The sequence below is a fragment of the Gadus morhua genome, chromosome 21, assembly GCF_902167405.1.
Source record: "Gadus morhua chromosome 21, gadMor3.0, whole genome shotgun sequence".
NCBI classification, from domain to species: Eukaryota; Metazoa; Chordata; class Actinopteri; order Gadiformes; family Gadidae; genus Gadus; species Gadus morhua.
In genome coordinates, this window is record NC_044068.1 from 19,791,588 (window position 1) to 19,935,766 (window position 144,179).

The 144,179-nt window shown below is 43.8% G+C and overlaps 2 protein-coding genes and 1 long non-coding RNA gene across 3 annotated transcripts; 2 read left to right on the forward strand and 1 right to left on the reverse strand.

Annotated features, from left to right (window-relative positions):
* The first annotated feature begins 4,487 nt into the window (after nucleotides 1-4,487).
* Nucleotides 4,488-18,245, forward strand: clvs2 (clavesin 2). Its single transcript, XM_030345503.1, has 5 exons — nucleotides 4,488-5,621; nucleotides 6,240-6,414; nucleotides 15,436-15,546; nucleotides 15,892-16,124; nucleotides 17,481-18,245. The coding sequence occupies exons 1-5, from the start codon at nucleotides 5,233-5,235 to the stop codon at nucleotides 17,572-17,574; spliced, it is 1,002 nt and encodes a 333-aa protein (XP_030201363.1). The 5' UTR covers nucleotides 4,488-5,232; the 3' UTR covers nucleotides 17,575-18,245.
* Nucleotides 18,246-22,500: 4,255 nt separating this feature from the next.
* Nucleotides 22,501-66,899, reverse strand: LOC115534495 (dentin sialophosphoprotein). Its single transcript, XM_030345505.1, has 29 exons — nucleotides 66,475-66,899; nucleotides 57,320-57,523; nucleotides 52,608-52,655; nucleotides 50,969-51,094; nucleotides 46,523-46,549; nucleotides 46,212-46,238; nucleotides 44,907-45,280; nucleotides 42,770-44,750; nucleotides 42,481-42,606; nucleotides 42,167-42,346; nucleotides 42,012-42,074; nucleotides 41,678-41,719; nucleotides 41,425-41,466; nucleotides 41,044-41,112; nucleotides 40,155-40,190; nucleotides 39,971-40,015; nucleotides 39,640-39,693; nucleotides 39,489-39,536; nucleotides 39,072-39,101; nucleotides 37,353-37,799; nucleotides 36,321-36,425; nucleotides 34,629-34,661; nucleotides 34,492-34,539; nucleotides 33,482-33,574; nucleotides 28,192-28,227; nucleotides 28,068-28,118; nucleotides 27,888-27,923; nucleotides 27,079-27,135; nucleotides 22,501-26,367 (listed from the first exon to the last, which is right to left on the reverse strand). Exons 1-29 carry the CDS (start codon nucleotides 66,491-66,493, stop codon nucleotides 26,213-26,215), a joined length of 4,602 nt encoding a protein of 1,533 aa, XP_030201365.1. The 5' UTR covers nucleotides 66,494-66,899; the 3' UTR covers nucleotides 22,501-26,212.
* A 7,031-nt stretch (nucleotides 66,900-73,930) lies between these two features.
* LOC115534565 (uncharacterized) lies at nucleotides 73,931-75,642 on the forward strand. Its single transcript, XR_003974337.1, has 5 exons — nucleotides 73,931-74,110; nucleotides 74,281-74,402; nucleotides 74,497-74,725; nucleotides 74,813-74,959; nucleotides 75,034-75,642. It is a non-coding gene; the product is annotated as an uncharacterized LOC115534565 (long non-coding RNA).
* The last annotated feature ends 68,537 nt before the right edge of the window (nucleotides 75,643-144,179 follow it).

The following is a 144,179-nucleotide window of genomic DNA, read 5'->3' on the forward strand; positions in this document are numbered from 1 at the left end:
TACCGCTAGACCCTGACCTGTAGCCCCGGACACCTGGGGGGTTAGGCTGAGCAACACGGGCAGCAGGGAACTCTGTCCATGGCGCAGGTCGTCCCAGTGACCCTGTCCCATTGTTCCCATTGGCTGTGGCTCTGTGAGATCAGGCGGACTGGTGTTTGAACCAGGTTCAGATGTGGTGTAATGGAGGCCCCACATGGTCTCATTAAAGAACAACACTGAGAATCCTCCAGGACTCAACACCAGATTACTATGACAAATTATTGAATGTAATATACACACTATCCAACAAACTCCAATATGAAATACATAAAGCTCAGGATATTTTGTTATGCGTGTACATCAAGTCAGGATACTCACATTTTAGTTGATTAACTTCAGAGGAAACTTTCAAACATCAGCGTCAGGTTACAGTATTGGTTATCCTAGATCAATGCTGCCATCTTATGTTTGCTCCGTAGTACTGCACACAAGTGAATACACCAACATTTGGAACCCATTCATTTACTGATACCCTTTCAAGTTAATGACATTGTTGGCCACTTGTTCTCTGGAGAACCCTTTCACCCTTAAGGTGCTGGCAATACCTATGTAACCAAAATGCAATCTAGTGGTTTCTGTTGTGTCCCCACTGACATCAGGACAACTGAGTCACCTTCCGCTGCTTTTAGTAGGGTGAGTATAGATATACTGTATGTATATCTATATATGCTGCAGATTCCTGGTGTACAACACCCGTTCCTCCCCCAAAAGGTCCCCCAGGTTTGGTCCAGCCTAATCCTGCTTCTAGACTACTGTGACTCCCTACAGTCCGCCTGTATGTGCCACTCGTCCTCTGCAGTTCATCCAGAATACGGCAGCCAGACTGGTCTTCAACCAACACAGGTTCTCCCACTATACACCTCTCCTCCGCAGCCTTCCCTGGCTACCGGTGGCTGCTTGAATCTGATTCATGTCACTAGTTTTTTGCCTGGCGTGCTGTGAAGGGCTCCGGACCATACTTGATCTGCCATCTTACCACATCGTCAAACTATACGCCCCAGCCCACTTGCTACTTCTTCACTGCGTGCAGAACAGCCGCCACTCAACAATATCTGGATTGTTTGTTGGCCTGGCTCTAACATGGGGGAACGAGCTCCCCACTGACCTCAGGACAGCTGAAACTAATCTGTTTCGACTGCAACTTGGCCAATGAAAAATATGAAATATTAAAGAATGCAATAAAATATGTATATTAAAGAATACAATAAAATATTTTCTCTATCTCTTGTTTCTATAATGTAGCAATTGTAGAAGTTTGCTTATGTGATTCATTTTACATGATTGTTGCACTTATTGTGTTGTATCGTCATGGTTGAATGCACTTATTGTAAATCGATCGGGACAAAAGCGTCAGCTAAATAAAAGTAATGTAATGTTATTGTCTGGCCTACCTACTGGACCAGGTTGGAGTTCTGTTCAACACAGCAGTACAGGACTGCCTATACTTCCTGAGGAAACTTAAGAAGGTTTGCATGTCTGTAAAACTCTCACTCATTCAGAATTCTAAAACCATCAACAGAATCCTTTGCCTGTATCACCGCCTGGCTCTTCTGGTCCACCATGAGAGCATCCTCTCTGCCTGTCTTACCGCCTGGTTCTTCTTTGTTCCACCATGAGAGTATCCTCTCTGGCTGTCTTACTGCCTGGTTCTTCTTTGTCCCACCATGAGAGCATCCTCTCAGGCTGTCTTACCGCCTGGCTCTTCTGGTCCATCATGAGAGAATCCTCTCTGGCTGTCTTACCGCCTCGTTTTTATGTAGGTCCACCATGAGAGCATCCTGTCAGGCTGTCTTACTGCCTGGTTTCTTCTGTAGTCCACCATGAGAGCATCCTCTCTGGCTGTCTTACTACCTGCTTCTTCTGTAGTCCACCATGATAGCACCCTCTCTGTCTTTCTTACTGCCTTCTACGCAGCTGCTGCACTGCAGACAAAAATGCCCTTCAAAGGGTGGTGAAGTGTATATGTTAAGCATCATCGGCAGCCACCTCCCCGTCGTGTAATCATCTGGCACACGATGCCTGAGCACAGACACCCAAGCTATTGTCTGTACAGGCTGCTACCGTCTGGTAGACGTTAATTGAGCAGGCGGTCATGGACAACCAGACTGACAAACTGTTTTTTTCTCCTAGCCATCAGGTTTCTCAACCAGCCATATTACATTTTTTTTTAGATTGTATGCACACAAAAAATGGAACTCTTCTCACAATTCTGAAAACTTGAAGCTCATGTATCAACTACAAGACTCCAGACTGCTAAACTCTAAGCACAATTCCAATGTTTTCACATATATAGAAATTCTAAATCACATTTTTGCAAAACTCTAAGAACAAATCTTGCAATTTAGCACACTAGGTTCACCTGGGAAACACTGGCCTTCAAAACGCCACACCCAATTATCAATTGGTCACCTGTTCAAACTCAACTGGCAAAACACTTCAATCATGTGTGAGAGTATGAAAGAGGCCTCAGCTGAGCTCTACTGTGTCTACTGTGGAGGTGGGATGCAGACTGATTTACATGTATATCTGTTTCACTGCATATATATTCTTATTTCAATGTTTTTTACAGTCAGTTCAGCTGAACATTTTACTGTATTACAGTAACAAATAAATGTGTGCTTACCTTTTTGTACTTGTGCACTGATTTCATCATAACATCCCCCGAAAGACAGTAACCATTTTCTTAGTGTAGTGTTTTTTATTTTAGTTATCAGTGCAATTACTGTACTGTGAGTTTTGCAAAAATAGGTAGCATTGGTGCATTATCAGAACTCCAACAATGTTGCAGTATATGTACAGTATGACTCTGGGAAGCTGTGATTGTGAGTTTAGCCAATTGGAGCTCATTGGATAGAAAAATATAGAATAGATTAGAATATAATATAATATAATTCTTTATTGTCATTGCACAGGAAATATGTATTGTATCCTATTCTGATATGATTTTGTCAATGCAATATTTATATGATATATTCACAGTATTGTATTACAATATGGCAACATATTGTAATATGTTGTACATATGTATACAGTATGTACCACACAATTGCACACTAAAAAAGTAAGCTATTTTTAACAATTTTATGCATTTCAACATTGCCTCATGAAGCCAAAACATATGTAAACAGTATTTTGATGGAAGTGTTTTAAATGTATCACACCAGTGATTTGCTCTCAGATATTCATATGAAAGCTCCGTTTATGGTTTTCGTGAAAATAAATGGTTTTGGGTGAAAGTGTTTCATTTTGAAAGTGATTTGTGGAGTTTTGACAAAATGGTTAACTCTTTTCAGTTTTGTGTTGAGTTTTTAGAAAGTGAGCTATAGGCCTAGTTTCAGAAATCGTGTTTAAACGATTGAGAAAAACTAATCTGATGATCACCACATTTTCCAACCCATTGTTAAACTGATCTCTTCCTGTGGACATGACCGCAGTTCATCTCCATATTCATTGGCACGCCTATATTTTACTTGATAATAGTTCATTCTTAATCACATTCCTCATCCTTACATTCTCTAGAACGGCTGTGTCATGCCATTTTCTTTGCTATTTTCTTGTCCTTAATGACGACTTGTTGTGTGATGGAACTGTTCCGAATGATCCTGTGTGTGAATTTGATAAATAGACAATACACATCAAATAATCAGAGATATAAATCAATAAAATGTATATAAATTGACAGTTTCTCTCAAACTAAGTGAAACTTGTTCTATTTCAACCCAAGGGAGGATAGAGGAGAAGAGTGGATAAGAGAGGAGGTCGGAGGAGAGAGGGGAGGAGAGGAATAGAGCGAGAGGAGAAGAGGGGAGGAGAGGAGACGAGAGGGGAGGATAATAGACGAGAAAAGAGGAGAGACGCGGAGAGGAGATGGGAGGAGAGGAAAGGGGAGAAGAGGAAAGGAGAGGAGGAGAGGTGAGGGTGAGAGGAGAGGAGAGAAGAGGAAGTCGACTGAGTAGTTTGGTTGGAAGCGGAGTAGCCTCACATCCGCCGACTCCTGGCAGGTGATGAGGCTGGTGGATGGCGGTGTGAACTGCCTGCTTCCACATCCAATCATATCAATCGAGTGACAAACCAATCACTCGTTAGGCGTATGTCTGGACTTAAATATTGTCCATTATTCGACAAAGGATCACCGTATTTTAACGGTGCACGTTGAGTCGTTTTACATCATTGCGATTTGTCTTTTATGTTGTGTGTGTCCGTCAGAGCCCCTAAACCGCCGCCGCATCAGCAACACTTCAGAACCCACCAGCTCTCATCAAGACCCACTCCCCGGCGAGCACCAGCTCTGTTCTCACTCACTTCCACCAGGAACAACACCATGTTGCTCCGCGAAGCGATCGAGGCGCTGACTTGAAGCCATCCCCACCCAAAGCCCCCCACCGCCCGCCCCAACCCCCACCCCCACCCATAACACCACACCCCCACCACCCCCGCTCCCACCCCCCACTTCGCATCGAAGCCAGTTGCAACTACGTGGAATAAGCTAAGCTCATGAATGCGTTTTAAGGGAATCCTTCGGAATGGCTGCATGAATGCGGGGGGAATCAGGAGTATTGTCTGCAAGCTGCTGAGACGGAGATGTCGACGGAACGCGAGCGGGCGGCGCTGTGAGTCCGGTCCGAGCAATCGGTGTCCTCATCGCTCCGGGGAGGACAGCAACACTTGTATCGGGATTTGAGATGCGCCGTGAACGGGGACTTATGGTGGCAGATGCTGCAGGGTGGCGCAGTGCCTTGCAGCTGTGATGCAGGGGACGGAGTGATTGTCTCCGTGCAGAGGGCTGATTTCGTTTGGTCCCCGATGGAGAGATGGGTGGAAGCGGCTGTCTCTCAGCGTTGACTTTAGGCCGTCGACAGCAGACTGAATGTCGTTGGTGAGCAGAAGAAGTATTGGTGCAGTTCGCGTACATTTTGGTGAAGAGAGAAAAAACGTTCTTTCTTATTCTTGACTTGTATTGTTGTTGCCCATAAAGTGAACGTCATACATGGCCTACAGCTACTTTTGAATGTGTGGTTTCCTGTGTACAGGCCTAGTGGTATTGACAACTCAAGTTAAGCCTCTTGTTGGGATTGACTCATCCAGGTCCTGATCCGTTAACATAGCTTTCCTCTTTGGCCGACCAATGTTCAATAATACATCCCATCGGAGCTGACCGCATTAGGTTCCATTGTGGGGCCACCATTTTATACCATGACCCACCTCCAGGCCGGCCTGTCCCCAGAGACCCTGGAGAAGGCCAAGGTGGAGCTCAAGGAGAACCCCGACACGTTGCACCAGGACATCCAGGAGGTCCGGGACATGATCATCACCCGCCCGGACATCGGGTTCCTCAGGACAGAAGACGCTTTCATCCTGAGGTTCCTCCGAGCGAGGAAATTCAACCATTTCGAGGCGTTTCGCCTGTTGGCTCAATACTTTGAGTACAGGCAACAGAACTTGGACATGTTCAAGAACCTGAAGCCCACGGACCCGGGCATCAAACAGGCCCTGAAGGATGGCTTCCCCGGCGTGCTGTCCAACCTTGACAAGTACGGCAGGAGGATCCTGCTGCTGTTCGCCGCCAACTGGGACCAGAGCAGGTAACACCATTCACCATGGAGGTTGGACTGGGATCAGAGCAGGTAACACCATTCAGAGGAGGGACTGGGACCAGAGCAGTAACACCATCAATATGGAGGTGGGGACTGGAGCAGTTACACCATCAACATGGGGTTGGCTTAGCTCAGGAGTTAGAGCAGTTGTCTTGTAACCGAAAGGTTGGTAGTTTGATCCCCAGCTCCTCCTAGCTGAGTGTTGAGGTGTCCCTGAGCAAGACACTTAACCCTAACTGCTCCTGACGAGCTGGCTGTCGCCTTGCATGGTTGACTCTGCCGTCGGTGTGTCAATGTGTGTATTAACCGATGTAAGTCGCTTTGGATAAAAGCGTTTGCTAAATGCCCTAATTGTAATTGTAGCATGGAGGGGGTCATCAGAGCAGGTCACACCACTCAGCGTGCACTGGGATCAGAGCATGTAACACCATTCAACATGCAGGTGACATCACAGAGCAGGTAACACCATTCACCATGGAGGTGGGGATGCCGGCCTTCTGCTCTGTGTTGCGGAGCAGGAGGTCCGGAGCTGTCCTTTCAGCACCACACTCTCCTCTCGGTAGCAGTACCCGTACTAATAGTCCACTCTCTTGTCCCTCTCTTTAGGTACACGTTTGTGGACATACTGAGAGCTATCCTGCTGTCGTTAGAAACTATGATCGAAGACCCAGAGCTACAGGTCAACGGCTTCATCCTCATCATCGACTGGAGCAACTTCACCTTCAAGCAGGCCTCCAGGCTCACGCCCAGCATGCTGCGGCTGGCCATTGAGGGCCTGCAGGTAGGCAGCACGTATGCTGTTCTATACGTATCTGTGAAAATAACCAAACGGCTCCACAGACTGTGGACAAAGACAAGTCTGAGTCAACACATTTAATATGCCAGCATTTCCATATTTATAAAAGCCGGTATACTAATCCTAATCTAAATACAGGAACAAAAACACATTCTAAACACATTATGTACCCAAATAAACTAAAAAACTAAATTTGAATGTGGACTCCCATGATGAAACTGACTTTTATAGCTGAAGGATCAGGTTAGAGAAATGAATGGTATGGTATATTTACTTTTATTATTGGTCAAAATAATTTCCTCCATTAATGGAGAATTGCAGAGATCAAGTCTAATCAGTCCTAATACTGCTAATCACATGGAATGAAGTTTGATAAGTTAACAATAAACATCCTTTCAAAGGATCTGACATTTGATTCAATCGGATGCGTGACAACAGCCACGTAAGGATCACTCAGCCCGTAAAGGACCGGTCAGTAAAGCACTGTGCAGAATCAGTGAGTGGGTCAAAGGGCAGCAGAGCAGTGACGTCTCCATTAAGATTAGACACTGCTGGCTGTTAAATACTTTGTTTTTCCAAGTACATGATGCAGAAAATAAGATATACAATAATATAATATAATATAATATATATATATAATAAATAAAGTAATACAATTACTCTTAGCAGTTGACAATGTGTTTTATACAATGAATTTGAAGTCAAACCAATTCATATAGATAATAGAGGACAACGTTTCACTGACCAAGACGAGCATGTACATACAATTAATGGATCGATGGATGATGGATGGATGGATGGATGGATGGATGGATGGATGGATGGATGGATGGATGGATGGATGGATGGATGGAGCAGAGGGACCACTTGGAGTCTGAGGCCGAAACGGGTCCCCTGATCGAACTAAGTGGTGCAGTTAGTGGGCCCCATGTCTGGAGGTCTTCCTGAGCCTCCAGAGCAGCGGGACCACTTGGAGTCTGAGGCCGAAACGGGTTCCCTAATCGGACTAAGGGGTGCTGGTAGTGGGCCCCATGTCTGGAGGTCGCGCCGGCCGAGGTGGGATCCCGGCCCCCCGGGGCTCGGCCGCCTCCGCCCGTTCCTACGGGGAGGTGGAGCTTGAGCGTGTGCGATAGTACCCGAAAGATGGTGAACTATGCCTGGGCAGGATGGATGATACATTGATGGATAGGTGGTAATGATCATGGATGATCATGGATTGATTTAATTGTATGGATAAAGAAGACAAACATTCCAGTTGTTTCAGGTCCCAGAGGCAGTAGAGCAACAATTATATCCCCCAAAGCACTAAGCAACAGAAAAACTCAGAACCCTTCACATGAAAATAGCAGAACACTCCGGCCCCTGTCTATCCTATCTATCCGTACTACATACCAAGAGAGTTCTCCCACGCCATCGCTGTTGTTGTTTACATCCCTCCGCGGGCGCACGCAGAGACCGCGTGTGACGTCATGCATTCAACAATCGCGAGACTGCAAACACAACACCCAGACGCATTCATTGCTGTCTCCGGGGATTTCAACCATGTGATACTGGACTCCACATTGCCAGACTTTCACCAGTTTGTAAGCTGCCCCACCAGGAAGAACAGGACATTAGACCTCCTGTATGCCAACGTGAGGGAAGCTTACACTGCCACTCCTCTGCCCCCACTGGGAAAGTCTGACCATAACCTGGTCCTGCTCTTGCCACAGTACAAAGCACAGATCCAGAGACAGTCTACGATCAAACGCTCCTTCAGGAAATGGTCTCCTGAAGCAGCAGAGGCTCTGAGGGACTGCTTTGAATGTACTGACTGGAGCGTGCTGCAGGGAGCTCATGGTGAGGACATAGAGGGGGTCACACACTGCACTACTGACTACCTGAACTTCTGTATGGACGTTGTGGTCCCTATCAAAACAGTACGCTGCTTCCCCAACAACAAGCCCTGGATCACCAGTAATGTCAAGGACATCCTGAACATGAAGAAGAGGGCATTCAAGGAAGGTGACAGAGACGAGCTGAAGCGCATACAGGTGGAACTCAAGGTCCAACTGAGAGAGGCGAAGGAGGAATACAGAAGGAAGGTAGAACAGAAGCTGCAGCATAACAACATGAGGGAGGTCTGGGATGGCATGAAAACCATCACAGGCTGCAAGAAGAAGGGCAGCATCACAGGAGAGGGGGATGCTGGAAGAGCAAACCAGCTAAACCTGTTTTTTAACAGGTTTGACACTCCAGCTCCCACAACCAGCGATGGTCCACTTCACACCCACACCATGTCCATCACCTCCCCCAATTCCACCACCTCAGACTGCAGACCACCCCCACCCCCACCCTCCACACCCATGGACAGTTCAACCCCCCTCCACACCACCATCACCAAGGATCAGGTGAGCAGAGAGCTGAGGAGGCTTCATCCAAGGAAAGCAGCAGGCCCGGACAGAGTGTGTCCAAGGATGCTTAAAGCCTGTTCTGCTGAACTGGGGGAGCCACTCCAACATGTCTTCAACCTGAGCCTGCAGCTGGGGAGGGTCCCAATGCTCTGGAAGACTTCATGTCTCATCCCGGTTCCTAAGAAAAAACACCCCAGGGAGCCGGGTGACTTCAGACCAGTAGCACTAACATCACATATTATGAAGACATTTGAACGGCTGTTGCTCCATGTCCTCAGACCCCAGGTCCACCACGCACTAGATCCACTGCAGTTTGGATACCAGGAGAAGGTGGGCGTGGAGGATGCCATCCTCTATCTGCTCCATACGGCCCACTCTCATCTGGACAGGGAGAGCGGCGCTGTGAGGATCGCGTTTTTTGATTTCTCCAGCGCCTTCAACACCATCCGGCCCCTCCTGCTGAGAGACAAGCTGACAGAGATGAGAGTGGACCCACTCCTGGTTACATGGATTACGGACTACCTCACAGAGAGACAACAATACGTTAGACTGAAGGGCTGCACGTCAGACACTGTGGTCAGCAGCACCGGAGCACCACAAGGCACCGTGCTCTCTCCCGTCCTCTTCACCTTGTATACATCCGACTTCCAGCATAACTCTGGGCTCTGCCATGTGCAGAAATACTCAGACGACACTGCGATAGTTGGCTGTATCAAGGATGGAAGGGAGGGGGAGTACAGGAGCCTGGTTGAGGACTTTGTGAGGTGGTGCAGGTCCAACCATCTGCAGCTGAACTCCTCCAAGACCAAGGAGATGGTGGTGGACTTCAGAAGGAAGAAACCACATCTCCTACCCGTGTCCATCGAGGGGGTCGATGTGGAGGTGGTCAGGACCTATAAATATCTGGGACTGCAGCTGGACGAAAAGCTGGACTGGACAGCAAATATGGAAGCTTTATACAGGAAAGGGCAGAGCCGTCTGTACTTCCTGAGAAGGCTGGGGTCTTTCAACATCTGTATTTTTGCACATCCATCTGCACTGTTTTTTATGTGTGTTTTCGGCTGCTACTGGATACTTGAATTTCCCCCGGGATTAATAAAGTATATATCTATCTATCTATCTATCTATCTATCTATCTTCTTTTACCCAACCCTGCCCTCTTAAACCCCCTGGGCTCTGGATTTGAAGCTAGTGTTAAAAACAGCTCTGAGCTGTGCCGCATTTGTGGCCCCTGGCTTGATTAGCCCTGTGTGGTGATGAGCATGCTGAGGGCCAGGCTGTGCCTGGCTACATGGGAGCCCAGGGAGTCAGGGACCGCCCACGAGGCTGTTTCACATGTTGTTGAGTTTAGGTATTCCGGCAGTTTCAGCTTCTTTGGGCCCTGTTTAGACGACGACACTTCCAAGTGAAGACAACAAAAATATTTGATCAGATGTGCCTTTCGTTTCGACGGCAACAGCGTTTTCCGGGCTTAAAAACGCGAAGAAGTGAAACCACCCTCCAGAGTGGAAATCCTAAAAACGCTCCACCGTACCGTTTCCGTCTAAAGGGTTAACAACGCAAAAGTGTGCTCTGATCTGCTCACGTTAATTCACATCGCGCACAGGCAAACAACGACAAACATTTCGGATTATTTCCATCAGTCAGACATTCAAGAGTGGAGCTTCCACGGGGACGGGGCCCCAGTAGTGTCTGGTAGAGGCTCCACTCTGTGGGGACGGGGCCCCAATAGTGTCTGGTAGAGGCTCCACTCTGTTGGGACGGGGCCCCAGTAGTGTCTGGTAGAGGCTCCACTCTGTTGGGACGGGGCCCCAGTAGTGTCTGGTAGAGGCTCCACTCTACGTTTTCAGTACACTTATTTTCGCCCGATCTGAATCGGAACGCCCTACGTACTCAAACTTAGACTAGTAAGTACGGATAGTATGGATATTGGAACACGGCGATGTAATCATGAAGCGGACGAGGCCACGGCGAAGTCTGGTGTTGGACCATTATGATTTAAAAAATGACTTCTTGGGGAGCACTATAGGCCTACCACTCAAGGTGAGGTTAGCATCGAAGCAGAAATAAAGAACTTTCTGGTCCCCTGGATTGTGGAAAGTTGTTTCCCCGCCTCGCCAAGTTAGCACAGAGGTATTTGTGCATCACGGCAACGTCGGACCCCTCAGAGCGGGTGTTTTCGGCGGCTGGACTGACGGTCACCAGGCTGCGGTCGCGTCCGACCCCAGAGCATGTCAACTCAACATGCTCATCTTTCTGAACAAAAATCCGTAGACTGGTTGGTTAATTTATAACATGATTGTTTTTTTGATATTATTATTGTTATTATTTTGGGAGGAAACTAGGGTTGTGTTTATTTTTAGTTTTTATGTTTATGAGCACCGGCTTCAGCTGCATGCTCCGTTGCTTAGAGCAGAGTAGCGCATAACTATTGAACGGATCTGGTTTAACTGAGTTGTTCATCTATTAATAAAGATCCCAATGAGGCAAACACGCTGCATTCGTATTTTCATTTCATTTTTAATATAATATTTTTTTTCATTTTAATGTAAAATATTAACGATTAATCGACTAATTGATCGTTAATTCTCCCGACGATCGACTAAGACAACTTAATCGAATGCTCATCCCTAATCCATACCTTCATAAACAGGAAGACCAACGAAGACCGGCATTTTTAAAAACACCGAAGTAAACAATGGACGTGAATAATCAGTGTATGGTTCGTTCTTTGAATATTCCGATTTAAAACAAAATCAGAAAAAACAATTAACAGAGTCGTTTTTTGGTTTTTCTGATTTGGTTTTGAAACTGAAAAAGGGCAAAAGGAATAAAGAAATAAACTGCATTTTATTTGTGTTTGTGTGTTTTCTGTGTTGGTTTTTTAAACCCGAAACAGAAAAACAAAAATAGATACATTTATGGTTATAGGCTACACCAGAAGGCAGAACGCATCGAAGAAAAGAGAGCCAACCACCTAATACAGCAATAGACTGTCTAATTATATTTAGCCTTAGTTATGGCCGCATTTGAACCTTATGGTGACACTGGAAAGATAAGACACACGCCGCGATCAGTACCGCTCTAAAGCAATCTGGTTCCCCGAAGTGCTCCGTTATGACGGTGAGGAGGTTCTGTGTGGAGCACAACCTTCGCGAAGAAATCTAGTTTCAGATTTAGTTTCAGATCGTCCACTCGCAGACTAAGTCGCCGGCTCCCACGGAAAACAATAAAGCTGGCCATTGTGGAATGCGAGAGACTCGATGGAACGTTTGAAGCGTCTTTATATGTTTTTATTTTTTTTAAAACGGCGTGCCCTTTTCCCGGCATTCATTGCGGTTTTATCTAAATATCACACAAACAAAACAAGCAACTGGATTATTCATTTTTCCCGTTTTAATTAAAAAAACAGAAAAATGCAGTTTATTTGTTTCTTCCTTTTGCCCTTTTTCCATTTCAAAACCAAATCCAAAAAACCAAAAGACGACTCTGTTAATTGTTTTTTCTGATTTAGTTTTAAATCTGAATATTCAAAGAACGAACCATACACGGATTGAATCGAAGACGAAATTGTTGTTGTTGCGTTTGAAACTGGTGCGAGGGTTCTTCTTCTTTTTGTACAGTTCTGGCAAGGCGCAAGGGTTGCTGGGAAACTGGAGACGTATGGCGTTTGCAGTGACGTCATGACGTTGCTCTCGCCGGCTCCATGGCTGGCTCTTGCCGGTGTGAAACCAACTGGTTCATAACTGGGATAAGGCTGTAACCTGTCTTGAACTGGCCCTAGCACCAGCCCGGAACTGGCTCTTGGTTCTTTTTGGTGTGAAAGGCCCAAGAGTGGAGCCTCCACTAGACACTAGTGGGGCCCCGTCCCCACAGAGTGGAGCCTCTACCAGACACTGGTGGGGCCCCGTCCCCACAGAGTGGAGCCTCTACCAGACACTAGTGGGGCCCCGTCCCCACAGAGTGGAGCCTCTACCAGACACTAGTGGTGTCTGGGCGACACCAGAGACCTAAAGAGCAGATGTTATTTCAGGATGCGGTGAAGGGGAAAGGTTCAGCATTTGCAGACATTATGTACCAGAGCTCCACTTGGAACAGATGCAGGCGGAGTACTTAGAGAACACTGAGCTCCCCTCCCCACGGGAGGGTCCCTGTCCAGAAAAGACACACGTCTCCAGGCTACACTTTGTATTATATTAAAGAAGACACTTTGCTTCTGTAACTTTTCCACTCCGCCAACTCTGTTTTAGTTTTTCCTCCTCCATCAGAGAGAGAGCGAGAGGGGCTGTTTAATATGTTATATACAAGTCACACTGCATCTGGCCAGACAGATGTGATAGGCTGGAGGACTCTGTCAGTGACTGCTTGACTGATCTGCCTATCATGTTAGATTTGGCCTATGCTTAAACACAAAATGTCTTTATCACCAAGTGCTGTCAAAGCCTCTACCAGTTCACCCCATCATATCAGTGGAAAGGTCGTCTGAAAGGTTATTAGTGCAGATGATTTTATGTAGGTGTTGGGCTGGAAAGTTTTGCTGATTTTTGCTGAACTTTATTTATGTGGCTCCTCATCATTGTTAAATGAATATTCAACCGTACTGTTTGTATTAATGTGGGCTGGTCAGTGTGAAGTGGTTATTGAGACTCTGTGAGACTAGTGACAGGGAAAGAGAATACGACTTTTACCATTTTTTCCTTTTTTACATACAATATAGTTTTTGCCGGGTTAACAATACTCAATTAATTTGCTTCCTCACCAATGCAATTATCAGGCTGAGACTTTAATCATATTCATTCTAAATGTCTCAAATGTTACCACAAATCATCACAGATTAATAATCCTTTCCAAAAGTTAGTTTTTAGTTTTTACCCCCAAATCTTATGACGTTCAGTTCCTTCTTCGATACTTGTTCTTCACTGAGCCCAATATAATGACCCACTGCAATGGACAAATCAATGAAAAGCCATGGTTTTAATCCCATCTCCCCTCCACCAATACTGTCCTCCCCACACATTGACAGAAGAGTTTTTTAGCATCTTGCATCAACCCCCAGTGTCCAGAGTACGGATCTCTGAGGTCCCATCCTGTCTCCCCTGCACTCTGACCTTCAGCCCATTGAAACGTTCAAAGGATAGTTTATAACAAGTGCTGGGGGGAGGATGTTTAGGTTATAAAGGACAAGGAGCACTGTCTCAGAACTATGGCGATGCCTGAGAAGAATTTTGCTATCAAACCGTTTTATTTGAAATAGACTGAATAACAATGATAAAAGAGGAACTGATATCTGAACAGAATGCTTTTCCCAGAGGAGGATATGTTTTTGCTTTACTTCCAACTGGTTTCTGCAAGAGCGAAGAGAGCAAAAGTGTCTTTGTTCTTGAATCTGTTCGGCTAGAGCACTTGAATACCGTAAGGCCATTCCTCTATCTGGACCTCACCTGCCGCTCAGCCAAGGCCAGATATATTAATTGCTAAACACAAACTTGAATATCTGACTCACAAGGCAATTGCAGCAAGTACATTTAGAATACAATTCAAGCAATATACAGCCTCGAATTGCATCTATTTGCTGTAACTTTATTTACCCACAGGAAGATGTGCCTATGGACACCAATTGGTTCAGGATCTTGTCCCTCTCACACCATCCTGTCACCAGGCGAACTGCCACACTTGGCTGTGACTGGAGATACTGTAGCTTGCTGTAACTAAGTAGATAAATTCCACCAATCACGTAACAGCAAAGCTTGAATATTAAAAGTATATTTTAGGTGAGTTCATTGATTGTTCTTTGAGGGGGTGTTTTCAGTCACTTAGCCAGGAGAAATATTTTAAACTGCCCCATGTGACCCTTAAGTGTGAGCAGCACAAATCAAATTAAATCTGATTTTTGCAATTCTGATTCGGGACACTTTCATATGTGGTCCTGAATCTGATACAGGTCTGCAATGTGACCTCAATGTGAACATATATACAGTGTGTCTAGTCAGATTAGAAGCCATTCTGTATATACAAACATGAAAAACAGGTGCAATTCGAGGTAGTCAGAGAATTCCCATCTGCAGTCTTTCTTTTGCATTGATATAGTTCTGCCTCTTTGGAATAGCGTGGTAGCGTCAGGGATATAATAAGAGAGTGTTCCAAATTAAATTCTTGAGATATATTTTTGTTAAAGTGTAAGAATATATGCATCATCAATAATTAAGGCAATTACCAGGCAAATTAACAAATTAACTGTAGAAATGTCAAAACTGTCAAATAAATGTCAATATTTTATGTATACAGATATGGGGCTTTCCCTGAGGTTTAATAGTATATTATGTGATAGTTTATTGTTAGTTTATTATTTGTTTAATTTATCATTAGTCAAGGGAGACATTACATAACCCTTTTATCTGCAACAATGATTTCAATACTCCTTTATGATTTTAACTCCATTGTTGCAACTTGCAAGTGGGTCCCCCTCATGCTATACATGCTCCCTGCAAGGAAGCAATGCGAAGATAAATTCAGATACCTGCTACAGCCACACAACTGAGGACATGTCAAATATGTCTTAATGTGTGCAACATGAATCACACTGTTGATGTATCAACTTTGTTGTTTAAAACAGGACAGTTTTCCCGCCCGGTTCGGAGGGATCCACTTTGTGAACCAGCCGTGGTACATCCACGCCTTGTACACCGTCATACGGCCCTTCCTCAAGGACAAGACCAGGAAGCGGGTGAGGGACACAGGGGGATTATTAATGTACAAACAGGGATAGGACATTCTAGTGGTGACGGTGTTTGACTCCCAGCTGAAAGGGTCTGGGTTGAATCCCCGATGTCCACAGTCAGTAGGCATCTCAGAGTAAGATGACCCCTAACTTCTACCTGCACATTATACACATGTTCTCTAACTCATTGTCAGGCACTTTGGATGAAAGTGTCCCCAAATTAGGATTACTTTTTACTTTCTACATTTTTTGCAATACCACAAATGAAATGCTCGGATTAGTCATTGTTACCTCACGTTAAAATTTACATTGCAACTGTCCCCCCTTTTCCCCCTGCATCCTCGGGGACAGATCTTCATGCATGGCAACAACCTCAACAGCCTCCACCAGCTCATCCACCCTGAGATCCTCCCTTCTGAGCTGGGGGGGATGATGCCGCCCTACGACATGGGCACCTGGGCCCGCGCCCTCCTGGACCACGCCTACGACGAGGAGGCAGACTACTGCCCCGAGTCCTACACACTCTCTGTCCAGGACCTGGAGAAGGACCTGGAGAAAGACCTGTCCCCAAAGACTATGAAGAGGTGGGTGAACCCTCACAACAACGGTGGACACTGTGGATAATGAAAGAGAAATTAGCCTAGGAAGTTTGCAGACTTATTTGCTATATTTATACATTTTATGATAATATGAAGGGTAAAGATTCCTTAAAAACCAATATAATTCATAGCTATAAGCAAACTACTTCACTGGGATGTTGATATTCTTAGCAGATAAGGTTCACACGGCATTTGGGTGAAGCAGATGAACAAAACTGTAAGAAGTCTGGGTTGTATGATTGGTTCTGACCTAAATCCTGATTAAGTCTGGGATTTAGATTAGGTTGCAGGTTCCTCAGCAAATCCAAAATTAAATGTCAAAAGGAATAGGCCCGTTGTGGCGGGGCCTTAAGGCCTATAGGTGGTGCTTTTGTCAGGGCTTAAGGCCTATAGGTGGTTATTGTGTCAGGGCTTAAGGCCTATAGGTGGTGCTTGTGGCGGGGCCTTAAGGCCTATAGGTGGTGCTTTTGTCAGGGCTTAAGGCCTATAGGTGGTTATTGTGTCAGGGCTTAAGGCCTATAGGTGGTGCTTGTGTCAGGGCTTGAGGCCTATAGGTGGTGCTTCTGGCGGGGCCTTAAGGCCTATAGGTGGTGCTTGTGGCGGGGCCTTAAGGCCTATAGGTGGTGCTTGTGTCAGGGCTTAAGGCCTATAGGTGGTGCTTGTGGCGGGGCCTTAAGGCTAATAGGTGGTGCTTATGGCGGGGCCTTAAGGCCTATAGGTGGTGCTTGTGGCGGGGCCTTAAGGCCTGTAGGTGGTGCTTGTGGCGGGGCCTTAAGGCCTATAGGTGGTACTTTGTAATGCTTAACCCACAGAAGACGATTCACGATTTGTGTGCCGCGATCAACAATTATTTTTCACTTGATCTTTGCAATCAAGATCCAAATGCAATTTTTTTAATTGTGTCTTATAAAATTACATGTGAAATCGTCAGTACGCATTTGTGAAAACTAAAGTGAGTGAATAGTGGAGAATAGCCCCCGAGACCGAAGGTCGAGGGGGCTATTCCCCACTAGCCTGAATAATTGTTTGAATGATCATTTTTGTATATACTACACTTGAACACTCCAAAATTAACAAGATAACACTTCTTGCCGATATTTATTTGTTTTTATTAGCGGTTTATTTTTTTTTATTAGCGTGACAAGACCGATTTTTTTAAGATGAAAACAATATCCCGAGTTTGAGATCTCAATCATTGGATATTGCCCAATATCCTGAGATAGCTAAACAATCAAATTTCGCCATCCTAGGAGGTTCATGTGTAGCATATACTAAAACGCTATACATCATAGATTATTAGGATATAGACACCAATGGTGTGTATGTTTGTACTTGAATCAGGTCTCAGTCGGTGGTGGAAGCGGGGCTCCTGAAGCGTCCAGACAAAGTCACCAGTCAAGAGGACAACATGAAGCCTCTTCTCGCGCTGGACTGAGCCCTATCAAACACACACTTGGAGCCATACACCAGGACACATTCACCATACACTCAAATGCACAACACACCTTCTCATACACACAAAACACAGACACAAGTTCTAAATGTTTTAGCTGAAGCAGAGCTGTTGAGCAAAATGGATGCATGCTCCCACATGCTCTGGAACATAGACACTTACCCATACTGGGCCATACTGGGACCTTTTCAAAGGACATGGAAAGTAAACGGAGAGCTACTGGGAGCATTTCAACATGGAGTCTGAACGGAGAGCTACTGGGATCCTTTCAACATGGAGTCTGAATGGAGAGCTCCTGGGAGCCTTTAAGAGAGCATGGAGTCTGAACGGAGGCCCGGACGTGTCGTGGTCACACTGAAAGCACCATGCAAGTTTTTCTTACTGGCGCTCTTTTTGCTATTGTCAAGTGCCGATTCCAAGTCAATATGAAATCGGGAACTAATCCTCAGTATTTATAATTTAAGGTATTGCACACACATCAAATTCATGTTCAGTAAATATAACCAGAATGTTGGCTACAATAAATGGGTTAATCGTTAAAGGAGACATATTATGGTGTTATCCGAACATAGTATTTGAGTTCCAGAAAACATGTTTTTGAAGCTGTTTGTTGGAAATAGCTTTTAAGAAAAAAATCTTGCCTACCGCTATTCCTCTCTGTTTCTCCCTTCAGAATGTGCTGTTTCTGGTGTCTGTAGCTTTAATGCAAATGAGCTGCTGCCAATTGACCAATGAGCTGTAAGACTGAACCACAGCATGGAGAAGGGATTGTTGCCGTTTGCGGACTCCTGGAGCTTTATATCTATGTAATATTATATAATATAATTATAATAATGATATTATGTATGGGTATTCATATAATATTTTATCTAATATCACAGCCAAAAGCTATGTGTGCCTCGGATGATATTATGAATCATAAAGACTGTGTCTGAAGTCTGTGGTACTTCCACAACAAGTAAAGGCTCGTAGTAGGGGATAACTCGGCCATGGTTGAGAAGAATTGGGGGAAATGAACTTTGGCCTTGACTCTCTGAAGTCCATGAACCGCGAAATGGAGGAGAAAGGGATGTGCTCCCTTTCTGTGCAGCTTCGGCAGCAGTTCAGCTCCCTGAGTACACCCGCCGGAGCAGCCGGAACGCTTCGGCGGCACTTCAGCTCCCGGAGTACACCGCCGGAGCTGCCGGACTGCCGGACTGCCGGAATGCCGCCGAAGCATCGGCGGCTGCCGGAAGGCTTCGGCGGCAGTCCGGCGGCAGTCCGGCGGGGGTAGCTCGGCGGCAGTCCGGCAGCTCAGCTCCAGGAATACAATTCCTTTCTCCTCCATGTCTCCATGTCTCCTCCTTGTACCTTGTATTCCCGGAACTGGGCTGCCGCCGAGTTCCCCCCCGCCGGAGCTGCTCGTCCGCTGGTCCCCCCTTCCTACGTAGGAGGGGGCACCGAAAGGGGGCGCTGACCTGCTCGTATGGTAACTGTAGCTGGGTACTTTCTGAAATGAATATCTCACTCAAAAAATCATGCACAGACTTTTTCCAAAGTTTGTATGCGTGTGGGAGCACCAGAGACCCAAAACAACACCCCAAATCCCAAGAAAAGTGTTGTTTTCATAATATGTGAATAATTCTTATGTAGGTATTAAGCAGCGCTGATGAAGCCCAAGCCAGGTTTGTGCTCCGCAGCAAAGCTCTGGATGGCTTTTGGTTTGGATCTGGAGACAAAATAATCTGAAAACTAGCAAGGCAGACTTTGGGTTTACTATTTTGTGTGGGGGGGTGGTTCCTGAAACAGAGGATATCACTTCATCCTCTCAAGTTTATCAACAGAGTTGCTCTCCCTTTTGCCCTTTTGTTTTTGAGGTGCAAACTTCACAGGATTCAAAATCTAGAAACATTTCCTTTCTAAAGTCCCAGAAAATGTAGTTCATAATTTGTGGGACGCTTAGCTTAACTATTTCTACACTCAATCGATTTGGTATTGGAGTGTTATATGTGTTATATTTTGATGCGAATATGAACACACTTTCAAATGCTTATAATGTTAGTGTTTACTTTATTATTATTTTGTATTGAGTTGTAGGCTACATTGAGTTTGAGTTGTCATCAGAATATTATGATTCTCTGTTTCAAGTAGGATGCTGAAAACGTGTATATAATAAGTGTTTCACAGGTGTCCATGAGGGTTTCTAGTTTCATTGTGACTAAGTATCGCTAGCTAGCAAAGTCAACGTAGTCGGGCAAGACACAGCGTATAGTATTTTCAAAGATAGATTATTTTTCTTTTAATGCTTGGTATTTCACATAATACCAATAGAGAGTTGGAGTTGGATTTATATTTACGAACTGTATTTACTAACATTGGACACACATATGGCCTCCCACAGAAAGCTGGAGAAAGATGGATGCTATAGGGTCCAAGGCCCTGTGCACTGGGAGGAAGAATGGACACAAAGTTAATGTCTAGTTTCAGAGGTTGAAAGATTGACAAGAACAGACTGACAAGGTTCACAGTCTGCATAAGGCAGAAGGGACATTTTGTGAGATTGTGTTGCTCAAAGTTCAGCCCTACCCAGGGCTAGTGAAAACATTTGGGTTCCCACTGTCAGACCCTGTTGAGCTGGGAAACGGTGGACTGGGAAACGGGATCCATAGAAGCCACAATCTACTCTGCATCAACATATGCTTGCCAGCTCCTTACTGGAAGGAGTGGAATGGCATAGAAGGACTGGGTCCTTCATTTCCACTGTCCAAGTCTGATTCTTGAATTCTGCGCCACAAGAACAGATCAGCAACACAATGTTTTCCTCCAGAAGAAAGGTATTTGGGTATGACAGAATTGTTAGCATGAGAGCAATGAATGACATCATGTTCTTCATATCTGCAAGTGTTTTTGTCATTGCAATTTGCAATTGTTTGACATTTTCCTGGTTCTAATAAATCCCTCACACTAACACTTTGTGAAGTTAAAACCCATACAACTATTACTTTACTCTGAAATTGGGTTTGTTTAGGCTGGATCTCCTAACTTGTTTTGCCTTTTTATCACTTAATTCGACTGAAATATCAGTAATTAGTAATCATCCTCTTGCCTAGTAAATACCATAATTCTCTAAAGTGCAGGTACTAAAGTAACTTCCAGAGTTTTGGATAAGATGTTTACATTAACTAGAAAAAGGAATGGGAAATGAGATTTGCCATGCAGATGTTTAATACATCCCATTGAAAAGTCTCCGTTAGTGAAGTTGACTGAAAAGTTAATCAGTTGCCTTGTTAAGCTCAGTATTAAACAAAATATGAACACATGTATCATTGTTGAAAGTTGCAATTTTATTACAACTGTGCTTTTGTGGGTAATACAACCGTGAACTTCTTGACATGTTTGGGGGCATGATGGAGGAGACATTTGAAATGTCCTTATGTGTATTCTCATCATCTCTCTCTCATAGTCTTCAGCACTAGGAAGGATATAGAATCAGTAAGAGGTTTGTGGATTTTCTTTGGGTCTGCAGACCTGGACCAGACTATCGCATAAAGGGTCACCAGGTATTTTATTTCTGTTCTCTAGCCCAGGAGATGTGCCAGTGTTCAAGAAGCTGGAACTCAGCTGCTCTGTTTGGTCCCTGGTTTCTGTCATCACACATTACAACACACACACACACACACACACACACACACACACACACACACACACACACACACACACACACACACACACACACACACACACACACACACACACATACTCACAAACACCACGCACACATACCAAAATAAAAAATATTACAAGTTTTAAGTTCTGATAGTAGACATTTTGAATGAATGAATGAATGAATATATAAAACAAGTAAAAACATTATATTGTGCCTATGTGTATCAAACCAAATGAAATGTGTGTATGTGTGAGTTTAGTTGTGTGTGCACGCGTGTACACCCGTGCATGTGTGTGTTTGTGAGTCTCTAGTGAGTGGAGACAACACACGTGATCTTGATATGCTTGTATCCGTGTATTGCAGTGTTCACTAGGACTCGCTGTGTATTGTTCTGACTCAGGTCTCAGGTCTTTTATAGAAACATATTAACTGTAGCAAATATTAATATTGGTCATTCCATAGAAATATGTGATCGGAGCATTGTTGTTCATATCATAGCATCAGAAATGCATTTAGTCCTTTTTCATATCACTTTTTTTATTGTACAAGTATAGCAAAAAAGAAAACAGGGTTCCCCAAAAGTGGCTTTTATTGAACAAGCTCAATAAATATGGCCACTGATTGTTTGAAGGTAATCTGCATCATGCGTCTATGCTATTCTCCAACACATATTGATTGGTAGCTGGAAGATCTTAATCTCAGCTACAGTGGTAGGCATAAGTTTAGGCACCCATGCTAAAATTGACAATGGTTATTTTCAGTTAGCCTAAGAGCTATTAGTAAGTCTAATGATTTCTCAATGCATATCAAATCAGCTAATAGGCTAACTGAAATAAAAACATGCCAATCTCTAGGTTTGGTCAAGGGTATGTGATGATGTTGGGCTATTTTAATTTCAAGGCTAAGGGAACTTAATCAGGATGCATATTATCCTAGATCCATGAAATAACTGGCTTTTAAAACTAGAAATCTGCCTGCCTCTATGGGAATTAACATAGGGGTGTCTAAATGTATGCACCCTGTATTTTAATGGAGAACATTTTTTTATTTACCATACATTATTCATCCACAAAGCAAATCGGTGTCCTTAAAGGTTGGATTTTTCCTCATTTGTTTAATTAAGGCATTAAGATCAATTTCCAAAAGATGATTTTTTATTCCTCTTTTTAGTAAACTTTAGCATGGGTGCCTAAACTTATGCCTACCACTGTATGCTTCACGTTACTTGATTATGATTATCCAATGGGCACCCAAAGAATAAAGAGTTTGTATTGCTTTATTTGACTTGCTACACACCGGCTACAATCTGAGTGTCTTCATGTAGATTTTTCACATAACATTTGTTATCACATTTGCTTATCAAAGAAATTGCATTTCTTTCCCAAAGATCTCCAGTAACATCAGCAACTCTACCTCTGATAATCCATGATAACCCTAACATACACATTTGTTTTTAAAAACCAATTTTAAATACTAAGAATAAACCAATTTCTTCAGAATATACAAATTATAACATATTTTACATTTGAAATTTGTAATCGGCGTAAATAAAGTCATGTACCACTCTTAAAAAGTTGTGGTGATAAAGGACATTTTGACATGCATACACTTATTAGCTGTTTGATCTGAAAGTAACAATAGAGAAGGATGGTTTGTGTTCTTAAATTATAAGCTCATGCATTACATGTCATGCAAATACATAATCTACGGAAAAGAAATGATCAATGAACCATGAGACATAATTTGTGCATTCCACGCTTCCACAAAAAGTTCAGTTCCAACTCCTTAATCCATAACCCATCATGAAACCCCCTTGGTTCCTGCTTTATGCTGGACTCAGCTCGGTGACGTGTTTTCAGCACTAGAAACATGTCATGGCATCTGATATTTAAGATAGTACTGAGCACACACAACAACAAATGATACAACACTGTTACATTAAATAATACATATGTTATTGAAGTGTCGCTAAATAATATGATACTTTCCTAAATGTGTATTTCTTATGATAGTGCTTTGTCATAGGCACCACTGTGAGTATATGATGTAATTATACTTCAGTGTTGTTGAACACTTGCTCCTGATTGGCCAATATCATTCCAAGGGTGCATTATTTTCCATAACGGGAAACCTCTGTCCAAATCAATGCGCTTCAATCCAACATTTACATCAACGGTCAATTTCAGCGATCCCGCAGATGTTCCCTGGACAACGCAAAAAATATAGGCTGTTCAAAGCACCATTTAATATTTATTTTCATTTTATTCCGCTGATCAGGTTAATAAACACCAATAACATTACAGATGACAGTAACTCATGTGATCATTGTTATTAGGTGTGGTAACCTGTGGACTTGACCTCAGCTGTATCACCACCCCGGTCCCCCAGGGGTGATATCATGCTTTTTCGCCTTTTCCCTTTGCTTTAGGCTGTTATATTAAAGGTTGGGTATGGAATTCTATTTTTTGGCAATTTTTGCAAAATTACTTGAAATCCTTATCATAACCCACTTACAGCCACTGAGTTAGAAGTACTGACATGAAAATTAAACAAGTCAATCATCTGTGGAACGGGCAGGGCTCGAAAAACTCCAGCCAATGATTTCCAAACCCACTTAGTGGCATTGGACAGTAAGTACGTCAATCAAACGGTCGTACTGCACTCCCCTCCCCCTCCCCCGCGCGACCCCTTCGTGCACGTACTCAAAGCTCGTACGCAGAGCAAGCTTCTGTTTGTTGTTATCCTGCGGTAGCTACTGGAGCTAGCTAACTAGCTAATGGCTCGCTCTCGCGCATCTGTGTTCGCTCGTGCATGATTGCGCGTCCATGTACTTGGAATGGGTTGAGTCGGAGTCAGCGTTGACGTAGAGGGGGTAGGACCATTTGAGTTGTGTATTTTCAAAATCTGCTGGCATTTCGCAAATCCCATACCCTACCTTTAAGCTAGAGAAATCTAAGTCCGAACCAGGGAGAGTATTTTTTCCCCATCGACAACGGCATTCAATAAGTGCGTGAAACTGCTTGTTTGCGCTTAAACATTACTTCCGTAATAGTGTGACGTGACGGTCAATCAATGGCATTTCTTAAAATGCCCATCCCTAATAGTAGTACCCCCAAATGCAGTTATTAACCCTAAAAAAGCATGATCTTTAAACAATGGGACCCTGGACAGCTGTGGTCCTCAAGCAGCAGCAGTGCTTCTTCAAGGTGTGTCTTGTGGTTTCTTTCTTTAAGACCTTCATGTTTCATTTAAGGTTCCCAGATCGATTTGAGTTGACACACTGGGTGCAAAACATCTAGCCACAACCCTGCAGACAGCTTCAGGGTTTAAACATTAAGAAAATAATAATGTACAAATCAATAAGTAAATTAAGGGAAATTATGTATAGAGAAAAATTTACAATTTATGACATTCAGAACATTAATCTGTCAGGTCTTAGTGATCTAAGCTTCCTCTCAGTGCACAGCACGCGTGTGTTTAATGACCAAGACATTAAGCAGTCCAACTTGCATACTGTCAGCCTAACACTCAGAGAACACTAACATTGTTCTCTGTGCTACTGGGCGGCCTCATACTAGTGCGATGCCGTTGATAAGAAAGGGGGCAGACAACCACAGATCAGAGAACACTTCAGATCACAACCTTCCACATCATAATGTACAGACGCCTTCACCCAACAGGACCAGGTTCAGTCACATCCTAATGTACAGATGGCCCCAACAGGACCAGGTTCAGTCACATCCTAATGTACAGACACCCTCACACAGCACAGGACCAGGTTCAGTCCAGTACATTCTGGTCCCAATGTGTCTGTTCAGCAGCCCCCTCTCTGTCAAACACAAACATGCTAACTTGACCCCCCCCCCCCCAAAGCATTTTCAGTTATTGATATCTCCGTAAACAATAAGAAAAAAAATGCAGGTTTTACGTAATAATTAAGTGTAATGTTAATTTTTATGTAAAAAATAATTGAATAGTGCATTTGCTCTTTTTTTACTGACTTGGATATTTTTAATTTGGAATAGTAGAGATAGTGAATAGATAACTTTTGGTAGACTGCATTCTTTGTCGAAATTCATTGAACAATGTATGAGATGTTAAATGTGAGTGAGCACATTGGTGTTACCCCCCCACACACACATTCACACAACTTCAGAGAGTGGGAGAGAGGGGTTCAACAGTGGATTCTTCTGGAATACAATACATCCGTGTTTGCATTTTCATCTTACTATAATGCTTTTCTAATGTTTGCCACCAAAGCAGCCAAGACGAAGACAGAACAGCATACTGCAATGATATGCCCCGAAAAGACATGAACATTGTAACAAAGAACTGAGTAGTAGATAGCACTTTATTTGCAATGTGTCGCAAGAAATATGCGTTCCCCTTTTAAAGTAATCAATAGTATTTATAGTGGAGTCTTGTAAACCCTTCTAATATTAATTAATCATTGCTTTTTAGAATTATAAGACATTATACGATAAAAAAATGCATTGGCAGAAACACACTTGTTTAAGCTCCAATTGCTGTTGTTGTTTAAGTATTGCCAAAGCAATCCCATCTATAATTAAACTCTCATAACATAGTGTATGAATAGTGCATAGTGATTAATGAACAAGGTAAACTGTATTTACAGCATGGACTGTGTGTAAACATTGATATCAACCTATATCACCCTGATTTCATACATGATGGCCTTCGAAGGTAAAGATGGTTCCCAACACGTCCTTTGAACTACTGACATACTTTGAACTATTGACAAAATTCAATAAACAAACACTAAAAACATACACATGCTAAGTAGGAGCAGGAGAGCAATGAATCTTCCAAGGGCTCGACCAGTGGGTTGTGCTGAACTCTACAGCTCACTTCCACTCAGTCCCTTGCTCGTCTCCGCAGGACTCCTCAAGTACCTCAAAGTAGGGTTATCCATCGGATGAAAGGACTCAAGAAATGAGAAGGTCCCCCGTGTACCTATTGACCTGCGGCCCTTGGGGCCCTCTGCTGCTCCAGCATGGACCTGATGGCCGGGGACATCATGGCCGGGTTCATGGCCGGGCTCATTCCGGGGCGCAGAGGGTACTGCGCTCCTTTACCTGGCACGTAGATGCACTGGAAGTATCTTTGACCTTCAACGACAGTATGGGATCATTAGAAAAGGAAACAGGTACAAACAATACATTCGTATGAATCATAGTGTAGAGTGAAGGATTATGTTGCTTGATTAGCAGAGCAACCACTATATTATCATATTATTATTATCATAACTTTGGTGCCTTAGAAACCAGGAAACCATCTGTCAGTTGTGGCAACCCCGCACCGGCGGACCTGGAGGAAACTCGCCAACGCTCTGAACAGCGCCCTCTCTATGGACAAGTAGTCCAAGGGAGATACATCCCCTTCAACACGGCTGTAACCGCCCACCAATCAAGCAGGCACAGACAATCATGGGGATTGAGATCACCTGGGGGAAGGCGGCGGCAGTGGGGTATTAAAGGCCGAGCACACGGCAGTCAAGGGAGAGAGAAGCAGAGGCGAGACCGACATACTATCACCCTAACGTGTGGAATGCTTTCTTCTAGGAATAACTGAAGGGCGCCGGGAGCAACGTATGCGCCGGACACCAAGACCGACCTGGCCGGGGAACCCTCACCCTTTTTCCCCATAGTGGAAGTAGCCAAAGTTAATTTATGATTTTCCTTATTCTTCTGAGCGGTCCTGAAATAAAACCCTCGTTCTGACACCGGGCTTGAGCGTCCTTTATTGGGAATCCCAGCCACCGACCCCTGGGGTTGCCACACAGTGGTAAGACAGCCATTCTCCCAGTTAAACCAGTTCACCTGTTTTCTTCTTGTCCGTTGTGTTGTCTTCCGTTTTGGGTTCAGGCTTCAGTTTGCCTTGAATAGAGGAGGAGAAAGGTAATGTGTGAGTATTTTCAAGCGTTTCTTGACGGTAAATACATGAAAGGAAAGCAAAGTTTACACAAGGATTATGATAAATGGACTGCATTTATATAGCACTTTTTCTGTAACCAGTGGACACCAAAAGCACTTTACAATACTGCCTCACAATCGCCCATTCATACACACATTCACACACCGATGGCGGAGTCAGCCATGCAAAGGCGACTGCCAGCTCGTCGGGAGCAGTTCGAGTTAGGTGCCTTGCTCAGGGACACCTCAACACTCAGCTAGGAGGGGCCGGGGATTGAACTCGCAACCTTTCAGTTGCCAGCCAACCCGCTCAACCTCCTGAGCTATGCCGCCCCATTTGCTGCCTATGGCACTTCCTGATTTATAATTTGTATTTTCTATTTAAGGAATATATAAATGTGTATTGTGTAATTTGTATAACCTTGTATGTTGAATATTTAACATTTTATTTGTGAGGAGCCCATAGAGGCCCGTGATGCTCAATGGTGCACACTAGAGAGCATCGGTGAGCCCTGATCGCATGAACTACCGGGAACACTTGAAAAAGGACTGAGTGGTGAATGTGGATAAGTCTGGTACTAATAAAGCATATTTGTGGAATGGTTGCCATAAGAGAAAATTGACATTTAAGAGATAAACAGAGCGAACAGTACCTAAAATTATATATATTATGCAAAAATATTATATATTATACTAAGTTGCTTATTATTCCTTACCGTTAGCGTCAACTTTTTCAGAGTTCTTTCCTTTTTCTACAAGATGAAATAAAAACAAGTACAATCTCAGATAATAAATACAAATACAAAATCTAAGCGTATGGGTCCCGATTGAGAAATTGTTGTTGTCGGAAAACCTACAAATAGCTGCCAATAAGGTCAAATCATTTATTTACTCACTGGCTTTGCAGGTCTGAGCTGACTTGGCCAGCAGTATATCTTTGGAATTTTCTGGGAAAGTTTTTGTATAAATGTGTATTAACATTCACAGATGTAGTGAACACATGTTCTAAAAGATACTTACTTGGCCTTTCTATGGCGGCTTTCGATCTTGTGTTGGCTGTAAAGGGGGGAAAGAAAATGTGTTAACAAATGTTAATTAATTCATTTCTAACTTTATATACAGTGTGTATGTATGTATGTATGTATGTATGTATGTATGTATGTATGTATGTATGTATGTATATATATATGTATATGCATATGTATATGTGTATGTATGTATATGTGTATGTATGTATATGTGTATATATATATATATATATATATATATATATATATATATATATATATATATATATATATTAGTGCTGTCAGTTAAACGCGTTATTAACGGCGTTAACGCAAACCAATTATAACAGCGTTAATTATTTTTATCTATATTTTTTATTATTCAATTTTTATTTTATTTTTTTTCTTTGGCTCAAAACAGAGAAGCAGTAGCCTGACTGCTATGTTCAGGGCAGTATGTTTGTATGTTCATCGTTTAATTGCACTATAGGCTTTTTTTTTTGTATCTTCCTGTTTTGATCAGTATATGCCAATGTTGTTATCAATAAAAAAACATTTGCACAAGGCAAGCCGATGCACTTCTCCATGTTGATAAGAGCATAAAAATGAGAAAAATTAATGGGACAAAGAAATGACGGGATATTTAGCATAGAAAAAAATTAATCGTGAGTTAACTATGACATTAATGCGATTAATCGCGATGAATTATTTAAATCGCTTGACAGCACTAATAAATAAATATATATCTATCAGGGTCCATACAGAAATTCTTAAATTTAATTTACTACCTTTTAATCCCTTTACCATATTTTTTAATACCAACACGACTTCAAGAGAGAGAGAGAGAGAGAGAGGGACCATAGGAGTTGGATTAATCAAGATGTCCCAAGGGGACTTTTAATCAATATGTCACAAAGCAGACGTAGACAGAGAGTGCCAGAGCGAGAGAATTTTTGGGCCCTATTTTAACGGTCTGAAACGCAAATGAGAAGCGCCAAGCGCAAGTAGCTTTGTGGGCGGTTATATGGTGATGTTGCTATTTTACCGGCGCATAGACTCTTGCGCCCGGCGAAAATCTAAAAATGGGTGGTCTGAAGTAGCCTAATTTCCCGTAGGTGTGATTTGGTCGTAACGTGCAATAAACCAATGAGAGTGCCATCTCCTATCCCCTTTAAGAGCCATGAGCGCATTTGAATCTGACGAGTTGATATTTTGACAGCACGTTTACAGTCTCCGAAGAGACAGAATTTCAAACTTCAAATGGCTCAGTTTATGGCCAAATAATATGGCCTAATTCCCACATGGGAATAGCGTTTTCTTCCACAACTTCAGAATTACTGAGTCCTCAAATAGATTTCGGCAAAGAAAACGTAACACACATACGATATGCGGTAACTGTGATACTATTTAATGATATACGCAATACATTAATAAACATAGTTTCTTATCAGTATTGTATGCATTATCGTTATCAACTTGTGTTCCTAATATGCATGTGTCCCCCCGTTAATATACATTTCCATGGACTGTATTATGCGGTACGTGTTTAGCTTGTGTGTGTTTAAACAGATGGACGCACACACGCGCCCGCTTTCATTAATTCTTTTACACATACACCCACGCGAGCCTGCATTCATTCATTCTTTTTAACACTCACTCGCGGTAAAACAATGTTTTCTCACGATCAAATACTCATCAGTCCTAAAAGTTATGAGCTTGTACACGATGTCTGTGTCAAGAAAATATGTGTTTGCTGTACGGTGTTTGCAGATGCATTGATTAAAAAGTACAACTTATTTCCGCTGTATCAGCTGCTCTTTCCCAAATAATTTACCAAGAATAGATGAGAGAAGCAAAGTGTATGCGCAAGGTGCACAAGCAACATTATGCATGCGCCCTTAAAATAGCATCTGAACAAATCTAAACAAATACCTGACTTTAAACCAGGTATTTCCTGGTTTGTGGCGCAATTGTTTCCTTAAACTGCAAAATAGCACCAGGGAATGTTTGCGCCAGAACACGCCTCCTCCTTTTGCCGAACAGCCCCTTGGGGCGCAAGATCATTCCCTAATTTACAGGCGTGTGGCAGTGGAGGTAAAAGACGCTCTGCGCCAGTTGACAAACTAGCAACGACACATGCGTCAGTGTTGAAAGTCAATTGCGCCGGATGCAAGATAGGGCCCTTTGTGTCCAGTGTTGAAGTTAAGTTATAACAAGGTAAGTTATAATTACCTTGTTCACATTGTTATTACAGTGTAAAGGTTTTGCATGAAAAAGTACAGCGTAGTAACGCATTACACACAACACTAGCCGCGTTTACAAGGACACTTCTGATCCGATTCGATTTCTAATCGGAATAGATCTATTCCTATCATGGAATCTGAATGTACTGTATATAGGCCTTTGGCATTTACAAAAGTGGTATGCTTACGTTTGTATGTCTCTCGCGCACAACCGTTATGTTGGTCTGGACTTATATGATGCAAGGGATAATGTTGTAGTACAGAACACTGGTCATTATTGCATCCGCTTCCACGATGCGAAGCGGAGGTGTCTTGCTACGCCCTCAAGGGTATTATTTTCGATTATGACCGGCGACATTCTATACATTATTACACGGCTCCTTGCCAAAACAGAAGAGAAATAGTCCGCCAAAGACGTTGACTTCGCTTAGAAACCGGACGCGCTGGGGTTGATAAGTTACCGGACTACTTACGGAGTAAAAAAAGAAAGACGTGAATCAGGCAGAAATTCCACTTTCCTTGACAGCGGTCAAGTTCGGTATGCATTAAAGTACCGACTGACCAATTGCGAAATACTGCAGCTGCTGATGCCATTTCTCTAAGTTATAAAAGTAGCTGCACCCACCCAAAACCAATCGGAATAAGTGTATGTATGTTGATTATAGCGGACTACACCACCTCTTCTATTCCGCATGGAATAACATTCCGATCAGAGAATTGTATTCCGATTGAGCCGTATATATGATCCTTTTTTATTCCGATTGATCTGGTTTTCCACTTCTAATCGGATCAGAAGTGTCCATGTAAACGCGGCTGTCTACCGGTCACACAGTCTCACGGTAACGTCAAAATACATACTGTTGCGCAAATTCACACCAGTGTACTTTCTATAGAGGGATTATCAGTCTACGTCGCTCCCCGCTCTACGAGCATGTCATATGCAGAAAGAGACGAGAGCGACAAGAGCCGCAATCATGTCTTGTTGTTCGGTTGGTTGCACAAACCGTTTTATTAAGACTGATTATCCCATTTATTCTACTTCTTGCTTGCCAACATATTCAAACAATTCAAATACTTTAATAATCATCCTTTTTCTTATTCGTATTGCATGCTTATTAAATGTATACTCTGTTTGAGTCAACTCCCTCTTAAAGTAGTCCCCTTTAATTACGATCGATTAAACATGTTTTTTGACACCTCGAAGGGCATTATCCCGCTTATACCATGGTCACTTGCCAAAGAAAAGAAATTAAGATCATTTATTTATATTTTCATGCGTTTTACAATCCACATATAAAGTTTTTCACATAAATAGGACAGACCTTAGCTACGACTTGGCAATGGGAGGTATTTTAGTCAGCTGAGCTAGGAGCCAGAGAGCTAACGTTATGGATTGTACATATTTATAATTCAAAATTCGTCCCAGGTTTTTTACAACAGATACTCATACACGTTGTTGGTCAACAAGTGATTCTCTCGCTCTGAAAAGCATTTGGCACGCATAAAAACAAGAAAAGTTGATATTTCTGTTCCTTTCAATGCAAACGTGTTACTAAGCTTACCAAAGGGTTATTATGCCATACACCACCATTTGGAAGGGTCTATAGCGTATAACCGCATTGTCTGGTTACAGTTTAATTAATTTTTCACAATTTACCAGCTTTCGTTTTGAAGAATAATCACCGCGCCATTCGTTTCAATGGGAATCGTGACAGTCTATAATTTCAACACAAAGTGAAAGTGTACATATTTATAATTCCAGAATTCGTCCCAGCCTTTATGCCACCGATATTCTAGCGTCCATAACATATAGACCCTGCGTTGTCTGATTACAGTTTAATTCATTTTTCACAATTTACCAGGTCTCGTTTTGAAGAATAATCACCGAGCCATTAGTTTCAATCACGACGGTCTATACTCTAACATAAAGTGTGCATATTTATAATTCGAAATTCGTCCCAGCCTTTATACAACAGATACTATAGGGTCTATAGCATATAACAGCGTTTTCCCAGGACCTCCACTGGCTCCCTGTAGTAGCTTGCATCAGAATCAAGATGCTGGTACTGGCATACAAGGCAGTCGATGGAACTGCCCCTGCCTACCTCCAAGCATTGGTAAAGCCACACACCCCAGCTCGATCCCTCCGCTCAACTACCTCAGCTGGACGTCTGGTACTGCTATCGCTAAGAGCAAGCAAAGGTCGATCAACAAAGTCACAACTTTTCTCTGTTTAGGGACCTCAGTGGTGGAACAAGCTCTCTGCCGATGTCAGGATCGCAGAGTCGCTCACCAGCTTCCGCAAAAGACTCAAAGCCTACCTGTTCAGAGTTCACCTCGACTCTGCATAGCTACCCAGCCCCTTCCGGCCACCATTGTATGTTGTACGTCCTGGCATTTATTGTACGCACTTAAGTATACATTGCACTCATTCATAGTACTTGATAGTGTAGCATCTGCAGTAGCTGCTATCATTGCTGTACACGGGAAATGGGTTAGCCTAGGGATTGTGAGTACTTGCACTTGGTTCTATGAACATCTTTACTGTACTGACAGCGATATATTGTTTCACTTCTTATGGCAAATGTACTTAGTGTAAGTCGCTTTTGATAAAAGCGTCTGCTAAATGCCCTAAATGTAAATGTAAATAATGGTATGTTCAGTTAATACAAATGTATACATTTGCAGTTTACATTGTTTACATCTTTGTTGTGCCAAGCATTGTCCAATCTGTTTTTAGATTAGTCAAACTTGGCACAGACAAAACTTATTAAGGTAGTGAGTTCCATATTGAGCGTCTGAATATTTTCCTCTGATGATCTCGACTACTTCATTGAAAATACCATTTTAACACCTTGCTCTAGCTAGCAAGCCAGCTCTAAAGTCTTTGGAACCGTTGCTAAATATATCACATTAGGGTTGTTACTTGATCATTGACAGGGCTAAACTAAGGTACTAACATTCTCTCATGATTCTAAACTACCCACTAAGGGTGTTGGCGGTCAGCAGAAGTAAGGGTTTCAACACATGTCTCTATTGGTGGGTAGTCCAGGTGTTTACTTTGAGTGGCAGGCCTGGGGGTCACAGTGACATTCCCCCCCGCCCCTGGAGTGCTGACTCTGGGCCGGATAGGGTGGACCTCCGATCCACCATCTGAGAAGAAAGCAGATGTGAAGACAGTACGACATGTGAGGACAGTACGACATGTGAGGACAGTACGACATGTGAAGACAGTACGACATGTGAAGACAGTACGACATGTGAAGAAAGTACGACATGTGAAGACAGTACAACATGAGAAGACAGTACGACAAGTTAAGCTTATTTTCCCCATATATATAAATATATATATATTTTATTATGTTTTATTTTTAGTTCACAAATCTTACAGTAAGATTTGTTGGATACATATAGGTATGTTGTCATTTATTCTTATACCTGCTGCTATAAATCCATGTATAAATATAGTCCTCATCATGATGCACCTTTTACAAAATGTTCAAGCTAAGCTACTTAAAGCTGCTGTAGGTACGACTGAGAGTGAGAGAAAGCAGTTGAGGACGAGTTTTAAACCAAACCAAAGAGACGTCCCTCCCTCCTTATGTGGGGTTGCATTTCACACACCTGTGATTGACAGGCATGATGGATTCCCCAAACCAAAAAGGGTGGTAAGAAAATGTACCCTTTGATTTGAAACAGTGAAACTGTTTCAAATCAAAACGGTTTCACACAGAGACCATTTATATACAAAACAGATATTCTCACTGAGCATTTCACTCACTAATATCTGACAGATGGCGTATCTAACATATGACCAAATAACTGCTCTTAATCTTACCTACAGCACCTTCAATAATAAAAACGATTATTTTGATATGAAAGACTTCTTTATGTGCACACCAACTCAACTTCAAAGATCATTACTATATTTCTCACGGAGCTTGTTTCTTGTGATATGTAATAAGATATGAATAAGAAAATATGTTTGCCCGCAATGATCTCCGAGCTTAATCCAGCTCCTAAATAACAGTTAGTGTTATTAATAAGTGTTTTCATCCAAAGCCTTTTACCTTTCCCAGACACAGTGACCTTGGCTTTCCTTTTGACAAAAGATGGTTCTGAAAAGGAGAGAGAGGATTGTATGTCTCATCGGTACCAATACTCAACCAGAATAAGACAATATGTGTTCAAATTAAAGTCACGTTACCTTTCTTTGAAGCAGCTGTTTTCTTAACAGCATCTGCGATAAACAAAGTTCATACAATATTAGCAACCAAAATAGCCTATTTTGCAATTTGAGGAAAGATATTTTCTACCTATTTCCCGAGCAGTTCTGGGTCTAACCCGGAGCTACACTGACGGGTTGCCCCACCTGTGGTCCTGCAATCGGCAACACCTCCCATTCACTTTGTATTAGATGAAATTTCGTGTGGGGCAAGGGATTGTGGGAAGTCTTGAGTGCAAGTCGGAGAAACGCGAGTCTTGCCATCTGATCGGCCCGGGCCGTGCGCATGAAAGCACTGATCCACTGGACCCCGCTGCACCACTCGCCTGGAGCTGCAGTGACAGCACCAATGATGTCTTTCTTTAAACTTTCTTTTTTCTTGTATATAGAATGTCTGGGGTCGTACTTTATGACTGTATTTCTCTACCCTGACCATCAACTGCACCTCATCCATGATCGCAAATAGAAAGATACAAAGTGAACAAGAGGGTCTTATTCTGCAGAGGGACCAGGGTTGGTGTTGGTGGTGGAGGACCACATTTCCTTCGGGGGAGTGTGAGGCAGTGGGGGGGGCAGTGTGAGGCCGTATGGGGCAGTGGGGGGCAGTGGGGGGCAGTAGGGGGCCGTGTGGGGCAGTGGGAGGTTGAATGGGGCAGTGGGGGGCCGTGTGGGGCAGTGGGAGGCCGAATGGGGCAGTGGGGGGCCGTGTGGGGCAGGGGGGGCAGTGCGGGGCAATTGGGGGCAGTCGGAGTCATTGCGTCCGGCCGGGCTGTCCGGCAGGGGCAATAGCGCCCTGCAAAGAACGTCCTCTCCATTGGCTTGATGTTGCCCCCAAAAGGCTCAGATTATATTCTAACGTTAAGGAAAGGATCCCAACAGAGATACATCATTTTATAATTTTATAATAACTTATTTCTTTACCCTTTGCTTGATTGGGGTAAGTGAGTTATTGTGTCCAACCAAGCTTTGCTCAAGGAGAAGTATCGCGAGAGTGGAGTCATTGCAGGAAGAGAACGGTGGAAACGTGAGCAAGACCTGGCGAGAGAGCAGTTTGTTGTGATGGCCTACAGAAAGCATAACTTAGAGTTATCTTCAAGATTTGGGCAAAGGCGAGTTGAGATTGTAATGACACTAGGGAAACGCAATGACAAGATTGCAGAGCGCAACTTCTGCTTGAGCGAGACTTGGTTGGAACCATAAAAAACAGACTGGATCAAGAACGGAAAATAAACAAGTTTTGTTCCAACTAGTCCAATTTCAAATAATTGAAAAAAGTTGTCTGCATTAGTGTGGAAGACCTGATATGATAGGCCCTTCAACATCTGACAGCTTTAACATCACTTGACTGTCCAAGATTTAATACATTTCTCCCTCACTCATACACAGACACAAACACATCATACCTTCCTTCCTTAGTTTCTATTTGATTATTGCTGGTTCTGTGACAAGACATGTGACTGCACATAAGCGAATACAAATCCAGTGTTTCAATCATTCATTCATAATCATTTGTTATGTGTTATTATTAGACAGATGCTGCAGTGCCTAAATCCATATTGTATTTTACGTTAATATAAAGTAAACATAGTTTAATAAGAACGAAAAGAATGCTATTTAGTGAATGATGAATGAATGTATCTCTTAGGACTTCACAACAGCATGTGTAATGCTTACCTTTTTTAGCTTTCATTTTGGCTGCTTTGGTTGCAACAGAAGACTCCTTTCTTTCACCTTTCTTCACAGCGCCTGCTATGGTCATGTTTTTGGAAGCATCATAATCTGAAAAAATAAAACTTTGATTCAGCCCATTTGTTTTTAAACAAAGAAAAGTGTTTTCATAAATGGATTAAAGTGGCAACGTAAAAGATTTCTGTTTAGTTCTCTTTGGTGCTAAAAAGGGAATTGCGTATGTATCCACAGTTTGTAAAAGGCATTATACTGCAAGGTCATTATTATCACCATAAGAGTTTCTTTTGAAATAAAATTAGGTCCAACTAAATCCGTAAATCCAATTTAAACCAATGCAAATTTGACAATATAAACTTGATGAAACACTACGTTTTTTACACTTGACCCCTCTATTACAGGAGGAAGATAGTGGCTGGACAGACATTTTCTTAATATATGTACATCTTCGAGATAAGCACTTTAAAATAATTAAAATAAGTACATATCTGTATTTATTAGAGAAGCATACACATACAAAACTAAAAAATGTATATCCTGCTGAAAATGCTGCAAAGTGAGGTTGAGAATGTTTTAGTAAAACAACATATTTTAAGAGGTAAATAAATGTGAAATGCTAACGTGATCAAGTTTAAATACATTTGAGATCAAATTTAGAATAGCTGAGCTGTTGGATGAATCAAGTCTGTGCGTGTGTGTGTGTGTGTGTGTGTGTGGTAGTAACTTGGAAAAGTGTGTTATTGACGTTATTCTTCACATCTAGTTAATCAAGATAAGAACACAAAATGTTGAGGCTTAAACCGTTGTGCTGTGTGGAGTCGCAGCTTTCAGACATATTGTTTGTATAGATAGCGTGACGAGAAAAATAGTTTTTAAGCTTTGAAGTCAGCATTTAGCTTCTAGCGGAAGTACAACAGATACATAGGAAGCCCCTAGCCTCTGGCCATATAAACTATAAGGGGTCCCCTGCCTTGTGTTTTCACTTTGGATAAAAAAAACGCTGGGACTTGGCAGCAGTACCTTGAGGCTGGGCTGCCACAGCCTGTTCTGGGAGATCAGCTGCATCAAGTTGGACTTGAGCTGAGTCTTGGGCTGAGTCAGCCTGTTGGACCATTGGGGCTAGGTCGGCTTGTTGGACTATTGGGGCTGAGTCATGCTTGACCGTTGGGCCTGAGTCAGCTTGTTGGACCGTTGGGGCTGGGTCAGCTTGTTGTACCGTTGGGCCTGAGTCAGCTTGTTGGACCGTTGGGCCTGAGTCAGCTTGTTGGACCGTTGGGGCTGGGTCAGCTTGATGGACCGGCGGAGTAGCGTCCACTGGTGGTTGTGCAGGTTGAGTCTGGGGCTGCATGTATGGGTGGTAGTGCGGGTAGAAATGTGGCATAGGCTGCTGCTGATGCTGCTGTGGTTGGTAGAGAGGTGGAGCGCCTTGATAGGCAGGATGCACTGTCAGAACAGGGGCTGATGGGGCTGCAATTGGATAGACATGATCAGGCCTGCTGCATGTTAGAAGTGGAAAACAGTTAGAGGTGCAGTGTGTAGGAAATAGGAGCATCTAGCATTGGTAGAACGAGCTCCCTGCCAATGTAAGGACCACAGAGTCGCTCACCAGCTTCCGCAAAAGACTCAAGACTCACCTGGGGTCTCATTTATAAAACTGTGCGTGGGATTTGTGCAGCATCGTATTCTAGCCATCTTTCTTATATATTGTTATATATGTTCTATATTTGTATACGGGGAATTACTTAACCTAGCGATTGTTAGTGCTTGCCACTTGGTTCTATTAACATCTTGACTGTACCGACAGCGATATATCGTTTCACCTTCTTCTGACAAAAGTACTTATTGTAAGTCACTTTGGATAAAAGCGTCTGCTAAATGCCCTAAATGTAAATGTTAATTTAGCAGAGATGTTGTTTGTTGTAACAAACTAAAGGACCCCCCCTCAGCTCTCCCTTCCAATGACCACGTGGCCTGGACTGGACTATATGGTGGGTTAGGTGGGAAGGTGTCAGTAGGCACTACAAAATGACGTCATCGTCTACCACAGCATCGTCAAGTATCAAGTGATGAGATTCCTTGATCAATTTGTAAATGTATTTAGATATTTGGTCTTTGAAACTATCTCTCATATCATACAAGTACGATTATTATTATGATTGTTAAAATAAAAGAATATCCTCTCTATAGCCATCTGTCTGTTGGGGAAACTGTAGGAACATGGCTCTACAACATGGCGGGCTCCGTGGGAGAGGACCCGCGCCCTGTGTAGATTATAAATAAAAAAATAAATAAATGTAATAATCCAATGAAAACACAACCACCTCTTATTTTCATCTGGGGTACTCATTTAAAACATACTTATTAGTTTATCTATTACTATTACTAGACCTCTAGTTGTAATTAAACCCATAGCTTCAATGTGGAAACCCCAGTCGATAATGTAACAGATTTTTGAGCGCATTATATAATAAAATTGTGCATATAACATATATAATTTTACGTAATGAGGCAAGCATAATAATTTTCTCCTTACTCTATGAAGCAAGCATAATCATTTTCTACTTATTAGCCGTTTTCACAAATTTTTGCCGCATTTGTATATCAGGAGATTCATTATCCTGATTCGCTCGCACGCGCACGCGCGGGTATGCAGTATGTATGTGCTTGCATGCGATGCATGTGTGCGTTCGCGTGTGCCGTGTGTGTGAGCTGCAGGCTGCTTGGCACATGCGCACTGACCCACTTGTCCGAGTAACTTGTCCGGCAGGCCTGGTATTATATGAGTAAGATGGTAAGTTAAGATAAGATGGTAAGAATATTATTTTACTTATTCATTTCATTTTCCATTTCTGCCAATTCATTTCTGCTAGATGCCACTTTATTCTACACACTGGGCCTTAAGTCCCTGAATCTCTTCAGTCTCAAGTTAGTTGTTCTTCGATGTTCTTAAAAAATTCTAAAACCTATTCAAGTATGTTGCACTTGAAAAGGCAATCTACCCATGGAAACTAGTTCTGAATCACCACCAGTATACCAGTTAGCAGCAAAGAATGATGATGAGCATTGAACAGCGTTTTCTACCTCTTGAACTTCTCTTTATGTTGTTAACATATGTATATGAGTTGTATTTCTTCGTGTCAGTGTTGGATTGGATACCTGTCAGGGTTGGGGGGGGATAAGGGTTGTCCGTCACAACGTGATGAACTGGAAAAAAGTGTTAAGAAAAAAAAATATATAGAGAGAGAGGAGGAGCATTGTCCGCATAAAAGGAATTGAATCCTCAGTGATTTCTACAGCCCAGACTTACCAAACCAGCCTGGAGGTGTGGGGCAGTAGACCGGAGATGGGCGGCAAGGGCCAACTACAACATAGTTATTACATTATCATCATAAAGAGGTAAAACAATGGCCACCATATACAGGCAAACATGTTTCACAGTGAGAATACAAAGGATGCAATCTCAGTGTTGACGGTAAAATTGATAGTCTATAATAAACCAGTTTGAGCCAGAGTGTGTTTGATCCACCATACTGTGCTGCACTGCCTCCCTTTTAGCACTAGTAACGTCATTCCGTCATATTGCCTTATAGGTTTAATTCATTAGATACAAAAAAAGAAAGTATAACCCAACACTTTACCTTCTGGTCCAGATTCTGGCACTTCCTGCTTTGGTTGTTCTTTTTCTGTAAAAATAAAATATTATGTTGATAAATAATAGCAAAAGGAAGGTATGTTTGTGAGTGCTTGTATGTTTGTGTGCAATAATACAGCGATGCATTAATCATCGTTATGTAATTCATATTTGTATGGCGAGGGGTTTACCTTTCCTCACGGTCCTGGGCTTCTCCACTTTTTTGCCTCCAGTGTAAAATGGGAATCAAACACAATATTACATAACTGTGTTTAGGAGTAATATCATTCTTCTACCATCTAGGATGCATTTACATTATACAATGGTAACACTTCACGTAACATTATCCTTGTTACAATGTAATTACATATCAACAATCAACCTAACACCTAAACGTAGTGATGAGTGGAAAAACATTCGTACATTGAACCTCCCTTATTCGTTTTACTGCCTTCACACCAAAAGCGACGGCGCGGCACGAATACATACAAAGTCAAGATTATTTTGCTGTGAATGCACCTTCAATTGCACTTTAACTCTTAAACTGTCCCTAACCCTTTTTTGTTACCTTTGTCCTAACCGTATCCCCAAACTAAATTGTATAGTTATATGTTGTTCCATAATGATATGTAAGCATATTAAGTGAATGCTGTTACATTGCTTTTTACACAGTACTCATTTGTGTAATCACACTGTATAAGGAGACTAATGTGTTACCCATTATCTTTTATTAAATTTGGAAAATCCAAGTGCCATTATAATTTTATAACATCATTCTCATCTAATGAATATGTTCTAGCTACACTAAATGCTTATATCTGTCACTCATGGATATTCAGTTAATTATTATGTTCTACATTACTATGTTCAATGTTTATATCTGTCTCGTGGATATTCAGTCAATTATTGAATATGGGTTTATGCTTATGGCCAACTCTGAGAGAGGGTTTAGGTTCTCTGACACACACAGTGTGTGGTGCACTTTTTCTTTATCTCATAGTGTTCAAATTCAGGGTGTAACAGGGGCTTCACTTGCACTCTCAAGTCAAAAGGCCTTTACTGCCTTCATTGTCATAATACCTCTTAAAAGTCCAGGGACCTTCCTCACTCTCCTGATCTTCTCCTCTAGCTCTGCATTGCGAGGAAAAGCTGAGGAAAACAGAACAAATATAGGTAACACTTTATAATAAGGTGCCATAATAAATAGCAAACTAGTCATTACCTAACCCTTTGTTAATATTTGTTAATTGTTACTAAAATATCTATTTGGCACAAGTTAATCGTTTTTTTTCACTGACCACAGAGTGTAGCTGGTTAGGGTTAGGGTTGTCGTGTGTTAGGGTTATGGCCGTGTGTTATGGTAAGGGTTAGGGTTAGGGCCGTGTGTTAGGGTTAGGGCCGTGTGTTAGGGTTAGGGTTGCTGCTTCTCCTTAAGAACAATATGAAATCTTAACTGCTAACCTTTCCTTTTTGGCGTCTCTTCTGTCTTCCTGGATTCACGCACTGAGGAGTGTAACATATGCAACGTGATTCATCAATTATATCAAAGCTTTTTTACAAAACAAGTTGGTTGTATATATGTTACATGTTACAAATTAATTGCTTTGAATATCATTTTAAACTGGCTGATTTTCACTGCCTCAGTAGCATGAAACCAGAATCCTTGAGGTTTCATTGAGCCTAAGGTGTGCAATGCTTTAAATCCAAGCGTTACCTTTTCTCCTTGGTTTCCCAATAGAAGCTTTTTTTGGCGGCTCTAAAAGCAGAGATATAATGAAACGTACACATGCTTTTCAAACGTATGATATTACAAAATCAGCAAAAAAAGTATATGAATGTTTTGGGGCACATTCATTGTTGACAATATAAAAACACCATGTATTCACATATTTTGGTTTCATGCCTCTTATTAATTAGATATATAATTAATGGCTTGAGGTAGAGGAGGTTCATTTCGATATGCTGAATTAATATATTGAAATAAGTGGTAGAAAATACAAAAGACAAACAAAACCAAACCTTTATACAGAATATGAAGATGCCGTCACCTGTTTTCTCTACTGCCTCTGCAGCTGTATCCGTAGTCTTGGAACAAAGCATGCAGGGGCACACTGAAAAAGGCAAAACGTTAGGTAAATAAGGTTAGGTACACTACAGACATTCTGATTATAATCTGTTATGACTTTTCTTTTCATTGACAAACCTGTGGCTTCTGGCTGGGCTGCACTTTCCTCAGGCTCACCAACCGGTTTCATGACATTGACCTTGGCTTTGTCATCATCATCATCATCATCATCAGCCCCATCTTCTCTCTCGGTTTTCTCTTCAGTTTCTTCCGTGGTTTTCATGGTGACAGTAGGTTGGTCTGTCTCTCCTAGATCTTCTAGATTGACACAATTTACACAGAAATTGACAGCCAGTCACGTATAAAGCATGCGCTGGGTACATGCTACGACACAACAAAAGAAGTTTGGATGGTTATTCACATGGATCACATGGATGGTTCGTCATATTTACCAATAATCTCCTCTGCATCAACCTCTCCACTCTTGTCTCCATCGTCCCCCTCAGTGCCTCCCTCCTTCTCTATGTCATCCTCTTCTTCTGGAGGTCCTGTCCCACTTCCTACTGCTTCCTGTTGGACTGGCAAGTGATGTGCAGCTGGTGCAATCAATCCATCTATGTAGTCAAATATCAACTTCTTAAAGCGATCTGATATGCGTTGCTGGCTGCTATACTGATATTTTGTGATACTAATATGGAAGGGTTTAATTATTGCGACAGCTTATAATTCTGACTGACTTACCTAATAGCACGGAGTCATCAAAGTCATGGTGAACAGGATCAACGTCACCATCAGCCTCAGCCTCATCCTCATCCTCATCCTCATCATCTTTGTTGTCATCTTCTGGCGCAGCTCCGGCCGGAGGGTCCGAGGGGAAACCGTCTTCTTCTTTGTTGATGTCAACATCATCCTGGAGGTCATCCTGGTACTCGAACAAACTAGCATCAAGCTTGTCATCATGGGAGTGTGCAAGCCTTTCCTCTCCTAAAACATCTTCCACTTTGTCATCCTCAGGATCAATGCTGAACTCAAATGGTATGGTACCTAGTTCCTCATCCTCATCTTCCTCCTCCTCTTTGTATGAGTCATTGTAGTCCTCAGAACTGGACACAGTCTCCCATAATGATTCTTCATCTATTTTATAAAAGTCATCATCATCATCATCATCATCATCATCATCGCCATCCTCATCGTCACCCAGTACTCCGCTGTCCTCACTCTCGGCCAACCAAAATGTTTCCCCGTAAATGTCTTCAATGGAGTGATGCTCTGCTTCAAGTTCTACATCAATATCACTGGTGTGGGGAACTTCAAGAACGTCAAGGTCAACAGATCCGCTCTTGAGTTGGTCCTCATCCATGGGATCCTCTTCATCATCATCCTCATCATCTGCAAAATTATCTGAAGTAGCGACAGATATAGTGTCCTCTGAGGAATCCTCTTCATCCCCCTCCGCACTGGAGACAGGTAGAGACTGATCTGTGGTGTCACTGTCTCCATCAGCTTCGTCATCGTCAGCTGAATTAGCGTCTGTGGACGTCGGTGCGGTTTCAACATCGCTGTCTGAGGCCGTCTGCTCGTCCACGGCAAGGGCAGCTGCTTCCTGCTCTTCATCAGATGTTGGAATGTCATCACTGGTATCCTCCTCCCCATTGCTTGGGGAGTCTTCATCCGTTTCTGTTTCATATTCATCATCCTCATCATCATCATCATCATCTTTAAAGTCAGGAACCGGGGGTGTGACTGAGGAAGAATCGTTATCCTCCTCTAACTCCTTGTCCTCTTCTGCAAGGTCGTCTTCTTCTTCTGCTGTTTCATCATCATCATCATCATCATCGTCGTAGTAGTCAACCCTACTTTGTTCAGTGGTCCCGACCTCCTCTTCATGGTCTTCAAGAGCAGTGTAAAAATCATCAACATCATCACTCTCATTTTCACTATCTGTGTCTGCTTTGGCTGTTTCCTCCTCTTCCTCTACACCCTCATCCTGTTGTCTGTAATCTTCATCATTATCTTCCACGGAAACAGCAGACCCAGAGTCGTCAGCAGCAGACTCCTCCTCGCCCCCCTCTTTGTCTGCTGCCTGAACTCCTTCTACATCGCCTTCTTCCTTTTCTTCATCATCATCATCATCATATTCACCATCACCCTCTACCTCAGCTGCCTCAGAGTCGTCAGCAGCAGACTCCTCCCCCTCTTCATCTTCTGCCTGAACTCCTTCTACATCGCCTTCTTCCTGTTCTTCATCATCATCATCACCATCATCCTCCTCCTCAGCAGCATCAGTGTTTTCAGCAGCAGACTCCTCCCCCCCTTCCTCTTCGTCAACCCCGACATCGTCATTGTCACCATTGTCATTCACCTCTTCCTGCTCTTCCTCTTCATCCAGGTCCTCTTCATGATTGCCAGTGTCAGTGGCCTGTTCTAGTTCAGCTGTTGTTTCCTCCTCTTCCTCCTCAAGTTCTCCCTCCCCCTGGCCATCCTCCTCCTCCTCCTCCTCCTCCAGTTCTCCCTCCTCCTGGCCATCCTTCTCCTCCTCCATTTCTCCTGCCTCCTCCAGTTTTTCCTCCTTCTCCTCCTCCTCCTCCTCCTCCAGTTCTCCCTCCTCCTGGCCATCCTCCTCCTCCTCCAGTTTTTCCTCCTCCTCCTCCGCCTCCTGGCCATCCTCCTCCTCCTCCAGTACTCCCGCCTCCTGTCCATCCTCCTCCTCTAGTTCTTCCTCCTCCAGTACTCCCGCCTCCTCGACCTCCGCCGCCAGTACTCTCTTCTCCTCAACCTCCTCCAGTTCTCCCTCATCCTGGCCATCCTCCTCCTCCTCTAGTTCTTCCTCCTCCATATCTCCCGCCTCCTCGACCTCCGCCTCCAGTACTCCCGCCACCTCGACCTGCTCCTCCTCCTCCTTCAGTTCTCCCTCATCCTGGCCATCCTCCTCCTCTTCCAGTTCTTCCTCTTCATCATAGTCCACCTCCTCATCCTCATCATAATACTCCTCCTCATCATAATACTCCTCCTCGTCGTAATAATCCTCATACTCGTCCTCGTAATAATCTTCTATCTCTTCCTCTTCCTCCACCTCCTCTTCTTCAACCTCTGCCTGTTCCTCCTCTTTTTCTCCTCCATCAGCAGCTACGGTATCAACCTCCTCCTCTCCTTCTTCTTTTTCTTCTCCTCCTGCTTCAGCTGCATCCTCCTCTTCCTCTCCTGATTCCACTATTTCAATTGCTGGTCGTTGGTTAGCTTGCATCCCTACAACTGTAACATGTACATACACACCACAATTAAGTCTTATTAGTTACTCCAAAAAAACCACACGCATTATGACATCTTCAGATTAAAGTTAGCCAGCAGAACACCACAGTTTAGTGTGAAGCTATCAGCACTAAACTTGGCACACTACTTGTATGCAACTTGGTCCTTGAAAAAAAGTTTCATGGATCAAGTTAGAAAGTTATTAATAGTAAATTGTCACTCATTTCTAATTTGATATACGCATGAACTTTATATCTACCAGATTTTAATCAGACACATCCACAGATCCAAATGATGTGTTTTTTACCACATAGCTGTTGATCGGACAGACATATTTACTGCAAACGTCTTCCGATTAATCAGATAATTTTCAAAGGAACACTTCAAGGCGATAAGATAAATACCGCCATATGATTTGGAGTAAATCTAAGTCATGGTTCAAGGGAAGATGCCGTTTATGTGGGATCTTGAGCATTAGTGTTTAGCTTAGCATTTATCCAAATTGACAATAACTAATATATAATATCTATATCATTTTTAGAGCAATCATAACCAAAACTTGGCACACTTCTGAAAAGGCATGTCCTCCATGTGAATACCAAGTTCCAAGGTTGTGAGTCATTTGAAGTGGATATTTGTGATTGCATCTAAATTCCAAGAGTACATTTTAATCAGAGACGCCCATAGAGCATCTTAACAAGATTTTGTGTTAGTAAATTATATCATGCATTATGGGATACATATGTCTGACATATATTTCTGTATTCACAGATATACTGTGAAAACATCTATCCAGTTAACTACAAAGCCACTATGAGAAACATATCAATTTGTATTTGTAAAAACATATATTATTAATATTAAATATATAAAGTATCAAGAAAACCATCCATCCATATTTTATTAAAGACTGTGCCAAGCAAGAGATACTCACCTTTACTTCGGGATGGTAAAAATTCTCCTAAAATATTGAAAAGGGTATTTTTCATTTTCAAGAATGATATAGACAGACCAACAGACAAATATGTAAGTCAACAATTGACCAGAACTAATCTACCAACACTGACGTGTTGTACCTTTTCTTAATCTAATAACTAATTAACTAATCATTTGAAATATCCATTTACCTATATTCCATGTTAACATCCAAAAGCAAAGAATATACTGTTATATTGTTTTACAATAAGCACTTCTAAAAAAAAAGTTTACCAGGATAACAAAATGTGGACAGGGGCCAACACCTACCTTTTTTCCTCACTGCATATAGATTTCCTGGAAAGCAAAATGACATTTTAAAGGAGACATATTATGGTTTTCTCCCAACAAGTAAACATAGGCTAGTACGTACGTATATGAGTTCCAGAAAACATGTTTTTGAAGCTGTTTGCTGGAAATAGCTTATAGGAAAATAAACCTCGCCTTCCGCTATTCCCCTCTGTTTAAGGGGCCACTCACAGAGGGCCGCGCCCCCGTGCCCGAGCTCATTTGCATACTATAGTCTAGAACGTTTGGCTTGTGTGACCACACCATCCGTATTCCAGCACGGAACAGCCCCTTGGCCACGGCACACTTGGGAGAGGTGTGCCGTGGCCAAAGTACAGATGCTAATGAGATGACACGCGCATACGCGCGGATGCGCAACGTGAGCTGGATGACGTAGTCCTTGCGCGACCCTTCTTTCTTTATTGGTCCATGCCCTTCTTCCCCACAACAATCATTTTAAACAATGGCGGCAAGCGGTTCATGAGTGGGTTTACGTTAGTGCGAAGGTGAAGTCGAGTGTTTACTTGAAATCTGGGCCGACGACAGCATTCACGTTGTTGTTCTCCATTGTTGTTATGGCGGCGAGGACGCTTGGTGATGATGGATTTATCGTATTACGACGTGATGACGTATGTATGAAGGAGCAATCGTCATGGCCTTTGGGAGCAGTGTGACCACGGGCCAGCGGGGGGAGTGGGGGAAATCGTGCTGAATCTTCCTGCAGCACGGAACAGGCAAACTTGCCTAGTGTGAGTGCGCCCTCAGTCTCTTCAGAATGCGCTGTTACTAGTGTCTGTAGCTTTAATGCAAATGAGCTGCTGCCCATTGACCAAAGAGCTGTCAGAGTGAACCACAGCGTGGAGGAGAAGTGATTGTTGCTGTTTGCGGACTCCTGGGCCCAGTTTCCCGATAATGATGGATCTTCGCTCGTACGATCATTCTCACGATGGATCTTGCGAACCATCGTTAATTTCTTTGGAGCGTTTCCCGAAACTCCTCTTAACATGAACGCGCATTCGCTGCACTCACGACGTTCGTAGGATTGTACCTGTCCACTGACATGGTGCTGAAACGGGCTATGACGCAGGGGGAGATGCAGGAATGTCGCAGGAAAATGGGGTTAAAAAGGGTTAAAATATCTCCCCATCAAGGCCAACCGCAGAGTAGCCTACGAAAAGAATAGAGTGCAATAATATGAATGCTAAAGATATTAAAACACAATTGATTAGGCCTAGGCCAACATATATATCAGTCCTTATCCTGAACGCACTGTGCATACATTTATTCACGGCATTTCCCCCCCTGAAATAATTCCATATTACAAAAGTCCAAAATAGCTTGTGTGACAAATAGGCTACATTTATCTTAATGTGCCGATTTCTGAAACATACTTTGCGCAGCAAGAGAGCCGACTTTATCTGATTCTGCATAAGGTTGCATTGATTGTCTCTCTAGTAGCCTATAGAATATTTGAAGACATTAAAAATGCAACGTTCCATTCATTCATTATCATTCAAACACGGCTATTGCTGACCCGATTAGGAGAGCTTGGTCTAGATCCTGCCCATATTGTTGGGCAGGATGAAGTAGGCTATATAGGCAGGGTTCGAGTTAATATTCCATCTCTGTGGGGGTCTCTTAAAGTTGTTGACAGTGGGGGGAGACCGTTCCGGCCTTGCGCTGAATTTTGACGGGGGGGGGGGCTTATTTTCCCGATAATGACCGGCGTTTTATTATCCCACTTAACGTCAATATTACTCTGCATGTGGAAGGGAAAATAGCTTTATTTGTAATTACAATATTATACTGCTGTATTTTCAGAGACCCCCACAGATATTTGAGTTTGCTGCTTTCATGAGAGCCAGACCTCTCTCTATGGGAGCTCAGCTCCCACTGGCTCCCACTTAACTCGAACCCTGGCTATAGGTCTTTTTACACTGCCGAGCCGGTTTGGTCGAAGCTTGGCACGCCCGGCGATTTCACCTTCTTATCTCAGGTTTCCTGTGTAAAACCAAGTGGGTCAAATCCCCCGTTCATCACGGCGTGGGATTTCTTGGTTCACTGGGGAAGGCGGGGATGTGCACGGAGTCTCTGACCTCTTTAGAATAATTTGTATTATTGCATACTCCCGAATGTTTTCATTTTTTTATGAATGAAGACACCCGCATGCAATAATGAGTTCACTCTGAGTGTAGACTACAAACGTGATTAACTATGGTCAGGGATGTTCGTTACTGTCTAGACAGGGTCCAATAGGCGTAAATAGGGAACTTCATCACAGCCTCACCGAAGCAACCTACAGTGCCTAAAGCAAAGAATCGCAACAAAAAACGCCTGCAGAAATTCTCCGACACCCGCTGGTCTCAGCATGATGCATGTCTAGTAATGTCTTCTGTCATTGATCAATATGAGGACATTTTTACCACGATGGTTGAATTCAAATCAGAGGGAGACAGCAAGTGCAGCTCGAAAGCGACCTCCCACACAAGAGCAATGGAATCATGCCTTGTGACGTGGCGTTTGATCGGTAACCTACATTTTGGCTGCGCATGTATTTTTGGAATTTTTAATTGCTGCAATAAATTATGTTGTTGTTGACTTCTAACATGTCTCTATCTTTGCTGTTTAAATCTAACAGTAGTCTTTCAGTAATATATCAGCGGTAACCACTGTTTTTGGTTGCGAAATGGCTCAAGCTGGGCATTCCGTGCCGTGGTATTGGATGTGTTTTAATAAAACGCATCCAATTCTAGGAATGTCCGCTGGTGACGCCACTGAGGCTATAGTAGGCTAACGATGCGCGTCCTACGAGTACCCTGGAGTCCTCGTTAGCAACGAGCGTTTTCACAAAGTTCGTTACCAACGATGCTTTCGGGAAACGGTGTGAAAACTGTACGATGCTCGTACGACGCACTTCACGATCCACTTAGGCTAACAATGCTTTTGGGAAACTGGGCCCTGAAGCTCTATATCTTTAAAATATAATATAATATAATAATAATAATAATAATAATAATAATAATAATAATAATAATAATAATAATAATTATAATTATAATAATAATAATATTGTGTAATATATAGCTATTTATATAATATTATATCTAATATCACGGCCAAAAACAATGTGCGCCTCGGATTATAATATGAATCATAAAGACTGCGTCTGACATCTCTGGTACTTCCACAACAAGTGAAGACTCGTAGCGGGGGTTATTATAAGTCCATATTGAACTGCGACATGGAGGAGAAAGGGATTTTACTCTGGGAGCTGAGCTGCCGGACTGCCGCCGAGCTCCCCCTGCCGGAGCTGCCGGACTGCAACCAAAGCTTTGGCGGCAGTTGTTTGCGCCGAAGCTTCGGCGGCAGTCCGGCGGGGGGAGCTCGGCGGCAGTTCGGCAACACAGCCCCGGGAGTCGGCTACATGCCTTTTCTCAGCCATCTCTTCCTCTTGACTGCCGCAGCTCCGGCGGGGGGAGCTCGGCGGCAGTCCGGCAGCTCCGGCGAAGAAGGGGATAGTACTCCCGGAGCACTCCTATGCGTGTGGGAGCACCAGAGAACCAAAACAACATCCCAAATCCCAGTAAAAGTTTTTTTTTTGTTGTTGCAGAGAATGTGGACCTCAGCACAGTGGATTACCAGAGATTGGACGCAGACTCAACTTATTTAATGATGGTTGATAAGGGTTATTTTAGAGGCAATCAAAGCAAAGCGACTATCAACGAAAAACCATAATATGATTTGAAACAAATCATACATTTCCGGATTTATAGATTAGCCTATATCAGAACCATTTTATGAATATAGGAATCGGGATGATTTGAACACAGGTTAAAAACACCTCTCTAATCATGAGCCATCTAGAAGTCAGGTGATCACATCTTAAATCTTAATAGGGAGTTTAGATTAAGATTACCTTAATCTAAAATGAAGAGTCACATTTGGTTGATATAAATGCTGGGAATAAACATTTTCATCTATTTTATTTTCAGCAAGGTCAAGGTCTTGGAAAGGAAAAACAGACAGGGAAAATCCGGGTTAGTTTGGATAGATAATTAGACTCCCTGCAAAATCATCTGCCATGTGACCACACCACTAGGTCAAAGCCAGCTGCTGGATATATCAGTCTACAAGCTTACCCAGTGGACTGTAGCAAACGTTGCTCATCTATCCTTTAAACATCTACTTGGACACGCCCACTTGGGATGTCATAAGGGGCAGATTTTCAAAACGGCTTGCAAGGCTAGTCACACTCACACCTGGTGGCATGTCATGGGCCTTTAAAGCTGAGCAACAAAAACGTCCTGCATCATTAAAACGGCCAGAAACAGAGCAGTAGTACTCTAAGCAGTACTGCTTAGTGTGTGTGTGTGTGTGTGTGTGTGTGTGTGTGTTTGTGTACGTGTGTCTGTCTGTGTGCGTGTGTACCTTCATCCTCATCAGGAGCAATGAGGTTAGCAGCAAAGCTGAATATTGAGGTCAAAACGCTGGAGGAACCTTCTACTGCGTCGTTGACTGCCTTCATGGGGTCAGAGCCCAGCTTGGTCAGGCCTCCTGGAGGAGACACGGTCAGCATTAGACACTGTGACACGTAGCACAGATGGTTTAGCAAGAAGCAGATATTTCCAATATATTTCCAGTTAGTATACGTTACACGTGAACCTCCTAAGATGGCACAATTTCATTGGTTCCCCATCTTGTGATATTGGGCAATATCTCATGATTGAGATCTTAAACTAGGGATATTGTTTTCATCGCAAAATGTCAGTCTCGTCACGCTAATAAAAATAAATAAACCCCTAATAAAAATAAATAAACCCCGGAAAAAGTGTTATCTTGTTTACTTTTGGAGTGTTAATGTGTATTATATACTTAAACAATTATTTGAATAATAGATAAATATTTCATAGTGCCATACACAATTGTTCTGCAGACTTACGCTTTGCTGGTTTTTATTTGAGGGATTCCATATTTCATATTGAGATAAGAAGAATTGTATACGTCACTATGTATTTAGATCATTACAATGACGCATTATTGTGTAATGCATTATAATGAAAATGGGATGTGCATGATGCAAAATTTTCCAAAGCTTTTTATAGACTTCGTGGTAACTAGGGGTTCACTTCAAACTACATCAACATTATAGTTATTGACGGGACTGTCGGCACACATAAAGTATCAGAATGCCCTCTTGGAGTGTAGGGCATCGACATGACTTTGTGAGGGTGTGGGATTGTGTGCATAGTTGATTGTTAGGTTTGGGTGGAAATAAAGTGTAGCTAATCTATTCCGTTTTGTGAAAGACTTATTGCATTTGTTTCACATTTAGGCAGAGTTCCTGTAGAATATTAAAAAAAGGAATAATCAGCTACTCCACCTGTACAACTGATAAATATCTATCTATCTATCTATATATTTGATATTTATAGATATATCTTTACACCTTTACACATATTTATGTATTTAAATATAGATAGATGTCAAAAGATTGACGTACCCTTGTTATGCACTTCAAACAATGTATGCTATTATGAGCAGTTCATTGTTCCCAAATTTGGTGTTCGTACAACCATGCATGTCAGTTAGTGGTTATCAAGCATTAGCTGTTCTGGGCCTGTCTATGTAGGCCTAATTGTGTAGGTCTATCTGTGTAGGCCTGTCTATGTAGGGCTGTCTCTGCAGGCCTGTCTATGTAGGCCTGTCTGTATAGGGCTGTCTGTGTAAGCCTGTCTGTGTAGGCCTGCCTGTCGGCCTGTCTGTGTAGGCCTGTCAGTGTAGGCCTGTCTATGTAGGCCTGTCAGTGTAGGCCTGTCTATGTAGGCCTTTCTGTGTAGGCCTGTCTATGTAGGCCTGTCTGTGTAGGCCTGTCTGTGTAGGCCTGTCCGTGTAGGTCTGGCCGTGTAGGCCTGTCTGTGTAGGCCAGTCTATGTAGGCCTGCCCCTAGGGCTGTCTGTGTAGGTCTGTCTGCAGGGCTGTCTGTGTAGGCCTGTCTTTGTAAGCCTGTCTTTGTAAGCCTGTCTGTGTAGGCTTGTCTGTGTAGGCCTGTCTCCTTGGGGTGCCTTGCCTCTACGCTCTGTATCCTTTAAGGTTTTCCTGACAGCAGGAGGGGGACCTAGTAGGAAAGAAGACACACAATACAACACAGCAACAAACACAAACAAAGGCGTGAGGAAGATGAGGCATGAATAGTAAAAATGGTTAGAGTTAAAAATCTAGAGACAGACAGAAGAGTAAATCATGATTTCATAAATCATGTGGGCCAATAATGAACGCATAGAAGTTAAAGAATTAAACATTAAACATTAGAGGTTGTAGCACAATATAGTTGTGTAAGATGGAACTCTATGTTAGGAAATAATAAGCAGTTATTATGAAATAATTATTAAACATTTAATACAACAAATCGTCAGAGTAGTAGTGAATTCAAGTCATTATAAAATATAGATATAATTTGATCTCATATATTCTAAAGCTAAAAAATGAAAGGAAATAGAACTTTGTGAAGGGTTGTGGGTGAGGAGGTTTGCAACAGAGACTGGGGATGGAAGGAGGTACGGTTTGGACTGGGGTTCTGTCTCGCTCAACAGGTTGAGGGGTTCCATTCCTATTGAGGCTGCTATGCTAAGAATGTATGCACTCAGAATATTGGAAGATGTTTTCTGTAAACACAAAAATATAACAGAAAAACAAGCTTTTGTGGATTTTAGTAAACATTGTATCGTTTTTAACATTCGGTTGGCATAAACAAAAGAACGTAGTCTTGTGCGTATATATACTTTTATGTCTATCTGTCCAAATATAATGTATTCTTAATGTTGGCGGCCTTCAAGTACCATTCCAAATCCTGCAAACAACGTGTTCTATTTTTACCCCCAACCATTAAGTGTTCCGCTTGGCACTGGGGCCCCTTGTGTGACGATTCACATGGTCTGGATGTGTCACACGCATTTGCAACCTTCCAACAGTCCTGATAACCAGTACATTTAAACAGAGCAGAGCAAATAATATTAACACACTTATAGGCCTACTGACATTTGAAAGACAGTTTACAGTCAATGTATATTGTATTGATAGCACTGCTCTTATGATTGAGTTTCACAATAATGACTCTATGAGATGCCTACGTTTTTTTGGCCTTTTCCAGGCCTGAGTCCATTTCACGTGACTCAAGTTTCTGTCTGCACAAACAAACAAGATGGCTGATATATTCTCAGTGGAAATGCTATATTTTTGCACTTCCACTGAGCATTGAAATGGGTTTGATATAATTGCTAGCAAGAAATTTGTATTTTATTCCACAAATATTTGCTCAGCGATTGTATATGGACTTTAGTTTGATAGTTATTAAGAAAATTATTTTAGCTCTTGCCAGAAAATTATTTAAATAAAATGATTTCTGTCGTTGCTATGGTAGTTGCTATGGACGCTGCTATCGCTGAAAACCAAACATGGCAGACTTTCATTTGATCAGTGGAAAATGCGGTATTAACATTGTTTTGGCATTAAAATGCAGTTCTAGTTGGAAAAGTGCCTCTTATTGCAATTTCTGCATTGTTAATGCTTATTTGGGGTTTTAAGGGTCTAGAATCAGGGTAGGCTATATTCAGTTTAAGAAATAACCTAAACCTGTTTAGAATCCCCCGGCCCTCCAGTTATCGTATAGATCCATATGCGCTTGTTTAAGGCCATTATTTTGTGTCGGGCAGGAATTAAGTTCATGCCTAGGAAATATAAACATATCCTAAGGTACAATGCAGTTAGGTGGGGGTTCGTTACATCACTCTTAGAGACAGGTTTATTTGACACAATTCATTAATTCATCATTTGAGAAGTCATTCCTCATCTTGAGTGTGACTCCTGAGTCACGGGCACGAACAACTAGGTAGGTACTCGTAGGACGCTAAGAGCATCGTCAGCTATAGCCTCAGTGGCGACACCATCGGACATTCCGTCTATTGGATGCGTTTTATTAAAACGCATTGCGCCTTTATGTTCTTAGTTTGGTAATTAATAAAGATTATTAATTAATTTATTAATAAAGATGTTAAAATGGCCAAAATAAAACGGGACAGTCCAGAAAATGTTTGCGCAGGCAGGGCACTCAAAATGTGTGAGAGAAAGTGGGGGGGTTTGTGCAGACTGACATAGGCTACTCATAAAACGTAGCATAAAATAATGTAAAAAATAAATTAAATTAAAAAAAATAAAATAAAGAAAAAATAAAGAAATAAAAGAAATTAAAAAAAATAAAAAATAAGGAAATAAAATAAATTATAAAAAACAAGCAAAGGAGCAGGCAAAAGGCTGGGATATGGTGGGGATTGGTCACGTTGACGGGAATGTTTAGTGATATGTGGGAGGGTGGAGGGGGTTAAAAAAAAAAGTCTCAATCACTCTTCGACGCGCATGAAAACCAGCCGCGTAGTTATGAGGGAGGCCGTCCTCACACCGATCTTCCTCGTCGTCATCGTCCTCAGCGTCCTCCGGTTCAAGCAATGCCACCCCAGCCTTAGCTGCAATGTTGTGCAACATAGCCGTCACACATATCACGGCGCATGACTTGGCCGGCGAAAACTGGAGCCCTCCGCCTGACTTGTGAAGGCATCTAAAGCGCAACTTCCACCTCCCGATCGTGCGCTCAACGATGCACCGGGCCAGACGGTGGGCTTCGTTGTATTCCTCATCAATACATACCTTACCCTATTTCCGGAGGGGCTTTTATAGCCAATCAAATTATCAATCAAGGAAACCCTTATGCGGAATCAGATTAAGTTGGCTCTCTTTGCTGCGCAAAGCATGTTTCAGAAATCAGCCCATTAAGATAAATGTAGTTGTCACACAAGCTATTTTTAATTTTTTGTCATATGGAATTATTTCAGGGGGGAAAATGCCGTGAAACGCACAGTGCATTCAGGATTAGGACTGATATATGTCGGTTTAAGCATAATCAATTGTGTTTTAATGTCTTTAGCATTCATATAATTGCAGTCTATTTTTTCCGTAGGCTACTCTGCTGTTGTCCTTGATGGGGATATATTTTAACCCTTTTTAACACAATTTTCCTGCGACATTCCTGCGTCTCCCCCTCCTACGGAGCCCATTTCAGCACCGTGTCAGTAGACAGTTACAATCCTACGACGTCGTGAGTGCAGCGAATGCGCGTTCACGTTAAGAGGAGTTTCGGGAAACGCTCCAAAGAAATTATCGATGGATCGCAAGATCCATCGGGAGAATGATCGTACGAGCGAAGATCCATCGTTATCGGGAAACGGGGCCCTGGAGTACTCGTTAGCTACGAGCGTTTTCAAGACGTTCGTGACCAACGATGCTTTCGGGAAACGCGGTGAAAACTCTACGATGCCCTTTCGACGCACTTCACGATCCACTTAGGCTAACGACGCTTTCGGGAAACGGGGCCCTGAAGGATAACCTCTCACGTATGAGTCATTGCCTCGGCGGCACTCGGTGAGGCGCTGTTCTGTCTGGGGCACCTTTGTATATGTGTCTAGTTCCTAGCTTGCCTAAAAACATACGCCGAAACGTAGTATGCGCCTAGTATACGCCAAAAACAGACCAATGGGCAGCTTAGCTGTCAGCTGTTATTATATTGTTATTTATCAACGTTATTATGGACATTTGGGCACTATGGTTTGTTGTAAAAGCTGGCTAATTAATTTGTCTTTAGATTAGGAAAATTAGGTGCTCTATTTAAGGGGATAAATCCTTATCTGAGTTTGTGTAAATTAACCTCTGCATAGAACTCTTAATGCAAGCAAGTGAACTGTCCTTTCAATGTATAAATGTTCCTCATCACAAGTCCCGCTCCTATCACAGGAACCTTTCATCAATATTTTCGGGGATTGTTCCGAAAATTGTGTTCATGTATTAAATACAGGATATATGCCTTCATGTTTCAGAAAATGAATAAATTATCATAATAACTTTCCAATGAGTAAATAATTATTATTTTCCACTGAGAATAATTCAGCCATCTTGTTTGTTTAACCAGACAGAAAATTGTCACGTGACGTGGACGCAGGCCTATATATATATATATAAAAAAGGGCATCTTTAAAAAAAAAAAAGAAGCATTTTAAATTAAATGATTCCTATAAAATAGGATGGGTCACAAGACATTGAGTTAATATACCAGTCCGCCTCTAGCCAGAAGTTGCCCTGTTTAGATTCATTTAGAGGACACTACCTCTGGAGGTGGTTTTGACAATGATTGTCTGCTTCTCTCCAGCAACGTCTGCATCATTACATCACAATCTGACAACTGTTTTATTACAGTCATGGAAACAAGGCCTTTGTTTCAGTTGCAATATGACCGCACGCAAAGTTAGCTTTTGACGTCATTTATTTTAACACATCTTAGTAAATATATCCAATGTCACAGAGCAGGGGTGTGTTGGATGACCACTGTATCACAGAAATACTGATGCTTTGTGATGCAAGAACCTCCACTGATCCTTGTAGGTCCCTCATCTGAAATGTTTAGATAATTTTAAAAGTGCCAACATTTAAAATGGTATAATTATATTTATTCACTTGTTCATCTTCTCTGTGAAATATGTTAATTTGTGAATGGGCCCGTCAACTGTTGGCCAGAATAGGGTATCTTTAATCAGAGAACATTATAAGACCTCGATTTAAACAATGTGGGCTGTGTAGACAGCTGTCTGCGTCACAATGCCTGCATGTTACTCGTGTAGCACCTTCACACAGAACACAACCGGCTCTGCCTCTTGGTGGTCCTCACCACCACATCCCTACCTGAAAGTGTTTTATAATCCATCATGTCAAAGATGATGACGAAAACACAGGACCAGGTGATGACGAGGGCCAGCACCAGCACCCAGGCTATGGGGGAGCTGAAGGTGGCGTAGAAATGATCCATGAAGGTCTTCTTGGGGGCCGCGCGTGAGGAGCCCTCCCCACCCCGAGCGTCAATCACCATTGTGGTCGTGAACGATCGAACTGAGGAGGAGCAGATAGAAAGGAAATACACATTTAGATATGTTCTCGTTAGATGGGGTACACATGCAGTAGCGTGCGGTGCCCCTTCATTTCGGTGGGGCAGCAACTACTGCGTATGACCACACCCACAATTTATATATTTTTAACATGTATATTTTGAGCTACATTAAAACATGTTAACTAAACTAATTGAGAGTAGGAATTAAAAATAAACTAATAGCCTAATGTTACTGCACGCTTTTGAAGTGCCATCCACAACAGTCGTCATATGATGTCGAGTCGGGCTAATTAGAATAGCCTATGTGCAATGGAAACACCAACTCTGCAAAGTCAAACATGTCAAAGGACAAATTCGACATTATTATAGGCAAATTATTTCTTCCATATTTTATTTTAACAATCCAACAACAATTTAACAACAGGCTTAGCGAGTGCATTGCAAATACATGAAAAGTAGAAATACAAGTCATCATCAATCAAGCAGACCATCGATTTGGAACTTGGCCCGACGATGTGTGCACATCTCTCAATAACAACACTTTTGAAATCAGGTATTTCTCAATAACAGCTGTTTAAATCAGGTATGAAATCAGGTACAATTTTAATACCTGCTGAAATAAATAAATAAATAGGCTTCAATGCTGAAAGATACAGGCGGAGTAATTCGACAACAATAGTCCTAGAATATGACCATGGGGCAGACTACTTTACGACCATATGGGCGTCTTATAGCGCGGATTGCAATTCTTATTGCAGCCTGAAGGGTTATGCGAGAAACATACGGAAGGACGCGGTCGTTGAGCTTCTCCGCCCCACATTGCATGACACGTTAAACAGAACTCAACTAGAATCGCCACCATCAATTTGATATCAACAGACCAAAAATAGTCGGAAAGCCCACAGAAACAATAGATAGTTAATGTGAAAATCACATTATTAAAAATAAAGTTGGAGCAATGATTTACTGAGGAACTATTTTTTTGGGAGCATGCTTATGCAGGGAGTTCGCCGCCCCACCTGCCCATATGGACGGCACGCGCCTGTACACATGCATATTTTTGATAGATAGGTAAATAGATAACAACTGTATTAATCCCCCGGGGGGAAATAATTTGTTACAACAGGCCAGCAGCAGTGGAGAACACAGGAGAATGTACAATACAATAGAAATACAAGTGCTAATGCAGTTAAAAATAGATGCTAAAGTAAAGTTCAATGGGGGGATTATTTGTTTATCAACACGGCGCACGCAGAATGATCGCAAAAAGAAAATTTGTTTGACCGGTTGCCATGGTTATCACCGTGTGGTTCATTTGCAGTTGCGGTGTTGTCAGCTTACTGTTACATTAAACTGTATCAGAAAACGCGGTTATATGCTATAGACCCTATAGTCATAGGCGTCGATTACGGGGGGGACGGGGGGGACATGTCCCCCCCACTATTTGAAATACGAATTTTGTCCCCACCAGTTTTAAAAATGTGTAAAAATAAAATAAAAATTAAAATCCCCACATACTCAACCGAAATCGTCGAGTCTAAAATCATGCGATAGGCGCGCCCGAAGACATCATTTATTAGATAGGCCTACCTAATAAACGTTTGGAACACACAAGACCGGAAACCATGGCAACGCCGGTAAACAAACCCCGACTCCCGAGAAGCCCAATCCCTATGAGATCCCTGCGCTACGGCCATCCGGAGGCACACAGAGCTTTTGCTCGTGATATTATGTATACAATTATATTATATTATATACTATTATATATAGAGCTCCGAGAGTCGCAAACGGCAACAATCACTTTCTCCTCCATGCAGCAGTACACCCCGGACTGCACTGCGCTGAGTTTGACGGTTGAACGCTGATTGGCTGTTACGTTACACATGTCACTCAGTGGCCACGCTGTTGAACGCTGATTGGCTGTCATCACGCGAAATTCGTGTCAAAGTTGAACATTTTAGCGCCACAAATCCTCGTGAACGCGCTTGCCTGTGCACGGCGAAAGTGTGGCGCGACAAATCAAAAATATTCGCCCGATACGCGTCTATACGTTCACTTTGTATGGGATCTTGTCGTCCCGTTGCGTTTGGTGTGAACGCACTGGAGAAGTTTCAAGACAGACAGCCAAAATTGTCATTTTTATTCAGAAAATAGCCGGTCCTTTTGCTTCCTATAAAAAGCATGATTGTGACACTGGAATAGCGATATGGATACGTCATCTAGCCTGCATGTGGAGGGCCACATAAGGTAAGAAATTTGTTTACGTAAACTTTACTGCAGGTTCTGTTTGCTCGTGAATCGTGATGACCTGGCCAAAGGTTACCAACGGTCCCAAGCGATTGTGATCTGATTCTGGTTGGTGCTCCAGTTAGTATGCATTGTAGGCCTATATATAGATTGCAGCTAGTAGCAGCTACACACGGTGCGATTGCTATGCCAATGTGGTTATAGTTGGTTTTGTCTGATTGAGATATGTGACGACTTGGAGCCTGGTAGGCCTATCCTGACATAAATATGTTCTCGCATAACCTGTGTGATTATCCTAAACTGAAGGGGATTTTATTTGCGGACAATTTTCTTATGATGTTGTAACGAGTGAAGTCTACATTGGTCCTTCGCAAGTGTTTACTGGTGGTCAGGATTTGGCAGATGCAATTCTCCTCTCGGTGCTTGTATTTCTTCTTTTTTTAATGCAGCATAACATATGCTACCAGCAGCCCTTGCTCGTCTTCAAAAGGCTGATGCTCAGTACCTCGTTTCATTTCGTACCCCCTTTACAGTCTGGCATTGTTTGTCTGGTAAACTCTGTTGATGTCAAGATAAGTGTTAAATTGCCTACACTGTTCTTTGTCCTGTGTGTATTAGTATTAGGCCTACATATCCCGAGCCAATACCCTGGTGTTTCCAACGCTGTTTTGCAAAACAAGCCAAAACACAAACTGTGGTTTTCAACTTTTATTGTTCGAATAGGATCAGTGGCGAACTTAGCCCTTTGGGGGCTCCAGGCGAACAGTCATTTGGGGGCCCCTGCATCTACCGGTCTCAGTACCTTATATCGCATAATGAGATACTCCATACAAGGGATGAACAAAAGTCACTATCCTTCTTTCATGCAAATGTTAATTATCTATTTACAAATTGAGAATAACATACAAAACAATAAGATTAGTTATGTTGACACATTACACTGACTGTTAACCATAAGTCCTCATTTACCTGAGGGTTTCCAGTAGCTCACAGCAGCTATCTGCTGTGAGCTACTGGAAACCACTACTGGAAACTAGGGCTGGGCGATTAATTGAATTTTGATCGCGATTACGATTTTAGCGTCAAACGATCAGGAAATTAACATAATCGAGTTATCCGATTCTTTGTTAATTATTATTATTATTATTATTATTTTTTTTTAATGATTTATAGAAAGGGCAGAACAGCTGGACACATATCTGTATATCATTTTAGATTGGAACATTTTCTTTTTGACCATTTTGTGTATTTTTTTAAGTTCCCAGTTGCAACGTTTTTTTTGGGAGAGACATGGTGAATAAATACAACACGTTTTCAAACTCAAAGATAATCGTTTGAATAATCGTGATTTCAATATTGACCAAAATAATCGTGATTATGGTTTTTCCCATAATCGAGCAGCCCTACTGGAAACCCACTGATAGCTGCGTCCAGCTATCACTATATTTCCTGTGCTCTTCAGACCTTTCATGGTTGATTAGATGCATTGCAAGGTTATTCTAGTCTTTAAATCCTTCCTCACTCAGTTGTTTTTGTTTTCCAGAAAGGCAACAACAAAAGCAAAAAACACGGTCTGCACTTTCACTGTAGACTAACCAAGACCTGTTCACCCTCTCACCATTTTTCATTACTATGTAATAGTATGCTTTTGTGAATCTGCGGCCCTTGGGCCAGAGTGCTGGGTCATCCACAAGAATATGTGTGCACCTGCCCAAGACACAGCAGCTTGGGCCAGAGTGCTGGGTCATCCACAGGAATATGTGTCTCGCAGTCATTGTTATCGTTATTGTCATAAATTTCAATAACCAAAGTGGAAGAAGGAGAGTGAGAAATATTCACTCACAGTTGTGCATCATCTCCGTCAGTTTGTTGACACACGTCATTAGCATCGCTGCTGGCTGAGCCAGAGCCACTTGGAATGAAAGGAGCAGTAACATGACAGCAAACGACGTTGACGGCTGCTCTTGATCCGCCGACGGACCCGCTGCCACTGCGGTGGCTGTAAAACAGCTGGATAGCTTTGGCAGCTTTGAAAGAAAGTCCTGCCTTTGGTCTTTCTTTTTATGTGACCCGCTTTCGTACGATCGCTTCATGTTTCACTCGATTTATGTCTCACTCGATTTCTCTCTCTCTCTCTCTTACCGCTTACTGTTTTGAATTTGACATAATTTCCGCATACGCATGATGAGCGTGATGCGCGTAACATGGAATAGTCCATGTAGTGCAGACTGAAGGGGGGGGCACACGGAAAGATCGTCAAAACATGAGTAATAATTAGACATCCCGATGCTACTATTGTGAAGAGATTTTTATAAAAATAATAAATATGGGGACAAAATATATGCATTGGGGCCCTCTTGACCAGATCAATATTGTAAATAAGAAACTGTTCTTAATGTTTTATCGGGAAAAATAAAGGTAAAAAAAATAAAATAAAAAATAAATAAAAAATTTGGGGGCCCCAAAAACCTTCTATGGGGCCCGGGGCTCCAGGCAAATGCCTGGTTTGCCTAATAGTACGGCCCGCCCCTGAATAGGATCTTCATAGGGCTGGCCCGAATGCTATTTTTCAGGCTTCGAATACTCGTTGGTTTTTCCGAGCGAATATTCGAATACTCGTTCCAGAAAAAAACACCATCAAAAACAACATTAATAATCCTTATATACTCCCTGGAAGCGATTTTGACAGTATCTGCATATTTTGCTGAAGATTTAATAGCTTTTGAACGTTAATTAGTAGGCCTTAGTAGGTTGAAGTTCCTTAGTTTTTCCCCGTGAAAGCGAACAGCCTTTGCTCCGTTCCAAATCAGCTGTTCTCTGTAATCTCAGCCCTTACGGGAGCTTTTCAATTCATCCTGGAACGTGCATCTTTTCAGGGAATTTGTACAATAAATCCATATCAAATACCGAATATTGATTGTCTTATGTGTCCATATTATATCCATTATATTGACCGGGTATTCCCAAGACGCTCACGCTCTGCAGCAAGCCAGTCACAGCTTGGCGCGGCGCTGTACAGCGAACGTAAACAAACAACTAAGCTAAGGTTTTAAGTATTACTTTTCCTCCAGAGATCCCGCTAATGTTGTGTTATAAAGTAAAGGGAAACAAGATATCTATTCTTCCTCCACCTCTCTCGCTTCTCTGCTTGGTGTCGCTGACTCTTATAGTTTGCCTCCCTCGCTCTGGTAAAGTCACCTACGTGGAAAAAAGCTCTGAATACTGATTTAAGCTTCAAATACTAATTTTCCGAACCAGTATTCGAATATTCGAATAATTTCAACATCTGACAATGCACTGTAGAGCATATTGTAATGCAGCGTTGAATGGATGAATAGCTTATATAAGGGTACCCAGCACTTTTCAGACCACACTCAAGCTTATGGTTATTGTCCCCACCACTTCTAAAAACAAACTGACGCCCTTGCCTATAGTATCTGTGGTATAAAGGCTGGGACGAATTTAAAATTACAAATATGTACACTTTATGTTGAAAGTATAGACCGTCGCGATTCCCATTGAAACGATTAGCGCGGTGATTATTCTTCAAAACAAGATACATTTTGAAAAAAGAATTAAGTATAAAGGCATAAAGGTATAAAGGCTAGGAAGAATTTTGAATTATAAATATGTACACTTTATGTTGAAAGTATAGACCGTCGCGATTCCCATTGAAACGATTAGCGCGGTGATTATTCTTCAAAACAAGATACATTTTGAAAAAAGAATTAAGTATAAAGGTTAGGAAGAATTTTGAATTATAAATATGTACAATCCATAACGTTGGCTCTCTGGCTCGATCAGCGGACTAGAATACCTCCTAGAAGCATTGTTTGTTGGCCGGAAATTGAAAGGGGGGCTGTTTACGTTTGATTGTAGTCTTTTCGCTCGGTTCTCCGTCTCAACATTAGGGCTAGTACCAAGCGAAAAGACTACAACCAAACGGCCAACGAGCAATGAGTCTTCCAACAGAAATCAATGGGATTTACAAAATGCACCAAATGTGCAATAAAACACGATAGAAACTGTATTTCGCTACGATACTTGATTCAACCACTCTATTTCATCCTAGACAAACCAGAAAGGGGGCTCAATGTTCAAAATACTGGAAAAAACGAATGGTGTAGAAGTGGTGGTGTCCCACATAAAGGCAGTGGCACACTCAATTGAAAGTGTCTTCCAGCAGGAAGACAGCAACTTAAGCCGAACAGGATATATTAACTTGCACACAAATAGAAGGCGATGAAGGTGAAATGACCAGTGTAGTCCTTTAACATGACAAAAATACCAGGCTACCTTATTTATATTACACATGAGGGTGCCCCCAGTACAGTGAGTGGCAGTACAGTGAGTCTATCCAATATGAAAACCCTGCCATCATAAACCATATTGTTTGTCTGACTCGATTTTTTTAAACAAATATTGATATTATAATAGAATAAAACTTCACTTGGAAGGCATTGTGTGCTTTGTTATGCACTGTTTTGTGTACTTTTATGTACTTTTGTAGAATAGGATCAGCTTTTTTTAAGTGAGAGGTTGGATCTCTCTAGTCCACCTAGGGGCCAACAGGGGCTGTGTCACAGCAAGACGGAGCTAGGGGCTCCACCTGTCGTCTCCCCTCAACACGGCCCCCACCAGGGGATCCTGTTGCAGCTGAGTCAGATGGCTTAGCAGCACGTCTACACTATCTGAGCACTCACTGCAATCCTCACTTTGTTTTCTGCTTGATACAACAAATCAGCGTTAGCAATCACATAAAAAAGAATTTGACTAGAGCGAGCTCCGGTAATTCAAAAAACATGAATTATGATAAGAGTAATAATATGAACTGTTTTGTTGAGTAGTTTGTGTTCATTAAATGACCTTAGCTTGTGCGGTTGCATGTGTTCCTGAGTACAAAACATTAAATCACACAACAAAGATTTATTACATTTTATACAACATACATATATATATATATATATATATATATATATATATATATATATATATATATATATATATATATATATATATATATATATATATATATATATGTTAGATAAAATAGTCTCTATGCAACAGTGGGATTATATTATATAGTCCATATCAAGATGAGGTTATCAAGATGGGGTTATATAATAATATATATATATATATATATATATATATATATATATATATATATATATATATATCAGTTATATAATTTATCTATAATAAGCCCCACTCTTATATTGTGTCTTTATTATATTATATAAACCTACTCTTATATATATAACCTATTCTTAGGGACTATATTATATAACTGTACTCTTATATATGGACTATATTATATAACCCCTCTTATAGATTGACTTTATCTACAAGTGACTATATCCACTCTTAGTGACTATATTGTATAACCAGACATTTTTACTGTATATCGACTTTATCTACAACCCTACACTTACTGGAGGGACAGGGGACTACATTACATAACCCCACTTTTATAGATGGACTTTGTCTATAACCCCACTCTTGGGGACTATATTATATAACCCCACTATTCCCCAAATCTCAGTGTCAGTCCCTATTAATTTTGTCTCCACTTCCTGGTTCATCATGGTGTTTAAGGATATGAACTAGTGACCAGTGTCCTCTAAGTAATCTTAACCGGCTGTTTGCACAAACCCGTTGCACAAACCATAAAACCTGAAATTGAAAGCAAAAATCTGAAATCTCATTTCTGGCACAATAGTGGTTCTGACAAATCAGGTACAGACCTATCCTATTATTTGATAACTTTAACTATTATTTATATTGTTAAAAATACCAGTATTTTGTCATTTCATATAAAAATAAAAAAAATATTTTGAAGAGATAATACAGTGCATCCATCTTCTATCACCTGTGACTTTTACTCATCCCTCTGTGTGTTAACACAGGGTGCTTCTGTTGACATGAATGTATCCTTGTACGTCTGTGCTCACACTCTCTTAATACATTTGATTTAGAGCGTCAGACCTATATAGTCATTATAAAGCTGTCAAAGACCAAGGCAGAAGACTTTAAAGCCCCATTATTTACAACATGAGGCCGTCGTTGTTGTACAATAAAATAACAGCCCAAAGAGGATAATAACCTGACTGAAGAACAATAGCATGGGAACCAGAATTGTAGTGAGCCATTTGATAGCAAGCTGAACTAGGGGATCATAATCAAGAATTGCTAGAAACAGAATGAATTGAATCGAAAACAGTGGTTCCCAAACCCAGTGTTCTCAGATCTCAGTGTTGTAGCTTGATAGCTGAAACCTCTAAGTGAGGACCTCACCCAGTTTTAAATAGCATAAGAAATGTTACCTCCACGAACTCAAACTATTCAAAAATATATATTTGCACGTCCTATGGATTTGATATTCTTTATGTAAATCCTGTTAGATATTTTTAATGGAGAAAGATCATTAATATGTCATTATGTTTCCATCTCACCAAACTATAACAATAGTTAAGCGGATAACAATTCACAATTTGCCTGGACAAATATTTCTTCACAACTGTGCATTGTGCCGTTCGAAGCAAACACTGTATAAACACAGTGTAAAGAGTAATGGAGATACCAGATTGGCATATCTTGGAATATTTTTAAGTTTTACATTGGCTCGTCCACCAAAACCTGAGCAGCACTGTGGTGATTTATTATTGTAGAGGTGAGTGAAAGGAACTTATTGATCATACGTTACCTTCAACTGCCTCAGTCATTGTTTTTGGTTTTACACAGTTAGAATCCACCTATAAATTCTGGAGTCAGATGACATCACCAAACAAATGAGCTGCTACAGCAGATTGTGCACAAGGAGTGTGTACACTCTTTGTTCCACAAAGTAAATCCTGCAGTCAAGTGAGACGCAACATCCCATCCATGTGTGGTGCTGACTTCTTGAGAGAGAGAAGTAAAATATAGCTTCCACTGGCCAACAATCTCACACCAGTTTATCCATCTTCTTGACGCTCTTCAAGTAATATTCCTGTATGGATGAAGAAGTCTCCCAGTGGAGTGCGAAGAGGTAGCTAGTTTAAGTTGGAGGAGAGTATGGGCTCCGGGGGCCTGGCGTGGTTGGATGTGTTGAGGTGGAGCAGAGTGTGATGGGATTAGAATGTGGAACAGAGGAGTGCGAGATAGGAGGGTGGAATGAAGGGGGTTGGGGAGGGGGGTAAAAATAGTCACATCAGTCTCCTAAAGTACATCTCTTCATTCCCCTTCCATTTGTCTACAGGAATTCCATTTAACTTAAAAATAATAAAACAGAACCATTGGAACTTGCATCAAGCAATCAGGAACATACACTTGTATACCGAACATAGGGTGGAGAAGGGTAGCCACCTTTCATTGACAACAGCCTATTTCTGAGTCAAGCAATATGTCCCTGGGTTATTCTTAGAGCTGCCTGGGACCACTGGCATTTGGCTTTACCTTTTTAGGCAAGGGGTGTGACCTCACACTCATACACACCCCCTTCACCCCCTCCAGCGTTTCTCGCTCACCCACTCCTGTTCCTCACAGACCTGTCTTCAAATGAAAAGAGAAAATCTTACTTGGGATATGTTCACACCAACCCAGTATATATGTGTGGAGAGAGAGAGAGAGAGAGAGAGAGAGAGAGAGAGAGAGAGAGAGAGAGAGAGAGAGAGAGAGAGAGAGAGAGAGAGAGAGAGAGAGAGAGAGAGAGAGAGAGAGAGAGAGAGAGAGAGAGAGAGAGAGAGAGAGAGAGAGAGAGAGAGAGAGAGAGAGAGAGAGAGAGAGAGAGAGAGAGAGAGAGGCTTCAAAAGGGGTGTGCACAGACAGTACAGTGGACCCTCTAGTTATATATATGTCACTCCACAGAACGATATGTAAACCAATGCATTTTTAATTGGACCGTTTATCTGACAATTTTCTTGCTCTACAATACGAAACAAGAGAGCGAGAGAAAGAGAGAGAGCGAGAGAAAGAGAGAGAGAGAAGGGGAGAGCTTCAGAAGGGGTGTGCGCAGATAGTACAGTGCACCCTAGTAATGGATATGTCAGAACCACAAATTCAACAAAGGGTCAATGCTTTGTATTATGAATACTCGATAGATACATTTTTGCATCATAGTGCGGTGCCCCTTCTTTCATGGATCGTGCTCATGCTCACAAAAATTCAAACCATGGTCTTTCCTTTTCTTCGACTGCAGAAGGGGTGTGCGCAGATAGTACAGTGCAACCTCTAGTTATGTATGTGTCAAAAAAACAAATGCATTAAAGGGTAAATGTAGTGTATTAGGTATACTCTGATTTCCCCGTTTTTTACCGCAGACCTCCTCAAAGACGTTTTTGTGCTCATGCTCACGAAGATTAATCTATTGAATCGTTTCCCAGAGCACGATTGTCTGATTGATTTTGTGATGCTCAGAACGAAATGTTAACCCATGCATTAAACTCTATATATATTCATATATGTATATTTATTTATTTATTATATGCGGAGAGGCCCTCTTAAAGGAGAAATCCGGTGTAAAATGGATGTGATATGTTTGGTATGACAACGAGTTGGTTTGTTTGGGAGCAAAAAAGCGTATATAGACGCATTCTTAAGTTGGCTGTTTTGAGCCGATTCTATCAAAACGCTATAAACTTGGAAAGATAGGGGCATGTCTCATGGTAAAAACTAAATCGCTATTTTAAACCACTTACAAGGCTAGAAGTAGCCCGACACTTCTTTGATGCAAGATATATGATACAAGATCGTCTATTGTCATATACACAATGGAAACATAGTTTGGACTGGGCAATGAAATTCTTAATTTGCAAGTTCCCTTCACACAAAATATGCTTAAAATAAAGTAGATAAATAAACTAAACTACAAAAAAAACCTGTGCAAAGAGCAGAATTTAGTTAAACAAAAAGGTTAAATATAAGGTGCTGTTTAGCATGTGCAATGTTCGCATACATAGGCCCTGAAAGACATTGAAATATAGAAGTTTGAATATTTACATTGGATATTGAATATTATTAGTAGATAAGTACATGTGAACAAATGAATCTAACAGTTGAAAATAAATACAGTTCACAGTATTGAATATAGTGCAAATACAGAGTGCATCAGTGTTTGGGAGTCATTCAGCAGCCTGATGGCCTGTGGATAAAAACTGTTTTTAAGTCTGGTTGTTCTGGCTTTCATGCTCCTGTAGCGTCTGCCAGATGGTAGCAGTGTGAACAGTGTGTGCTGGGGGTGTGTAGTGTCCTTGGTGATGTTGTGTGCCCTCTTTGTAACCCGGGTGTTGCAAATGTCTTGAAGTGATGGGAAGGCTGCTCCACAGATGTATTGTGCAGTTTTAATCACACATTGGAGAGCCTTCCTTTCATATACCGTGCAGTTTCCAAAACCACACTGTGACGGAGTTGCTCAGGAGGCTCTCCACTGTACTCCACTGTACACTGACAGTCCAAATTTCCTCAGCTTTCTTAAGAAATACAGCCACTGCTGAGACTTCTTGGCAATGTGCTGGGTGTTGTGAGACCAGGAGTGGTCCTCGCTGATGTAGGTGCCGAGGAAATTTAAAGGTTTTCACCCTCTCTACCTGAGTCTCGCCGATGTGCAAAGGACTGTGCTTGTCTCTCCTCTTCCTTGGATTGATAATCAACTCCTTAGTCTTCTCTGTGTTTAAGGAGAGATTATTTGTGTGGCACCAGGACACCAGCTGAGCCACCTCCTCCCTGTAGTCTGTCTCCCCCCACCAGTGATCAGTCCGATGACTGTTATGTCATCCGCATACTTGATGATGGTGGTGTTGCACTGGGTGGAGGCACAGTCGTAGGAGAAGAGGGTGTACAGCAGCGGACTCAGCACACAGCCCTGGGGGGTCCCTGTGCTCACCGTCCTTGTGCCTGATGTCCGGGTGGCAACTCTGACTTTATGGGGTCTGTCTGTGAGGAAATCCAGAACCCAGCTGCAGAGGGAAGGTGTCAGTCCGAGGATGAGGAGCTTCTCAGCCAGTCTGGTTGGGAGGACCGTGTTGAATGCTGAGCTGTAGTCGATAAACAGCATTCAAACATATGTGTCCTTGTTCTCCAGATGTGTGAGAGCTGCATGGATGGCGGTGTTTATTGCGTCGTCAGTGGACCGGTTCCGACGGTACGCAAACTGTAGGGGGTCCAGGGTGTCCGGGATGGTCTTTTTAATGTGGGACATGATTATCCTCTCAAAACACTTCATCTCAATTGAAGTGAGTGCGATGGGACGGTAGTCATTTAGGCAGGTTATGGTGTTTTTCTTAGGGAGGGGCACAATGGTGGTGGCCTTGAAGCAGATGGGCACAGAAGATTGTGAGGGAGAGGGACAGATTGTAAATATCTGTTAGCACCTCAGCCAGCTCTGCTGAACAGACCCTCACTGCCTGGCCCGGGATGTTGTCAGGGCCTGCTGCTTTCCGGGGGTTCGTTCTCCTCAGCACCCTGCACACCTCAGCTGATGTTACCGTGAGTGAAGAGCTCTTTGCTGCCTCTGTTGGTAGAATCCCTCTGTTGGTGTTGAGGTCGTCGAAGCAAGCGTAGAACTCATTCAGCTCATCTGGCAGTGTGCTTTGGCTGGTTGTGACCCCCCTGCTCCGCTGCTGGTAGTCTGTGATGTGTTGCAGGCCCTGCCACATGCGCCTTGGATCCGCGGTGTTGTAGTATCCCTCCAGCTTCACTCTATACTGTCTCTTGGCTTCTCTGATGGATCTACGTAGGTCATATCTGGCCTTTATGTAGCCTTCAGCATCACCAGAGGCAAATGCAGTGGAGCGGGCACGCAGCATGGACCGTACATCACAGTTAATCCAGGGTTTTTGGTTAGGGTATGTTTTGCAGCACTTGGTGTGGACAATGTTGTCTATGCATGTGCTGATGTAGCCAGTAACCACTGAAGCATATTCCTCTAAGTCCACAGTACAGTCCTCTCACAGCAGCAGCCTAAAACACATCCCAGTCAGTACAGGGTTTCCCCAGGTTTGATCAACCCAAATTTAAGACTTTTTTTTTACTTTTATAAGACCACTTCAATGAAAATTAAGACCTACATCGCACCCATTAAGCGGTCGTAAAACACCAGTGTATATGTTATTCATGTTTTTTTGGAACATATGAAACATTCATGTCAATACATTAATGAATGTACCAAAGGATAAGTGTGCACTCACCAATCAAAGAGCCAAACTGAGGACCTAACTCAAGCCTAGAGGCCTGATGTCTCTTAAGACCATGTACCCAGAAATGATAATAAAAGATTAAAAAAACAATACACAAAGTGATGGTGTGAAAGTGTAGCTGTATTTTTGGTTTAAATATCAAACTTCAACACACAATATAAAATATAAACAAACAAACTCTTTTCAAATTGCTGTAGTTTCTCAGCATTCAAATTTCCTCAACCATTTCGATGAATCCACCACTTGCCTCGTTGACCTCTTTTACTAACTCCTTCGTAATGTATGGAGCCAGCCCGAACCCTAACCCTAACCCTAACCCGTCCACAGACATGGTGACTAATGTATGATAGTAAGCATTATTGGCCCTTAACACTAATATTCGGAAACAACATTGCCTCAAAAGGATATTGGCCTAAGCAACACCAGTAGAGGCTATACTTTTCCTTGAACTTTTAAACGTTGCAAACGTGCAAAAACATAATTATATATTTATGTGGCATTCAGTCCAATGCTTAAAATATATCTGTGGCATTCAGTAGGCCAATGCTGTGGTAAAGTGTGTAAAGTATGACCAAGTGTTTCTTTCTGTTCAATAGATATAACTTTATCAATCCCCTGTAGGAGAAATTAGTTAATGTTTGTCCCTATAAAACAATAATGGCAAAAAAAAAAAAATACAAAACATGACGGTAACTCTAAAGTCAAACCGTCCAATCTGAAGGCTCTACTTAACCACTCCCCCTACTCACTTCCAGCAATGCATAGCAAACAGAACTGAGGTGGGGAGGCGAGGCTTAAGTAGTTTGTGACCGACCCAGAGGAACGCAGCGCAAATTCAATGTGAACATGTATGAGGCTTTAATAAAATCCCGGACGATTTTGAAATTCTGTCTCAAAAAGAGGGCATGTCTGGGAAAAAGAGGACGTCTGGTCACCCTTCGTATGGGGAACCCATTTGATTCCTACCTGTTCCACTGTTAAATAGTGGCGCAAGTTGGTGGGCGCTATCCTGGTAATTTCTCTGCGTGAGAAATACGAAGTGTGGCATGTGAGCGTGTGCATGGGTCGAATTGCGTGTGTCTCACGCCGAATGCGTGAGACTTGAGAGCCCTGCTTGCTTCCCCATGATTTGGCGTCTCCTCTCGACTGATTATGTTTGTTGAGATTGCCGGCGCGAAAACCCAAAGTATTGTTCGCGCATACTCCAATAAATGAGACGTTCTCTGACGTTACGCAAAACCCCGATACGCAAAACGCCCCCCATTTTCCCCTTGTGTTACAGTCCGGTTGACTACGAAAACATATCCTAGTAGGAATTTTAAGACCATCTTTAAAAAATTAAGACTTGGGTAACGCAATTTAAGACTTTTTAAGGCCTTAATTTAGGAAAATGAAATTTAAGACATTTTTTAGACTTTTAAAGGCCCACTATGCAACTTCGGGAATTTCTTCGCTGTTTTCTTGGTTTTGGCACGCACATTTCTCTACACAGCGCCCCCTACAGCTTCATAGTAGATATTTTACAACACTGTCGTAACAACTCGTTGACGACCCTTCCCCATGCACTTCTACGCGAGTGTAGCGGTTGCGTACTCTCTCGTTGCCCGACTTTATGGGGTCTGTCTGTCTTTATGCTCCCCCGAAAACCTCCTTTCTGGAGTGATGGGCTAAACATAAATGTCTGACCCCTGCCTAAAGCAGATAAGTTCAGCTCATCCATCTTTAATGAGTCACAATTTCCCAAAACCCAAAATGTACGTTATGCAGTGACAATAGTAAAGAAATAAAAACACATACACAACTAATGACACGTCACTGTTCAAATGTCACGTTCAACTCAAAAGCAAAAAAAGAAAACAATTTGCATTATGTGCACGAGGAGAAATAAAAATAAAATAAAACACAAAAAAATTAAAACACATATATCTTTACAAGATGGTCGGCAGTAACCATATCCCTTGGTTCGAACTATTCCTCTTTATTTTTATTACTGAACCTGTCTACTAGAAGCAGCACGGGCGACTCACTGCACGGCCACGTCGTCGGTGCTCACGTGCCACGTGTTGAATGGCGATCCTCAATGACGCAGCAGACAGGCAGAGAAGAACGGGTCACGGCACCATTTGTAGCGGTTGCGTACTCTCTCGTTGCGTTGTGATTGAGACCACGATGGAACCATTGGCAGCCAGCCGTTTATTCTGGTGGAATATTAACATGGGAAATGCTCTTTGAGAACCCTCACAATGGCAGCCTCTCCCAGCCGGGGTATACGTAGACTGAGGAGAGGAGGCAGCAACGTACAATACAACCCCCGCATTCCGCTAGGGGGAGCTCTAGCACTCCAACCAAGGCTCCCACTACCACAGCCAGCGCAAGGATCTCGCTGGCAATGGCAAGTGGGAAGCATTAACCCTGCTACACGAGCCATGTGCATTTGTTTTCAAAGAAGCCGGCGAATGCGTGGAGCCATGTCCGAAGTAAATGTTCATAAAGTGTAGGCAAGGTTATACATTTTTAAAATGGTGTATTTGTATTGCAATAAACATAAAGCCATCCTTTTTATAGTTGACGGGGAGAATTTATATCCTAGATTATAATTGTTTTATCCATAGAGCTGTGTGGAAATGCCAGGTCTGACTCACCAGGTGAGTGTGTTTTTTTTCTTTAATACAATAACATGGAGGTATGGATTGTAAGACTGTTGGAAATGTTTTTCTCTGGATAGTAAGGAAGACTCACATGTTGTTACACTATTACATTCTACAGGCTACAGCTGCAAGTATTCCACCTATTCGTTTCAGCTTCTATCCAGTAATGAGATCATTCACTTTGAACTACTACAGGTAAAACTAAAATGCTGCTTGTCTGAAACTATACTCTAGGTGACAGAGTATAGATAAAGCATTATTCAGTGGGTGTATTGTATTTGTTTTTTTGCTATTGCTCATTCATTCATTTCTATTCTCTTTCGTCAATAGGTAACGGAAGCTAGCAGTTCAGTTGCCATGGAGTCCCAAGGCTGTAGGAGGGGCCTCAACCATCTAATTTTCAATGAAGGAGTAGATATAGACCTCATCACTACAGACCGGGCCACATCAGTTCGGAAAATAATGAGGGAGGAATTCCAGAATGTTCACCATGAATTTGATCCTTGGCATGAATCAAACGGTAAATAGTTGTATCAAAACAATGTAAATTGTGAGTGACTCAATGACTCATCAAATCATAACCTGATAGACCTTCCATGTATCAAGACCACATATCTTGTACTGTGAAGGAGAACCTTCACATTTGGTTCACCCACATTTGTGGTAATGTGTTTCATTACTATTACACAGGCATAAAGAAAAAACTGGTAGCACTCGCCAACAAAAAGGAAAATCGGGTCCTGCAGGGCTGGATTCGGGCGATCCTCAATCACTTTTGGTTCTCATGCTCATCTTGTGGCGAGAGTGCTGAGGTAATAACCCCAATGTATAAAGAATTTATAAAGATTGCACTGAAATCCAGTCAGAAGATTATCAAATAGTCTTGAAATGTAATATATTCTGTAGGAACTGAAGTGACGGTGGACCTCAGTCCTCCACCACATCTGTGGGGAGCACACATGGGAGCAAGATGGAAGAAAGTGGGCATGCCCTCACCCTGCTCTAAACCCAGATCAGCAAAGGACAAAGCGATGGCTCCAGCCAGAGTCTCAAGTGTTCAAGTCTTTACGGAATATTGTTGAAGATAAAAGACTTCTGAAAGACCTTGAGCAGATGACTCGCTTCAAACATACAGGTATATAGCATTATGAAACGGATCTATGCAACTTTTCAACCTATGTAGTCACTCTCTCAATGTCTAATGAAACACTTTAATTTACAGGATCTTTGGAGGTGTACCACAACGTTATGCTAAAATATCTGCCTAAACGACTGCATTTTCGGTACGACACCATGGTAGCCCGAACACAACTAGCCATCCTGGACAACAATTACAATGTCGGCCGACAGCAGACAGAGACTTCTGAAGGTATTGAGATTTCATAAGTAAGCCCCTAAATGTGTTTGTAACAACTTGGCTAAGAAATAATGTTCTCTGTGTAGGACTTCCAAGATACAGTATGGTGTTCCCAAAACAGAGCAAGGAATGGGTAGCCAAGAAGATCTATGAGCCTACAGGTCAGTACTTCACGCAACACCTTGTGAAACTCGTGTTGGAGAGAAGGGAGGAAAGAACACCGGAAGACATACCACATGTCCAGCGGCCTGCAAACATTGCCACTAAGGAGAGACCCCCCAAGGAAGATGTAATCTGGAAACATCAATCCAGATTCCCTCGCCACACTGATGCTTGAAAAACCAAGGATCCAGATGGTAAATTTGTTTATGTCAGAATCAGAATCACTTTTATTACACCTTATTGTACAGTAGGCTACACAAGAGCAAAATTATTAGGCTTGGTTCCTCAACATACACATAGCTGCAAGTAAAAAATATAAAATAAGTATAAAAATAAATAAGTAGCAGCATCAATAATAATAAAGTAATGAGGTGTAATAAAGTGTGAAGTGTAGGGTGTTCAAGTGGTAGTGTTGTAAATATGTTTGTAAATACAGTCGGCTTATGTCTACCTTTACCCATTAGGAAAACATGTTTAGGCCTACAGACACTAGTGTGCACTTTCTAAATAAAACTGCAAAGATTTTTGAACAAAAGTTTTTTATTGAGAAGAAATTAAAAAGTAAACGCAATGCAGTTAGGTAGGAACATAAGGTAGGAACAGAAGGGTAAGATATACATTGGAATAAGAATAAAAAAGAATGAATTCAGAATAATTCCTCTATCTCACTGGGTTTAAACCCAGCATACTGTCCAGTGGGGGATGGGAATGCATCCCTAACAGCCCACACCACGCAACTGGGTAATCCAAGGCGATTTCCTCGTCCCAGTGGTTATCCTTTGAGGGCCCACTCCAGAATGACTCGATAAGCCACAAGTCGGTATTGCCTGAGGGTAACAAAACATGGATAGAGCAAAGACTGGGTCAGTAACTAGTAATGAGACGGTGGCACAGTTTTCAAAAACATTATAGTCGAGCTACATGCGAATTATACAAATTGGCATCTGAATATGAAATACATTACATCAATATAGCTTACCTATCTGACAGTTGGCCATTCGGTCCTTCGGGTGTGGGGCGTTTCTTCCAGTTCATTTTAGGGACCCAGAAGAAAGTCTCCAGCACGGTTTTGTTCAGGAGATGGCGCACTTCATTTAGAGAGATGCAGGTCGACACAGTCTCGTCGACCGAGACATTGAGGTTGGCCATACCAGCTGTGACGACAAGGTCCCACTCCGTGCAGCACGTACTTTCATGCTCCGTCGGCATCTGCCTGCACTTCCCACAGGCACACCACCAATTTCCCGTGATCCTGGGGACCGCTTCAGCCGGAGCTTCAGGCGCCTCCGTAGCCCTAGCCTCCATCTCCCGTAGCTCCTCTTGGGTGTATTCAGGTTCAAACCGATATCCTCTGCCGTCAAAATCAAGAAGCCACCTTTCATATTCCATTTTCAGTAATTTTCCCTAATCCGAGGTGCTCAAGTCACGGTACAAGACTTCTAACCAACGTAAATAGCCCACCTTTCCGGTTCGGCGGAGTAATATCAGCGAGCAGTAATGAGTCTTCCAACTGAAATCAACTGGCGATAAATGTGCAATAAAACACGACAGAAACCATATATTGCGCCGATATTTTTTTTTAAAACTTCACGAATGCCACTAACCACTCGGTTATTTGCACATTTTTGAAAACGAACGTTTAGGGTTGCTGGGTTGACAGGTTGGTGTATGCACACAGACAACCATTGTGAAGCAGGCAGGAGCGATTCAAAATGAGCCAAATACCCGAGAAAGGACTAATAGTTCAAATTTCGGTGTCACCCACTATTTCATCCTAAACAAACCAGAAAGGGGGCTCAATGTTCAAAATACCGGAATTGTCCTTTAACCAAAGAGATGTAAAAAGAAAAATTGTCATTATTAAAATGTGCATGTTCAATATCACTTCTGTGTTAACCGTATCTCATAATAACAGTTACCTTCAGTATTCTACCCAATTGTCCTATGTTACGTATTTTAAGAACCTAAGCTACCCACACATAGACCCTATGAAGCAGGACCAAACATATAAGCCGTAAATACTATACATAGCCACAAGGGGAGCAAGACCTTATTGAAGGCTGCTCCACCACAGAAGACATCACCTTTAGTTAGGTGAAGAAGCCGAAGCCATTACGTCACCCCGGCCACGCCCACTACATAGGACACGGCCACTTGACGTGCTCTAGCGAGTAACCCCTGACTGCAGCTCGCAGATCGAGGAGGAGCTAAATGTGGGCGGGCTTAAACGTTTAACTCCGCCCACATTTAAGGAAAATTCCGCGCAGTATCATACGTTCTCCCGCTTTCGAGCGGAGGAGCTAAATGTGGGCGGGCTTAAACGTTTAAGCCAGCCCACATTTAAGGAAAATTCCGCGCAGTATCATGGACCAGACGGAAATACATTCTCCCGCTTCTGTCTTTGGTTTATTTGACTTAGCTAATCTAATTGTGTACGAGTGTACGAAATAATATGTGTCTATACTAAAAAAGACATTTGACATTTGAATGACAAGTTAAAAGTAGGAATGTCTAAGTCTATCAAATGCATGAACCCTTTTCCATATTACCGGTAAGTCATTGTGCTGTGCTGTGCTGTATTGATGTTTGAGAATGTGCTGCCGGATCTCCGCCACCAGATAGCGCCCGAGAGGATAAAACCATGGGTTAAACGTTTAGACCCGCCCACATTTAGCTCCTCCGCTCGAAAGCGGGAGAACGTATGATACTGCGCGGAATTTTCCTTAAATGTGGGCGGAGTTAAACGTTTAAGCCCGCCCACATTTAGCTCCTCCTCGATCTGCGGGCTGCAGTCAGGTGCACTTGGCTCTAGCGGGGGATTCGAAGGAAACAGCCCCAAAGGTTTTCACCCACACCCGCGGAGAGTCATGGGCCTTTGCCCGTGGCTCGAAGTAGCTAAAGTTATATCTCTCACACGTGTTCAACACGCTTCCTCTCCTTTTGCTCCATAGTCATAGATACCATACCGAAACATGCATACTTTACCAAATACAGTAAGGGCCCTATTTTAACGGTCTGAAACGCAAGTGGGAAAGCGCAAAGCGCAAGTAGCTTTGTGGGCGGTTCTACGGCGCTATCGCTATTTTACAGGCGGACAAATGACGCTTGCGCCGCGGCGCAAGCGTCAAAAGGGTTGGTCTGAAGCAGCCTAATTACCCGTAGGTGTGGTTTGGGCGTAACGTGCAACAAACCAATGAGAGTGCCAGCTCCCATCCCCTTTAAGAGCCATGAGCGCATTTGAATCGGACGAGTTGATATTTTGACAGCGCGTCTGCAGTCTCCGATGAGACAGATGCACATGAATTTGCAAATGGCTTAGTTTATTGCCAAATAATGTGGCCTAATTCACACATGGAATAAGGGGTTTTCTTCCACAACTTCAGAAATACTGAGTCCTCAAATAAATTTCGGCAAAGAAAACGTATGATAGGCTATAACATATGATATGCGGTAACTGTGGTTCTATTTAATGATATACGCAATACATTATAAACATTGTTTCTTATCAGTATTGTATGCATGTGTCCCCGCGGTAATAGACATTGCCATTGATTGTATTATGCGTTACGTGTTTAGTTTGCCCAAGTGAAGGAATTCAAGTAGCCTACCTCGGGGTCTTGTTCGCGAGTGAGGGAACTATGGAGCGTGAGATTGGCCGGAGAATCGGAGCAGCGGGGGCGGTATTGCGTTCGCTTTACCGCACCGTTGTTACGAAAAAAAGAGCGGAGCCGCAAGGCAAAGCTCTCGATCTACCGGTCTATCTTCGTTCCTATCCTCACCTATGGTCATGAGGGTTGGGTGGTGACCGAAAGGACGAGATCGCGGGTACAAGCGGCCGAGATGAGTTTTCTCAGAAGGGTGGCTGGCGTCTCCCTTAGGGATAGGGTGAGAAGCTCAGCCATCCGTGAGGAACTCGGATTAGAGCCGCTGCTCCTTTACTTAGAAAGGAGTCAGCTGAGGTGGTTCGGGCATCTGGTAACGATGCCCACTGGGCGCCTTCCTTGGGAGGTGTTTCAGGCACGTCCAGTTGGGAGGAGACCTCGGGGAAGACCCAGGACTAGGTGGAGAGATTATATCTCAACAATGGCTTGGGAACGCCTCGGGATCCCCCCGTCAGAGCTGGTCAATGTGGCCCGGGAAAGGGAAGTCTGGGGCCCCCTGCTTGAGCTGCTCCCCCCGCGACCCGACCCCCGATAAGCCGACGAAGATGAGATGATGATGAGAGTGTTTAGTTTGCGTGTGTTTAAACAGAGCACACACGCGCGCCCGCATTCATTAATTCTTTTTAACACTCACTCGCGGTAAAGCAATGTTTTTCACGATCAAATAGGCCTACTCATCAATCCAAAAGTTATGGGCATGTAGGCCTACACGATGTCTCAAGAAAATGTGTTTGCTGTACGGTGTTTGCAGATGCATTGATTAAAAAGTAGCCTACAACTTATTACCGCTGCATCAGCTGTTCTTTCCCAAATAATTTACCAAGAATGTGCGGCTAGGTAGATGAGAGAAGCAAAGTGTATTCGCGAGGTGCACAAGCAATCCGTATGCATCGCATGCGCATGTATGCTTGCGCCCTTAAAATAGCATCTGAACAACGCGCCACTGACTTTAAACCAGGTATTTCCTGGTCAGTAGCGCAATGGTATTCAGAGACGGCAAAATACCGTTTGCGCCAGAACACGCCTCCTCCTTCCGCCGAACCGCCCCTTGGGGCGCAAGATCATTCCCTAATTTACCGGCGAGTGGCGCAGGTGGCAAAAGAGCGCTCTGCGCCAGTTGTAAACTAGCAACGACACATGCGCCAGTGACTAAGTCGCTTGCGCCGGATGCAAGATAGGGCCCTAACTGTTAAGAGCTATCCTGGATTTGAACCCTTTCCTTGAAGAACCCTTTACAATTTGGTGATCCTGACGTTCTTGGAAAAGTTCCAGGACCGAGACTCGAAGCACGCGGCCATCGGGACGCAATACAGGCTGTTTGCAGGCGCCACTGAAAGGTAAACAGAACCTGTTGTCAATGACTAAACTCTGTAATAGTTAGAATAGTAACATTTAGGTAAATAGCTTGTACTGTCTCCGTCTGGTTGCGGAGATCCGTGGTCTCGGCCCTTAGATTGAAATTCATAACAGCTCGGATACGCTAACAGATTAAATTAAATAATTATATTCAAGGGACAAAGGGCTAGGAGTGTGTTTTTATGGGTTTGTAGATAGACTGTATCCACTCCCATCTAGATCTAATGTTTGTACCGCGTGGGAGACGTATTACCTGCGGTTTAATTGTTGAATGGTGTATGTCCATGTTTTTATGGGTTTGTAGATAGACTGTATCCACTCCCGTCTAGAACTAATGTTTGTACCGCGTGGGAGACGAATTACCTGTGGTTTAATTGTTATATGGTGAATGTACGGATGTTAAGCCGGTACAGGCCAAGATATTATTTATAACCGACCACAAACGTTTGAACCATTACGGTGGGGTGAAAACAGGTCAGGTATTAACGTTAATCTAGTTTAGTTGCATATTAAAACCGGAGGCTAGGCCTTTGTTTGACCTGGAGTTCGAATGGGATTGGTTCCTTCCGGCCCGGTTCATGTGAAAATCCAATGTGCAATTTTGTATGGTATACAACGCAGCCGCAGAGGCAAACTTGCGCAGTTTTAAACCAACTGTTTTGTATGCTTCGCTAACCCGCCGTGGAGACAAACTTGCAGGAATCTCATACTTCTTATAGAGATCCAATACAGGGCGTTTGACCAGTGCTATCTGGGTCGAACCAAACCAGTTTGATTCTACCGCGGATATTGGATGTACCACGTGGTGCACGATTTAAAGAGACGGCGCGTCTTGGAGACGTGGGTTTCTTTTGTTACAAACCTCCGCCATCTTTGTAGTCAAAGCCCCTTTTAAAAACAAAGCGCCATTTTGCTCTGTGTAGGAGGTCTTGCATAGACCAAGAGCAGCGGGGGGCCCAGCTAAAGTGTTACATCCTCTCTCCCTCTCCCTCTCCCTCTCCCCCTCTTTCTCTCTACCTCTCTCTCTCTCTCCCTCCCCCCTCTCTTCCCCCCTCTCCCTCTCTCGCTCTCTCTATAAATATATTCCCTTAAAGATCCATCTGTTTCAAATGATAATAATGTTTTGGCAGCTACTTATTCAGCCAATGGTGCAAGTATAATTGTCACATTTCACTAGTCAATAGCTGGAGGTATTATATTGTATATTTCATTCCAATATTTGAGGTATTTAGTTTAATTTTGATTTAAATATCAATCGGTCTAATTTTGTCTGTCGGTCGGTCGGTCGGTCGGTCGGTCTTATTGTTATCTTATTGTTCTTTCTCCCCCTTGCCCCCTCCCACCCCTAACACCTAGTCATGTGTTGGAACCAGGATGTATATTTAGTATATTTGTTTGTATATTTGGGGGTCTGTGTGTCTGGGTGCTGAAATACGGAAAGCCAGTCCCTTGTTAATATCGCACACACAAGTATTTGTGTAAGATGTAATCAATGTTTTTTGATTCACAGACATTTATAGTTTAAACGATCTATAAATGTTTTGCATTTGTACTAAATTTGTTCTCTTTTCTCGTCAGGCCTTTGCAACCCGAGCAGTAATGGATGCCCGACATTCATCATTATAATTGTTTACATTACTTAAAATATTCCCTTTTCTAATCAGGAAGTGGCAACACAACGATCAGTTGCCCACGATCATCATTTTACTTCTGTGCATTGATCTTAATTATCTTTTCTCTTCAGGAGGTGGCAACACAAGCATTATAGTTGCCAAACACTCATCTTTTTACTTCTCTGCATTGATCTTAATTATCTCTCTCTCTCCAGGAAATGGCAGTATAAGCAGGAACGAATGCCAAACACTGACAGTAATTTTTTTTTTTTTCAGGTTGCTGAGCCCTTCTGTTTATTCCACATGCGTTTTGTGTAGCAAGACAGGTAGAGAACCAGGCTGGTTCAAATAGACACGGGGTGCTAGAATAATATGTCTAATTAATAAATGGTGCACATGGTTTTAAACGGTGCCCAAGGAGGGAGTTAGCTCAACTGCTGTAGCCACAATTACAATACATTTTTTGCGAATATTAAATCTACATGGGTTAAATTCTGCTATAATCACTACTACATACGAATAAACTGAATAACACTGCGTGAGATGTTCAAAGGTAAACTATTGCTTCCATTGGAGCGATTGCAATAGATATAATATCATACCACCAATATGCATGCATTATCTTGTATTCAACAATTAGGAAAGCCGATTTCCAGAACCGAAAGAAGTCCTACAAAAGGACACCAACCCAGGGGTCTTAAGGTACGGCCACACCAGACGCGTATCTCGCGTAATTTTTACGCGCGTAACGCAGCTAAAATGTTGCTTGACCATTTTGTGTCAAAAATGGGCATACGCTCCTAACGCGCCTACGCTCCTAACGCGCCTAGATGAGTCCATGTCCATGCAAGTGAACGGAGCGTTCCCTCTTCGTCATAACTATCAAACCAAACATCCTTCACATTCACCGAGCGAACATTACGAAAGTAAAATGCACATTTCTCGCTAAAAATGTTTCCATAAACGCATTTAATGGCGCAACTATGTTACTATTTCCACCCAGAATAAAGAAAGTTGTCGGCCGTGGCTGCGCTGGAGTCCGACGTAGGAAACCCAAACGCCGCCGTGTTTGGGTGATAGAGTTTAGATCGGGTTAGATTAAATAATCTCGGATATAAATAACAATAATCGGGTTAAATAACTTCACATGGTGTGTCTGGTGTGTTTCCAGCATTCGTAGTGTTGATCAGCAGATATATAGTCCGCCAAGACGTTGAGGTTGCTTACTAACCAGAGACTCTGTCCATGCAAGTGAACGGAGCGTTCCCTCTTCGTCATAACTATCAAACCAAACATCCTTCACATTCACCGAGCAAACATGAAAGTAAAATGCACATTTCTCGCTAAAAATGTTTCCATAAAAGCATTTAATGGCGTAACTATGTTACTATTTCCACACCGAATAAAGAAAGATGACGGCCGTATGCTTCTGTCCAAGCTCACTACTCTCTGCCAGTGACGTCGGGTCAAGCTCAACGCTGATTGGGCAACGCGGCTAATCGTCATGCGTATGAGCGTAAAAAGTTCAATTTTTTGAACTCTTGAAATTTACGCGCGTATATATACGCGCGTTACGCGCGTCAATATACGCGCCTCATACGCGCGTAAAATGTTGCTTTAGCGCATGTAACGCGTGTACGCGTCTCATGCGCGCGTAAACCAATGGTTCCCAATGGAAAAATTGACGATTTTATACGCGAGGTACGCGGGTAACGCGTTTGGTGTGGCCGCACCTTTACATCAACCAGATCCCTGTACGACAGTTACACGGTGATCTTAAAATAGGAATAATTATCTAGACTCCACATCATGAACGGTTAGCCTTTAAAGTTGTCCATAGCATGCATACCGCTCGTCCACAGAAGTCCGGGGATTATCCAGGCCTGGGGATTCTTATTAGGAGAGTTCTGGGATAACCTGCCTCGTAGGAGAGCAGAAGAGTCCCCCCCAAATAGAGGATTCTGAGGACAAGCGGTAGAAATGCATAGTTCAACAGACCTGAGAAGGTCCAAAGTACCAAAATAAGAAAGAATAAAATATATATTTCATTACAAAATATGAAAATAACAATATTATAATAAAAGTCTTCACGGTTGGTTAATAATTGGCAATATTTACAATTAAATTACATAAGTAGAATATAATGTAATCCATAATTCATCTTAATTTTGATTAACAATATACGTGTTACGTTTTTCAATACACGACGGGATATGTAGACAGTGGATACTCGATTATTACCCTGCGTTCACACCAAAAGATGCAAAAGTTGCCGCGCAGCACGATCCCATTCAAAGTGAATGTAGAGACGCGTTGCTGCTTTGCTGCCGCAGCATTTGCTGCCGAGAAAACCGGCAGCAAAATTTGATTTGCGGAGCGGCAAAATCTGATTTGCAGCGCAGCACGCCCGTGCCCGCTGCCGGGCACGCCCGTTCACGTATTTTGCGGCGCGTCAAATGCTGCTCGAGTTGAAATATTTCAACTTTTCGGCAGCAAACGCGTGATGACAGCCAATCAGCGTTCAACAGCGTTGCCAGTGACATGCCGTAACAACCAATCAGTGTTACTCCCTTGGAGTGACCTAGAGTTCACTACCGTTACATTTATTTAATAACTCGAAAAAACCCACAAATCAGCATTCTGTAGTGTAGTTGTGTTTACAGTTAAACTAAACTATGAGTATGCTGAAGGGCTAGAATAACAACCCCAAACAAAACCCAGTTGGGTGCCAGGCAGCACCAGCCTTCCAGGCTCCGAATGGTCTCATGAACCCATAAACGACGGGCATTCCGACGTCTCTCCCTCTTCCACAACAGGTAAAGACATGCAATGCTTGTAATGTCGGCCATGGTTGTGAAGGAATTCAGAAGCAACGCGGGCAAAACTTGCCGTGCCGCGAAACTTCCTGCGCTGCAAAACTGCGGCGCCGCAAAACCCTTGCTGCGCCGCAAAACTTTTGCTGCGCCGCAAAACTTGATTTGCCGCGCCGCAAAACTTCGGCCCCGACTGACAAGGTTCCGGTAACAACAGAAGTATGATGCCTAATAGTTGCCATGGCGGCGCGCACGGTCGCAGCGGCTTATAACGGCTCTTCCCTTTCGGTGCTTTATTTGTTTTTTATACTTTCATTTACGTTTTTGTTTGTGTCTACTACGCAAGGAAACAATTGCTACAGTAGACAGGCTTTACTGGACGTTGGTTTCCACCGAAAATCACCGGTCACAGCCGACTTTCACTGCCACAACAACATCCCGGACGAGATAGCAAGACCACCAGGCTCTCCGTGGATCGTAATCAGCTGCGGCAGGCGGCGCCGACGGAGAAGGGAGAGGAAGCAGAAGCGGGGACGTCGCTCCGGCCTCCTGGCAAGACTGAGGAAAGACCCACATAAGCCTCCTCTACCGAGTATGTTCCTCTCCAACGCAAGATCTCTGACCCACAAAATGGACGAGCTGGAACTACTCGCCAACGGTAACCGCTATGTACGAGACTGTTGCGTGTCTGTAATATCTGAGACATGGCTTCACCCGTCGATCCCGGACGCAGCCGTACAGCTGGGGGGGCGCACCGTCCACCGCTGGGATCGCAACAAAGACTCCGGTAAGAGCAGAGGAGGTGGTTTGTGCATCTTTATACACAACAGCTGGTCTATAAACACAACAACTATAGACACACACTGCTCCCCGGACTTAGAGTACATTACAGTTAAATGTCGCCCATTTTTTCTGCCCAGAGAGTTAACAGTAGTGCTAATCACGGCTGTTTACATTCCTCCCGATGCCAACGTTGGCATAGCTCTCTCTCTACTGCTAAAAGCCATAAACACTCAGCAGCGTGCTCACCCCGACGGTGTTCACATCATAGCTGGTGATTTTAATCAGGCAAACTTAAAGTCTGTCCTGCCGAAGTTTTATCAGCACGTGAAGTGTCCGACCAGAGGGAAAAACACATTGGACCATGTTTACACTAACATTAAACATGCTTACAGAGCCATACCACTACCTCACTTAGGCCAGTCAGACCACCTCTCTCTGCTCCTTACCCCAGCATACACCCCTCTCAGGAGAAGTGCACCACTACAGACCAAAACCATCACCACGTGGCCTCAGGATGCACTTTCCCAACTACAAGACTGTTTCCTACACACCGAGTGGGATGTTTTTAAACACCAGGACCTGGATGTCCACACAGAATCTGTACTTTCCTACATCAAGTACTGCGTGGGAAACGTCACAGTGGACAAACGCATTCGTGTGTTCCCCAACCAGAAGCCCTGGATGACCAGCCAGGTCCGGACGCTCCTCAAGGTCCGCAACGCCGCCTTCAGGTCTGGAGACAGAGAGCAGTACAGCGCTGCTAGAGCCGACCTGAGGAGGGGAATTAAGAAGGCAAAGGCGGACTACAGGAGGAAAATAGAGGATCACCTCTCTGAAAACAACCCACGGCAGGTGTGGCAAGGCATTCAACAGTTGACAAACTACAGGGGACGCAACACAACAACTGTGAACTCAAGTATCTCGCTGGCAGAAGAACTGAACTTCTTCTTTGCCCGCTTCGAGACATCAAGGACATCACAGACCTCAGCTTCATCACCACCCCAGCCCCCACCAGTTCACAGCACCCACTCACTGACTGTACAGGTGCAGGATGTGAGACGTGTGCTTAGTGGAGTCAACCCCAGGAAAGCTGCCGGACCAGACGGACTTCCTGGGAAGGTCCTCAAGGGCTGTGCTGACCAGCTCTCAGAGGTCTTCACAACAATTTTCAACCTCTCCCTGACACAGGCCATCATCCCAGCCTGTCTGAAGTCCTCCACCATCATCCCCGTACCCAAGAAATCAGCACCGGACACTCTGAATGACTACCGGCCAGTAGCACTCACACCCATCATTATGAAGTGCTTCGAGCGGCTGGTCCTACACCACATTAAAGCCTACCTCCCCCCCACCTTAGATCCTCACCAGTTCGCTTATAGAGTGAACAGATCCACCGAGGACGCCATTGCCATAGCCCTTCATGCTGCGCTGAGTCACCTGGAACACCGGGAGAGCTACGTCAGGATGCTCTTCATTGACTACAGCTCAGCCTTCAACACCATCATCCCGGCTATCCTGGTCTGCAAACTGTCAGCTCTGGGTCTCGACCCGCTCACCTGTTCCTGGATTAGTGACTTCCTCACAAATCGACCCCAGAAGGTGAAACTCGGTCCCCACTTCTCCTCCACCCGCACCCTCAGCACAGGCTCTCCACAGGGGTGTGTGCTGAGCCCACTCCTGTACTCTCTGTACACCTTTGACTGCAGTCCCACCCACCCCAGCAACACCATAGTGAAGTTCGCGGACGACACAACGGTGGTGGGACTGATCTCAGAGGGAGACGAGTCTGCCTACAGGGATGAGATCCTGAAGTTAACATCGTGGTGTTCAGACAACAACCTGGCATTGAACATCACAAAAACTAAGGAGATCATCCTGGACTTCAGGAAAAGCAGAGCAGACCCGGCTTCCCTCTACATCAACGGTGACTGTGTAGAGAGAGTCCACACCTTCCGCTTCCTGGGCACCATGATCTCTGCTGGCCTCTCCTGGACTGCCAACACGGCGGCGGTCGTCAAGAAGGCTCAGCAGCGGCTTCACTTCCTCAGGGTGCTCAGGAGGAACAACGTGGGAGAGAAGCTGCTGGTGACCTTCTACCGCTCCACCATCGAGAGTCTTCTGACGTTCTGTATCTCAGTGTGGTTTTCACAGTGCACTGAGGCAGAGCGGAAGAAACTCCAGGGAGTGGTAAACACCGCACAGAGGATCACTGGCTGCCCCCTCCCCTCCCTGAAGGACATATACATCTCCCGCTGCCTAAGCAGAGCGGAGAGAATCACAAAGGACAGCTCCCACCCTGGCTTTCACCTGTTCGACCTGATGCCCTCAGGCAGGCGCTATAGGTCCATCAGAACCAGGTCTTCACGGTTCAGAGACAGCTTCTTCCCTAAAGCTGTATCCACCCTGAACACACACATGCACTGACCCCCGACTGACTGACCCCCCCCTAACCTCCCACTGCTGTATTGTACTTTACTTTATTTTACTTTATTATTTATTTTACATTATTTACATTTCTATTTGGTATACTGTTGTTCTTGTTCTATTTATATATTTATTTATTTCTCGAATGCACCAATTGGGAAAGCTTACTAAAAATTTCGTTGTACTTGACTCGTGCAATGACAATAAAAGGCTTTCTATTCTATTCTATTTCTATTCTATTCTAATATTGAAATGCAGATTTTTAATATTAAGATACTTTGTTAATGTTCAAATTTAAGTTTTGTATGTTTGTGTTTTCCCATGTGGTCTTGTTATGGAGGTAGATTTGTGTCTTTATTATGCAATCAAAAATAATAGGTTTGAGAGCAAAACTTTCCACACTGCAATCAAAAAATTGATTTGAGAGCAAAACTATCGACACTGCAATCAAAAAATGTTTTATTGCAAGATAAATTAATGTGATAAAAAAAATATTAATGGGAACCCAAAAGTTTTGTTTGCAAACCCAAAAGTTTTGTTTGCAAATCCAAAAGTTTTGTTTGCGAATCCAAAAGTTTTGTTTGCGAATCAAAAAGCTTTGTTTGCGAATCCTAAAGTTTAGCTTGCGAATCCAAAAGCTTTGCTTGCTGTTGAGCTGAATCTCGTGGGCGGGACCTACACCGAAAGATGTAAGACACGTCTCTATTGGCCAGTCTCGATCGGAGTGACAGCTTGGCAACATCCGAAAAGCCGCTGCCCCCCGACCGCCTCCAGAAGCAGATTGTCGGCCTGACGGACAGGGTGTTCGTTTGTGCCTCTCAATCCGCGGCGGCGGTCAACAACATCGCCCTGCTCTCCTCTGCCATGGTCTCCTTGTCGACTGACAGGGAGGCCTACGGGATATTCAGGGCGCGCAAGCGCGCGCACGGGACAAGCTCATAAGGCGAAGCCTAGACGGCGTAGCCTACATGAAATAGAACTCCCTCTCTCGTTAATAACTGTGGATGTTGCCAAGCTGTCACTCCGATCGAGACTGGCCAATAGAGACGTGTCGTACATCTTTCGGCGTAGGTCCCGCCCACGAGATTCAGCTCAACAGCAAGCAAAGCTTTTGGATTCGCAAGCAAAACTTTAGGATTCGCAAGCAAAGCTTTTTGATTCGCAAACAAAACTTTTGGATTCGCAAACAAAACTTTTGGATTTGCAAACAAAACTTTTGGGTTTGCAAAGAAAACTTTTGGATTCCCATTAATATTTTTTTTAGCACATTAATTTATCTTGCAATAAAACATTTTTTGATTGCAGTGTCGATAGTTTTGCTCTCAAATCAATTTTTTGATTGCAGTGTGGAAAGTTTTGCTCTCAAACCTATTTTTTGATTGCAGTGTGGAAAGTTTTGCTCTCAAACCTATTATTTTTGATTGCATAATAAAGACACAAATCTACCTCCATATCTTGTCACCCTGTTATTCTGCAGGGTCGTTTAAAATGTAATCCTTTGAGGTTAGTGGAAATCAGTTCTCACTCTGTTCCTTTGTTATCCTGTGTTGGTTTGGGCCTGTTATCCTTGATCCCCAGAGAAGCGCAGAGACGCAAGTGATAAGGAACGGCCAACCCCATATTTATGACATCTTAAGGAATGATAACTTAGGTGACCATATGGTTAACAAAGGCTTTTGGTTTGTTGTGAGGCAGCTGCCCTCAGCAACACTTCTGAATGTGTAAGAACTCCTAGCCACTCAACGGACCTATCTGGGGACCCTTTAGAAAATGAATTGCTCCGCAGGGAGAAATCCCATCTGAGGACTCAGATTGTTGAATAATATGCTTATTTTTAGGTCTGTTGATGCATGTTATGATGCATCTTCGTTCGTGCTTTTCTTATGAATGTGTATATAAAGATAAAAATAAAATTAAAATTAAAATATAAAATGAAAACAAATGGTGGATACATATACCATGTGTGAATATCCTCTCGTGTGTGTCAGAGCCACCAAGATAATGGAGGTTACTCGACTGTTACATACACAAGGGGATATTGAAAGCAAACCACATATAAAACTATAAGATAATTAGAAAATGGTTCATTATAATTAACTTGCAATAACATTTGGTTCAACCAATAACTTCAGATTTTTTCTTTTAAGTTCAGTTTTTGTTTTGTTTTGTTTTAGAATATCACCCTATATTTAATACCCAGATGTGCATAATTGTTGTGAGTTCGGATGACTCTTATTCTACCTAGTTTAGACAGTTTTAATTGCCCTGGCTCAAAATTCCCCCATAGACTTGGTGTCAGACGTTGGATTGTGGCACTCCTTGGGAGCCTCCAAGCCCACGTCGACTAACTGATCGTTCCTGCGGGTTCTGGAGTGGTGACGGTGGAGCTCATGGGGAGGCTCCGGGAGAGTTCGCAATCACGGGCTCCTTCGGGGAGAATTCAAGTGGGTCAGGATTAAAAGGTTGAATTAATGTATCGATTTGATGTTGACCAACAAAAAACTAGATAATTATAATAATAAATACTGTTCATGAAATGGTATAGTTAGGTCTGGGACCTGCGTAGCTAAAAAAAACTGTTTTGGAAATAGTAATGGACGTGTCCGGGACATGTATAGCTATAAATAAGTAAAGATAAAACTGCGTTTTACTTTACTTCACTTTGCTAAGGCATATGCACGTTTGATGTGGTATGCAAAAGGCAGAGAATAAGGCGTTGTGGCAACCCGGTACACGATTGAGCCGGGTTACACGGATAAACGACACGTTTAGCGGGGGTTAAAGCCATCCAAGGCATTTATTACAGACAGCTTCAACAAACAAGGTACTCGCGGTCTCTAGGCCCTCCGTGGGACTCTAGCTGCTCGTGGACCCGAGCGCTTCCTCCTTCCTCGCTCTCCTCGCTCTCCTCTCTGGTCTGCCCAAATGTCAGTCCTTTTATATTGCCTCCTCGGCTTTCGGCCAGGTGTCCCCCAATCACACTGATTGGGGAGGCGAAAGGGCTGCTCTCGGTCGCCGTCTGGTGGGTGACGGCGGTACACGCCGTCCAGGACCAACCCTTGGCTGGTCCGGGCCGAGGCTTACGGGGCAGGATGCCACAGCGTATACACGTTTGATGTGGTATGCAATGTACATAGGAGTGAAACAAAGTGTGGACAACATCAAATGCGAACAATACGTAGAATGAATGAAGATTAGGTCATCCAATATACATAGTTAGTGTAGGACAATCGGGTAGTATAATGAAGGTAACTGTTAGAACCAGATACGGGTACAAAGAAGTGATATTGAACATGCAAATTTTAGCATTGTTATTTCCCTTTTTTTTCATCTTTTTGGGTTTATAGATAAGAAATGGATTAGCGATACACCTGCTGGGAAGGGACAATATAGGCTCAATTTAGATTCAGAAGTAGTGGGTTCACCTTTCAAATGCCACTGCTACTGCTGTAACGCTTTCATACAACGTCAGCGTTTCATAGTCTGATATTTTTTTTTACTCTGATAAGTTACGGCACACAGGTATACTGACTCATGAAACATTTACGGTTTAAACTTTACTGCATTTAAAAACAGCGTGGTCTCAAGACGGCTGCATAGACCCACCACTATCGACCTTTGGTTTTGTATGTACTGGTCTTCATTTCTCTTCACAATAGATTGGTTTATGTACAGATGATTAAGGAAAGGAACTTCAACTTGGTTGCACTAAACCGTTGTTAGGATTGGTTAATTTAATGCGCATGGCTGAAGCAATGTGCAAGGAGGGATGAGGTGTGAATATTAAATCAAGGTTGAAATCAGCTCAGAATAAGGAATGGGACACTCAAAACAAAAATGTAAAATCTGTACAAGCACTAAATAGAATTGGTTAAATGAAGGAATACAAATGAGGCATTATCAATTATAATACAGACATATTTGAAACGCATACAATTTTCAGGTCCAATGTTTCCAGAAGCAAGATGAGTACCGTGTATCACTCTGACACAGCTAACTTTGCACGTAATGCTTACGGTTAGATTCATGCTTACACTTACATTTCAAGGGTCCCATAATGGACTTCCATTAGAACAATTAAAAATAGAATTAAAGGAAATATGTTTTTGAACAACTAACTGCTGTACATGAGTTTGTATTTCTACAATAGAAACAAAAAGTTCCAGAACCAGATGCGGACACACCCGGAGCCTACAAACTACGTCCGCCGAGCAAGGAGTAACAGTCACATGAGGAAATCAAATAACGGCAGGATTTGAATCGGTTCTGTTTTGGTTGTCCACCATATAAAAAATATGTATATATATATTGTTTGGATAAATTGCATGTATCATAATCAGCAACAGTTCGTTCAGTTTACCAGATAAGGTTAAAAGGAATATATATAGATATGGATATGTTATTGACAGAGCAAGGAAGGGTAAATGCGATGCTAGGCACAACATGTTGTACTTTTATCCCCAATAACACAGCTCCGGATGGGTTGGTGACCAGGGCGCTGGCATGATTACAATCCCTCAGGTTCGATTTGGCAGAGAACTCCGGCATTAATGACCCTTTCACAGGATGGATGGAGAATATGTTTGGGAGGTGGAAAGGCATGATCCAGTAAGTGCCCGTCGCGATAATAATGGCAGAGACCGTGTTAATTGTCACCGACTGCCGTTGTATTCCCTGCGCACGAGGGCTACTGCATCTGCTGATCACCACAGCAGTGAGCGCTACAGAAGCGCCAAGTGCGATTCAGGCTTACATGGGGATCAGATATGATCCGATGAAAGTGAACGATACATCACCTGAGGGGCCCGACCCTATCCAGCTGTAATATGTAGAATAGTCAACACCTATACTATTCTAGTAGAAGCACCTGTGTCTAAAATAATCAATATCCTGGATTTACTTGAATAACTAATTATTGAACCCCCAAGACGGGTTGTGTTTGTTATTATATAGTATTGTTTGGTTGCGAGTGCAACCCGTTATTTCTGTATCGCTGCATTGATAATGGTAGTGTTGATCTTCTTTGAGACGGTTGTTTACAGATTTCCTGTTGCTGACACGACGACGATTGAACGCCTGAAGGAGGCTCCCATGATGTGAAAGTAACCTCTCTGTGAGCTGAGCCCTTGACAAGGAGGGACGAGTCTTGGGTTCATGAATTACAGGCCCCGACGGCGAAAGAAGAAACAATGGCTGCGATAATAACAACGTCCAAAACCACCCACATGCAACAGCGCACCAATACACGAAGATCACCTGAACCACCCAAATCCATGCTAGCCAATCAATAATCTTGAATTTTTTTACATTTTTATTGTGACTACTAATTTTGTATTTTACTTTAGATTAGATTAGATTAGATTAGGCTTTATTGATCCTTTTGGGATGACTCCCTCAAGGAAATTGATTGTCCAGTAGTTTACAGAAAGAAACACAACACAATATTAAATTATATAAAATATAAGATAAACAATACACTCTTAGATAACTATAAAAAGTAAACAGTAAACAATAATTATAATAATAATATAAGATAAACAACAAACTCTTAACTAACTAACTATAAAAAGTAAACAAAAAACAGTAAACAGTAAACAATAAACTCTTAGCTAATATAGAAAGTAGAGATAATAATAGAAGTAAAACAGGATTCAAGTAAAATAAAAGATAAATGTAGAGAACTGTATAGAGGATTAATATAAATATATAAATAAATAAATGTAAACATATATATATAATAATAATAATAATACATTTAATTTAGAGGCGCCTTTCAAGACACCCAAGGTATATATATATACATATACACATGCACACACATATACATATACACACATACACATATATATATATATATACATATACTGTTGTGTTTTCTGTGGAGGTCTACCATTTGTGTAGTCTTGTTATTTCTTATTTACTTATTTAAGTTATTGATAAACATCTGAGGCTCGGCAGCCCAATGGTGTAGTGCCTCTTTAAGAGAACAGTGTGCTGTGGGTCCATGTGACCGGTGTTCGCCCAATAAAAAGGTGGCGCAAGAGTTGTATTATTGGTACATAACTTTGACCCGGTGTGGAGCCACTTGGTAAGCTCCTTAAGTTCTTGTTTTCTTGTCTGATTTCATGTTGTCAAATGATGTTGCCTGCTATGTTGTCTAATGATATCGCAATAGCGCTATGCTCCGGTAGATCCTAGCACTTTGCTAATAGCCAAAGTTCAAACGATATATATATTTCAAGTACATAAAGCCATTTGGACTTGTAAACGTCGCTGTCCCATCCGTGTCCATCCATGTTCGTTTTATTTCGTTTTCTGAACGTCGATTGAATGAATCACAGGGACCGGCATGGGTGCTGTACTTCCTGGTTTGCCGCGGGGCATTCTGGGAGCTGTAGTTTCCTATTGCGGAGAAAGACTAGATGCTCCTTTGCGAAGGCTGTTCGGTAGGATTTGAATATGGCACATAATTGACATTTGAAACGTGTACATTAATGATTATGAATTATTGTTATTATTATGTATTTGTATTTTGATGAATGCAGGTGATGTTTGTGTAATGCACATGAGAAGTGAAACATTGCATTCCTTATTTTCCAGATTTATTACCTGCTTTCCCTTTGTGAAAAATAAACAAACAAAAGTGGAATACCGAGTAGGCCTAATATCCTTTGTACACCGGGTTACCCCTTCCGTGGGGAGAAAACGGAACATATGTATATGTTCCGTTTTACATGCACATATAGTATATACATACATACACATACATACACACATACACATACGGCATTGTGGATAAATATCATATCATATATCAGGCATGCAAACTGGCTCGGGGTGAAAAAGGTGAGAATGATGCGTGAGCTGAGAAAAACACAGACCCACTATAGGGTTCCAGGTTTATACTCCGGGGAGTTTTCTTTTACATTTTTTAATATATTAGGGTAAGTCACAAGCTAAAAAAAATTACAGGACTGCGCACAATTACGAACAAAGCATTAATTTATTATGTGCAAGGGCAGCCCCAATAGGTACATAACTTATTACAAAATTAAGAAAGAATATTGAGAAGAATAAAAAGAGGCGGGAGGACAGGGCAATAGGAGTATGCCATTATTTATTTTTCTTCTTGGCCTGGACCAGTGTCTCAAGGGCCCGCTTTCTTCACTCGGCTATATCGACTAGTATGTATCAACACAACTGGTGACCCGCTGAAAAATTCTCTTGGCGCGTTTCCACTGGAGGGTGCGTTCGGTTCAGTTCGCAAAGTTGCGGCACGGTTCGCGTTTCCACCGCCAAAAGTGGGCATGACATGGGGATAAAAACAAACTGCGAGGTATTATTCTGGACAATGGACGTGTCGCGTAAAACGTTAGCTTGGGCGAACAAGGAGGTGGAGCATGGACCTATTAAAGAAGACAATACTTTATTAAAGCATGCAATTGTGATGTAGAACAAAATAGAAAGAAAACAAAGTGCTTGCATGATATTGAAGCCTACAGCGATCGTTACTTAACTTGTGTGGTGGTGCCTTATCATTTGTTTACCCTCACGTTGCCATGGCAACGCGATTGCACTCTCATTGGCTGAATCGATGAGAACGTTTTAAATAATATAAGGTCGCGGGGAGACGAAGCTCTGTTCGTTTGTATATTTTATTTACGTTACCATATTTTTGTTATGTTTGTTTTGGGAATCAGTTCTTGTCGTTCACCTTCGGGATGTTTACGTAGCTGCCGCGGCGATCGACATCCGGCCTACCATGAGGGTACTGTCGGCGGTGGAAACACTCGGTGGAAACAAGGCATTTAAAGGCTCCGCTGGGCTCACGCTTGGCCGTTTCAGATGGTAGGCGACTTTCCGCTCACGCTGTCGGTTGGCCGCGCGGCTTCACGAGCGCGCGCATGCGTTCGACGAGCACGGAAGCGACAGTTCCACGGGAGTGCGCCCACTTGTCGTGCCGCCTGACAGAATGCTGCGCCTTCTCTCTGTCCGCTCGCCTCTCCATTGAGAATGTATTAGCAGGCGCTACAAGGACTCCATGGCTGGCCATCAGACCCCCCCCCCCCCCCCCCCCCCCAAATGTTTTCTCAACGGATCTCCACGAATCACACAAGTGGTCAATTTTGTCTGCAAAACGGCGAATTTCGCCGAAAGGTGACTAGTTTGCATGCCTGCATATATGAAATGACGGTGAGCAAGGGGTGGCTGACAGTTAAATTAAATAAATTAGCAGTTCAAATTAAGCAGTGGAATAGGTTATATCTCTCCTCTTTACTCTATTACTCTATTACTTCTATTCTATTTCCTCCTACTTCCCTCCGAGTGAGGAGTTGTATAGTGTGATGGCATGAGGGACAAAGGAGTTCTTTGGTCTGTTGGTCCTAACTTTGGGAAGGAGCAGCCTTCCACTGAACAGGCTCCTCTGGTTGCTGATGACAGTGTGCAAGGGGTGGCTGGCATTGTCAATAATGTCCAGCAGTTTGTCCAGTGTCCTCCTCTCTGCCACCGTCACCAGTGGTTCCAGCTTCATGCCGACCACAGAGCCAGCCCGCCTGATCAGTTTATCCAGTCTGGAGGTGTCCCTCTTGTTTATGTTGCCTCCCCAGCACACCACAGTGTAGAAGAGGATGCTGGCAACCACAGACTGATAAAACATCCACAGCAATTTGCTGCAGATGTTGAATGACCGCAATCTCCTCAGTAAGTACAACCTGCTTTGTGTCTTCCCATACAGGTAGCTGGTGTGTGTTTTCCAGTCCAGTTTGTTATCCAGCCAGACCCCGAGGTATTTGTAGGAATTCACAGCCTCCACCTCAGCTCCGTCTAGCAGGACTGGTCTCGGACTTGGTCTGGATCTTCCAAAGTCAATGACCAGCTCTTTTGTCTTAGAGGTGTTGAGCTGTAGCCGGTTAGTGTGGCACCAGAGAGCAAAGTCCCCCACCAGACTCCGATACTCCTCCTCTCTGTCACCCCTAATGCACCCAACGATGGCTGTGTCATCGGCGTACTTCTGTAGGTGACATAGCTCAGAGTGTGGTAGAAATTAGTGAGTATTAGGGCTGTAACGATACACAAACTCACGATTCGGTTTGTATCACGATTTTTGACCCACGGTTCGATACATCCCACGATTTTTTGAAATTTAAAAAGCATTTTATTTAAACAACACTTATATACCAATTAACTTAATGTAACATTTAATAACAAATAATTTGTAACACTGAACAGATTTGAACAGAAAGAATACTATTAAAGTATAGCTAAATGAATAAAGAAATAACGTGTGGAAGGATGCTTTTTTCAACTGTTTGGTTGGTTTAGTCAAATATCCTTATTAGCACTTCTTATTAGGCTATGTAGCTTAAATAATGACATAATCAGGCCGTATAGAATTCAACATGTTTAATAGCCTATCTTTCAATAGATGGAGAAAAACCTGAATGTCATGAACGTCGCAATAACGAGGCGTTACGAGTAGCATATGTGTGTGCGCCAGAATGGCAATGTGCGTATGCGTGTGTGAGTGACGTCAGCGAGTGAGTGGACGAGCGAGGAGAGCGAGCGGTAGCGCGTGTGTCTAGTGAAGAAGCGAACGAGTCCGGTAGAATAAAGTACCCATCCTGTCAATTATCGGTGGCCGCCTCATTCCGACCTATAAGCAGACAAACTGCCAGTCAATCACACAAAACACTAGAGACAGGATCACACAGGCCCCCTCTGGATAAATGTCGTTCATATCGCATATGAGCACTTCGACTGCTGTGGAGAAATGCGATCCTCCGTAGCCACGGAGGATTGCAGTCGCATACTTACGGCATCGATAGGAGGGGGCGCTGTCAGCAGACTATTATTTAGACAAATTATTAGCAAATTTCAATCGGACAATTTGACCGCAGAGTTAGAAAGGGCGTATCGCGCTTCTGCCTTCTCACACCGCGAGACAGGTTCGTGGCTTTGAGTATCGCGATTTTCGGTTTGATACGCGTGTCGTTACAGCCCTAGTGAGTATATTCTATGGTAAACCATGATTATTAATAGGTTTAATATTTTTAATGGTGGAAACCACAAGATGCTTGCAGAGTCTGGGTTCAGAGCAGATGGTAGGAACACAGGAATGTCCTGAGAACTGCAGGGTCAAGTCATGTTGACCTCAGCCTTTCAGCCTTGGGTCATCTTGGCTAACGAGGTAAATCCATGCAGACCTCAGGACTGGGCGGTTGATAACATGCTGAGACGAAGATTGACAGGCGGAAACCCCATTGGGACTCCATTGTAAACAAAGAAATTCCTGTATGTGTATAAAGTGAGGCTGCAGTCAATGTTCGAGCAGTGACTCTGCAGACCCACTCAGGCTGTTGTTGTTGTTGTTCTTCTTCACGATAAAGTCTTTTTCAATTCTTGCTCCGGACCCCTCGATTTTTTTTACACTCTCTCTTAAATTAGTCTAAGTGTTTTAAATCTCGATTAATCTCCGACATAATTGGCGTCATGACCAGGAGGAAATAGGGACTCGTCAGCTGCCGAGCCAGAGGACGGGACGCGAACGGATCATGCGACCAGAGCTCAAGGGTAAGTTGTCTTGCCATATATAGGATAGAGTCGTTTGATCTGTTCTTGCCCCGTCTGAACGCCGAGCAGCAGGTAAAGTGTCTCTTCGATCAAACAAACCAAAATTATAGATAAATGAGCGAGTGAGAGATACGGGGGCTCCGGGAGAGATTGACGTGCGCGCGCACATAGGCCATTCGCGCTCTGTGGTTCTAAATGACCAAGACGCTGTGTGGCTCCCTATTTTTGATACGAGTTGTTATTGGGAGTTTTGAGGTTTTGGTTAAATAGACCTATTATAAAGTCCTGTGGCTGTCTTCTGAAGGAAGGAAGGACAGGGCAGTGTTTTGTTTAAATAGGCCTTCTGTAAAGTCCTGTGGCTGTCTTCTGGAAGAAGGAAGGACAGTGCAGGTCCGCAGGTCGGTTGAAGTAGGCCTACCTGTTGGATGACTGAGAGTATCCCAGAAAGCTGGGTTGGAATTCATTGCCGTCGATGAATTCATTTTTATTTTCGAAAAGTTTCCTTGAAGTACCGACTAGTGAATTGTCTCTTGGTTTGGGCCAATCGAACAGTCTTCTGATCTTGGATCGATTTAGTGAACTCTCTCTTTATTTTGGGCCGATTGAACAGTTTCCTGATCTTGGATCAACTGAGTGAATTTTCTCTTATTTTAGGCCGATTGAACAGCTTTCTGATCTCGGATCGATTGAGTGAATTTTAATTCTGATGTTGGCATTATGAGAGAAAAGGGTTTTTATTTTAAGTTCAGGTTGAGTAGCTCAGATTTGGAGTACTCGACTGTTCATGTTTTAATCAAAAGGCCAGTTTCTACGCTCGGTCAACCTTGTATTTGTAATTGATTACAAACAATTCTGACATTTTTCAATGTAATATAAAAAATTGTATGAATCGGTTTATTGTCTGTATTTAAGTCGTGTTAGGATTAAGTTACCTCGGAGGTTTTTACGACCCGGTTCATTTTTTTTGTTGATTCTGTCATAAATAAATTAGGCGGACAGAGAATAGTTAATTTGTTTAAAGTAGTTGATAATCATAAATAAATTAGACGGATAGAGAATAGTTAATTTTTTGAAGTACTGAATAAATGTGTAACCGCGCTGACTCTAACTGCACGTGCACGAGCAAACACACAGGGGACGAGCAGGAGCCTGCAGGCCAGTGTTGGGGCCACATTCCAATCTTCGGGAGGGAGACGAGCGCTTGGGAGGAGTTCACATTTGTAGCTTAGAGATAATAAAGTATTTAAACTAACTAGTAGAATAAACTCAAATAAATTGTATTAATAAATAGTGTATTTCAGAAAAAATAAATAAAGTAATAAAGTTATAATTAAAAATGGCACCAACAGCGGTAGAAGTTTTGAGTAGAGACAATCCACTCCTCAGAAATGAGGTCAAACGAATTTCTGAGAAGTGGGAGAAGCGGACAGTTAAATCAGGCACAATATGGCCCGTGGGAGGGACTTTTGATCAGACAATGTGTAGGGACATGGAGGTAGTAATAAGGAACTACAAACCTAACAGAAGTGGTAAAAAGCCCTTGGAGAAGAGAGACAGGGAAAAGTTAGTGCTAGCTTTGTTCGAAGAGGAGGGAGAGAGGTGGCGCGCATTACGAGTGGCCAGAAGAATAATCACAAAGAAAGAAGAGGCTCAACCTTTGCCTCTGAAGCTTGAGCCACCGCTGTACAAACCAAATAAGATGTATCCACTGTTAACTGGCAACGTAGAAATTAAAGGGGAAGTCACACTAGATGAAGGAGATAAGTGTAACACACAGGGGAATAGGGGCGCACCCATACACATGGACTGTTATGAGGGGATTAGGAAAGCAAGACAAGAGTGTAGCAATGCTGACACTAGTTATAGTAAGAGTGAGGATGAGGACGAAGATGAGACAAGTGGTGATGAGCACAGTAATAAAGATGTGAAAGATGGTAATGAGCGAATTTGCGAAGGGCCTTCTTCTAGAAAGAAAAGGAGAGGAAAAAACACAAAGACGAGGACGAAGTCTCAGAAAAGGCAAACAAAAAAGAGTACTAAACTCAAGGGGGAGAGGTATAGTGAGAGCCCAGCGACAGAGGAGCCTGGCTGCAGTATATCAGTACTAAGCCCCACACCACTCGAGTTAAATGAGAAACTAAGGAAATCGCAAAGGGGAAAAAAGGCACCCGACACCCTCCCCGGGAACTATCCTATTCTAGTCAAAGGACAACATGTCCACTATCAACCGTGGGGTTCACAGGACTTGGAGGGAGTTATTTCTAAACTCCCTAACATTCATAACGGGGCGGCTAAATGGATTCGAACATTTGAGGAACTCACAGTGGGAAACCTAATGGCAGTGGGGGACCTGAATGCTCTGTTGGCAAGAGTATTGGGGTTATCTAAAATGGAGTCTGTACTGAGGAATGGAGGGTTGGATATAATGGACGGAATCCATGATGGGACTACACTTAATTACTACAGAGTGGCGATGTGGAACACACTCAGAAGGGAGTTCCCGACCCATAGCGATCATAAAAACATGAGAGGCCTCCCCATCAATGACACAGAGAATCCTGCATCCTACCTCCAGGCCCAAGTCGACAGATGGCGCTTGGAGACTAATGAGGATCCTGAGATCCATCCTGTGTTTTCGGTCATGTTCAGAAACTCTGTGATAAAGATTCTAACTAGCCCAATCAAAGTTAAGCTGGATGATGTGGTTGGACTGGTTACAAATAAATCTCACAGAGACTTTTGCGATCATGTGGTTCATGCAGTGGACAAATATCGGCAGAATGAACACAAAATACAGGAACAAAGCAAAGAGGTGCAAAGGAAGCTATCTCAGCTTCAGTTGGAAGAACTCACAAGAAGAGAGAAAGAGAAGAAGAAACAGGCAGTTGTTTCAGAACCTGTTGATACAATATTGCAAGCCGTCCAGCAGGGCGCACCACAAACCCAACCTCCTCAACAGGCATTCTTCCCCCCAGTACAACAGCCTCAGAGCCAATGGTCACCCACTCCACCTGCCATAAATATAGACACACATAACAATGGGAACCCAATGGGTGGGAACAAGCAGAATCACAACAAGGGGCCCCAGGGACAGTATAAGAATAATCAGCAACAGGGGTCCCAAGGGCAGTATAAAAATAATCAACAGCAAGGATTCCAAGGACAACGCAGAGGTCCTTTAATATGTTATGGGTGCAACCAGGAAGGACATATGAAGAGAAATCGTTTGACTAACCCTCTTCCATCCCAGCAAGGACAGGGTAACGGTTATCAGGGGAGGCAAGATCAAGGGAACTACAACCAGGGACAGCAGGGTCCCTTTATGGGACAGGGATACTAGGGGTGCCCAGAGAATCCACAGGGGGAGGGTCAGCTTGTAGCAATCACAAAACAAGCTGATGAGGAACCAATACTGCAGGTTCTGATAAATGATAGAGGCACGCCAATGATGGCTGACACTGGAGCCACTTACACTTGCGTAGGTTCAAAATATGCCTCTCACCTCCCCCTGACAGGAAAATTCACCAAAACTTTGGGATTCTCGGAGCACACGCAGTTAATACCTATGACAGCTCCAAGGATGACAGTCTGTGAATTCTTATTTTAAGTTGTATATGTGAGCGAATGAGCGAGTGAGTGAGAAAGAGTTAGCATTGAGTTGAGTTAGAGGGGACAGATGAAGTGATTTGTGAAGAGTGAGACAGAGAAGAGGAAGAGTGTGTAGATTGGCAACGAGAAGTGGCGATGAGATTGGAGAAGGCTTTCCGGTTAGAATTTTCTTTGGGAGAATGATATCTTTCGATGGCCTTTTAAGATTAATAATCTAGTTTTGGAGCGTGTCCAAAAACGAATAAACCAGAAAGGAAAGGAAAAGGATTACTGAAAGTGAAAATGGTTATGGAGATTTGTGAAAGCGAAGGAAGTAGATAAAGAGAGGTAAAGAGAGTTAGAGAGAAGGACCGTAGGTAAGGAAAACCCGCAGGTGGGGGCTGGACAGAGAGACAACAGAGAGAAAGAGATTGAATTTGCATTGTGCTGAATAGATTATTTGTGTGCTTGGATGTACTCTGTAATTGGTCCCTGAATTTAACCTATGTCCACTGTTTTAGAAAAAACGTAGAACCACCACTGGGATTGGTGATTCTGTGGCTCTTGGAGACTCTCCAACGCGTCGGAGCACCATATGGTATATATCATTACATCTTGGTACACAGAGCACTGGTGAGACAACGGGTTGGATCAGAGAGAGAAGGTGTTTGGAGAAGGGAGAGGAATGTATAGAAAGCAAAAAGGGCGGATGAGGACCGACCCGGAGGTAATAAATCAGCGGAGAGGTGGCTGGGGTCGTTTAAGCTCAGGAGGTAGAGCAGTTGTCTAGTAACCGAAGGGTTGCTGGTTCGATCCCCATCTCTCCTAGCTGAGTGTTGATGTGTCCCTGAGCTAAATGGTGATTACAGGATTTAGGAATAATTATTTAGACTCAAACATGAGCAATTAGCGTTAAAAATTGTCTGCACACCACACTCCACAGGAGTCAATGGGTTCAATGGCGCCAGGGTAAAGTGACTCATCAAACGAGGAGCGGACCCAACCCATGGACTCTGCGTGGATAGGTGGATGTTATTTTGGTGCTTGGGCCTGACGAGGTCTAGGTGCCATGATAACAACACAAATAAAATATTTCCTTCGAGATTATGATAAGTAATAGACAATTTATTAAAAGTGATCTTATAATTTAGAAAAAACAATCGTCAATACTTAAAATTTAGATCAAATAAGTATGATAAAACGTTATCCAAATTTCTAAGTTAGGTTATCCACAATGACAAATGTCATTTAAAATAAATAAGTAAAATAAACTAGAACTGCAAGCAGTTATGCAGGGGTCCAAGAAGTGTGCATTTCGCCGGCACAACGCGACAAGAAATGTGCATTTCGCCGGCACAACGCGAAGCAAGTATTCAAAACGCTACCGTGAACAACATGTGGATATAAAGGTTTTGACTGTGGGAGCTTCGGTGTGGGAGTTCTAGCCTAAAACGCGTTTTCAGAACATTCCATGGCCAAATAGGAGATAGACATTGTCGTCGTTTTTTGGCGCCGCCTTGTGGCGAAATTTTCCAAAGAGAATTATCCTTTGCCAAATAACTCCCGCCCACATTAATAATTCTTGGCCATATTTTCTATATAGGCTCGGGATTGCCCCTTGATGGTTTCCCTTGAGTTTGAAGAACATTCCTTTGGCCAATTAGAAGATATACAAATTCCTCGTTTATTCCGCCCCCTTATGGCGAAAATTTCCGAATTTTTTATCGAACGCCATTAAGTGGAGCATCGACATGTGTGAAAAATTTGGACTTGATCCGATGTCTAATTTTGGTATTTTCTGAATTTTTGCGTATCGAAGTAAAACGTAGCTAATAAACAAATATTCAAAACGCTACCGTTTCGTAGTCGAAGGTCGGATCAAAAAGTGTTTGAGTTTTTCTTTTCGTGTTCGTCTGACGATGTCGTGTGCAAAGTTTGGTGTCGATTGGTCAAGAAATGTGGGAGAAGTAGGGCAAAAACAGTTTTGCGGTTTTCGCGATTTTGCGAAAAAAAATTATAGACGCAAATGGGCGTGGCCTATGTCAAAAGATGCAGCAGACTCCAGTGAATATGTGGGTACAAGTTTTTGACTGTGGAAGGTTCGGTGTGGGAGTTATAGCCCCAAACGCGTATTCCTTGGTATAGCGCCACCTAGTGGCCGGCATGTCTGGATTTTGTCGTCTGCATAGTCTTCACGTACCTGGATCTAGTCATGTAATTGGCGTGTGTGCACCATTTACGGTTTGGGCTGTAGTAGCACTTTTAGTGCTGGAATAATAACTAGAACTGCAAGCAGTTATGCAGGGGTCCAAGAAGTGTGCATTTCGCCGGCACAACGCGACAAGAAATGTGCGTTTCGCCGGCACAACGCGAAGCAAGTATTCAAAACGCTACCGTGAACAACATGTGGATATAAAGGTTTTGACTGTGGGAGCTTCGGTGTGGGAGTTATAGCCTGAAACGCGTTTTCAGAACATTCCATTGGCCAAATAGGAGATAGACAATGTCGTCGTTTTTTTGCACCCCCTTGTGGCGAATTTTTCCAAAGACAATTTTCCTTTTCCAAATAACTCCCGCCCACATTAATAATTCTTGGCCATATTGTCTATATAGACTAGGGATTGCCCCTTGATGGTTTCCCTTGAGTTTGAAGAACATTCCTCTGGCAAATGAGAAGATATACAATTTCCTCGTTTATTGCGCCCCCTTATGGCGAAAATTTCCGATTTTTTTATCGAACGCCATTAAGTGGAGCATCGACATGTCTCAAAAAATTGGACTTGATCCGATGTCTAATTTTGGATTTCTTTGGATTTTTGATATTCGACGTCTAATTTAGCTTATAAACAAATATTCAAAACGCTACCGTTTCGTAATCGAAGGTCGGATCAAAAAGTGTTTGAGTTTTTCTTTTCGTGTGCGTCTGAAGATGTCGTGTGCAAAGTTTGGTGTTGATTGGTCGAGAAATGTGGGAGGAGTATGGAAAAAACACTTTTGCGGTTTTCGCGATTTTGCGAAAAAAAATTCTAGACGCAAATGGGCGTGGCCTATGTCAAAAGATGCAGCAGACTCCAGTGAATAAGTGGGTACAAGTTTTTGACTGTGGGAGGTTCGGTGTGGGAGTTATAGCCCCAAACGCGTCTTTCCTTGGTATAGCGCCACCTAGTGGCCGGCGTGTCTGGATTTGGTCGTCTGCGTAGTATTCACGGACCTGGATCTAGTGATGCAATTGGCGCGTGTGCACCATTTACTGTTTGGGCTGTGGTACCACTTCTAGATGGGAAGTATAATAATAATAATCCTTACAAAAACAATAGGGATCCAACCTGTTGGCTTGGACCCCTAATAATAATAACTAGAACTGCAAGCAGTTATGCAGGGGTCCAAGAAGTGTGCATTTCGCCGGCACAACGCGACAAGAAATGTGCGTTTCGCCGGCACAACGCGAAGCATGTGTTCAAAACGCTACCCTGAACCTGTGGATACAAAGGATTTGACTGTGGTAGGAGTAGTCAGTGCAGCGTTTTCGCGGCGAAATTTTGTAGAAGATATACAATTTCCTCGTTTATGGCGCCCCCTAATGGCGAAATTTTGCGTTTTTTTTATCGAACGACATTAAGGTTAGCACCAACATGTGTGTACAATTTGGACTCGATCCGATGTCTACTTTTGGATTTTTGGGGATTTTTGATATTCCACGTCTGATTTAGCTAATAAACCAATATTCAAAACGCTACCGTTTCGTCGTCGAAGGTCGCATCAAAAAAGTGTTTCATGCATTCTTTGCGTGTGCGTCTGAAGATGTCGTGTGCAAAGTTTGGTGTCGATTGGTCAAGAAATGTGGGAGGAGTAGGGAAAAAACAGTTTTGCGGTTTTCGTGATTTTGCGAAAAAAAATTCTAGACGCAAATGGGCGTGGCCTATGCCAAAAGATGCAGCAGACTCCAGTGAATAAGTGGGTACAAGTTTTTGACTGTGTGAGGTTCGGTGTGGGAGTTATAGCCCCAAACGCATCTTTCCTTGGTATAGCGCCACCTAGTGGCCGGCGTGTCTGAATTTGGTTATCTGAGTAGCGGTGCCGTACCTGGTTCTAGTCATGCAATTGGCGCGTGTGCACCATTTACGGTTTGGGCTGTGGTTCCACTTTCACGGGGAGGTAGTATAATAATAATAATAACTAGAACTGCAAGCAGTTATGCAGGGGTCCAAGAAGTGTGCATTTCGCCGGCACAATGCGAAGCATGTGTTCGAAATTGAGGAACGGCGTATGCCAAAAGATGCAGCTGACTCCAGTGAATCTGTGGATATAACGTTTTTGACTGTGGGAGCTTCGGTGTGGGAGTTATAGCCTAAAACGCGTTTTCAGAACATTCCATTGGCCAGTTAGGAGATATATTATTTCGTCGTTTATTTGCGCCCCCTTGTGGAGAGATTTTCCAAAGACAATTTTCCTTTGCCAAATAACTCCCGCCCACATTAATAATTCTTGGCCATATTTTCTATATGGACTCGGGATTGCCCCTTGATGGTTTCCATATAGTTTGAAGAACATTCCTTAGGCCAATTAGAAGATATACAATTTCCTCGTTTATTGCGCCCCCTAATGGCGAAATTTTCCGAATTTTGTATTGAACGCCATTAAGGTTAGCACCGACATTTGTCTAAAATTTAGACTTGATCCGATGTCTAATTTTGGTATTATTTGAATTTTTGCGTTTCGACGTAAAACTAGGCTAATAAACAAATATTCAAAACTCTACCGTTTCGTCGTCGAAAGTCGGATCAAAAAACTGTCTGAGGGTTTCTTTGCGTGTGCGTCTGAAGATGCCGTGTGCAAAGTTTGGTGTTGATTGGTCGAGAAATGTGGGAGGAGTAGCGAAAAAACAGTTTTGCGGTTTTCGCGATTTTGCGAAAAAAAATTCTAGACGCAAATGGGCGTGGCCTATGCCAAAAGATGCAGCAGACTCCAGTGAATCTGTGTGTACAAGGTTTTGAATGTGGGAGGTTCGGTGTGGGAGTTATAGCCCCAAACGCGTATTCCTTGGTATAGCGCCACCTAGTGACCGGCGTGTCTGGATTTGGTCGTCTGCATTGTCCGAAGAGATCTGGATCTAGTCATGCAATTGGCGTGTCGGCACCATTTACGGTTTGGGCTGTGGTACCACTTCTAGTGAGGTAAGTATAACAATAACTAGAACTGCAAGCAGTTATGCAGGGGTCCAAGAAGTGTGCATTTCGCCGGCACAACGCGACAAGAAATGTGCATTTCGCCGGCACAACGCGAAGCATGTGTTCAAAACGCTACCCTGAACCTGTGGATACAAAGGATTTGACTGTGGTAGGAGTAGCGAGAAGTCAGTGACGCGTTTTCGCGGCGAAATTTTGTAGAAGATATACAATTTCCTCGTTTATTGCGCCCCCTAATGGCGAAATCTTCCGAATTTTTTATCGAATGACATTAAGGCTAGCCCCGACATGTGTGTAAAATGTGGACTCGATCCGATGTCTAATTTTTTTTTTTTTTTGATTTTTGATTTTCCACGTCAAATTTAGCTAATAAACCAATATTCAAAACGCTACCGTTTCGTCGTCGAAAGTCGGATCAAAAAACTGTCTGAGGGTTTCTTTGCGTGTGCGTCTGAAGATGCCGTGTGCAAAGTTTGGTGTTGATTGGTCGAGAAATGTGGGAGGAGAAGCGAAAAAACAGTTTTGCGGTTTTCGCGATTTTGCGAAAAAAAATTCTAGACGCAAATGGGCGTGGCCTATGCCAAAAGATGCAGCAGACTCCAGTGAATCTGTGTGTACAAGGTTTTGAATGTGGGAGGTTCGGTGTGGGAGTTATAGCCCCAAACGCGTATTCCTTGGTATAGCGCCACCTAGTGACCGGCGTGTCTGGATTTTGTCGTCTGCATAGTCCGAAGAGATCTGGATCTAGTCATGCAATTGGCGTGTCGGCACCATTTACGGTTTGGGCTGTGGTCCCACTTTTAGGGAGGTAAGTATAATAGGAAAAATCCTTACAAAAACAATAGGGATCCAACCTGTTGGCTTGGACCCCTAACTAGAACTGCAAGCAGTTATGCAGGGGTCCAAGAAGTGTGCATTTCGCCGGCACAACGCGACAAGAAATGTGCGTTTCGCCGGCACAACGCAAAGCATGCGTTCAAAACGCTGCCCTGAACCTGTGGATACAAAGGATTTGACTGTGGTAGGAGTAGCGAGAGGTCAGTGTAGCGTTTTCGTGGCGAAATTTTGTAGAAGATATACAATTTCCTCGTTTATTGCGCCCCCTAATTGCGAATTATTCCGAAATTTTTATCGTACGACATTAAGGTTAGCACCAACATGTGTGTACAATTTGGACTCGTTCCGATGTCTAATTTTGGATTTCTTTGGATTTTTGATTTTCCACGTCTAATTTAGCTCATAAACCAATATTCAAAACGCTACCGTTTCGTCGTCGAAGGTCCGATCAAAAAAGTGTCTATCAATTCTATGCGTGTGCGTCTGAAGATGCCGTGTGCAAAGTTTGGTGTCGATTGGTGAAGAAATGTGGGAGGAGTAGCGAAAAAACAGTTTTGCGGTTTTCGCGATTTTGCGAAAAAAAATTATAGACGCAAATGGGCGTGGCCTATGCCAAAAGATGCAGCAGACTCCAGTGAATATGTGCGTACAAGTTTTTGACTGTGGGAGATTCGGTGTGGGAGTTATAGCCCCAAACGCGTATTCATTGGAATAGCGCCACCTAGTGGCCGGCATGTCTGGATTTTGTCGTCTGCGTAGTGTTCATGGACCTGGATCTAGTCATGCAATTGGCGTGTGTGCACCATTTATGGTTTGGGCTGTAGTACCACTTCTAGGGGGGAAGTATAATAACAAGAAGTGTGCATTTCGCCGGCACAACGCGACAAGAAATGTGCGTTTCGCCGGCACAACGCGAAGCATGTGTTCAAAGCGCTACCCTGAACCTGTGGATACAAAGGATTTGACTGTGGTAGGAGTAGCGAGAAGTCAGTGTAGCGTTTTCGCAGAAAAATTTTGTAGAAGATATACAATTTCCTCGTTTATTGCGCCCCCTGATGACGAAATTTTCCGCAATTTTTATCGAACGACATTAAGGTTAGCACCAACATGTCTGTAAAATGTGGACTCGTTCCGATGTCTAATTTTGGATTTCTTTGGATTTTTGATTTTCCACGTCTAATTTAGCTCATAAACCAATATTCAAAACGCTACCGTTTCGTCGTCGAGGGTCGGATCAAAAAAGTGTTTCATGCATTCTTTGCGTGTGCGTCTGAAGATGTTGTGTGCAAAGTTTGGTGTTGATTGGTCGAGAAATGTGGGAGGAGTAGGGAAAAGGCAGTTTTGCGGTTTTCGCGATTTAGCGAAAAATATTTCTGGACGCAAATGGGCGTGGCCTAGGCCAAAAGATGCAGCAGACTCCAGTGCATCTGTGTGTACAAGTTTTTGGACTGTGGGAGGTTCGGTGTGGGAGTTATAGCCGCAAACGCGTATTCCTTGGTATAGCGCCACCTAGTGGCCGGCGTGTCTGGATTTTGTTATCTGAGTAGCGGTGCCGATTCTGGATCTAGTCATGCAATTGGCGCGTGTGCACCATTTACGGTTTGGGCTGTAGTTCCACTTTCACCGCGGGAAGTATAACTAGAACTGCAAGCAGTTATGCAGGGGTCCAAGAAGTGTGCATTTCGCCGGCACAACGCGACAAGAAATGTGCGTTTCGCCGGCCCAACGCGAAGCATGTGTTCAAAACGCTACCCTGAACCTGTGGATACAAAGGATTTGACTGTGGTAGGAGTAGCGAGAAGTCAGTGTAGCGTTTTCGCGGCGAAATTTTGTAGACGATATACAATTTCCTCGTTTATTGCGCCCCCTAATGGCGAAATTTTCCGAAATTTTTATCGAACGACATTAAGGTTAGCACCAACATGTGTGTAAAATGTGAACTCGATCCGATGTCTAATTTTGGATTTCTTTGGATTTTTGATATTCCACGTCTAATATAGCTAATAAACCAATATTCAAAACGCTACCGTTTCGTTATCGAAGGACGGATCAAAAAAGTGTTCAATGCATTCTTTGCGTGTGCGTCTGAAGATGTGGTGTGCAAAGTTTGGTGTCGATTGGTCAAGAAATGTGGGAGGAGCAGGGAAAAAACAGTTTTGCGGTTTTCGCGATTTTGCGAAAAATATTCCTAGACGCAAATGGGCGTGGCCTAGGCCAAAAGATGCAGCAGACTCCAGTGCATCTGTGTGTACAAGTTTTTGGACTCTGAGAGGTTCGGTGTGGGAGTTATAGCCCCAAACGCGTATTCCTTGGTATAGCGCCACCTAGGGACCGGCGTGTCTGGATTTTGTCGTCTGCGTAGTCCGAAGAGATCTGGATCTAGTCATGCAATTAGCGTGTCGGCACCATTTACGGTTTGGGCTGTAGTACCACTTTTAGGGAGGTAAGAATAATAGGAATAATCCTTACAAAAACAATAGGGATCCAACCTGTTGGCTTGGACCCCTAATAACTAGAACTGCAAGCAGTTATGCAGGGGTCCAAGAAGTGTGCATTTCGCCGGCACAACGCGACAAGAAATGTGCGTTTCGCCGGCACAAAGCGAAGCATGTGTTCAAAACGCTACCCTGAACCTGTGGATACAAAGGATTTGACTGTGGTAGGAGTAGCGAGAAGTCAGTCTAGCGTTTTCGCGGCGAAATTTTGTAGAAGATATACAATTTCCTTGTTTATTGCGCCCCCTAATGGCGAAATTTTCCGAAATTTTTATCGAACGACATTAAGGTTAGCACCAACATGTTTGTAAAATGTGGACTCGATCCGATGTCTAATTTTGGATTTCTTTGGATTTTTGATATTCCACGTCTAATTTAGCTCATAAATCAATATTCAAAACGCTACCGTTTCGTTATCGAAGGACGGATCAAAAAAGTGTTTCATGCATTCTTTGCGTGTGCGTCTGAAGATGTCGTGTGCAAAGTTTTGTGTCGATTGGTCAAGAAATGTGGGAGGAGTAGGGAAAAAACAGTTTTGCGGTTTTCGCTATTTTGCGAAAAAAAATTGTAGACGCAAATGGGCGTGGCCTATGCCAAAAGATGCAGCAGACTCCAGTGAATATGTGTGTACAAGGTTTTGAATGTGGGAGGTTCGGTGTGGGAGTTATAGCCCCAAACGCGTCTTTCCTTGGTATAGCGCCACCTAGTGGCCGGCGTGTCTGGATTTGGTCGTCTGCTTAGAACTCAGGGACCTGGATCTAGTCATGCAATTGGCGTGTCGGCACCATTTACGGTTTGGGCTGTGGACCCACTTCTAGGGGGGAATAATAATAAAAAGAATCCTTACAAAAACAATAGGGATCCAACCTGTTGGCTTGGACCCCTAACTAGAACTGCAAGCAGTTATGCAGGGGTCCAAGAAGTGTGCATTTCGCCGGCACAACGCGACAAGAAATGTGCGTTTCGCCGGCACAAAGCGAAGCATGTGTTCAAAACGCTACCCTGAACCTGTGGATACAAAGGATTTGATTGTGGTAGGAGTAGCGAGAAGTCAGTGTAGCGTTTTCACGGTGAAATTTTGTAGAAGATATACAATTTCCTCGTTTATTGCGCCCCCTAATGGCGAATTTTTCCGAAATTTTTATCGAACGACATTAAGGTTAGCACCAACATGTTTGTAAAATGTGGACTCGATCCAATGTCTAATTTTGGATTTCTTTGGATTTTTGATATTCCACGTCTAATTTAGCTAATAAACCAATATTCAAAACGCTACCGTTTCGTCGTCAAAGGTCGCATCAAAAAAGTGTTTCGTGCATTCTTTGCGTGTGCGTCTGAAGATATCGTGTGCAAAGTTTGGTGTCGATTGGTCAAGAAATGTGGGAAGAGTAGGGAAAAAACTGTTTTGCGGTTTTTGCGATTTTGCGAAAAAAAATTATAGACGCAAATGGGCGTGGCCTATGCCAAAAGATGCAGCAGACTCCAGTGAATCTGTGTGTACAAGGTTTTGAATGTGGGAGGTTCGGTGTGGGAGTTATAGCCTCAAACGCGTATTCCCTGGTATAGCGCCACCTAGTGGCCGGCGTGTCTGGATTTGGTCGTCTGCTTAGAACTCAGGGACCTGGATCTAGTCATGCAATTGGCGTGTCGGCACCATTTACGGTTTTGGCTGTGGACCCACTTCTAGGGGGGAATAATAACTAGAACTGCAAGCAGTTATGCAGGGGTCCAAGAAGTGTGCATTTCGCCGGCACAACGCGACAAGAAATGTGCGTTTCGCCGGCACAACGCGAAGCAAGTATTCAAAACGCTACCGTGAACAACATGTGGATATAAAGGTTTTGACTGTGGGAGCTTCGGTGTGGGAGTTATAGCCTAAAACGCGTTTTCAGAATGTTGGCCAAATAGGACATAGACAACGTCGTCGTTTTTTGGCGCCGCCCTGTGGCGAAATTTTCCAAGGACAATTTTCCTTTGCCAAATAACTCCCGCCCACATTAATAATTCTTGGCCATATTTTCTATATAGACTCGGGTTTGCCCCTTGATGGTTTCCCTTGAGTTTGAAGAACATTCCTTTGGCCAATTAGAAGATATACAATTTCCTAGTTTATTGCGCCCCCTAATGGCGAAATTTTCCGAAATTTTTATCGAACGACATTAAGGTTAGCACCAACATGTGTGTAAAGTTTGGACTCGATCCGATGTCTCATTTTGGATTTCTTTGGATTTTTGCTATTCCACGTCTAATTTAGCTAATAAACCAATATTCAAAACGCTACCGTTTCGTCGTCGAAGGTCGGATCAAAAAAGTCTTTCGTGCATTCTTTGCGTGTGTGTCTGAAGATGTCGTGTGCAAAGTTTGGTGTCGATTGGTCAAGAAATGTGGGAGGAGTAGGGAAAAAACAGTTTTGCGGTTTTCGCGATTTTGCGAAAAAAAATTCTAGACGCAAATGGGCGTGGCCTATGCCAAAAGATGCAGCAGACTCCAGTGAATATGTGCGTACAAGTTTTTGACTGTGGGAGGTTCGGTGTGGGAGTTATAGCCCCAAACGCGTCTTTCCTTGGTATAGCGCCACCTAGTGGCCGGCGTGTCTGGATTTTGTCGTCTGCATAGTCTTCACGTACCTAGATCTAGTCATGTAATTGGCGTGTGTGCACCATTTACGGTTTGGGCTGTAGTAGCACTTTCTTGGTAGGAAGTATAATAATAATAATAATAAAAATCCTTACAAAAACAATAGGGATCCAACCTGTTGGCTTGGACCCCTAATAAAAAGAATCCTTACAAAAACAATAGGGATCCAATCCTGTTGGCTTGGACCCCTAACTAGAACTGCAAGCAGTTATGCAGGGGTCCAAGAACTGTGCATTTCGCCGGCACAACGCGACAAGAAATGTGCGTTTCGCCGGCAGAAAGCGAAGCATGTGTTCAAAACGCTACCCTGAACCTGTGGATACAAAGGATTTGACTGTGGTAGGAGTAGCGAGAAGTCAGTGTAGCGTTTTCGCGGCGAAATTTTGTAGAAGATATACAATTTCCTCGTTTATTGCGCCCCCTAATGGCGAAATTTTCCGAATTTTTTTTCGAACGACATTAAGGTTAGCACCAACATGTGTGTAAAATGTGGACTCGATCCGATGTCTAATTTTGGATTTCTTTGGATTTTTGATATTCCACGTCTAATTTAGCTAATAAACCAATATTCAAAACGCTACCGTTTCGTCGTCGAAAGTCGGATCAAAAAACTGTCTGAGGGTTTCTTTGCGTGTGTGTCTGAAGATGCCGTGTGCAAAGTTTGGTGTTGATTGGTAGAGAAATGTGGGAGGAGTAGCGAAAAAACAGTTTTGCGGTTTTCGCGATTTTGCGAAAAATATTCATAGACGCAAATGGGCGTGGCCTATGCCAAAAGATGCAGCAGACTCCAGTGAATATGTGGGTACAAGTTTTTGACTGTGGGAGGTTCGGTGTGGGCGTTATAGCCCCAAACGCGTATTCTTTGGTATAGCGCCACCTAGTGGCCGGCGTGTCTGGATTTTGTTATCTGAGTAGCGGTGCCGGACCTGGATCTAGTCATGCAATTGGCGTGTCGGCACCATTTACGGTTTGGGCTGTGGTACAACTTCTAGGGGGAGGTAGTATAATAAAAAGAAAAATCCTTACAAAAACAATAGGGATCCAACCTGTTGGCTTGGACCCCTAAAAATCCTTACAAAAACAATAGGGATCCAACCTGTTGGCTTGGACCCCTAACTAGAACTGCAAGCAGTTATGCAGGGGTCCAAGAAGTGTGCATTTCGCCGGCACAACGCGACAAGAAATGTGCGTTTCGCCGGCACAACGCGAAGCAAGTATTCAAAACGCTACCGTGAACTACATGTGGATATAAAGGTTTTGACTGTGGGAGCTTCGGTGTGGGAGTTATAGCCTAAAACGCGTTTTCAGAACATTCCATTGGCCAATTAGGAGATATATTGTGTCGTCGTTTTTTTGCACCCCCTTGTGGCGAATTTTTCCAAAGACAATTTTCCTTTTCCAAATAACTCCCGCCCACATTAATAATTCTTGGCCATATTTTCTATATAGACTAGGGATTGCCCCTTGATGGTTTCCCTTGAGTTTGAAGAACATTCCTCCGGCAAATGAGAAGATATACAATTTCCTCGTTTATTGCGCCCCCTAATGGCGAAATTATCCGAAATTTTTATCGTACGACATTAAGGTTGGCACCAACATGTGTGTACAATTTGGACTCGTTCCGATGTCTAATTTTGGATTTCTTTGGATTTTTGATTTTCCACGTCTAATTTAGCTCATAAACCAATATTCAAAACGCTACCGTTTCATCGTCGAAGGTCGGATCAAAAAACTGTCTCACGATTCCTTTGCGTGTGCGTCTGAAGATGTCGTGTGCAAAGTTTGGTGTCGATTGGTCAAGAAATGTGGGAGAAGTAGGGAAAAAACAGTTTTGCGGTTTTCGCGATTTTGCGAAAAAAAATTATAGACGCAAATGGGCGTGGCCTATGCCAAAAGATGCAGCAGACTCCAGTGAATCTGTGGGTACAAGGTTTTGAATGTGGGAGGTTCGGTGTGGGAGTTATAGCCCCAAACGCGTATTCCTTGGTATAGCGCCACCTAGTGTTCGGCGTGTCTGTATTTGGTTATCTGAGTAGCGGTGCCGTACCTGGATCTAGTCATGCAATTGGCATGTCGGCACCATTTACGGTTTGGGCTGTGGTTCCACTTTCACGGGGAGGTAGTATAATAATAATAAAAATCCTTACAAAAACAATAGGGATCCAACCTGTTGGCTTGGACCCCTAACTAGAACTGCAAGCAGTTATGCAGGGGTCCAAGAAGTGTGCATTTCGCCGGCACAACGCGACAAGAAACGTGCGTTTCGCCGGCACAACGCGAAGCATGTGTTCAAAACGCTACCCTGAACCTGTGGATGCAAAGGATATGACTGTGGTAGGAGTAGCGAGAAGTCAGTGTAGCGTTTTCGCGGCGAAATTTTGTAGAAGATAAACAATTTCGTCGTTTATGGCGCCCCCTAATGGCGAAATTTTCCGAAATTTTTGTCGAACGACATTAAGGTTAGCACCAACATGTGTGTAAAATTTGGACTCGTTCCGATGTCTAATTTTGGATTTCTTTGGATTTTTGATTTTCCACGTCTAATTTAGCTCATAAACCAATATTCAAAACGCTACCGTTTCGTCGTCGAAGGTCCGATCAAAAAAGTGTCTATCATTTCTATGCGTGTGCGTCTGAAGATGCCGTGTGCAAAGTTTGGTGTCGATTGGTCAAGAAATGTGGGAGGAGTAGCGAAAAAACAGTTTTGCGGTTTTCGCGATTTTGCGAAAAAAAATTCTAGACGCAAATGGGCGTGGCCTAGGCCAAAAGATGCAGCAGACTCCAGTGAATATGTGGGTACAAGTTTTTGAATGTGGGAGGTTCGGTGTGGGAGTTATAGCCCCAAACGCGTATTCCTTGGTATAGCGCCACCTAGTGGCCGGCAGGTCTGGATTTTGTCGTCTGCATAGTCTTCACGTACCTGGATCTAGTCATGTAATTGGTGTGTGTGCACCATTTACGGTTTGGGCTGTAGTACCACTTTCTTGGTAGGAGGTATAATAAGAACAAGAAGTGTGCATTTCGCCGGCACAACGCGACAAGAAATGTGCGTTTCGCCGGCACAACGTGAAGTATGTGTTCAAAACGCTACCCTGAACCTGTGGATACAAAGGATTTGACTGTGGTAGGAGTAGCGAGAAGTCAGTGTAGCGTTTTCGCGGCGAAATTTTGTAGACGATATACAATTTCCTCGTTTATTGCGCCCCCTAATGGCGAAATTTTTATCGAACGACGTTAAGGTTAACACCAACATGTGTGTAAAATTTGGACTCGATCCGATGTCTAATTTTGGATTTTTTTGGATTTTTAATTTTCCACGTCTAATTTAGCTAATAAACAAATATTCAAAACGCTACCGTTTCGTCGGCGAGGGTCGGATCAAAAAAGTGTCTATCATTTCTTTGCGTGTGCGTCTGAAGATGCCGTGTGCAAAGTTTGGTGTTGATTGGTCAAGAAATGTGGGAGGAGTAGCGAAAAAACAGTTTTGCGGTTTTCGCGATTTTGCGAAAAAAAATTATGGACGCAAATGGGCGTGGCCTATGCCAAAAGATGCAGCAGACTCCAGTGAATATGTGCGTACAAGTTTTTGACTGTGGGAGGTTCGGTGTGGGAGTTATAGCCCCAAACGCGTTTTCCCTTGGTATAGCGCCACCTAGTGGCCGGCGTGTCTGGATTTTGTCGTCTCCCGTCACCTCACGGACCTGGATCTAGTCATGCAATTGGCTTGTCGGCACCATTTACGGTCTGGGCTGTGGTACCACTTCTAGCCGGGAATAATAATAATAATAATAAGAAAAATCCTTACAAAAACAATAGGGATCCAACCTGTTGGCTTGGACCCCTAACTAGAACTGCAAGCAGTTATGCAGGGGTCCAAGAAGTGTGCATTTCGCCGGCACAACGCGACAATAAATGTGCATTTCGCCGGCACAACGCAAAGCAAGTATTCATAAGGCTACCGTGAACAACATGTGGATATAAAGGTTTTGACTGTGGGAGCTTCGGTGTGGGAGTTATAGCCTAAAACGCGTTTTCAGAACATTCCATTGGCCAAATAGGAGATAGACAATGTCGTCGTTTTTTGGCGCCGCCCTGTGGCGACATTTTCCAAAGACAATTTTCCTTTGCCAAATAACTCCCGCCCACATTAATAATTCTTGGCCATATTTTCTATATAGACTCGGGTTTGCCCCTTGATGGTTCCCTTATAGTTTGAAGAACATTCCTCTGGCCAATTAGAAGATATACAATTTCCTCGTTTATTGCGCCCCCTAATGGCGAAAAAATCCGTTTTTTTTATTGAACGCCATTAAGGGTAACACCGACATGTGTCTAAAATGTGGGCTAGATCCGATGTCTAATTTTGGTATTATTATGAATTTTTGCGTTTCGGCGTAAAACGTAGCTAATGAACCAATGTTCAAAACGCTACCGTTTCGTCGTCGAGGGTCGGATCAAAAAAGTAATGCAGCATTTCTTTTCGTGTAGGCCTGAAGATGCCGTGTGCAAAGGTTGGTGTCGATTGGTCAGGAAATGTGGGAGGAGTAGCGAAAAAACAGTTTTGCGGTTTTCGCGATTTTGCGAAAAAAAATTATAGACGCAAATGGGCGTGGCCTATGCCAAAAGATGCAGCAGACTCCAGTGAATAAGTGGGTACAAGTTTTTGACTGTGGGAGGTTCGGTGTGGGAGTTATAGTCCCAAACGCGTTTTCCCTTGGTATAGCGCCACCTAGTGGCCGGCGTGTCTGTATTTTTGTGGTCTGCGTAATGTTCACGGACCTGGATCTAGTCATGCAATTGGCGTGTCGGCACCATTTACGGTTTGGGCTGTGGGCCCACTTCTAGCAGGAAATAATAATAATAATAATAACTAGAACTGCAAGCAGTTATGCAGGGGTCCAAGAAGTGTGCATTTCGCCGGCACAACGCGACAAGAAATGTGCGTTTCGCCGGCACAACGCGAAGCATGTGTTCAAAACGCTACCCTGAACCTGTGGATACAAAGGATTTGACTGTGGTAGGAGTAGCAGGAGTCAGTGTAGCGTTTTCGCGGCGAAATTTTGTAGAAGATATACAATTTCCTCGTTTATTGCGCCCCCTAATGGCGAAATTTTCCGAAATTTTTATCGAACGACATTAACGTTAGCACCAACATGTGTGTAAAATGTGGACTCGATCCGATGTCTAATTTTGGATTTCTTTGGATTTTTGATATTCCACGTCTAATTTAGCTAATAAACCAATATTCAAAACGCTACCGTTTCGTTATCGAAGGACGGATCAAAAAAGTGTTTCATGCATTCTTTGCGTGTGCATCTGAAGATGTCGTTTGCAAAGTTTGGTGTCGATTGGTCAAGAAATGTGGGAGGAGTAGGGAAAAAACAGTTTTGCGGTTTTCGCGATTTTGCGAAAAATATTCCTAGACGCAAATGGGCGTGGCCTAGGCCAAAAGATGCAGCAGACTCCAGTGAATATGTGTGTACAAGGTTTTGAATGTGGGAGGTTCGGTGTGGGAGTTATAGCCCCAAACGCGTCTTTCCTTGGTATAGCGCCACCTAGTGGCCGGCGTGTCTGGATTTTGTTATCTGAGTAGCGGTGCCGGACCTGGATCAAGTCATGCAATTGGCGTGTCGGCACCATTTACGGTTTGGGCTGTGGTACCACATTTAGCGCAGGAATAATAATAAGAAAAATCCTTACAAAAACAATAGGGATCCAACCTGTTGGCTTGGACCCCTAATAAAAATCATTACAAAAACAATAGGGATCCAACCTGTTGGCTTGGACCCCTAACTAGAACTGCAAGCAGTTATGCAGGGGTCCAAGAAGTGTGCATTTCGCCGGCACAACGCGACAAGAAATGTGCGCTTCGCCGGCACAACGCGAAGCATGTGTTCAAAACGCTACCCTGAACCTGTGGATACAAAGGATTTGACTGTGGTAGGAGTAGCGAGAAGTCAGTGTAGCGTTTTCGCGGCGAAATTTTGTAGACGATATACAATTTCCTCGTTTATTGCGCCCCCTAATGGCGAATTTTTCCGAATTTTTTATCGAACGACGGTAAGGTTAACACCAACATGTGTGTAAAATTTGGACTCGATCCGATGTCTAATTTTGGATTTCTTTGGATTTTTGATATTCCACGTCTAATTTAGCTAATAAACCAATATTCAAAACGCTACCGTTTCGTCGTCGAAGGTCGGATCAAAAAAGTGTTTCATGCATTCTTTGCGTGTGTGTCTGAAGATGTCGTGTGCAAAGTTTGGTGTCGATTGGTCAAGAAATGTGGGAGGAGTAGCGAAAAAACAGTTTTGCGGTTTTCGCGATTTTGCGAAAAAAAATTATAGACGGAAATGGGCGTGGCCTATGCCAAAAGATCCAGCAGACTCCAGTGAATATGTGCGTACAAGTTTTTGACAGTGGGAGGTTCGGTGTGGGAGTTATAGCCCCAAACGCGTCTTTCCTTGGTATAGCGCCACCTAGTGGCCGGTGTGTCTGGATTTGGTTATCTGAGTAGCGGTGCCGGACCTGGTTCTAGTCATGTAATCGGCGCGTGTGCACCATTTACGGTTTGGGCTGTAGTCCCACAAGTACGGGGGGAAGTATAATAATAATAGGAAAAATCCTTACAAAAACAATAGGGATCCAACCTGTTGGCTTGGACCCCTAATAAAAATCCTTACAAAAACAATAGGGATCCAACCTGTTGGCTTGGACCCCTAACTAGAACTGCAAGCAGTTATGCAGGGGTCCAAGAAGTGTGCATTTCGCCGGCACAACGCGACAAGAAATGTGCGTTTTGCCGGCACAACGTGAAGCATGTGTTCGAAACGCTACCCTGAACCTGTGGATACAAAGGATTTGACTGTGGTAGGAGTAGCAAGAAGTCAGGGTAGCGTTTTCGCGGCGAAATTTTGTAGAAGATATACAATTTCCTCGTTTATTGCGCCCCCTAATGGCGAATTTTTCCGAAATTTTTATCGAACGACATTAAGATTAACACCAACATGTGTGTAAAATTTGGACTCGATCCGATGTCTAATTTTGGATTTCTTTGGATTTTTGATATTCCACGTCTAATTTAGCTAATAAACCAATATTCAAAACGCTACCGTTTCGTTGTCAAAGGTCGCATCAAAAAATTGTTTCCTGCATTCTTTGCGCGTGCGTCTGAAGATGTCGTGTGCAAAGTTTGGTGTTGATTGGTCAAGAAATGTGGGAGGAGTAGGGAAAAAGCATTTTTGCGGTTTTCGCGATTTTGCGAAAAAAAATTATAGACGCAAATGGGCGTGGCCTATGCCAAAAGATGCAGCAGGCTCCAGTGAATCTGTGCGTACAAGTTTTTGAATGTGGGAGATTCGGTGTGGGAGTTATTGCCCCAAACGCGTCTGTCCTTGGTATAGCGCCACCTAGTGGCCGGCGCGTCTGGATTTGGTTATCTGAGTAGCGGTGCCGGACCTGGATCTAGTCATGCAATTGGCGCGTGTGCACCATTTACGGTTTGGGCTGTAGTCCCACAAGTACGGGGGGAAGAATAACTAGAACTGCAAGCAGTTATGCAGGGGTCCAAGAAGTGTGCATTTCGCCGGCACAACGCGACAAGAAATGTGCGTTTCGCCGGCACAACGCGAAGCATGTGTTCAAAACGCTACCCTGAACCTGTGGATATAAAGGTTTTGACTGTGGGAGCTTCGGTGTGGGAGTTATAGCCTAAAACGCGTTTTCAGAACATTGGCCAAATAGGAGATAGACAATGTCGTCGTTTTTTGGCGCCGCCCTGTGGCGAAATTTTCCAAGGACAATTTTCCTTTGCCAAATAACTCCCGCCCACATTAATAATTCTTGGCCATATTTTCTATATAGACTCGGGTTTGCCCCTTGATGGTTTCCCTTGAGTTTGAAGAACATTCCTTTGGCCAATTAGAAGATATACAATTTCCTCGTTTATTGCGCCCCCTAATGGCGAAATTTTCCGAAATTTTTATCGAACGACATTAAGGTTAGCACCAACATGTGTGTAAAATTTGGACTCGTTCCGATGTCTAATTTTGGATTTCTTTGGATTTTAGATTTTCCACGTCTAATTTAGCTCATAAACCAATATTCAAAATGCTACAGTTTCGTCGTCAAAGGTCGGATCAAAAAATGTTTCATGCAGTCTTTGCGTGTGTGTCTGAAGATGTCGTGTGCAAAGTTAGGTTTTGACTGTGGGAGCTTCGGTGTGGGAGTTATAGCCTAAAACGCGTTTTCAGAACATTCCATTGGCCAAATAGGAGATAGACAATGTCGTCGTTTTTTGGCGCCGCCCTGTGGCGACATTTTCCAAAGACAATTTTCCTTTGCCAAATAACTCCCGCCCACATTAATAATTCTTGGCCATATTTTCTATATAGACTCGGGTTTGCCCCTTGATGGTTCCCTTATAGTTTGAAGAACATTCCTCTGGCCAATTAGAAGATATACAATTTCCTCGTTTATTGCGCCCCCTAATGGCGAAAAAATCCGTTTTTTTTATTGAACGCCATTAAGGGTAACACCGACATGTGTCTAAAATGTGGGCTAGATCCGATGTCTAATTTTGGTATTATTATGAATTTTTGCGTTTCGGCGTAAAACGTAGCTAATGAACCAATGTTCAAAACGCTACCGTTTCGTCGTCGAGGGTCGGATCAAAAAAGTAATGCAGCATTTCTTTTCGTGTAGGCCTGAAGATGCCGTGTGCAAAGGTTGGTGTCGATTGGTCAGGAAATGTGGGAGGAGTAGCGAAAAAACAGTTTTGCGGTTTTCGCGATTTTGCGAAAAAAAATTATAGACGCAAATGGGCGTGGCCTATGCCAAAAGATGCAGCAGACTCCAGTGAATAAGTGGGTACAAGTTTTTGACTGTGGGAGGTTCGGTGTGGGAGTTATAGTCCCAAACGCGTTTTCCCTTGGTATAGCGCCACCTAGTGGCCGGCGTGTCTGTATTTTTGTGGTCTGCGTAATGTTCACGGACCTGGATCTAGTCATGCAATTGGCGTGTCGGCACCATTTACGGTTTGGGCTGTGGGCCCACTTCTAGCAGGAAATAATAATAATAATAATAAAAACTAGAACTGCAAGCAGTTATGCAGGGGTCCAAGAAGTGTGCATTTCGCCGGCACAACGCGACAAGAAATGTGCGTTTCGCCGGCACAACGCGAAGCATGTGTTCAAAACGCTACCCTGAACCTGTGGATACAAAGGCAAAACGCTACCCTGAACCTGTGGATACAAAGGATTTGACTGTGGTAGGAGTAGCGAGAAGTCAGTGTAGCGTTTTCGCGGCGAAATTTTGTAGAAGATATACAATTTCCTCGTTTATTGCGCCCCCTAATGGCGAAATTTTCCGATTTTTTTATTGAACGCCAATAACGGTAGCACCGACATGTCTCTAAAATTTGGACTCGATCCGATGTCTAATTCTGGATTTTTTTGGATTTTTGATTTTCCACGTCTAATTTAGCTGATAAACAAATATTCAAAACGCTACCGTTTCGTTATCGAAGGTCGGATAAAAAAAGTGTCTGAGGGTTTCTTTGCGTGTGCGTCTGAAGATGCCGTGTGCAAAGTTTGGTGTTGATTGGTCGAGAAATGTGGGAGGAGTAGCGAAAAAACAGTTTTGCGGTTTTCGCGATTTTGCGAAAAAAAATTCTAGACGCAAATGGGCGTGGCCTATGCCAAAAGATGCAGCAGACTCCAGTGAATCTGTGTGTACAAGGTTTTGAATGTGGGAGGTTCGGTGTGGGAGTTATAGCCCCAAACGCGTATTCCTTGGTATAGCGCCACCTAGGGGCCGGCGGGTCTGGATTTGGTCGTCTGCATAGTCCGAAGAGATCTGGATCTAGTCATGCAATTGGCGTGTCGGCACCATTTACGGTTTGGGCTGTGGTCCCACTTTTAGGGAGGTAAGTATAATAGGAAAAATCCTTACAAAAACAATAGGGATCCAACCTGTTGGCTTGGACCCCTAATCATTACAAAAACAATAGGGATCCAACCTGTTGGCTTGGACCCCTAACTAGAACTGCAAGCAGTTATGCAGGGGTCCAAGAAGTGTGCATTTCGCCGGCACAACGCGACAAGAAATGTGCGTTTCGCCGGCACAACGCGAAGCAAGTATTCAAAACGCTACCGTGAACAACATGTGGATATAAAGGTTTTGACTGTGGGAGCTTCGGTGTGGGAGTTATAGCCTAAAACGCGTTTTCAGAACATTGGCCAAATAGGAGATAGACAATGTCGTAGTTTTCTGGCGCCGCCCTGTGGCGAAATCTTCCAAAGACAATTTTCCTTTGCCAAATAACTCCCGCCCACATTAATAATTCTTGGCCATATTTTCTATATAGACTCGGGTTTGCCCCTTGATGGTTTCCCTTGAGTTTGAAGAACATTCCTTCAGCCAATTAGAAGATATACAATTTCCTCGTTTATTGCGCCCCCTAATGGCGAACTTTTCCGAAATTTTTATCGAACGACATTAAGGTTAGCACCAACATGTGTGTAAAATTTGGACTCGATCCGATGTCTAATTTTGGATTTCTTTGGATTTTTGATATTCCACGTCTAATTTAGCTAATATACCAATATTCAAAACGCTACCGTTTCGTCGTCAAAGGTCGCATCAAAAGAGTGTTTCGTGCATTCTTTGCGTGTGCGTCTGAAGATGTCGTGTGCAAAGTTTGGTGTTGATTGGTCGAGAAATGTGGGAGGAGTAGCGAAAAAACAGTTTTGCGGTTTTCGCGATTTTGCGAAAAATAATTCTAGACGCAAATGGGCGTGGCCTATGCCAAAAGATGCAGCAGACTCCAGTGAATATGTGTGTACAAGGTTTTGAATGTGGGAGGTTCGGTGTGGGAGTTATAGCCCCAAACGCGTCTTTCCTTGGTATAGCGCCACCTAGTGGCCGGCGTGTCTGGATTTTGTTATCTGAGTAGCGGTGCCGGACCTGGATCTAGTCATGCAATTGGCGTGTCGGCACCATTTACGGTTTGGGCTGTGGGCCCACTTTTAGCGCGGGAAGTATAATAATAAAAATCCTTACAAAAACAATAGGGATCCAACCTGTTGGCTTGGACCCCTAATAACTAGAACTGCAAGCAGTTATGCAGGGGTCCAAGAAGTGTGCATTTCGCCGGCACAACGCGACAAGAAATGTGCGTTTCGCCGGCACAACGCGAAGCAAGTATTCAAAACGCTACCGTGAACAACATGTGGATATAAAGGTTTTGACTGTGGGAGGTTCGGTGTGGGAGTTATAGCCCAAAACGCGTTTTCAGAACATTCCATTGGCCAATTAGGAGATATATTGTGTCGTCGTTTTTTTGCACCCCCTTGTGGCGAAATTTTCCAAAGACAATTTTCCTTTGCCAAATAACTCCCGCCCATATTAATAATTCTTGGCCATATTTTCTATATAGACTCGGGTTTGCCCCTCGATGGTTTCCCTTGTGTTTGAAGAACATTCCTTTGGCCAATTAGAAGATATACAATTTCCTCGTTTATAGCGCCCCCTTAGGGCGTAATTTTCCGAATTTTTATTCGAACGTCGTTAAGGGTGGCGCTAACATGTGTGTTAAATTTGGACTCGATCCGATGTGTAATTTTGGATTTTTTTGGATTTTGGATTTTTCACGTCTAATTTAGCTAATAAACAAATATTAAAAACGATACCGTTTCGTAATCGAAGGTCGGATCAAAAAGTGTTTGAGTTTTTCTTTTCGTGTGCGTCTGAAGATGTCGTGTGCAAAGTTTGGTGTTGATTGGTCGAGAAATGTGGGAGGAGAAGGGAGAAAACAGTTTTGCGGTTTTCGCGATTTTGCGAAAAAAAATTCTAGACGCAAATGGGCGTGGCCTATGCCAAAAGATGCAGCAGACTCCAGTGAATATGTGCGTACAAGTTTTTGACTGTGGGAGGTTCGGTGTGGGAGTTATAGCCCCAAACGCGTATTCCTTGGTATAGCGCCACCTAGTGGCCGGCGTGTCTGGATTTTGTCGTCTGCGTAGTGTTCACGGACCTGGATCTAGTGATGCAATTGGCGCGTGTGCACCATTTACTGTTTGGGCTGTGGTACCACTTCTAGATGGGAAGTATAATAATAATAATCCTTACAAAAACAATAGGGATCCAACCTGTTGGCTTGGACCCCTAATAATAATAAAAATCCTTACAAAAACAATAGGGATCCAATCCTGTTGGCTTGGACCCCTAACTAGAACTGCAAGCAGTTATGCAGGGGTCCAAGAAGTGTGCATTTCGCCGGCACAACGCGAAGCATGTGTTCGAAATTGAGAAACGGCGTATGCCAAAAGATGCAGCTGACTCCAGTGAATCTGTGGATATAAAGGTTTTGACTGTGGGAGGTTCGGTGTGGGAGTTATAGCCCAAAACGCGTTTTCAGAACATTCCATTGGCCAATTAGGAGATGTATTATTTCGTCGTTTTTTTGCGCCCTCTTGTGGCGAAATTTTCCAAAGACAATTTTCCTTTTCCAAATAACTCCCGCCCACATTAATAATTCTTGACCATAGTTTTTATATAGACTCGGGTTTGCCCCTTGATGGTTCCCTCATAGTTTGAAGAACATTCCTTTGGCCAATTAGAAGATATACAATTTCCTCGTTTATGGCGCCCCCTAATGGCGAAATCTTCCGAAATTTTTATCGTACGACATTAAGGTTAGCACCAACATGTGTGTAAAACTTGGAGTCGATCCGATGTGTAATTTTGGATTTTTTGGGATTTTGGATTTTCCACGTCTAATTTAGCTAATAGACCAATATTCAAAACGCTACCGTTTCGTCGTCGACGGTCGGATCAAAAAAGTGTATACGGTTCCTTTTCGTGTGTGTCTGAAGATGTCGTGTGCAAAGTTTGGTGTTGATCGGGCGAGAAATGTGGGAGGAGTAGCGAAAAAACAGTTTTGCGGTATTCGCGATTTTGCGAAAAAAAATTCTAGACGCAAATGGGCGTGGCCTATGCCAAAAGATGCAGCAGACTCCAGTGAATATGTGGGTACAAGTTTTTGACTGTGGGAGGTTTGGTGTGGGAGTTATAGCCCCAAACGCGTATTCCTTGGTATAGCGCCACCTAGTGGCCGGCATGCCTGGATTTTGTCGTCTGCATAGTCTTCAGGGACCTGGATCTATTCATGCAATTGGCGTGTCGGCACCATTTACGGTCTGGGCTGTGGTACCACTTCTAGTTGGGAATAATAATAATAACTAGAACTGCAAGCAGTTATGCAGGGGTCCAAGAAGTGTGCATTTCGCCGGCACAACGCGACAAGAAATGTGCATTTCGCCGGCACAACGCGAAGCATGTGTTCAAAACGCTACCCTGAACCTGTGGATACAAAGGATTTGACTGTGGTAGGAGTAGCGAGAAGTCAGTGTGGCGTTTTCGCGGCGAAATTTTGTAGAAGATATACAATTTCCTCGTTTATTGCGCCCCCTAATGGCGAAATTTTCCGAATTTTTTATCGAACGACATTAAGGCTAGCCCCGACATGTGTGTCAAATGTGGACTCGATCCGATGTCTAATTTTGTTTTTTTTAGGATTTTTGATTTTCCACGTAAAATTTAGCTAATAAACCAATATTCAAAACGCTACCGTTTCGTCGTCGAAAGTCGGATCAAAAAACTGTCTGAGGGTTTCTTTGCGTGTGCGTCTGAAGATGCCGTGTGCAAAGTTTGGTGTTGATTGGTCGAGAAATGTGGGAGGAGTAGCGAAAAAACAGTTTTGCGGTTTTCGCGATTTTGCGAAAAAAAATTCTAGACGCAAATGGGCGTGGCCTATGCCAAAAGATGCAGCAGACTCCAGTGAATATGTGGGTACAAGTTTTTGACTGTGGGAGGTTCGGTGTGGGAGTTATAGCCCCAAACGCGTATTCCTTGGTATAGCGCCACCTAGTGACCGACGTGTCTGGATTTGGTTATCTGAGTAGCGGTGCCGGACCTGGATCTAGTCATGCAATTGGCGTGTCGGCACCATTTACGGTTTGGGCTGTGGTACAACTTCTAGGGGGAGGTAGTATAACTAGAACTGCAAGCAGTTATGCAGGGGTCCAAGAAGTGTGCATTTCGCCGGCACAACGCGACAAGAAATGTGCGTTTCGCCGGCACAACGCGAAGCAAGTATTCAAAACGCTACCGTGAACAACATGTGGATATAAAGGTTTTGACTGTGGGAGCTTCGGTGTGGGAGTTATAACCTAAAACGCGTTTTCAGAACATTGGCCAAATAGGAGATAGACGATGTCGTGGTTTTTTGGCGCCGCCCTGCGGCGAAATGTTCTGCGGCGAAATTTTCCAAAGACAATTTTCCTTTGCCAAATAACTCCCGCCCACATTAATAATTCTTGGCCATATTTTCTATATAGACTCGGGTTTGCCCCTTGATGGTTTCCCTTGAGTTTGAAGAACATTCCTTCTGCCAATTAGAAGATATACAATTTCCTCGTTTATTGCGCCCCCTAATGGCGAATTTTTCCGAATTTTTTATCGGACGACATTAAGGTTAGTACCAACATGTGTGTAAAATTTGGACTTGATCCGATGTCTAATTTTGGTATTTTTCTGGATTTTTGATTTTCAACGTAAAACGTAGCTAATAGACAAATATTCAAAATGCTACCGTTTCGTAATCGAAGGTCGGATCAAAAAGTGTTTGAGTTTTTCTTTTCGTGTGCGTCTGAAGATGTCGTGTGCAAAGTTTGGTGTTGATTGGTCGAGAAATGTGGGAGGAGAAGGGAAAAAACAGTTTTGCGGTTTTCGCGATTTTGCGAAAAAAAATTATAGACGCAAATGGGCGTGGCCTATGCCAAAAGATGCAGCAGACTCCAGTGAATATGTGCGTACAAGTTTTTGACTGTGGGAGGTTCGGTGTGGGAGTTATAGCCCCAAACGCGTATTCCTTGGTATAGCGCCACCTAGTGGCCGGCGTGTCTGGATTTTGTCGTCTGCGTAGTGTTCACGGACCTGGATCTAGTCATGCAATTCGCGTGTCCGCACCATTTACGGTTTGGGGTGTGGGCACACTTTTAGTGCTGGAATAATAATAATAATAACTAGAACTGCAAGCAGTTATGCAGGGGTCCAAGAAGTGTGCATTTCGCCGGCACAACGCGACAAGAAATGTGCGTTTCGCCGGCACAAAGCGAAGCATGTGTTCAAAACGCTACCCTGAACCTGTGGATACAAAGGATTTGACTGTGGTAGGAGTAGCGAGAAGTTAGTGTAGCGTTTTCGCGGCGAAATTTTGTAGAAGATATACAATTTCCTCGTTTATTGCGCCCCCTAATGGCGAAATTTTCCGACATTTTTATCGAACGACATAAAGGTTAGCACCAACATGTGTTTAAAACTTGGAGTCGATCCGATGTGTATTTTTGAATTTTTCGGGATTTTGGATATTCCACGTCTAATTTAGCTAATAAACCAATATTCAAAACGCTACCGTTTCGTCGTCAAAGGTCGCATCAAAAAAGTGTTTCCTGCATTCTTTGCGCGTGCGTCTGAAGATGTCGTGTGCAAAGTTTGGTGTCGATTGGTCAAGAAATGTGGGAGGAGTAGGGAAAAAGCATTTTTGCGGTTTTCGCGATTTTGCGAAAAAAAATTATAGACGCAAATGGGCGTGGCCTATGCCAAAAGATGCAGCAGACTCCAGTGAATCTGTGCGTACAAGTTTTTGAATGTGGGAGATTCGGTGTGGGAGTTATAGCCCCAAACGCGTCTGTCCTTGGTATAGCGCCACCTAGTGGCCGGCGCGTCTGGATTTGGTTATCTGAGTAGCGGTGCCGGACCTGGATCTAGTCATGCAATTGGCGCGTGTGCACCATTTACGGTTTGGGCTGTAGTCCCACAAGTACGGGGGGAAGAATAATAATAATAGGAAAAATCCTTACAAAAACAATAGGGATCCAACCTGTTGGCTTGGACCCCTAATAATCCTTACAAAAACAATAGGGATCCAACCTGTTGGCTTGGACCCCTAACTAGAACTGCAAGCAGTTATGCAGGGGTCCAAGAAGTGTGCATTTCGCCGGCACAACGCGACAAGAAATGTGCGTTTCGCCGGCACAACGCGAAGCATGTGTTCAAAACGCTACCCTGAACCTGTGGATACAAAGGATTTGACTGTGGTAGGAGTAGCGAGAAGTCAGTGTAGCGTTTTCGCGGCGAAATTTTGTATAAGATATACAATTTCCTCGTTCATTGCGCCCCCTAATGGCGAAATTTTCCGATTTTTTTATCGAACGACATTAAGGCTAGCACCGACATGTGACTTAAATGTGGGCTTGATCCGATGTCTAATTTTGGTATTTTTTGAATTTTTGATTTTCCACGTCAAATTTAGCTAATAAACAAATATTCAAAACTCTACCGTTTCGTCGTCGAAAGTCGGATCAAAAAACTGTCTGAGGGTTTCTTTGCGTGTGCGTCTGAAGATGCCGTGTGCAAAGTTTGGTGTTGATTGGTCGAGAAATGTGGGAGGGATAGCGAAAATACAGTTTTGCGGTTTTCGCGATTTTGCGAAAAAAAATTAATGACGCAAATGGGCGTGGCCTATGCCAAAAGATGCAGCAGACTCCAGTGAATAAGTGGGTACAAGTTTTTGACTGTGGGAGGTTCGGTGTGGGAGCTATAGCCCCAAACGTGTTTCTCCTTGGTATAGCGCCACCTAGAGGCCGGCATGTCTGGATTTGGTTATCTGAGTAGCGGTGCCGGACCTGGTTCTAGTCATGTAATTGGCGCGTGTGCACCATTTACGGTTTGGGCTGTGGACCGACTTTCAAGGCGGGAAGTATAATAATAATAATAATAAGAAAAATCCTTACAAAAACAATAGGGATCCAACCTGTTGGCTTGGACCCCTAATAAAAAGAAAAATCCTTACAAAAACAATAGGGATCCAACCTGTTGGCTTGGACCCCTAATAAGAAAAATCCTTACAAAAACAATAGGGATCCAACCTGTTGGCTTGGACCCCTAAAAATCCTTACAAAAACAATAGGGATCCAATCCTGTTGGCTTGGACCCCTAATAATAATAGGAAGAAAAATCCTTACAAAAACAATAGGGATCCAACCTGTTGGCTTGGACCCCTAATAAAAAAAATCCTTACAAAAACAATAGGGATCCAACCTGTTGGCTTGGACCCCTAATAATCCTTACAAAAACAATAGGGATCCAACCTGTTGGCTTGGACCCCTAAAAATAAAAATCCTTACAAAAACAATAGGGATCCACCAACCTGTTGGCTTGGACCCCTAATAATAATCCTTACAAAAACAATAGGGATCCAACCTGTTGGCTTGGACCCCTAAATAAGAAAGGGTGTGTGTGAGCCTGTTCTCGTGTGTGTGTCAGGGCTGCCGAGGTAGGGGAGAATCCTCTCCTACTCCTAGTGATGGAGTACACAAGGGGATACACAAGCATACTTCAGATAAAACAATATGGTTAATTACTAAATAGAAACAATGTATCAATTCAGTGTTGAATAAACTAGTTAAGATCAACATAGAGGATTTGGGTTTGGTATAGTAGTGAATCAAAATATGGAAAACACTAAATGCAAGCAAAAGGTAGAATAAAAGGTTTAATTAGGTCGTCCAATTTAAATAGATAGTGAAGGGCAATCGGGTAGGATTATGAAGAGAATTGTGATTTTGAGTAACGGTTAAGACAGAAGTGAGTCGCCCAATATTGAAAATGCAAGTTTTAATATTGTGATTTTTGTTTTCTTTCACATCTCCCTAGTTAAGGACAATAGGTGGATTGACGCTACATCTGCTGGGAAGGAGACATACATGCTATGTTCAGTGATGTTGATAGGTTTTCAATGTAGTGAGTCCCCGGGACCCACAGGTGGCGAGTTGGGTGGGTCCCTGAGAAATTCAATGGGTCCCGACTCCCCAGTTTAAAAAATGTGTTTCTTTTTTATTATTATTCTATTTCTTAAATTAAATTAATAGTGTTAAACTCCTTGATGGTGGTATGATATGGTTATAATAAACGGATATATTAATGTATGTTCAAAATGTATCTGAAATTAAGCAAAGGTAGTGGGGACAGAAAATGCAGCTGCAATAGTTTGCTGACCTGCAATAGGTTTCATCTTTTTCTTTGGTGGCATTTTTGCGTTCTCTCTTCTCTGCCTGTTTCTCGAGAAAAACAGGATCTCGTTGGAAGCGCGATGTATGCCGTTTGGGCATAACAATATGGCGGCTGCCGTTCAATGTAGTTTTCATCACCACCACCGGATTATGTTTCATTTATTTCATTACAGCAAGTCCCCTAAACGTTACAACATAATCGACACGAATGAGCACAGCATCGAGCAGTGGAAACGTGGGTTTATTTACTATGAAGTTCGTATTTTTAATTGTTGAAATGAAATCAGCGGTGACGAGCTAGTTGTTTTGGTAGCGGCTAAATTAGCATGTCGCGATACTTTGTACAGGGGATCACGTCTGTGCCGAGTAGATGCGCAGAGGGTTGAAACAGCGCTTGTCCGGTCTGCTCACAAGAAGGTTTCTTTGGCCAGTTACTGTGATTAAACACGAGTTGTTTAATGTTCACAATGTATCGTTTTTCATGGGGAAAATGAGATGCGTCCCCGGGACGCATGGATAGTGAGTTTAGTGCGTCCTTTCAGATTGTAATGCGTCAGGGACGCAGGACGGGTACCTAGCAACATCACTGTATGTTGTCAAATTGGATTCGGAAGTAGTGGGTTTACCTTCAAATGCCACTAATACTGCTGCAACACTTTAATCATTTTAACTCTGATAAATTATCTTTTGTTTTATAGTCGCCCTGATGTGTATTCATTACGCACACATATGGCTGCATAAGGCAGATGCGGCTGAAGACTGTCTCCATCCCTCCACTTTGCGATCTATACCACCACATAAGTGGGGATTGATCGTATCCCAGGTACGGCATCCTGCAATAAGCCAGTATGGAAGGCTGGTTAGCCAACGACGGGTAAGATCCCACCTTGAAGCCCGGGACAACCTAAATCAGGCACAGTCATGATTACTTGGCAGAGTCACTGTGAGCACTGGCTCACTTGATCATGGAGTGACGGACTGCAACCATCATAGGAAAAGCCGGCTGATGAAAGGTGGAGGGGGAACAGGAGTCAGATATGTCAGCTATGGCAGCAGAAGTGGTCTTGGAACGGGGCATGTCGCGTTTTATTTTATTTTATTTTACCTTTGTGGTATAGGAGCCCACTAACGCATGTACGTTTTTTCAGTTTAGTGCATGACTTTGGAACAGCGTGGTTTCAGGCGGCTGATGGTAGACCCACCCATATTGGCCTTTGGATTTGGACATACTGGTTTCGATTTCCCTTCCCAAAAGATTGGTTTCAGTTTACTGATGCTTAAGGTTAGACTTTCGACGTTGGGTGCACCAACGGCGTTATTAGATTTGTTTATCATTTAATGCGCATGGTTTTGACCATTGCGCAAGGGGGGAGGTATTAGGAAAAAAATTGAAAAAAAGGTTTTTCTTCACCATACTTGCAAACAATGATTGACATCCAGCTAAATGAGTGTGAAATATTTGAAAAAACAGTGTTCACCAGATGGGTAGAAGCAGTCCCATCAGAAGACCAAAGTGCGGCTACGGTAATCAAGGTTCTGACTAGAGAAGTCATGGCAAGGTTTGGAATTCCGTCACAAATTAGCTCAGGCGACAGAGCAGCGTTTAGTCAGAAAACACTCAAACAAGTGATTTAACATCTGCATGTCAAACAAAGATTAGGCTGTGTCTACATTCCTCAAACCACAAGGTATGGTGGAGAGAGGAATCGGACGCTTAAGACAAAGATTAACAAAATTAAATTAGAGTACTAAATTAAAGGACTAATGCACTACGACTGACACTAATAAGTTATCGCATGAAAACTAACAGAACGACGCATCTAACCCCGCATGAAATGCTTACGGGTCGACCCATGCCTTCACCTGTCATTAGAGGGCCTCACAAAGGACCTCCATTGGAACAATTGGAAACTGAATTAAGACACTATATGGGACAACTAACTGGCATACACAGGCTTATTTTTCAACAAGAGAAAGGCAGAGTTCCAGAGTTGGAGAAGGAGCCACCAAGGGGGGTGGAGCCGGGTGACCACGTGTACTTCAGAGTCTTCAGGAGAAAGTGGAACGAACACAGGAGAGAAGGACCATACAAAGTCACCAGTGCAACACCAACAGCCATCCAGGTGGAAGGAAGTGCCACGTGGTATCATCTCAACCACTGCACAAAAGCTGCTCAACCCAAAGCCAGAGACGACCATGAGGAGGAGGAGCCAGACGCAGACACACGTGGGGCTGACCAGCTGCCCCAGGACCAGATCCAGTCGAGCCAAGAGATACAGCAGCATGATGATGCTGAAAACAGGGAGCCTGTTTCTGATCCTTTACGGGTTGTGCCAGATTTCGCTGGCACAAGCACAGACCCCGAGGAAGGATGAAACCACGGGGACAACACAAACCTGGAAGGGCCAGGAATTAGGGGGTGGTACTGAAAGAAGCCAGAGAGAAACACAGGACAACCCGGCCCCAGCTCACTCAGGAACATTCAACAAGAAAGGGAAAATAGTCCTATATGCTCAGATACCACCGCAGAACCGAGTTAATGAATTTGTGTTTACTGTTATGTCGGATAACCAACCGTTATGTGCATTAACCTTCCGCCAGAATTATGAACATGTGTATAGGAAGAATCGGTGTGAAGTAAATATCCAATTTAATCCAATGAAATGGTGTTTAACAGTAACGTCAGGAATGCATGTGGCTATAACAGAAAGTATAAATTAAATATGAGAATATATACTTCTTAAAGCTGTGGCTTGGCAGAACAGACAGGCTTTAGATTGGCTTTTAGCAGAAAGGGGGGGAGTTTGTGCTCATATAGGTGAAATGTGTTGTACCTTCATTCCAAATAATACCGCCCCAGATGGATCATTTACACTTGCGATGAACAATTTAAAACGTTTAAGAAAAGAGTTAAAGGAAAACGCAGGCCATGATCAGGGAATGTTTGGATGGCTTGAAACAAAGTTTGGTATGTGGGGAATGATGTTCGCAAAGATAGGAGTAGTGCTCTTAATAGTACTAACAGTGATGGGTCTGATCTTCTACTGCTGCATTCCCATAGTCAGATCCGTAATAGCCTCCAGGCTTTCTAAAGAGATGGCCCTCATGGTGACTGGCATAGAGGAGTCGGGGGAGTGGGAGAGGATGCTCTATGGAGAGATAGATTGGAGTGACACTAGAAAGGAGACCGGAATGTGAGAATCGGACATCAGAAGGAGGTCCTATTCTCTTAACTGGTGACCTCTCCATGGGAACCACAACCATTTCAGACAGTGTGAACAAATGGACATTTGGGCTAATGGGTTCCAGGGCATGGTGGCTGCGAACAGAAGCAACTACGGTGCCCTAAACCCCCCACATTATATAGTATACCAGTACATGACGATAAATCAGAGCTATCCAAATCCATGCAAGCTTGTTGACAATTTTAGTTTTTAATTTCTATTATTTACTTATTTTTTGAAATATCATTTTTGAGTTTCATATTTTTATGTCATATATTCTGAAATGCAAATTTTCAATGCATGCTGAAAATACTGTGTTATGTGTGAATTCTAGTTAGACATGTTAGACATTTGATAGATCTTTTGCCTTAAACCAGGTTGAGATTCCTGAACATGTTTAAAGGTTTTTTAACGATGATCAAATGTAGTGCAAAATATGACCTTAACGACTGTTATGTTTTTGTTGTGATCTTAATAGTCACAAAAGGGGGGATGTGTGGTAGAAATTAGTGAGTATATTCTATGGTAAACCATGATTATTAATAGGTTTAATATTTTTAATGGTGGAAACCACAAGATGCTTGCAGAGTCTGGGTTCAGAGCAGATGGTAGGAGCACAGGAATGTCCTGAGAACTGCGGGGTCAAGTCATGTTGACCTCAGCCTTTCAGCCTTGGGTCATCTTGGCTAACGAGGTAAATCCATGCAGACCTCAGGACTGGGCGGTTGATAACATGCTGAGACGAAGATTGACGGGCGGAAACCCCATTGGGACTCCATTGTAAACAAAGAAATTCCTGTATGTGTATAAAGTGAGGCTGCAGTCAATGTTCGAGCAGTGACTCTGCAGACCCACTCAGGCTGTTGTCGTTGTTGTTCTTCTTCACGATAAAGTCTTTTTCAATTCTTGCTCCGGACCCCTCGATTTCTTTTACACTCTCTCTTAAATTAGTCTAAGTGTTTTAAATCTCGATTAATCTCCGACAAGAGTTGTAGCAAAAGTCTGAGGTGTACAGAGTGAAGAGAAGAGGGGCCAGCACTGTACCCTGGGGGGCTCCAGTGTTGCTGACCACAGTGTCAGACGTGATGTCCTTCTGCCTGACGTATTGTGGCCTGTCAGTGAGGTAATCATCAATCCAGTCCACCAGATAGGGTTCCACTCCCATCCTGTTCAGTTTGTCGTGAAGCATAGGGGGCTGGATGGTGTTAAAGGCACTGGAGAAGTCCAAGAAGAGAATCCTCACTGTGCCGCTTCCCTTATCCAGATGGGAGTGGACTCGGTGTAGCATGTAGAGGATGGCATCCTCCACACCAACATCTGGCTGGTACGCGAACTGCAGGCGGTCCTGGGCGTGTTGTACCTGGGGTCTGAGGAGGTTGAGGATGAGCCTCTCCAACGTCTTCATCAGGTGTGAAGTGAGTGCCACCGGTCGGAAGTCATTCAGTTCGCTGGTCCTGTTCTTCTTCGGAACCGGAACGATGCAGGATGTCTTCCAGATCGTGGGCACTCTCCCTAGCCGCAGGCTAAGGTTGAAGATCCGTTGTAGCGGCTCTCCCAGTTCTGCAGCGCAGGTCTTCAGCAGTCTCGGACACACTTTGTCTGGTCCTGCTGCTTTCCTGGGCTGGACCTTCCTCAGCTGTCCTCTGACCTGGTCTATGGTGATGTGAGGCGGGGATTGTGTTGAGGTGGGGGGGGGGGGGGAGGGGGATTTTGTGGTGTCTCGGGGGAGGTGTGTAGAGGGAAGAAGGAGAGATGGCTGTGGTGAGGGTGGTGGTGGTGGTGGGGGGGACGAGGGCTGGTTGAACCTGTTGAAGTCATTCAGCTCGTTCGCCCTCTCCGTTGTCTGCATTGTCCCCCCTGTAGCTCTGGTCTTTGTGTTGTGACCTGTGATGGTCCTCACACCTTCCCAGACCTCCCTCATGTTGTTCTCCCTCAGCTTCTGCTCCACCTTTCTCCTATAGCTGTCCTTAGCTTCCCTCACACAGTGTTTCACCCCCTTCTGTGCTGCCTTCATGGCCTCCCTGTCCCTGCTCCTGAAGGCAGCCTTCTTCTTGTTGAGGACAGCCTTGACTTCCCGCGTTACCCATGGCTTGTTATTAGGGTCGCAGCGGACAGTCCTGACAGGGGAGACCACGTCTGCGCAGAAGTTGAGGTACTCTGTCAGACAGTGTGTCATCCCCTCTATGTCCTCACCATGCGGGTCGATCAACACATCCCATACTGTGGTGTCGAAACAGTCTCTCAGGGCACTTTCCATCTCAGGGGACCACCTCCTGATGGTGCGAGTTGTCACCGGCTGTCTTTGGACCAGTGGGATGTACAGTGGCTGTAGGTGAACCAGGTTGTGATCAGACTTCCCCAGTGGGGGGAGGGGAGTCGCTCTATATGCATCCCTCACATTAGCATAGAGGAGATCAATTGTCCTGTTGTTTCTGGTAGTACAGTCTACAACCTGGTGAAAAACTGCCAAAGTAGAATCCAAAGTTACGTGATTAAAGTCCCCAGAGATGATCATAAATGCCTCAGGGTGCTGTGTCTGCAGCCTTGCTGTGACGGAGTGTATCTTCTCACAGGCAGTGGCTGCGTCCGCTCTCGGAGGAATGTAAACACAGACGGTGATCACATGACTAAAATCCCTCGGCAGATAATATGGCCGCAGGCTAACGGCAAGCAGCTCGAGGTCCCGGCAACATGAGACTGTCTTTACGGAGATATGTCCTGGGTTACACCAGCGGTTGTTGACATACATGATGAGACCCCCACCTTTGCTTTTTCCGCTCGCACTGATGGTTACCCTGTCCCATCCCTCTTGTGTGCGAATGTTGTTCAAACACTCAATTATCTCCTCACGGCGTTCCCAAACAGCATTGACTGTCCTGCTTTTAAAGTTCCATCGCGTGGCTGGAGGTCTGGGGATGCGCTTTTGTGACGTCTCGGCAAGAGCAGCTGTTCTCTTTGGTGAGTTGGAGAAAAATGTGGCGAATGCTGACAAATCAGCAAAAAATACCTTCAGCTCGGAAATTCTTGCTGAGCAGATCTGCTGAAGTATGAGGTTAAATTGATGTGCGTAACAGTGCACAAAATGCGCATTTGGATAGCGCTCCTTGAGAAGAGCCTGAACCCCGCGCACACTTCCACTCATAACTGCCGCTCCATCATATGTTTGGGCGATGAGCTTGTTACCCAGGTTCAGGGACTCAAGAGATGCCTTTATAACATTTGCTAAACCAGCACCCGTTTTGTCCTTCACCTCGATAAATTCCCAAAACCTCTCGGTCACTGTGTTATTTACCATGTAGCGCAGCACGATGACCATCTGTGACTTGCAGGACACATCCGTGGTCTCATCAGCCTGCACGGCTACAAAAGGTGCATTTGCCAACTGTTGAGAAACCTCGTCTTTGTAGACACTGTACATGCACTCCAAAAGTTCCTTTTGAATTATTGCTGAAGTGCCCTTGAAATAGGGTTGAGCATCGTAGTGGCGCCTCAGCCTGGAGTCTCCCTCGCACATTGTGTTAAAAATGCACCTGAAAATGCCGGGGATTAACGAGCCAGCCGACTCATCATGTCCACGTGGGGCAATTTCCCACTTGCCACACAGTTTTATACAGGTTATAATCCTCTCAAGAACATACCTTGTGCTTTTCAATGCCACGTCGGTATGCACTGTCAAGCTGAGATGCAACATTTGCCCTCCCCAAAAGACCTAGCTTGATGGCATTATCCACATGAGAAGCACAGCTTTCGTGTTTTACCAGCCTTTCTGACAGATGTTTTAAATCTTTAAATCCAGTGGTTGTCCAGACGGTTTCCCCTCCAAAGAGCAGACATGGAAAGCAGTAGAGCGCCTTTTTTGACGAGCTCCCGGTAAGCCAAGTTTTCCGCTTGAACCACTCCTGGTTGAACGATCTATTCTTGTCTTTTCCCTCTTGAATAATGATTAAATCCGTCGGGCGATGTGGTCCCAAACGTTTTATCTCCAACTTCTGTTCAAGTGGTAAAGTGCTAAATCTCACATGAGACAGATACTCAACACGATTCATAATTTAATGAATGAAACGTCCATTTGTTGTTATTTACTGTAACAGTAACTGTAACTGTAACAGTAACTATGTTAGCTAGCTAGCAAGATCTGATCGGCTCCCACCGTAAACCCCCGCCCTTTCTACAAATCAGCCAATGAGAAGAGCTTTGGGGCCCTAAACTTCTGGCCCCACAGCCGAAACAGAAGCGGGCGCTGCGCACGCGCTTGCTTGCGCAACAGCTCCACAGTTTTCTACACTGCAGCAGACAGGGCCATCTCGGCTGGGCCCCACCGAGCGGAACAGATGAGACGGAGCAACAAACTATTTCACACACAACTACTACACTACAAAAAGTAAGACAATTGCGTTCATCAAATTAAAACGACGGACATGTAATTAATTATTAACAATTAATGTATTATTAACTTATGCTCAATGACATTTTTGGAAAAAAAATGAAAAGTATAATCGTGCCCTGCACGGCAGCGCCCGCTGGTGGGGCCGTGCCCCACTGGCCCCTAATGCAAAGACGCCACTGGCAAGGAGCAGCAATAAATCCATCAGTAACGAGAACCACGGCGTCGTTTATTTCCTGGAGGGAGTGATAGTCAAACTCGGACCTGCGTGAACGTTTCAGAACCTGCGCGTGTGCCCAGACCTGCTCGCGCCCGCTCATGCCCGACAACTCATCAAGACGAGAAGCTCAGATAAGCCCACGTTTGCACCAGCGGTTGTTGATATACATGATGAGACCCCCACCTTTTGCTTTTTCCACTCGCTTTAGTGTCTCTGTCGGCTCTCACGGCAGTGAATCCCAGCAGGTCCACGTTAGCATCCGGTACAAGGTGGTTGAGCCATGTCTCCTTAAAGATGAACAAGCTGCTGTCACGGTAGATCCGTTGGTTGTTCAGCGCGGACAGCTCGTCGATCTTGTTCGGCAGCGAGTTCACATTCCCCATGATTACGGAGGGAATAGATGGTTTGTAGCGCCAACGATTATCCGCTAGCTCAGCCTTTATCTTAGCTCCAGCCTTGCAGCCCCTGGGTCTCCTCCTCAGCTCTGCTGGGATTGGGTGTCGTATCCCAGCCCGTCCGTTTGTTTGTTTGTTGTTTGTTTTGTCCGTTTGTTTGCAAAGCCAGTAGTTCCTCTCTTGAGTAAGTGAGAGAGCTGGCTCTTGGTTGCATTTTTAGAAAGAAATAGAATAGAAGTATCTATAGTATATAGTTTAGTATAGTACAGTATATATATTAAACACACAATAAGTAGAAAGAAGTTAAAAAACGGGAGAGCTACTGGAGAGGCAGCCGTCTCCCACAGCGCCATGGCAACACGCTTTTGCACATGTTGAAAATTGTATGACCTTGTTGCACATAACCAAAAAGTATTAGCTTAGGATTTCTATGGATACTTTTGTTTGTGTGCTGTTTGACCATATGATTGTATGATAACAAGGATATATGTTCATTGTTGTATTGTTAATATGACTTGTATTACCTATGAGACCCATCAGGGCGAATGCCGTTACAGTGTTATGGTAATCCGTGGTGGTTTTTACTCGGTAAAAAACGAGTTTTCCCACTCGGTTGGTGGTGTTGATGATTTATCCTACTTTGACTATGTTTTCGGTGTGGTAAATGGTGTTTATGATTTAAAATATTATTGTATGGTCATCTGAGATGACCAAGGAGGGATTGTTACGTATTTTAAGAACCTAAGCTACCCACACATAGACCCTATGAAGCAGGACCAAACATATAAGCCGTAAATACTATACATAGCCACAAGGGGAGCAAGACCTTATTGAAGGCTACTCCACCACAGAAGACATCACCTTTAGTTAGGTGAAGACGCCGAAGCCATTACGTCACCCCGGCCACGCCCACTACATAGGACACGCTAGCGGGGGATTCGAAGGAAACAGCCCCAGATGTTTTCACCCACACCCGCGGAGAGTCATGGGCCTTTGCCCGTGGCTCGAATTATCTAGTTTTTTTTTGGCCAACATCAAATCGATACATTAATTCAACCTTCTAACCTTCTGACTGACTTGAATTCGCACCGTATAAGCCCGTGATCACCAACTCTCCCGGAGCCCCCCCAAGAGCTCCACCGTCACCTCTCCAGAACCCGCAGGAACGATTAGTAGGGGGTCAAAGCGTGCTAACTGGATGGGCTGGTTAAGGTGATTGCGCGGCAGCACCTTTGGCAGGAACGCAACATTCGGCCATAGAGTGACACCCGAGCCATCAGAGTTCCACCTCAGGCATGTATCACTCACTAATAGGGCATGCAACTCCCCGACCCGCTTGGCAGAGGTTATGGCGAGTAAAAAGCCAGCCTTCATAGACAGCCACTTCAACCCCCCTTGACCCAAAGGCTCGAAGGGAGGCGATGACAAGGCTTCCAGCACCAGCGGCAGGTCCCATGCTGGAGACCTCATGGCTGTAGGGGGACGCAGCCTCAAAGCCCCTCTAAGAAAGAGGGACACTAATCTGTGGCACCCTACCGTGGCGATGTCAACCCTATCATGTAGGGAGGAGATGGCAGCGACATAGACCCTCAAGGTAGAGTGCGACCGGCCACTATCCAGGAGGGACTGCAGAAATTCCAGCACTGTGGTCAAAGCGCAATGCACTGGATCCACGGCCCTAGCCGCACACCAGTTGGAGAAAAGCTTCCACTTGTTTGCGTACTGCAACCTGGTCGACGGTGCCCTGGCACTCATAACAGGACCCCTGACAGCCGAAGTGCACTCCCTCAGCAGTGGGTCGGGCCCTGCAGTGGCCAAGCCCAGAGCTGTAGGCAAGAGGGGTCGGGATGCCAGATCTGACCCCCCAGCTGGGACAGGAGATCCCTCCTGTCGGGGAGGCGCCATGGCGAGCTGCAGCAGAGCCTGAGCAGCAGTGGATACCAGAGCCTCCCCGGCCAAAAGGGGGCCACCAGAAGGAGCCGGTGGCCCTGCAAAAGGACCCTCTGGAGTGTCGGCAGAACCAGAGGCAATGGTGGGTATGCATAAAGAGGCCTTTCCGGCCAATCGTGCGCCAGCGCGTCCTGCCCTAAAGGGCTGGACGCTTCTGCCCAGGAGAACCAGAGGGGGCAACTCCTCCGAGGCAAAGAGGTCCACCTCTGCCCTGCCGAAGAGGCCCCACATTGACTCCACCACCTCGGGGTGAAGCCGCCATTCCCCCGGTGGAGGCTTCCGTCGGGAGAGGAAGTCTGCCGTCCGATTCTGGGCCCCCGGCAAATAGACTGCCCGTAGGCTAGCCATACGGGGAGAAGCCCAAGTCCACAGGCTCTGGGATACCCGGAGAAGCCGTGCCGACCTGGTGCCCCCCTGGTGGTTCACCTGGGAAACCGTGGCCATGTTGTCCGACCGGACCAGGACATGCCGGCCTGTCAAATGGGGCAGAAAGCTGGCTAGTGCCAGCGGCACAGCCCGGAGTTCCAGCACATTGATGTGTTGTGCCACGTCCTGGCCAGACCACCGTCCCTGCGCAGTCCTGCCCTGCCACACTGTGCCCCATCCCGAGAGGCAAGCGTCGGTTGTCACCAACTCCCGGCGTGCCGGAATTGTGCACATGGGAATGCCTGCCTCCAGATACGCTCTCTTTCTCCATGGAGCCAGAGAGACAAGACACTGCAGGGTCATCTTGACCCTCCTCTGCCTGTGCCACTTGGCATCTAGGTACAGGCTGTTCAGCCACATTTGGAGTGGGCGCAGGGACAGTAAGCCCAGAGGCACCACAGCTGAAGCAGCTGCCAGCTTGCCCAAAAGCTGAAGAAACAGAATAAAAAGCAGGCTCCTGCCGGCTCTGAAGAGGGGAAGGAGGCGGAGGATGTCGTTCACCCGTCGAGGTGAAAGGTAGGCCTTCATGGCGACAGAGTCCAGGACCAACCCCAGATAGGTAACCCGTTGGGAAGGGTCCAGGCAACTCTTTGATTGGGTCACCGTCAAGCCCAGCCGGGCGACGTGCGACAGCAGGCGGGCCGTGTCCTGGGCCACCTGGGACCTGGAGGGCGCACAGACCAGCCAGTCGTCCAGATACGGCAGGACCTTCATGGCCTGCGTCTGCAGGGGTGCGAGGGCTGCCGCCACAACCCTGGTGAAAACCCTCGGGGAGAGGGAAAGCCCGAAGGGAAGTACCCTGAATTGGTAATGCCTGCCCCGATAGGCAAACCTCAGGAACCACCTGTGGTGTGGCGCAACCGGCACATGAAAATAGGCGTCCTTCAGGTCTATGGTCGTAAACCACTCCCCCCTGGAAACTACCCTCAGGGTGTCCGCCGAGGTGAGCATGTGGCATGGTAAAACTTTTAAAAACGTGTTCAGGCCCCTTAGGTCTAGAATGGGCCTGAATCCGCCGTCTTTCTTGGTTACCAGAAAGTACGCAGAGTAGAACCCCCCGGGTTGTAACTGAGGGTCCACTGGCTCGATCGCACCCTTGGCCAGGAGGGCGGATAGCTCCTGGGCCAGAGTTGCGGCCTTCGTCGGGTCGCGGACGACTGTCATCCTGACCCGGCCGAAGGCCTGGGGCCCCGTGGTCCTAGCGCCTGGCCCCCCGGCCTCTATCGGCTCTGGAGGGGTACCGGTGAGGCTCCTTGGCCCGAGGCTGCCCGGGCGATGGGCGGGCGGGGGCGCGAAAGCTATCAGCGGGCTGCTGGGCGGGCCGCCGAGACCTACGTAGGCCCTCATCTCTCGCTGGGTAAGAGCGTGGTGGCTGGTAGCGGCCCCGGGGGGCAGCCGGGGGGGCCTGCCAGGAGCAGACACACTCCTGTGAAGACCCGACAGCTGCAGGTTGCTTTGCCTAGTTTGGGCAGCTCGCTCCAGCGTCTCCAGGGCAGCTGACCCAAGCAGCTCCCCCGGTACCACTGGCACGGCTCTGAGGGCCTTCCTGCATGCCTCCGTCAGGGGCGACTGAGCCAACCAAACCTGGCGGCGAGTCTGGACCAGGGTGGACATAACACGCCCCAATTCCCTGGACATGAGGGCAAAGGCCTGTAGGGACGCATCGCTCAGGTCCTGCGTAGACGGCTCAACTGCAGCTTGTTGCAGCGAGGTCGAGAGCGCCAGCATTAAGTGGGAGAGGGAATGGCCAATCCGCCCCATACTCGCTGCTGCGTCATAGGCCTTCGAGAGCAGGTCGTCTGTGACCCTGCACTGGGGCCGAGGCCTGATCGGGGGTCAAAATGAGGGAGGCAATGGCGGGCTCAACGGGTGGCATGCGACCCAACCCATACTGCGCTGGATCCCGCATGGCAGCCAAGGCCCGAGCACTGGAAGAAGGACGGGGGAGAGCCTTGGCATCCTTCCAGCAGACGTGCAGCTCCTTTAAATACTCCTCCGAAGGAGGTACAGAGAAAGGGGCTGTGGCAGGGCTGCGCCTGAAAAAGGCGCTAGGCTGAGCCAAGTCTGCCTGAGGAGCATCGAGCCCCAGGCGAGCCAGGGCCGTACGGATGACGGCCCCGATGGGGTTACCCTCTGTGCTGTGCCCAGAGCTCTGAGCAGAGGAGCGGGAGGCCTCCCCAAAAGCGTTTGAGGCTTCCTCCCCCTTGACACCCTCACTGAAGAGGTTAGCCGATGCCGCCAGCGACAGGACATCGTCCGTGCCCGGCACATCCCCCAAGGAAGGGACAGGCCGGATGTCAGCCACCGCGCCACCTGCCCCAGGTTGCAGGGTCAGGAGGAGTTCCTGTATCCTCACCATGTCGGACGACAA

Coding starts and splice junctions, on each gene's coding strand:
- clvs2 (XM_030345503.1), top strand. CDS start 5,233: ATGACCCACCTCCAGGCCGGCCTGTCCCCAGAGACCCTGGAGAAGGCC. Junction 6,415..15,435: donor TGGCCATTGAGGGCCTGCAG/GTAGGCAGCACG, acceptor TGTTTAAAACAG/GACAGTTTTCCCGCCCGGTT. Junction 15,547..15,891: donor AGGACAAGACCAGGAAGCGG/GTGAGGGACACA, acceptor CCTCGGGGACAG/ATCTTCATGCATGGCAACAA.
- LOC115534495 (XM_030345505.1), bottom strand. Junction 52,656..57,319: donor GGATTATAAAACACTTTCAG/GTAGGGATGTGG, acceptor CTTTCCTACTAG/GTCCCCCTCCTGCTGTCAGG. Junction 34,540..34,628: donor AACAGCTGCTTCAAAGAAAG/GTAACGTGACTT, acceptor TCTCCTTTTCAG/AACCATCTTTTGTCAAAAGG.